The following is a 144,179-nucleotide window of genomic DNA, read 5'->3' as shown; positions in this document are numbered from 1 at the left end:
CTAAAATTGATCCTAGGCCTAGTACAAGAACTCATGCTAAATTTGAGACATATCCGGTCACGGGAAGGGGTCGCTTAACGACCCTGAAGTTTGTATGGGATTTTGAGAAATTTTACTCGAGAGGAATATAAAAATGCACTTTTTCATCAATAACTTTGGTCCTTTGGTCGGCCGATTTCTTTTGAATACGGTTTTTCTTAATGCCTTAATTATCACAAATATTTCATCCCAAGATTGCATTATTCGATTCGAGATAAGATAAAAAAGTTAATAAGGTTCGGAAGTATCGAGAGAAAAGCAGCTTCGTGGACAAACAAATCAGAGAGGAAACCTGGTCCGGTGGACAAAACTTTGGACCGGAGAGTCATGCGTGCTGAGCCATCGGCAGCTCCCTGTGATCCTCAAGTTTATTTGGCATCAGTTTACTACTCAAAAGACACGATGGTTTGGTACAAATCCAACAAAGTTCAGATCGTACCGAAGGAGATGAACCCGCCAAATTGTCCTCAAGCGAGAGCGTTTGGAACTTTTTGGGCCTTTACCAAATCGTATTTGAGAAAGCATGTAAAGCCCGCAGATTCTATCGAAAACTTCGCAAAAGACCGGTACACAGTGGTAAAAATCAGTCTGTGCTGAAGTAATGAGCAGTCTTCGATCAAAAATTCGATCACAGGCCTATGATTGACTGGAATCTCATTTTTATTGATTCACTGTTAAAGAAGACTATATAAAACATTGAAGTGAAAAAAATTGATTTGATCCTAAATTCTGTAAACTGTTCATTTTAAATCGTGCATGGAACACCCTATAACCCCCAGGATCAAAAATGTTTGTTGCATTCCGGTATCAATTTTTTTAAGTTTGGCATTAAAACAAAAAACTTAAAAACGTTGTAGGATTTGGGATTTGGACTTTGAGATTAATGACTAGCAAATCCCAAACGTTCAGTACAATTAGTATTGTATGATGTAATTTCATCAAAATTAACCCACATCGGGTTAATGTGATTTAAAATCTAATGTGATTTAAAATCTTCCTCGTGATCTCATTCAAACAAATCTGCAGCATCAGAAAATAAGTTCCCAGCCAAACGCAACTTGCGCAAAAGATTCCCGCCTAATTAATCCCAAGAGATCGTAGCAAGTTTACCGACATCGAAAAAGTCGAGCACAACGAACGTCATTCATGTCAATTTCGCACAACACTGAGTTTATAACTCCAACTTCACTGTGCGGTGCGGCGAATAATGATTACAAAACAGTCGTCGTCCGTTGCGGTTTGTTTTTGTTGTTTGTTAGTTTTGCACAAAGATATGAACTCAAATTTTGCTTACAGCCTTCAACTCTTCGACTTGTTGGAGATTACATGAACTCAGTCGGTTGATCCCGCATCTTATTTTTTCCCGCGTGTTGCGTTTTTTTTTTTCTTTACAAGAGGCACTTCTCTTTTCAAACGGTGCACTTTTCCATCAATCCATCCATCCGGCATGTTTCTGTCAGATGATTACACAGGGAAGCGAGGGAAAGAAAAATGCCGGCGAAAAAAGAAGGTGGATTATGCGTTAATAATTTCAAAGGAAATTCTGCGCGAGTTTCGTTTTGCTTTCTGTCGGTGGGCAACTGGACAATTTAATCTAGCTCTTTGCAGCACACTATGGGATTTGATAGGAAAAAAACCTACACTTTCTTACTTAATTTTCTTCTTTTGTTAAAACGCTTCAAACTCCAAAAATCGATATATGTTCCAAGTAATTTATTTTAATTTTTTTTCAGTATGAAATAAATCTAAAAGTTACTCCTCAAAATTTTTCTAGGATCAATTTTACTCATCATTAAATACATTTTTCAGGATTGAAGAAGAGTAAAATAAGGAATCAAAAGTTAAGGGCGATTGTGGATGAAAATAAGCCGCAAATTTTTCTCAGTGTGCAAAAATTTGACAGCAAAAACCGTTGTTCGACACGCTGTTGTTGATGTGCACGAACAGGGTGGCTAGCTTGTGGGTGGAATGTTGTGCTTTTGAGATGAACATTTTATAAGTTTTTTTTGGCTTTGAAACAGACCTCAGGCTCGGAGATCAAAACCCTGCTGAAGTATCTCCGTAAGCCGGGGCTAATTATGCCGCGGCGGAACTTCTCTGAATGAAAATGAAAGGAAACAGTCTGAAAGAAAAAGGGGTGGGGGCTTGGTTGGGAGAAATGGTAATTGAAACCATTGTTAAATGCTGCTGCCACTTTAATACTTTTACTGACGTTTCTGAGCATCGAGCTGAGCTTAGTTTGCAGATGTTGCAAGGGGGTGGTATTAAATGTGAGAAGAATTGACCGTTCAGCGGGTCTGCTGGGACTTGCAAACAAGCAACACTTCTCCGCTGTTATGATGCTGACTGCTTCAAAAGTGTAATGAATCGACGAAAGAGGGGGTCTGATGATTTCATTCAGTCTGCATGCTGGTGAGAAACATGTTTCGGTGAATTTTTCCTACGGATGATCTGAGTGTTTTTTATTTCTGTGATTTTTTTTAAATTGATGTTAATCAAACTTTTCTGATCAATGAACCGATCATTGACTTGATTTTTTGCTACACAGAAAGAAAAATGTAAATTTACGTTACACATTTTTGCATCGTCGCCGAAAAATTATGGAAAAGACTATAGCATATTGAGGACTGCGAAGAAATTCTCGTGCAATTTCATGTAAATCTCAGCGTTGGTAACGTTTGTCCGTTCTTTTTTGTACCTGTTCGTGTGCTGTTTGCTTCTGTTCGAGTTGGAAGTGGTGCGTTCAAGATGTCCAGCCAGTAACGTTCGTGAAAACTAAATGCAATTCTATTTATGAAGGTATGTGTGTGGAAATGTGGGCGTTACAACAACTTGTATTAATTGTATTTATTATTTTGCAGAAAATCACTACGATGGATTCAATTTTTCCGACACCTGTCGTCGTTTTCGTCCGTGGGGGAATTGAAAAACGCCGACAGGCGTTTATGTCGAGTCGAAAAGATCAGTTAAGTGTATGCAAGCAAACTGAATAAAGGTTCTTTATAAATCAATATCGCTAATTTGTTTATTATTTTCAAACACTCCTTTAAACAAAACATCAGTAAAAGAGAGGTTGAGCATGTAAATCTACAGTAAACAATCAATATCAATGGGACTGGGAATTTACATGTAACGAACAGTATTGATACCTGTAATAACGCGATTCCCTTCTACCCATGCAGTTGCATGTAAATCTACGTGGATTTTTCTAACTGTGTAACTATCGTTTTACTGTCTGTAATTTAAACAAAGTGTTTAATTCTAGTAAGAGTGAATTGTATTGAAGTATGAAATTGCTTATTCAATGAATTCACCAAATAAAAAAAAGTCTCAGTTATTCGTGAAACAACTTTGACAAGAATTATATAAAAAAAATACTTTGGGTCAGTCTTAGAAGATTTCCAAATTCAGGAATTTTTTGGAAGTGTGTAAAAACTACAACCGAAAAAGTTCTGAAAGACATGATGCTTAGCCCCTGTAGGTATGGAATTTTAGTAAAAAATATCAAAACATTTCTTATACGATACAATTTTTCATTGCAAATTAAGCGTTTCGGTCGGGCCGGTCGAAAATGCTGACGCCTCTGTAATAGTGATGAATCCATTAAAATATTAGCTTGTTTTTAAAGCTAAATAAATTTTATATCCTTACCTTAATCGTATAACAGTCTTGGAGTTAAATATTTGTCATAATTTAAGCTTCAAGAAAAACTGTATTTAAAAAATATCAGCCGGAGAGGATTTTCTACCCAAACAAAATGGCTCAAAATCCCATACAAGCTTCAGGCTCGTTAAGCGATCCCTACCCGTGGTCCGATATGGCCTAGGCAGTGCCAAACGTTTTATGCAATTTCTAAGACATTTGGCATCAAACAGTCATCAACATGTACGTACAAGTTTGGTTTTGAAAATTTGTTGCCCTGCGAAGACGCGCTTGCGAGCTGTGTTTTCAAAGAATCCATTTGAGAGCGTCTGTTTTTGTTACGATGGGAAGGACGGTTTCCTAAAACACACTTAACTTTCCTGAGTGTTTACACTAAGAGTACACTCGAAGAGCAACACTGGCGGAGCACACATCACTCATGTAAGTGAGTGTCGAACATTTATTTTTTGGGAAGCATGAGCAGAGTGTGTGCGGTTTGCCGCTCACAAGAGTGTGGGGGTTCCACACCTCTTTGTGAAGCTTTGCTCTTGCACTTATGAGTGACACCTCAGGAGCCGTCCGAAGCCTGATGATGAGGCTGCGTAAGCTGTTTTGTAGCTGTTTTATGGGTCTTTTGGTTGCTTGGGTATGGTGCCACAAGGGGTACAAGTGAAAAATTTCAAAAAATTTTATTTTGTTTTTCGAACGTTAAACCACGTAAAACTGCGTAGAAAAAAAACCCGAAAATCTGAAAAAATTCACAAAATATAGTTTGAAACACGAAAAACCTTTTGGCATTATTAACTCAAAATCGAACATTTTTACACTTATACCCCTTTGGGTCTAAAATTGATTTTTTTAAACAAAGAAAATACTAAATTTATCTCAAAAAAAGTTATAAATAATAAATTAAATAAAAAGATGATCAAAATATTGAAAATACTGTTGCTTTTAACTTTTTTTTTTGTCATGTATTCCATAACCTTCATTTTTTTTAAATTATTATCATTACTTTCCTTTCGTATGATTTTTTGCAGTCAAAAAATCTCTATCAAATAGTGTGACTTTTGTCTTTTTTGTCATTTTTGTTATTTTTTATCATTTTGTCACATTTTGGTTTTTGGCATTTTTTTTTTATTCTTGTAATTTAAGTTATTTTTTACATTCATGTAATTTTGTCTATTTCTGTTATTTTGAGTGTTTTTTATTTCATTTTGTCATTTTTTACTTTTTTGTAATATTCGTTATTTTATGATTTTAGTCTGTTTTGCCAAATTTGTCTTATTTTCAGTTTTGTTGCTATAACGAAATTGTTATATTTTTAATTTTTAGTTCCTTCTTCAATATGTCATCTTCGTCTTATCATTTTCGTTTTACTTGACATTTTAAGTAATTTTTGTGGCGGCGTGTTTTGCTCATTCAACAATGAAAAGGACTGTATCGACTCAATGATTAGGGATGAGATGGATTCAACTTTTGTTCGAATAAGATGAGAATTTAACCTATCATAGCTATCATTTTGATCACATTGGGTTATCAGGAAGGCGGATATCAGGATTGTCTTCTATCAATTCAAGACGAAACAGATTTATATAACGATCCGCTGTGACTTTGAAATTTCCCGCTCATATTGGATAGGTATAGCATCTAGCTGTTTAATATGTTAATGAACTCTATCAGCAAACAATATCCATTTTCCAAAGCCACATGACTTAGATATCTCTCTTCCTCGCTCACACAGTGTCTAAGTGCCATTTTCCCATGCTAATTAATCACACTTCTAAACAGTAGCTGCAAATAGCTACGTGAGTGCATCCCCTTAGCTAGTTAGAGGGACCAGATATTTTCTCATATCGGTCTGTGTTGTTGTTCCCGCCAGCAGCCATCAGTAGTGCACCCGTGATACTAAAATATCGAACCAAAGAGAGAATGTAAGAAAATAAAAGTGATCCGATTAAGTGAACTTCATCGACTTCTTCAATCCGACTCCGTCCGAAGAAAGCAACCTAGTAAATGTTTTCCCTCAAAAGCTGATCCCCAAGTGATCTTGCTAATTAAGTGCCATAACCAAAGAGTGTTTGAGAAAGAAAAAGCATTCTGAATGCAGGAATGATGTCAGCAACGACCAACTCTGAGAGGAATTCCAGAACCTCGACTCATCATCATCAATCTGTGGTGCCCCGACCTTTTGAAGGCAGTCCTACTCCAAGCATTGGTAGTAGCAGCAGCACCAGTAGCAAATCTTCGATCAACGCCAGTGGCAATGCATGGCACTTCAAAGTGCACCAATCGCCAACGTTAGGAACAACAACGATGACGTCGACGAGACAACCACCTGTCATAGTCAAGAGATTAGGTGGCCGCAACCATAACAATGGTGCTTCGTTTCGCCTACCGGTTGTTGAGGTGGGATCGCTACCGATGCTTGATCGCGACGTTTGCGGTGACGTCTCGGATGACGAAGACGCCGTTTGGCGTCGACGTCGAGTGGATTCCGCGAAAGCCGTCGTCGTCGATTATTGTTATGATGGCAAGCAGCGACTGAGCGCCAGTTCTCCGGTGATCTTACTCGGAGCAGGTACGACGACGAATGCGATCGCAGGTGCTCACGCGAAGGTAATCGACGACGATCAGCACCAGCAACAGCAAAAACGTTGGGGTTGGGGACCCGGGGCAGGCAGTCACGTCGCGAACATCTACGAGAACGTACCTTTTCCGGGAAACAAAGGATCGTTCGGTGTGCAGTCGACTGTGGCGACCTGTTCCGTGATTGCTTCGGGTTGTGGCGAGGGTGCAGGGTACGGCAAACTTCGCAAGTGTTGTGAGGAAAATATCTATGAGAATATCTGCGAGGACTGCGGACGTCTGTATAGCACTGATAAATGTGCCTTTTGTGCGGTGGACGAAGACGAAGGAGATCGATCGGTAGCACGGAAACCGACGATCAACAAGTATAGTGCCAAATTCCAGGAATTCTTCGGGAACTTTCGTCTGAAATCTCCGTCGGTGGGGGTGGGATCGAGTGTGCTTGGGAGATCAGGTGTGGCGCAAACCAAACGGAAATTGTCCAAGAGTGACATCGTGCACAACGTTGGTGGCTTTGAGGATGTGTTCCGCACCAACAAATCGTTCGACCTTGGCGAAATCTGCCGTATGCGCCAGCAGCAGGTCCAACAACATCAGCAGCTAATAAGCAACAGCAGCAGCAGTGATTTAGAACAACTGGTAATAAGGCGAACGAAAACGATATGCTTCTTGTATGGTGGTTTGCGAAAGTGATTCATCGGTTCAGATTGTTTGATTTCGTCGTTCTGATAACAGGAAACCGGAAATTGCCGGAACTCTTCCCAAGGGTGTGCAAGCTTCTAAAAGAAAAACAAACTTGAGTTATTCGAAATTGGGATTTACAGAAAAACTTGTGAAGATTTAGTCGAGTGTATTCATCCTACTTAACAGACTCACAGAATGACGTGCGATATTGGATGGAGAGTGATGATTAATAAGCAAGTGCTCATTCAAAAATGATTTCAAATGTTTAGATTTGCCAAGCGGTTCCATAACCTTTTCTTATCCGCGAACAGAGAAACGTGAGTCAAAACCTATTCCGTGACCTGATTTCTCATGTAACATATGAGGCCCTTGGAGCCAAAGGGGTATAAGTGCATAAAAGCTTATTTCGAGAAAAAACGCTTTTAAGTTGTTGTGTTTTGTCATTTTCCATATATTTTTCGATAATTTATATTTTTCTTTCGAAAGTTAAAGTATGTTAATAAAATTCTAAAAATCTGAAAAAATCAGCAATTAAAGTTTGAAATATGAAAAATCGTTTGGCATCATTAACTCAAAATCGACCATTTTGTCACTTATACCCCTTTGGCTCTGAGGGCCTCATATGTTATCAAACAAATATGAACTAATGACAACGACCGTCGGTGAAGTATGTTAAAATCCCAGAAAAACAAAAAACAAAAAAAAAACGTCGGTGAAGTATGTCAAATGAAATAGTTCATTTAACTGTATGCGGTTTCCCTGTTATGTAATCGGCATTCTTTGAACGGCTACGCGTTGAAAGTATAAACAATGGGCTGGGTCACTTCTTATAGTGTAACGGCATTGAAATCTCACGCCTCATGGAAGGTAGATAATTTAAACGAAATTTTAAATGTTCCGATTTCGGTTTTAAAAGTATTCTAAGTATAAAATTGAAAAAAAAACTCAGGGTTTCATTAGGTTTTTGGAATCTAGAATATGTATATCTAAGGCTATGATCATTTAGTATCCGGGCAGTTACAAACGTGTGTATTTGAAAAACTATTCATTTGATAGAAAAACTGTTTATGGAGGAAATGAAGGTGTTAATATGACATTTAATGTAAAAATATAAAAAAATATTTATCAATGATTTCAAGAAATACCCTAAGTTTTTCATAAAATCTCTTTTTTTCAGTCATGTATTGATTTATTTTTTTTACCACAGAAGCAAAACCTTTGCAAAATCATGATATTCAACACAAACTCACCTAAAAAAATCAATTGGAATCTGGTTACAACCTTTTCATGAGTACACAGCAAAAATTATTTTCTGTAAAATTACGGCAAATATCCTGTAACAAAAAGGAGCAGGACATTTACCGCAATTTTACAGGTCTAAAAAAGTTTACATGACACTTATTTTTAAAGTGACAATAACTTTTACAGCTTGCTTCAAAATTACAGGCCGCTTTAAAATTACAGGCTTTATTCAGATTACGGGCTGTTTTCAGATTACATGCTCCTTTCAAATTACAGGTTTTCAAATTACAAGCTCCTACAAAATAACAGGGTACTTCAAAATTACAGTGCTGTAATACTGCATTTTCTGTACTAGCTCAAAACTATTCTTAATATATATAATTTGTTAAACACTCTACTAGGCTGACAGAAACAATTCTCTGGAAAAAAAAGATTTTCAAAATGATAAAGTAGCTGTTACAGCGCAAAGCAAAAATTATTTACTGTATAATTACGTGTAATGTTCACATTACAAGGGCGTGGGAGAGATGAACATTTGCTTTTGCGACTTTTAGGCCCCACGGGAAATCGGAGTTCTCTAATCCAGATGGAAATTGAGTGTGTGTTTAGTTAGAAAAATGTATTTTCTTTTTAGAGCAAACCAATCGAGCTAATTTACCTCCAGATTGTATAGAGCTAAACTTGCGACCGGCTTTGCCGGCTCCAGTCCACAAAAAGTACTACTTGACCAAGGTCCTTTTTTCTCAGGGTCAAGTTTTTTTCCTAGTCATACACCTCGTCATCGAGAACAGAGTGACGTTCCTGTCCGCGCCAAATCCTTAGAGAAGACTGTGGTGTTTTTGTCCTCACCAAACAGCCTCATAAAAGCGAAGGCACGCATCCAATAGAATCGTTAAAACATATCAGAAATCAGGTTACAGCTCATAAGTACCTTGGTAATTTACTCAGAATTATTTTATTCTTCCAAATCAAGTAATTTTTCGGATATGGTTCATCCTCGTTGGAAAAACACCAAATAAAATCGTTGAAATTGAATGTTCATTTGGCTGTTATTCGAATCGATCCTCGAATTCGGGTTCCTTAGCCAGTGGCATCCATTTTCTCTGTTGGTTTCGGTTCGTTCTTGGCCAGGGACGGTTTCTTCTGTTTTTATTCTTGAGATTTCTTCTGTTGAGTTCCAGCAAGTACCGGCTGGAATAAGCTTGCTCTGGAACTCTAAAAGCTTCTTGGTGTTGACTTCCTTTGCCTTGGCACAAAGCATAAAGTTGACCATTGTCTTTACTTGTGCTGGTTCAGCACAAACGTATAAAAACGAGTCACACTTTCAAACGGTACCCGGAAGTAGAACTTCTTCAGGAAGTGGTTTTTTTGTTCCTTCCACCGAATACAGAATTTAGCACAAACTACCTTGGCACCGGAAAACTAGGCCGCTATCCTGTCTTTGTAAATTGAACACAATCAACACATCAGGAAGTCAAATTTCTAGCTGTCGATTGAAAACCTCATTCGCATCTTTCCGTGGAAATCTAGAATCTGACCTAAAAAAGAGGAAAACAAAATACTATAAAATGCCAAATTTCAATAAATCGACCTACATAATCCCTCTTCGGCTGAAAATCTAGTTAAGATGAAACGTATTCTATTTTCAGCAAATCACGGAGCGAAATTTAAGCTTGATAATTTTGAAGCAAACCACAATTTACACTTTGAATTGACACCAGAAAATCTATATACCAGTCAGGAATATTTACTAAACCAAAAGGGAGTAAGCTAAACCTTAAATACCAGAAGGTATCAAGGGAGTTTCGCATGTTTGATTATAACGATAATAACACATAATTATTCATTTTTATGCTAGTAACTGGATTTGTTTACAATTGGCGTTAACGCCCTTTTCAAAAACCGATACCGAAATATTGAAACTTGGTATGCAATGGGCACAACACGATCTTATGAAATTAAATTTTTTATTGAAATTATTTTGAAAAAAAAAGTTTTGCTACACAATGTTGCATATTTAAAAAATGACAAAAATATTATCATCAAAATTTGAATGTGTTAAAATTGATATTGTTAATTTTGAATAAAAAAAACAGTGATTTCGATACACGATAGCCCGTTGTTCTTTACACTGCAGCCTAGGCACACTGGCAAGATGAACTGCTATTTTTGTTATGATACGAACTTTGTTGTCTGTTGTTTTTGTTGGAAACCTGAGACGGTCTCAGTGTCTTTCGAAGAAAATTGGAGACGCTGAGACCGTCTCGAGACGAACCGTCTCCTAGTGTGGACTAGGCTTAGACCAGGGCTTAGACGTGACACGAGAAAAAGCTTATTGGTAGTGTTGTGTTGTGATTATTTTATGGTCAGCTAGCAAGTGCGTACTTATTTACGTTAAAGCTTTTCAGACCAGCGAGTCATCAATCTGCTAAGCCTTAATAATTTAATTACTCATCTGACCAAAACTGCTTGTTCGATGACATCTTTTGCATGGAGGGCTAATAGAATGATCATCGTAGTCTCGGAAGGTTCCTTCCATTTTCATACTAGGTAGGTTTCGTATAAAGTTAACTCCGATTCCTTAAAATACATATATAGATTTTGTTAATACAACATCATTTTACATGTTTCAGGTAATTGGCGGATCTTCGACTGCTTTTCAAAATCGTTGCATGATTCTCTATTCTAATGCAATAGCTGGGCGTTTTATTTTTAATCGAGCGAACAAACTTAGCAAATTTTTAATATGAAACATTTCATCTTCGGAATCATATCAATACATCAGAACAAATAGCGTACTATTAAGATCAACAAGATATACTCCCAAACATAATTATCAGTCTGGCGAATTCGGTATTTTATTATTTACATTTTGTTTCAATTCATGTTACTAAATTTAGAATATAAAAATTTGCCTAGTGTAACAGTGCAACGTATTACTGTGTTACACTTTTCTACACCATGTTAAAGCATTATTCGTTGGATATAATATATAATGCAGGCTGTGGTAGGATAAGATTGTTTCTAACAGGTGTGTAGCTCGATCTTTTTATAATAATTTACTCATGATGCTTAACGTTAACGCTAATTAGCTAATTAGCTATTGTATCATCTTACTTTTAATCATAGATTAAAAAAACAAAATTGGAACCAAAATAAAGTGTAGGTGCTTAAGTATGAAAATGTTCAGCCTTATCAAACACACTTACCGAAAACGATTTGTGTCCGCAGTCGAACTGCAATAGGGCGTTCGACACAGCGTTAAAGTGTCGAACGTCCAAAGCTTCCTAAGTCGGTTATCTTATCCATTGCATCGACATGATTGTTCCGGCCGGAATAGAGATGCTGTTCCGCTCCCGAATTAACTGAAACGGTTGATTTTGCCTTTACATGGATCATTGGGGCAACATAAAATTCTAAAATAACATAACAAATTTCTTTCAAAACGATATCAATTGCTCGACAAAATACCCAGTATTGTTTTAATCAATTTCTGATACATGGTTCCTTTTATTCTACAACTTACCGGTCCATATTTTTCCATCGAGCCGGCTTGCCGTTATTGCCATGGGACCAGAAGCTTCGGCCAACGAATACAGACGCATCTACTGCTTGGCGAGATCCGTAAATACCTGCCGATTGGTAGGAATATGCTAGCCGCAGCCACCGTTGCTTTGTTTTCTGCTGAATCCAGGTGGAATATAGTACTAGTGAGACGAAATATGTAAAAATTGTCAATTTAAAAACAATACAAATGTATAATGGAAATTTAGCAAATATAACGAATCGTATGTCCGTTCATATAGTTGATGGTATAACTTACCTGTATTTTTAAGCAAATTATCGAGTATTAAGAAATTTCTTCATTTGCCATTCGTAGCAAAATATAAAATGAAAAATGAGAACTTACGAATAATCAGCCGGTGATGCCTGATTCCCGCAGTAGTTCTAACTGGCTGATAACGAATTATTTACACCCGCGCTTCCTGTGGCTTAGTGGCCAAAAACGTACGCGATGCTTTTACACTCGTGTATTTCCGATCGGTCTCCATAGCACTACCACGAAACAAACAGTCGATCAGTGGCTAGCAATAATGAATTTTGTTCTTTTGATTGACATCCTATAATTTCACAGTCCTGCAATATGAAAGCGTCTGTAGATAATGCTCTCACTTGAAAATAAATGCTTCGATCTGGAAAATTACAGTGCAAGTCCTGCTCCTTTTTGTTACAGGACATTTGCTGTAATATTAAATGATTTTTCATTTGTTTTTCAACCAACCCATTAAAAATAACGTGTTATTTAAATTACAGGATGTATTATATTAAAGGTAAACATTTTCAATGACACGTAATAGTCATTATTTTTTTCTGTGTAGGCATTTCGAAAAATTTGATCTCTTAAATCTGGTTTTAACATAAATTTTTTTGTCCATCGGAACACATCTGTCATATTGCGTAAAAACCGGATGCACAGATTGCGATCTTTGGAACTGATCATTATTAGTTATTTACTTGGTGCCTACTAGTCAGGCAACACTTTTTGACTGCCGGAAATGGATGTTTTGCATTATTTATGGAGTCTGCATTCAGTTCTCCCCAATAACCATAGACTATTTACCATATTTAAGGTCAAGGGTTGCACTTCGATGGTTGGTTTGAACTTCGTGTGGATCCTAGAGTGGCTTCTTATACATCTTAACCATTTGGTCCGAAAAAAAATCAGAAAAAATCAACAGTTCATGAGCTTTCAAGTCAACAATGAAGAATTTTCGAGGCGCAAAATGTTTAAAAGAAGCAAATTTGTGCAAAATTATTTTTACCATGTCTTTTTGCATCGTAAATATCTCAAACACACGTTAACTTAAATATCAATCAAGAATAGGCAACATTTGGAACATTTGGAAGTACGATAGTTCATGTTTTTCCGTTGCCAATGATTCATGGCCTCCTATGTCAGTCTGTCTGTTCCCTATAGACTCGAAAACTATTGAAAAGATTCACGTGAAACTTGGCAGGAATAGGCTTCCGTGGCCGGGGAAGGTTCCTATAATAATTTGGGACCCCTCTCTTTCCCTGGAAGGGTGAAGGGGGTCTCCTAAACAAAATTGACACGTGAAATCAATAACATGTGCTGAAAAACTCCAATGTGCAAATTTTCATTATAATCAGATGTATAATCAAGATAATGAGGTTTATTCTGAGAGTCACGTGACGTGATGTGCAAAATTTCACATCGTTGTGCGGACTCCAGAAACCACTCTAGGCTAGAAGGATCAGCTCAAATGTCCTGTGATCGATTTTTGGAGCTCATTCATACTAACGTTTCTTCTTTGAGAAATATTTCTTGGAGTCAGGATAAAGGAATGAAATAGAATAACCCCCAATAAAGCAAAAACAGTGAACAGATAATATGGACGACAATTTTTGCCGACCCCTGACTCGAGATTTGAAATCTGAAACAATTGAGCGTCCCTCAAAACTTCTATGTGGAAATTTTCATCTCTATCCAATGCATAATAACGCCAATACCGCAAAAACATTGAACAGTGTATAGGTATACGGACGACCCCTTTCGCAGTCCTCTGAATTAAAATTTGTCTCCTGAAATCAATTACTCGTTCCTTGAAACTCCCACGTACCAAGTTCAATGTATTTAAGCATTAATATCGCGAAAACAGTTTTAATATGGACGACAACTTTGGCCGACCTTCGACTCTGAATTTTAAACCTGGAATCGATTGATCGTTCCTCAGAATACTCTTATGCAAATTTTCATCAAAAACAAATATATAATAACGCCAATATCGCAAAAACATTTAACAGTTGATATGGACGATCCCTTTAGCTGGCCCCTTCTACAAAATTTGATAACTGGATTCGATTGTCCGTTCCTTAAAATTCCCGTCTGCAAATTTTCATCTCAATCAAATGCATAATAACGCCAAGATAGTAAAAAAAATTAAAAAGTTGATATGGACGACCTCTTTGGCCGACCCCTGTACCTAAATTTAATACCTGAAATCGATTGCTCGTCTTTCAAAACACTCATGTGCAAATTTTCATCTCAATCCAATGCATAATAACGTCAATATAGTAAAAACACTGAACAGTTCATATGGATGACCCCTTTTGCCGACCCCTGACACAAAATTCAATACTTGGAATCAATTCCTCAACTCTCAAAACTCCAATGTGCAAATTTTTGTCACAATCCGACGAAAAAGAACGTCAATATCGCGAAAACAATATTTGTCTTGTATGGACGACTCCCTTTAGAAGGGGTCATCCAAAAATCTGAAAACATTTTTCATCATTCCTGGTCCTAATGACGATCCAAGCCAAATTTCAGCACATCTGATGCTTGCCTATGGACCGGTTCTTCATTCCTTTACAAATTGTTCTACCTAGCATTCCACTTCGCCGCACGTGTCAATGAACTTACTTAAAGTAGTAAATTTATCGGCGTTAAAAACTTATCATCAACTTATGTTAGAAAAGTGTAGAGCACACCGGTTCAGCTAGTCTATAATAACATCAATATCGCAAATACGGTGAACAGTTAATATGGACGACCCCTTTTGTCGATATCTTATACGAAATTTGATAACTGGAATCGGTTGATCGTTCCTTAATATCCTTATGTGCAAATTTTCATTCAAATTCAATGCATAAAAACGTAAATATCGCAAAAACAGTGAAAAGTTTATATAAACGACCCTTTTGGCTGATCCCTGGCCTAAAATTTGACACCTGAAATCGGAGTATATCCTTAAAACCTCTATGTGCAAATTTTCATCTTAATCCGATGTATGATAACGTCAATATTGCAGAAATTGCTTTTCATATACAGTACCGTTCATAATTGTATAGAAATTTAAAGCACGCGCACTGTCACTTCGACTTTGAACTTCCATAACTTTTTTCTCTAATTATATTTTTTGATCAAATTTTCTGCGTTGGATAGATCAACTATCATACTATAGTTCCACAAAATTTGAGCTTTCTAGAGTTTGTGTGGCCTGAGATGCAGCAGTTCTACGAAAATCGGACTTTTTGGACTTTTACCATTCAAACTTCTCAGAACTTAAGCTACATTTTTTATTGAAATTTTGCTGAGTGATTGTTGAAGTATAAAGCTAGCATGTCTGAAGTTTTTGAAAAGTTCTATCGATGGGATCAAAAGTTATGCGAGGTACAATATTTCAGTCATGAACCTAAAAATGCGATTTCTATAGAATTTTGGAAGATTCATGAGAACAATATCTTTTCCATTCACAAATCAGTCAAAAAATGTCTTGCAAAAGCAATAAGAAAAGAAACAATGAAATAATTGATCTATTTGTGTTTTGAAACCAAAATCTCGCGATATTGTTTTGATTTTTTGTTTGAAATAGATTAACTGGTTGTTAAACATAAAATAGGATTTTTCTATGGAAACATTCGTCCAAAATTCTATAGAAATCGCATACCTAGGTTAATGTCTGAAATATTGTACCTCGCGTAACTTTTGATCCCATCGATAGAACTTTTCAAAAACTTCAGACATGCTAGCTTTATATTTCAACAATCACTCTGCAAAATTTCAATAAAAAATGTAGCGTAGTTTCTGAGATATTCCAGTTTGAATGGTAATAGTCCAAAAAGTCCGATTTTTGTAGAACTGCTGCATCTCAGGCCACACAAACTCTAGAAAGCTCAAATTTTGTGGTATAGTAGTGTGATAATTTATCTATCTAACGCAAAAAATTTGATCAAAAAATATCATTAGAGACAAACGTTATGGAAGTTCAAAGTCGAAGTGACAGTATGCGTGCTTTCAATTTCTATACAATTATGAACGGTACTGTATACGGATTTGCGCCAAATATCATAATAATATGAATATTCCTCACTCCCCAAAACCATGAAGGACACATCAAACGCGCCACCATGTGTGGAAAGTTTTACCAACATGAATAAATGTTCGAGAAGACCTAAGTGACCTTAGACAATGTTTTTTACAAAAGCTTCTGGCGTCAGCTGTTAAGCTCATCATCACCGAAGCATTGTGTCCCGATCTTAAAATTACACCATAAGACCTTTTAACCACACTACTCCAATAACGATCTTCCTTGAAGGTAGAATTATCGGCATTAGATTCTATGCCGGGCCGGCACTAACGAGCTTTCTCATTGCTGGCATTGTCCTCATAAGACAAAGCAGGATGGAAACAATCAGCCAGCAAGAACATTGTCGAATGATGTGCCGAGCGCTGTGTGAGTATGTGAACCGGCATTAGAAAAAAAAAGCATTTCTCTGTTTCCAACCACCGGCTAAGATGTCCAGCAGTCAGGACCCGGCAACTTTACACGATTTGTCTTTGCATCGTGTGACCAACATCTTTTAAATAAGTGTTCGTAAATCTCGTTTTTAAGCTTTTTTTCCTCAGATTTAAGCTTTTTTGCCTTGAGAGCATAGGAGATGAAAGCTCAAATCTGAAGAAAAAAGCTTAAATCTGTCAAAAAAGGGGAAATCTGAGGGGAAATCTGAGAGATGTGCTCCATACGGTTTGAATAGCGTTGCCGCCGTCTGCCAGCAGTAAGCAGCTGTGAGTGTGTATGTAAACCGGCAATAGAAAACAGTTTTCCGTTTCCCATCCCCATTTCCATCCCGCTCCCATTCCTATCTCATGGCAGAAGCATCGTACAGTTATACAATCATTGCAGATTGTAAATCTTCAGCTACATTTAGAAAATTTGGTACAGAACATCATCTACATCAGTCATTGGAAAACAATGTGATTCAGCCTCAGATAATCAACTTTTCCCGAATTTGGAAGTCTCAACAACAAAAACAAGTAAATTGAACGTCTCTGCATCCGTAATTGTATCAAATTAGACGTAACAAATAGAAGCGAAGCACACATAATCGAACAACAACTGCCGAAAAACATCAGTTGGTGTATCAGAACGACGAATTCGAACAAGCAAACCGCGTAACGAACCGAAGCGTCAACATTTTCACCTGTAATTACTCAATAAAAAGAAAAAAAACCTCCATAGTAGCAAACGAAGAAAACACCCCATTTTCACTTTCCTTGTTTATTTTTCACGGTACGTGTTTCATCAATTTGCTGGAAACGCCGAACGAACGAAAAGGAAAAACAAACCCGCCAACAGCAACATAAACGATCTTACGAAAGCAACAGCAGCATTAACAACAATAAAGCCGGCATCGATCGCGTGCCTCTGCTATTGCACAAAAGCGACGATCGCGATCGCGAGCGACTTTTGGTTTCTTCAAAGGCGACGACGCCCATAAGCCCCCCAAGTGACAACGACGACGTTGACGGCGGAACGAAAGCGAAAAGAAGTGCAAATTTAATCGATTTTTCGGACCCTCTCTTCGGTTTCTGTGATCCGCGCAAGTTGGTTTATGAAAATTTGAGTTTCGGACCGAACCCTAACCGGAAACAAATTAGTGAACGACCATCACCGGAACTTGAATCGTTGGATGGATCGATTCGCGAGTGGATGACGTCACTGGCTTGGGTCAGTGGCGCCGAAGATTACGAGTGCGACGAACAGGAGGTGACTTATCACGTTAAGTCCATTCCATCGGCGACGTTCAACGACGCGGCAGAAAGTGGGTGGGTCTTTCCTCCAACTGGGGTTCAGAAAGGGGAAAGGTATCACGATCCGGATCGGCTACGCCATAAGGTCGAAGAATACCGACAGAACATAATCAACAACAATCACCGGTGCCGCCGACGACCCGGTCATCGTGGGAGTAGAATTCGGAACAGTTCCAGCAACATCAACAGGGAAGAGGCGAAAGTGGACGATCAACTGGTGGTGATTACCTTTCGGAATTCCGTTTTTGAAGATGAGCGGGATCATGGTGATGATGACTCGGACTGTTCCGATGGAACGCTGACGCCGACCAGCGTTAAGGGTAAATTGAATTGATTTTGTCAATACGGAAATAATGGTTGTATAGAATTACAAAACTATGGAATCATGGAATGTTTTTTTTTATTTTCTTATAAAACAAATTTAACATTAAAAAAATTACCTTAAATCGAAATATTTTAATCTAGCGTTTAAAATGTCTAAGATAAAAAGTGTAACAAATAGAACTTTTTGAACTTAAATTATGGTACAAAACTGATTTTAGAATCACAACACTGATTTAAGAATCACAAGCAAGAAACTTGCAGTTCGAACGAACAAAAAATGGTATCTGATCGCTCCAATAAGTTACCTTTAACTAAAGAAGAACGGATCTAACGATGTTTTGCCTTCTGAGTTTGCTATCATCGCGTTGATAGCTAACTGAGAGGGTTAAACCATCGATAGATCCGTTCTGAGTTAAAGGGAGCTTCCCAAGTAACACAGATCAAGCTAACTAGCATTTGGATGTTTTATTATGCTTTTATTATGGCTTGTTTCGTGCAGCTCGTTTTATGACGGTTTAATTTTGGTCATGCAAAATGCTTATATTCTTGAATCGACCATCTGTTTTCAGATAATTTTTAAAACGCTCATAAATCTTTCATTTAATATACTGTTTTAGTTATTTAGAAAGATTAGGAATGCTATGTTTAAACTATAATAAAACACAAACTTAGAAGTTTGCTCCAAGCTTTCTTTTACATGTTCTATAATAGCACTCAGTGCCTGATTATTAAACCGCCATAAAGCTTAGTGACAGTTCTCGATCAAGATGTCAAAACAGGACACGCTCTGATTAGATAGCACATATTTGAATTGGAATTCCCATTTTTACACATTTTTGATAAGTTCTGTGTGTTGATTTTGAGTTAAAATTAAAAAAAATATAAAAATCTTTGAAAATTTCGAATTACCGGAAGTGAAATGAATAACTCTACAATATGAGTATTGAGTAAAAGGGTTCAAATAGGAGGAACAAAATTTGTTGCTTGACGCCATCATCAATACAAGATGGCGGCTTCCGCTTTTATTTTCAAAGCTGTAAATAACTGAAAATATCTTGAACCATCTTAATATTGTTATTAGGTGAAATTAATAAACGAGTAGAGGTCGAATTTCGTTCCCGTCGCCAAATGGCGACTCAACTTGAAAATACTGTAAATGACTAAAAATCGCCTCAAACCCTTACAATATTAGTTGAAAGAGATGAACCAATAAAAGTCGAATTTCGTAATTTGACGCCATCCAAATTCAAGATGGCGGTTTCCGCTGAACTTTAAAATGTTGTAAATGACTTAAAATCGTATGCAACCTATACGCTATACGAGTAGTAGTCGATTTTCTCTTTTCGCTTTACTCTGAAATGCTGTAAGTGACTCAAAATCGCATAAAACAACCACAATACAGATCCCGATCGTTTTTGGCAACATTCGATTTTGGCAACATCCGATTTTGGCACATGTGCCTAAATCGAACAAATAACAGAAAAAGCATTACCTTATAGTTTTCGCTATAAAAGGACCAATACAATTTAGACATAATAGCATTATAGACATAATATAATGTCATAAACAGCAAATATGGCAAAAAAAAACTATAAACAAAACACGAAAAGTGCTAAATGGATAAAAAACATGATTAAAAAATGTAGTACCTACTAAGTAAAAACAAAGTTGGGGAAAAAATCGTTCGATTTTGACAACACAAAATGTTCGAGCGGGTTGCCAAAAACACTCAGGATCTGGTTCGAAGTTTTCGTGCGGTTTTTAGTCATTTGCAGAATTTTAAAGCTCAGTGGAAGCCGCCATCTTGGATTTCAAGATGTCGTTTGATAGCAAACTTCGACTTTTACTCGATTGGTCCTTTCACCCAATGCCCATATTGTGGAGGTTTCATGCGATTTTCAGTGATTAACAGCATTTTAAAGTTCAGTGGAAGCCGCCGAGCGAAATTCGACTTCTATTCGTTTAGCCCTTTCACCCAATATTGTTTGGTTTTCATGCGATATTAAGTCATTTACAACATTTTAAAGTTCAACGGAAGCCGCCATCTTGGATTTCAAGATGGCGTCAGACAGAGAAATTTGACTTCAACTCATGATTTATTCCACAATCAATCCTTTTTCAATCAAAAAGTCTATCCTCATTTACTGTACTAATGATTAACAACTCAGAAATGAGGAACTCATCCTAAGCGTTTAATTCGTTGGCTTGCGAAAGAAACGTCAAATCGTAGCTTTTTTTGGGGTCATCATTAAACCATAATAAAACTAATTAGCCATTTTTCTGACCATTGCAAAGCTATTAAGCATTGAATTGAATAACGCCATGTTAGTTGCAAAATCGAAGGGCACAAAATGACGCCATGTTGATGGATTCCCAATGCAAGCATTGGAAAATATTTTTTCAAGCCCATTTTCCATCAATTCCATCGTGATTGACCATCAGATTTGACGAGGCGCATTTATTTTAAGATACTATTTCATACACATTTTACCTAAAATCTTGACTGGCAGTACAAAAGAGGCTCATAATATGGTTAAAACATTGGTATTTTGGCTATTAATTAAACCAGATCATAAATATCTCAATAATGCAATCATCATTCATCAACCATTATGGTTGCTGGAAAAAAAAATAAAACTCCGAGAACTCACAGAATCGAAAAAAACAATTATAATAGCTTTAAAAGCTTTGGTGACCAACTTTGATGACCAACAAGGATATGTCATGATGACGTTTCTAGGGTAGGGCCAAATAGCCTAATTTTGGCTTTATTAGAGTCCAGGTGATGTTATAGAATGCGCTTTAGCTTTTTATGAAGATTAATGCTATAGTCCAAACGAAATTTTGCTGACCATAATAAAGCTAAAATTGTTACTTGGGATGAGACCTGAGACTTGAGACATGAGACATGATACATGATACATGATTAAGGTTGCCAGAATTTTTTCCACTCCCATCCGGGCCTAGCAATTCCGGGCCTTTCTTCAAAAAATCCTGGCAAAATCCGGGCATGGATTTTAATTTTTCAAATTCAAAAACCGGGCAAAAACCGGGCTAAATTTAGGTGTTATTATTCGTAAAAGCAAGAAAAAAATGCAAAAAAAATAAAATAAATATTTTATTAATGTAATTGCAGACTTCCTAAAACTTTTTGGAACACTTAAATATTGAAAGGTTTGTAAAAATAAATCAGCAAAATTATTTGAAACAACCGTTGACAATTTCCATACCGTAATCGATTTTGCTGAAACTTACTCAAAAACTTTAATTTTTTTTTTGTTTCTTTGTGAAAATTCTGAAAAAACCGGGCAATATCCGGACTTTTTTCACGATATCCGGGCAACCGGGCCGGACCGGACTTCTCGAAAATTTTGCATCAAATATCCGGGCAAACCCGGATAAAACCGGGCAATCTGGCAAGCTTATACATGATACATGATACATGATACATGATACATGAGACATGAGACCTGAGACATGAGACATTAGACCTGAGACATTAGCCCTGAGACTTGAGACATGAGACATTAGACCTGAGACATTATTTAGAAATTTTCAGGTTTCAGTTTGTTCATCTGTTCAAAATTTCGTTCCAAGAAAATTGAAAAATAAATCCAGCAACTAAAATTTCCAGTTAAGAAGTTGGTATAATCTGATTTCTAAATGACACATTGTTTTGAAATTTTATATTAACAAATATTTATAATGAAATTTTTTTTGTATATATTTAATTAATACCGTGTTCATTGTTATAATTTTTTATTATAAAATCGAGAAAACTGGAATGGAAAACAGAAACTAATACGACCAATACAGATTTGAGGCCCATTTACAGTTTTCTGACTTTTCCTAAAATGAAGAGCGCTACAATTACTAATTTTTAGATTTTTGAATAACCCACCAGAGACACCCAGCAAAAAAAGGACAACTAGCCGGTTAGGTTAGGGTCATATAGACTCGGGTTATTGTTTTGGTTGTAAAATTAAAACTACTGAACCGATTTTCATGAACACTACCATTTTGAAATCGTCCAAATGCTGTCCAAATGTCCTGCTATCAGATGTTTCTTAAAAATTTGAGTTTTGATTTTTATGGTCTTCAGAAAACGACCTTAAAGCCAAAAAGGCCTAAAAAAGTGGATGTTTTGTATCAAAAATAACTCATTTTGTTGAAGTCGTATTGAAAAATTCCTCATTGATATGAATTCAGATTGATTGAGAGCTCATATTGAAATAATAAAAGTGCTTGGTTTTACAGACCACAGATGGTTATTTGAAAAGTTAAAAAAAAAAAAAATTTCGGTGATTTAATAACTTTTTTTTTTAAGATGATCAAGGAACATTAATCAAAAAATTGTCGTTCTGTTCAGTTAAATTCATTGCCAACCGATAGTGATGAACTAAGGGGCCGTTCAGATACCACGTGGACAGAAAAATGAAATTTTTGACCCCCTCCTCCCCCTCCGTGGACAAGCGTGGACATTTGGCAAACCCCTCTCCCCACCCCGGATGTCCACGTGGACACATTTGAAAAAGTTTTTATTTTAAATACCTATAATTTGACAGTAAGAAACACCACTTTTTGCCATTTTGTTATAGAAATGGCTGATTTCGTTAAACCGAATAAGAATTTCCCTATATACAAAAAAAATGATAATTTTAAATTTCCTAATTATCATATCTTTCAAGTAGCTACTTATTGTTTAAACTTGAACTGGAAAGGTATGCTATTTTAAGATTTTGATTAAAACATATTAATATTTATTCACCTTTAGAAAATATTTTGAAAGTAAGTATGTCCACGTGGACATGACCCAAACCCCTACCCCCCTCTCCGTGGACAATCGTGGACATTTCCATACCCCCCTCCCCCCCCCTCCCCTTAGTTGTCCACGTGGTATGTGAACGGCCCCTAACAATGAAGATTATGATAGGGTGACAAATTTTAGTATTAAATCATAGAATTTCAACATGCTGAGTATCAAATCTGAGGTATATCGACTTTTACTTTACGCTTTTTGTTACTTTGAGTAATCTACTCTTAAAATAAGAAATATATTTTTAAATTATATTTTAAGAAATCGAATACGACACTTCAATTAACTCAAGAATTTGCACATTTAATCCATTTTTCTGTTGAAATACGGCTCAGCGAATTTCTGGAACAAAACGTTGTATGTTTTTCGCGGTTCTTAATGTGATAAAAATATCACAAAAAAGGATTTACTCAGTTTCCATTGTATTTCACATTTTTACAGATTAATTAATTTATCAGCCCGGTTTTATAATTATTCAAGAAGAAAATCAATGATTTTTAATTTTTCCTTATATTTCCATTCATTACATATGACATAAGAAACCAAAAACTTTTATTACTTTGAATGAATCTTCAAATCAGCCTCAATTTAGCTGACATAGTGAATTTTCATTATTCGAACCGGGATGGTCACGATCTTTGTTTAAAAACGACATCTTTTTTGGACTTTTTGTCTATCGGCTCAATTTTCAGACGCCATAAAAATTGTAATCATTTTTTTTTCTTCGTAAATAGATAGTGAACATGTAGACGATTCCAAAATTGTATAATTTATAGAAATCGGTTTGGTAGTTTTGAAGATACAGCCTAAATAGTAACCCGGATATATACGACCCTAACCGGCTAATTGTCCCTTTTTTAACGGCAAAGGAAGGTTAATACTTAATATCTTGCTTCAACTATTAACTTATAATCGAATCAATTAAAACAAAGTTCGGTTGAATAAAATCAAAATTTTAGTTTTATTTTATTGCATTTAATTTTTAATTTTTTCATAGCTTACAAATTATAGAAATTCCAAGGTGACAGTAACAAATAATATTTGAAATTTTTTGTGTCTACCAAAAAATTGTGAGAGTTCACGAAGGAAAATAAGTATGGCTAACTAAAATCTAAAAAAAAACCTATAAGAGGAAAAACGACACTAAGGGATTAAATTTCTTTAAAAAAAACAAAACAAAACAAAAAACACAAGAAAGTAACATTTAGATTCAGGGATGAATGAACTTTCAAGTTTAAAGTCTCTCTTATCAAACAATCAATTAATCAACATTTAGGTACACATGTACTTAGCTGAACTATTACGTAAACATTTTACCAACGTCTTAGGATTTTAGATTATGTTCTCACGTTGGATACCGAAATGTTTCAAATTATCAAACTTTTAACATTACTCGCTTTCAAACATAGATTTTCCAATGCGTCACTAGACCCCTTAAGTGGCCAAAAGCCCGGCCAGATAATCTCAATCCGAAATATTTTAATGAATAATCAGCACAGCCGAGGTAATCATTCTTAATTCCAGAGCACTATTTATGTTGGAGCCGAGTTGAACTGGAAACAGTATTTCGTATCGGCTCAGCAGCAAGTAACTTTTAATTCGTCTGATTGCACATTATTCCATAGCTTATTCTAAATTTTCAAATCTAGTTTAAAACATAATGAATTTCTCGTCCCTCACATCACAACCGCCATCATCAGTGGTTACAACAGCGGTGGGGCTGCATCGTTTCGAGCCCGAAAATCCGTCCATCGCATCGGAGGACCGTTCCGATTTCGTTTGCGGTTTGCTGAACATTTTCGATGCCGTCCTAAGCCGAGAGAAGAAAGAATGCAATTTACTGCCTCCTCCTTCTTCTCCACCATTCTTGTCCGACCAAAGTCTCAAAACCAATGATAACAACATCAACACGAATGCTAGAAGTGACGTGATAAGCAGCTCATCGTATCGGACAAGTTTGCCACAACAGCCACATCCACAGGTAATCGTCGTTCAAGATACGAAATTGCCTCCGGGATCGAACTGCTTGGTGGTGACGGCCTTATCAGTGAACAAACAACAACCATTACGGCGTTCGGAAATTTGTCGTAGATTGGCACGGGAACGTTTACTCACACTTAGTCTCTGTCGAGTAGTGCTTGGGAACGATCCCCAGCTAAAGATTTTTTTGCTAGTCAAGGTCCTGAAACTTCAAGTAGGCAGACGGAAGCTAGTGCTTAATCGGAGAAAAACTTACCTCAACCTCATAACCATGACCAGTAGTAGTAGTAGTCAGTCACAGTGCCAGCAGCGATCCGGTAGTCCTGCCAATAGTGCCTTGTGCGAGGCAATTCGGATAGATCAGTACTTTCAATTTCTGGAAGGCAACGAAACGATGATTAATCTAGCTATCAGCAAACGAAGACGCCGTCGTAAAGCTGATGAACTCATCAACCCGGACCTGCAGAGTAACTCCTCCAACGAAATAAGCTGCGGCAGTACGACCAGTGGTATAAATTCCGACAGCGGAGTATCGCTTATGGACGAAAACATCTATCAGCAGATCTGGACCTGCAAAACGGACGGCTCAGAACCCACGGCACACGAATCTCCTCAGGAACACATCTACGACTACATCAAACTCCATCCACCGCAGGACGAATCCGAGTGGGAGGTCGTAGTGGACGACTTCGCCTTCTCGAAGCGACGAACTCACCTCCGACCGGCACCTCCCATTCCCAATCGGAACATCCGACACCCCCTGGATCAATACCGTAACGTGTGTATCCTCTACAACCCAACCGAACCAAAGGTCAACCAAATTATCTACGACTACCGGCGGGATTACATCTTCAATTACGGCAGCTGCACCACTAAAGTTGATGACGAATCGTCGAAGAAGCTGTCTAATCAAAGAACGTCATCGCACGATAGTCTTTGCGAGGCCGACGAAGAGGAGGACGTCGTCGAAAGAGCAAGTTTTGAGTGTGACGACAGCTGCTGCCCGGACTTTGATTACGACCTGCTTGACGACGACGATGGTGAAAGTCTGTCTTCGTCTTCCTGTCCGCACAACAATTCAGAAAGTATAACCAAAGATAGGAAACCCGCAAACACCAGTAATCTAGGCAGGAGAAACAGCTATTGTCCGTACTCGTCGATACCGGACTGTGTGCAGTATTGGAAGTTTATGCTGTTGAACGTGCACTACAACGAAGACGAGGAGGACGTGGTGAGTTATGTCCGTCAATTAATCACAACGAATGACCGTTTGTTTCCACACTAACCCTCGTGTACTAACCTCCGGTACTAAAGTATGCTTCGTTCGGTTTACTACTTTATCGGAACACTAGTGATGTTATTAACCCGGTGAAAGGTTGTTGTTGAACGATGGTTTTAACAAATTCGGTGGCAGCTAAGCCATTTAATTCCTTAAATAATTTTTTCAAGGTTCAGAAAATATTTCAACAAGGCATATTGAGCGAAGTAAGTCGGCTAGAGCCAGCCAGTGTCATAACACGGAAGCTCGCAAAAAAACACTTGAACTATGTGAGAAGACCTATTAGAGTTGGTGTCGGCTTATCGAGCGAGTATCGTGTTGCTTTTGCCCGTCGTAATGATTGGAAATTATTAATATTTTTTTATTAGTGCTGATAAGAAATCTATAAATTGCTTCCTTTCTCCGTTTTCCGTTACTTAGAATTTCTGCAAAAAAACATGGATGAGTTTTGAAACAAAATTCTTAGACCACAGGGTTTGAGAAATTCAATGACCCCAAATCGACTCAGTCCAACATTACATATAAGATGGCTTATCGATCATTAGAGCTTGTTTTCCGGTGCTCGAAAATAATAATTTTGTCGTTACCAGGAAACAAAATTAGTTTTTCTTAAATATTTCTGTAAAGTTAAAAAGAAGATTGTTTTTTTTTTGGTGAAAAATCAATAGCTACTATAGGAACTACATAACTCATGAAAACTTATTTAAGAAAATGTGTACTTCCGTAAGAAAAGAGGGGTATCCATACCTCCCCCGGAATGCTCGTTATGCCCTTATCTCCTCTACTAACATACTATTTCAACGACATATTTTTATGGATAAGGTATTACAAACTATTCCGCGTTATGATTGTTTTTATTTTCTAAATTGTGAACTAACATCTCCAAATCCGACAACTTTCAAAATATTTATTGATCACGTTTCAATTCTCTCTACAATCTCATCTGAAAAATCTTTCGTTCAATCTATTAGCTAGCAATAATATTTGACCACGCTCGGTTGGATGATAATCATCTCCTATTTTAGCTAGACTAGACGATGTCGTCGTTAAGTATTTTTCCTGCACTAGGTGGGTAGGTATCTCCTACTTCTGTTTATTGTTGACGGTTTTTACTGATTATGAATCACGTGCTGCAGTAAGTGCTTCCCTACTTTTAAAACACTGATGCACAAATTGAGATAATTGCACACCAGTTACAATTAGTTCTGCAAGGAGAACCTCTCGTTAGCTTTTCAAAAGATTACAAGAAACGAAAAGCAGTCTTATTAATTATCTTTTAATTTTTCTACCTTATAACTAAGCCGTGATTTCGTGACATAAACCTAGAAAGACTATCGGATGAAACATTAGGCATTTACTAACAAGTATGGGATCTTAACTTTTGGATTGAGGATTGTGGTTAAAATGTTTGAAAATTAATAATGCCATTTTGATCCAGTATCAAGTCAACATTTTAGCAACTTAGCAATCAAACTATGAGTATTTCAAATATCGATCTAATTAACGACAATTCACTCACCTTCACTTCCGTTCCAGATAATGACCGAAAAGACCCTGGCAGTGATATCGGAGAACATCGAACAAAATTTAGCGCCACTGAGAATAACGCTCGACGATGATCAGCACCATTCTAGTCTTAGAGAACTTCAGCCGAAGCAGTTCGTACCACATCACCCACTGCAGCAACAGCCGCAGCCGGGGCCCAAATTTGGCAGTCCAACGGCAAGAAGGTAACTGTAAAGTTTGAAGCAATTTAATCAAGACTTAAAATATTGAGAAAGTCTAATCAATATACATACCTATTTTTCTCCAGTAAACCGGACGTGCCCTTCTTCGACAGCTGTCCGGGAACGTACACCTCCAAGAGCATCGAAAACCTCCCGGATGTTTTGCCACCTGTTCAAGTCGCACAACAAGAGAAGGAAAAATCCCCGAACCCGAAACGCGAGAGATTTCGGGATAAGATGAAATCCGTCCTACCGTTGAGCTCATCTCGCTCCGACGAAGGTCTGGTGTTTGGTGTCGAGCTGGAGCAGGTCGAACGTGACGAAAAGCTCCAGGTGCCGCGATTCATGGTCGAATGCGTCGAGATACTCAAGGAACCGGAATACATGTGTACCAGCGGGCTGTATCGAGCTTCCGGCAACAAAAACTCTATCGAAACCATCAAAAAGAAGATGAACGAGCGGCGGTCTCCGAAGAAGTATGATTTCCTGAAAAAGCAGGACGTCCACTCGTTGACCGGTTCGTTGAAACTGTTCTTCCGGGAGCTCAAATCTCCACTAATACCCAAGGACATCTACGAAATGTGTGTTCGAAAGACCAAAGGTAAAGTTTTCTCTTATGATCCTTCATAGACCGATGTTATCATTTTTTTTTTCATTTTCTTTTAGATGAAGCAGAAACCATTGAAAACATTAGACGTAGCGTAGAAAAAATGGAATTGATCAACCGGAACACCCTCCGGTATCTCATTCGTCATCTTCGATGGTAAGACTTATAAAATCCCCAAATTTACGAAATCCTTCCTGAACTTACCTGATTTTCCTTCTTTTAAGCGTGCATCAAAACAGTGACACTAACATGATGAATTCGTCCAACTTGGCTATCGTTTGGGGGGCTTGTCTGTTTTCCTCGACCCAGGGGCTGATGGAGAGCTACGAGAACAATGACCTCGGTCGGATCAACACGCTTCTGAAGCTGCTGGTCGACCATTACGATCGCATTTTCTACGGTGATACCGCCAATGTTAGTGTTGCCAACAGCGGTGCCGATTCGACGACCAGAAGCCAGTGCTAACACGGTGATCGTGAAATGAAGACCGATTCCCTAGTGTAGGACACTGCAAAAAAGTTGATTATTTTTTATTTACATTCTTAGAACAAAGTGTGTATACTTATCGTTGTTTAAAAGTACTGAACAAAGACACTGTTTGTAAATTTAAATCGTTATACAAATATTTTATATATTTAGGAACCTTTGAAAGTACTGTGAATTTGTTTTTCTTGTCACATTGATGACATACTTTCTGTCCTGTTTGTCCTGTCTTTTCTATTTTGTTGAGACTCAGAAATTCTTATAACTCTCGAGGGTTATGAAAATTATTTAGCAAAGCGTCCAACTGCTCCAAACAACGCAAGTTTTTAATTAACAAATAATGGGGACGCTCCTAGAGTAGACATAATCAATGTGACATCTGGCGCTATTTCCTCCGGGTCTTGTTGAACATCGCTGTGCGGGACTCGAAATGCTTTATACAACGATGAGTTTATCTGTTCGATCTGTCGATAGCTGATCTGCTCGGTCTCTGAGCAGCATTCATTTGTCGTTACTTCAAGCTGTGAGAAGCGTCATAACATTTCCATTGGCGGCAGCTTTTTCGCTCTCATCAGCCAGGGAGTTTTTTCAGGCTCTCTTGTCTCGTCTGCAAGACCGCTAACCAACTATGTATCTTATGCAGCTTGTTGTATGCGGGTGGTTTCTTGGTGACCTAGCTTGGTACACGCCTGCTCAATTCCGCTCTGGCTTTTCTACGATTATTGAATATCTTCAGGTTTCATCCGAGTGCTTCTTCAACATATTCTACTGAGAACTTCAAGACACGTCGTCATGGCGCCAGTTGATTCTGATTGGCTCTGAGCATCTGCGCCTAAGTGCTTACTTAAATTGACCAAATATCTTTCACGCTCCTCTACAAACTGCCTAATAACGGTTAGATTTTTACCTTACCAATCCGGGGAATGTTAAACCAAATATGAACTTTCAATAAGAAAATATTTAATCAACTTTTAATTCCGAAAGAAGATAAGACCGTGACGTTCGGATACGGTTACAACAAAAAACAATGGGTTAGCTCTTTCGAGTAGGTACTTCACTACTCTGGCCTATGCTATATTTTCATTTCAATGATCAGACAAACATCGATCTGACTTTGCCAATACAATGAAGTTTTACAAAGTTGGAATAGTTAATGTTATGAGTAAATTGTTTCTAGCCCTACTAGCGGTCTCTCTGTCTGTCCGGTTGCGAAAACTAATCAGGGGGGGGGGGGGTGAGTTTTATTCTAAAGTCCAGTTTATTTCGTCGCAGAAGTCACCAATCGGCTACCGATCAAATCAGTTAAACACAGCGGTGAACAAAAACTTTCCTTGCATAATACTTACACACAATCATAGTAGCGTGTGTAGTTTTGAAAACTTAAAACCTAGGGGGCCTTAGTGCTAGTCTGGATTTTTGTTGGTTTTCTACTAAAACGAACCGCTGTGTTTTAAAGTTTAAGGTTAATAAAATCTAAACCTTAAAGGGGAATTCTATAACTACCAAACATCCGTGACCGCGGTAATCGACCGATCAATCGATTAAAATATTTTTATATACGCTGTGTTTGCATAAGTTAGGGAGAGGGAGGGATAGAAAAATGATTAGGGTCACACTTCGATTCGCTCATCCGGAGACGGGTGCGACTGTGCTTTATGTTTCTTCCGCCGAGTGACACTTTAGGCGGTGACGGTCTCGACGAAGTTAACACCGAAGATGGCCTTGCACGCCGCAGCGGCCGCTTCCTTGCGGGCGTTCTTCTTCGTACGGGCCTTGCCGATGAACCGTTGACCATCAACGGTTACTCCGAACGAGTACTCGCGCTTGGCCGGATCAGTGCTGTTGTTGGAACCCAGATCTTCGTATGGGATCTGCGGCCGCATCTGAGAGGAGAGGTACATTGGATTAGATTCATTCGGTCAAAGTCTTCTAAGGAAATAACTTACGAAAGCGAGCAGCGAAGTCGGGTGCCGGTTGGGGGCATCGGCTGGCAGATCGGCCTTGGTCTTGGCGACCTTCGGGGCCAGCGGATTGACACCATCTTCGGAAGCCTTGGGCGCACCACCCTTGGTCGGTCTGATTGCTGGAATTTCGAACCCTTCACTCTGCCACTCGTTGAACAATTTGTAGAGGGCGAATGAGGCCAGGTGCAGCATTGGAACACCGTCGGGTTCACCGGACACATCTGTCATTTCAACGTCATCGTTGTTGGCGTTTCCATTGCCATTGCCATTGGATGAACCGCTTTGGGCCTTTGCCATCTGGGCAATAACCAAGTCGCGCAATGCCTTCTCCGAGGCACGGGACTTGGCCAGGTGCTTGCTGTTGGCGGTAGCCTCGTAGCGGACGTTGTTCACGACAATTTCGGCCGTCGTTTGTTGCCCATTGGTGTGGATGACGAATTCACCCATTCCGGGTCCCTGCAGCTCATGCAAAGCCACGACGGCGTTCTTGGGCGACAGCATCTTGCGCAGACGCTGCTGTTGGCGCTGCTTACGCTGCTTGTCTGTTAAAAAAAGAAAATATCAGTAAAAAAAAGTGTTTTCCGGAACAAATTTGGGAAAGATTGCCATTAATCAGACATTAGACTATTCTATCAGCTTGTTGGTTACTCAATTTAAAAAGCTTTGGTAATGAGCTACCTTTCAAATTTGCGCAGTGATTGTAATCATATTAATTTAGTTAGCGGAATATAACGGTGAAAAACAACAAGAACTTACCCAAGCGCTTGCGCTCAGCCGGTGTAAGATTCTTGCGATTTCCGAAAAACCGACGAATCTTGCTTCCGCCAGTCTCATCGCCATTGTCCTGATCCTGATCATCATGTTCCTCCTTGACTGGGTCAAATTGCTGTTGTTGTTGTTGCTGCTGCTGCTGCTGCTGTTGCTGGTTTTGTTGTTGCTGATGATGACAGGAAAAAATATTTAAAATACTTAAAAACAAATGACAATTTCAACTCTAAATGAACACATTGGCGGCGCACTCAATTTATGGCAGGCAGCGCATACACTCTCGACTCCCGGCAAAACTACTGACACTTGGCTAATGTCATCGATGAAACAATTTGCTTCGAAGGTGTGATTGGTTATGAAAAGGGGGAAATTGGACGCACAACCCAGAGTTCGCTAGTTCTGTACGTGGAGAACAAATGCGTGCTCGCCGATAAATCGATTTTTTGCTGCTCTCTCGCTTTTGTCGCATCACTTACGTGGGACAAGTACGATTCGATGTCTTTATTTTTATCATTTGTTGTAACAGTAAACGTGGAGATTCTGGCAAACGGTAAGAGTTATGCTGTGGTGGTACCTAACAGACAGATGATGTTTGGTATACATACTCTTGGATCAGCGGAGGCACGGTTCTACTAGAGAGCAGCGGCGACTAGGGGTCTTGAAGAGGTCCGAGGTCATTCCCAGAGCACACCTGATGGCAACACGACCGAGGGCGGGTGAATCTCTGCTAGGTCTGGGATCCGCTAAGGCCTTCACCGACGAACCTCCCGCTCGCTTCGCAACACATGGGCCGATTTGTGCTGCACGTTACAAAGGATACATACATATAGCTATGGCCATGTTCTTCTGATTTGCGTAATGTACTATCTCTCGAAACTTGACTCGACCAACGAGTCCGATATGTTTCTGTACCCCAACGAAAACGAGTGTGTGATTGGAGATGGATTGGTTGGTTAAAGGAAGTTGACAATCGTGGATTGTACATTTTTTAAAAAAGCTCTTGTGATGCCAAATCGTAATCGAAAACGTTACCATTTTCTCGCGGAAAAAATTTCAATATTTGAGAAATTAATGAAAACTTTATTCCGGAATATTGAAAAGCGATTAGCAGACAACAAAAGCTTGTTTATAGCGATTTATGAGACAAAGTTATCTTGATTGCTGATGTCGAAAACTTAAAAAACTGAACACGAAAAAAATTAAACTCATCCTTGCGAACTTGCTTTGGTTACTAATATCTTGTTGTAATGTTATTGCTTTACTTGAAAGGTTTCATATAATTGTATTTTGACAAATTGTTGTTCAGTAGATCAAAAAAAGGAAAATCAGAATTACATGCTAAGAAAAATGCTGTATGTAGATCAGCTATCAAAATACTCAATCAAATTCCATTTTGTGCCTTTAGTAAGCTGAAGTAATAAGTTACAGTTGGTTCATACATAAGTCTCAACAGAGAAATTTTGAAAAGGGGGGTGGAAGCTTGACGTTAGGTATTAGACATATTTTGACATCATTGGATTCTTTAAATTCGAGACAGGATTATTAACATATTTTTCAAAAGTAACTATTTTTTAATTTTTTTTTTATTTGCTTTAAAAACAAATAACTTAAGCTGAATATTGAATTATATTAAATATTGAATTTTATCATTCTCCACAACTATAAATTTTGTACAAAAAAAACTGAAACGGAACGTCTCGAAAATTAGTGGGAGCATTTGCAATTCACCTTGAAACTAAAATACTTAAAATATTAATAGAACATTCAAACTAAGTAATGCTTTCCTTTAATATCTGCATGAAGAAGATCTGCATGACCTAATTCCGCCGTCTTTTGAACTATCAGGGGAAAACAACAGGAAAACAGAAATAACGGGACAACAGTCTAAACACGGATGAGGGTGGGAGAGGTTTTCTATTTTCGTTCCGCAATTTAATCGATAACTTTGCCGCAAACTGCATTATTTTGGATTGGGTCGTTTAACAAACCTCCCGCAATATAATAAAAACGATAGGGATCAGACAACCGCAGGGAAATACGAGCTGTGTGCAAACAGTTTCTCTGCAGTCATGAAAACGCAACAAAAATGCCGCCTTCCCCTGACCCGGACAAGGAAGAAATGCTGGAGTGGGAAATGAGGAGCATGTTTTCCAGGAAAGGAGATCTGGTGATGGATTGATAGGTCGAGGGAGTGGGGGGGGTCAATTTTTTCTAGTGTCGCCATCTTGGAAAAGTGCGGAAAAAATCTGCACCCATTCACGCACGCTTTGTTTTCCACACGGACGGCCTCCTTCCCGAAATACCATCGAGAAAGGACGACCGCCCATTCCGGGGTTGATTTACGATCTTCGGACGCTGCCTGCCGGTGCCGGTGAATGGTGAAGATTTTCAAGCCGAATTTTTCCAAAACTTACCAGCCTCATATGAAAATTATTGATTTTATAGGTACTCATACTAAAACCTTAAAATGTGCTGCCGCTACCGGATACGCTGGAAGGAGGCCGGGTTTCTTCCGAAGGGAAAACCGGATCCTTCCAGACGCATCCTCATAACGATGGATAGTTGATTTTCAAAGACTAAAGGTGAAAAAAATCTTAGAACAACTGAGTCAAAACTAATAAAGATAAGTACTCTATGCATAAAAAAAATCGTTTTCCGTTCGAGGGTCCAGCAACGGGTTCCGGAGTTGCCACGATCCCTGACCGGAAGCGGAAGTGTCCCTGTATGAGTAGTTCGAGGTATCCAAAATAGAAACTCTTTACCGGAGGCTCCTTTCACCAGGTCAAAAAAACGGACGAAAGTCACCACCGCAAAAAGGTAGCACCCGAACTCACCCCCAGGAACGAGTCGATCTTCCAACTTTCAGTCCGGGAACTTTGCGCTTGATGGACAATGTACATAACTATATATTTTATCACAAGAATCTAGTACCTAATTAAATTTTTCACGCATGAAAATCCTGCCGGTCAGAAAAAAATATCGAAAATAACACAAAAAGTTAACAATTTGCTGATTTAACGAAAAATAGTCAGCCGAATGTGGGCATGCGAAAAAGAAAATGGCCGGCTTGGTGAGAAAAATGGTAATTTCAATTACAACCTAAAAAAAACTTATTTCAATCCACCTACCTGATTAACTCCTCCGGATACGAAACTTTGATCGTACTGTTGCTGAATGTTTCCACCGGGTTGATTGCGGTTGTTGCGTGCGTTGTTACGTCGGTTCATTTTGGGTGATTTTTAAAGGGTTTCAAAAACTTCACTGTCAGGAAAAGCTGAAGATTTGATGATTGCAGAACTGGTTAGCTCACAGCAGGCGCACTGAAATGACGCGAAATCACGAAATGCGACCGTACGGTACCGGCTCCAAAGATGGACTGTGATGAAGAATGAACCAAATGCGTCAGCGTTTTAACGGGATCCAGAGGTGCCAGGTGTCCTGACAAATCAGAATTTGTCCTGATTTTCGTTCGAGATACCGTCCTGATTTTTGTCCTGAATGTCCTGATTTTTGAAAAATGGTCTTCAAAATGTACTGGAATGTCCTGATTTTCAAAAAAAAAATATATATATATAAATTTTTATTGAATTTATAGTGGAAATAATCATCAGGATATCGAACAAATCTGACATAAAATAGCTAAACCGATCATAATCTTCGGTTCAGAAGATATTTAAATGGTGCTTTTTTTAAATAAGCTGCAGTATTTATCAGGGGCCGTTCACATACCACGTGGACACCTTAGAGGGGGAGGGGGGGGTGGTGTATGGAAATGTCCACGCTTGTCCATGGAGAGGGAGGTAGGGGTTTGGGTCATGTCCACGTGGACATACTTACTTCCAAAATATTTTCTACAAGTGAATACATGTAAAGATGTTTAAATCCAAACTTAAAATAGCAAAGCTCTAGTTCAAGTTTAAACAATTTAAGCGGCTTTAGTGCACTAATGGTACACCATGGTGTCCTGAAAAATCTTGATTTTTTTCTTTCATGGTGTTCTGATTTCTGATAAAACCACCTGGCATCCTTAACGGGACCTTTCATTCATGCGGCGATGAATTAACGGTCTTTTAACCGTTTTTTCCAACTGTTCCTTAAACGATGAAGGAAAGTGATGCCTATTTAATCGAATTGCTGTACCGTGAAAATCAAAAATGGAACGCACATCTGGTGAATTCTTTTGCACACTATTTAAATAACACCGTATTCCTTTTCGTTCAGTTTCCACCGGTGCACTACCGCACGGTGCACGTTTTGCTGTCTTCGTGCTCGTTTTCACGATGAATGGTGCACTGGTAATGCAGCATAATGTGGACGGTGGCACATTCTGAAAATATTCAGTGTTGCTTGTGTCCTCCCCAATGCTATCACTCTAAGCCGCAACAACCCAAAACCAAGTTGAAATGCCGCAAAATCGGATGAAACTGGCTCCCGACGAAAATGTGTTCGAGGGGGTTTTCCCAAACTTGGAAATCGAGCTCTTTCTCACACCCCAAAATCGAGAATGCCATTTGGAGAGGAAAACGATATATTTTTGCTGGGCAAATATACAAAAGCGAGAAAGAAGAAGAGATTATGTTTATTTTGAGAATTTTTATTCAATTTCTTATTTTAATCGCCTCTATAGAAATGTGGAAATAAACTTTCGCTTCATCTTTTGCTGCTAAATATCTTCCAAAGTGCTTTTTCTCATTCTTCACTTTGCATGCAGCTTCCGGATCAGAAATTAATATCTGCACGGAACTGCTGATGTTAGGTGCCATAGAATTTTCGGCTCCGAAAGAATCTTCCTCATACAACCCGAATGATTCTATTCTTGAGCTGTTCTAGCTTTTGGGCGTTCGCTGGTCACTCGTCGCTCAATGTAAAAACACTTATGCCCGGGGGAACAACACCATCCTTGCTGGTCAATGGATCAGCAAACGGATATCCTTGAGACTCACCAGCTGTTAGGTTTCTCCGAAAGACCGTCTGCTCCGCGTTGTTTTCCGTGTTGTGCAATATTCTTCCCAGATTTGGTCAAACTAGCATCATAATACTGAAAAAAATATTAAATTTATATAAACTAACTTTGATTACACGGGATAAAATTTTCCTACCTGATTTTCTGGCAAACAACACCATATACATATGTAACAAATTATCAAGAAACGAACATTTCGTTTTTTGGGGCATCAAGTTCAAGCTATGAACTTTATTTTGGACACCCCAAAATTAAGAACGTCAGACGAACTTTGTTTTGATGCCTTGCCGTTCTTAATTTTGGGTTGTTTTGTTTCTGAGTGATCGTGAATTTTGACAGGTCGTGCAATGTAAAGTAAGTAAGTAAGTGCAATGTAAACAAATTGTATTTTTTTTTTTTAATCATAGGTTTGTTTATTAAGGCATTTTACTTATAAAGCTTCATTTTGCCGAGTGTATCACTTTATTAATCTATGTTAGTAGAAGGGGGGGCCGTAATAGTCGCGGCGACTCAACTGTTAGTTCGATTCTAATTCGGGATAAACAAATTGTATGGACCAAACAAATATCAGCTGGTGATGGATTTTCACAGTTTGATGATTACATTCGGCACTATCGATTTCACGCACATCGACTCCAAGTGAATGCAAAAATTGATATATGCTCGTATTTGGACGGGACGGTACAACACTATCGAGTGGGGAAAACGAAAACAGTATAAGTTCTGGTCTAAGTCTTGGTGATTTTTCTTAACACTCGATGAATTTTTCCGAACCTCTGCTGAATTTTGCTGCACATCTGGTGTTTTTATATAACATCCCTCATTGAAATTTAAAGAATCATTAAAATAATAATGAAAACTTTTTCATTTTAATATTGTGTTAACTTACTGGATTCTCATTATTACCTTAATGATTTTTCACATTTCAATGAGGGATGATTGCGGTTTGGAACGAGTTGAATTGCTAAGATTTGCCACTGATGAACTGATGTACAAGCTAAGCCTTGAAACGTGTGTAAAGTTCCAACGACCGTTTTCAATCAATTTTATGTGTTTTGGTTGAGCCACCAGATGTCTCCAAGGACACCAGAGAGAACTGTCAAGAAGAAAGTGAAATGTAAACAAAACAAAATAACAAACTATTAGTCAGTTATGAATATGTCGAATTACTATTTGACGAGTTTTGAAGATTCGCAACACATTTATGATTTGCGTAATGGAAATTTTTTAGATTTAAGCTGTTTTTCTAATTGTTTCAAACTAGCATGAAGCACTAAATAGAAACAGATATGATACGATAAAATGCTCGCTCAGAATAGCCTAGAATCGGTATTGTTTCATGAGATTTTTAATTTTAAACTCAACTGGATGAAATAACTGGTTCGTCTGGCTTGTCCGAAGTTCTTAGTTAGTCTTTTTTAGTAAAAAGAATGAAGATAAAATGAAACAGTCAAATTTACCTTGCTGTGAATATATTGAAGCAGTCCATTCTACTACGATGATAATTTATCAATTTTTGAGATCATATACGATTGTGCTCTTTCATCCAAGAATGAGGAACTTCTAAAGTTTAATCGGCTTGTTTAAATTATAGCATTCGAAAATTTGTACTGGTTTCTGGAATATAATAATTCAAGCTTATACATCTGTTTGTTATTTCGGTAGTCTCTGTAGTGAAAAAAAATATGATAATGCTATTTTCCCCAGCTTCAAATTATTCGTGGTTAATCTAATTGTATAGAATAATTCGTCTTATCCCGCATACTAAAAAACTGTATCTCAAACCGTCCATACAATACAACTACGACTACAGGAATAGTTACTGTCCCTGTAAACGTTGCTATTATGTTAAACTATATTTCTAAAACGATAAGAACGAAGTATGAACGTTCACGTGGAAAAGTGATGGTATTTGAAAATGTGATTGAACGGTTGAACGATTTCTTCAATTTTATCAATAATCGTTAAACTGATCTCAAACCGTTATCCGTAGCGTTCATGCCTTCTGTCACACTCCACGTCAAAAGTAAACAAAATGTGGGTGCAAGAGATGCCAGATGTTTTTCAATAAAATCAGCATACATTTATGAACATATTTTTTAGGTTTCATAATCAGAAAAAAGGCAGATTTCTGTTAATATTGGGGAAATTGGTCTAAATTTTCTACAAAAACAATTGAGTTTGAACTGCATAATGAACTTTTAGTTAAAATTACTTTTATTTGAAATTACTAAAATGAAAAAGCAAGAATATTTTAAAGAAGTTTTTAACGCTTAGGCCGATGACATAGTGAATGCGATGCTGCGAATGTGATTCAATACGGTGAATCACAATATTTGATGAAAATTTTATGTGAATCGCTTAAACCTGACATACTCAATGGGGCGAAGCAGATGTCAATTTGTTCCGCAGCTCGAGATCGCATTTGACTGCGTCCGTAAATTCGCATCGCATTGCTCACTATGGCCGATGACATAGTGAGAGCGATGCGATGCGAATTAACGGACGTAGCAAATGCGAACTCAAGCGTCGGAACAAATTGACATCTGCTTCGTCACGTTGAGTATGTCAGGTTTAAGCGATTCTCATACATTTTCATCAAATGTGGTTTACCGCATTCAATCGCATTCGCCGCATTTCAGCGCATCGCACTCACTATGTCACTGACTGGTTTGAAAATTTTCTGTATGTCAACTCAAACTTATTTCAATTATTGTAGGAAGATAACTGTAAAAGGTTTCATTTTGTTTTACGTATATTTCCGCAGTTCGCTTCTTCTTCGCATTTGCCACTTTTCATGTTCACTATATCATCGTATTTGTTCACAAGCTATTTTATTTTATTAATATACATTTGTATAGTTTTTGGATAAAAAAAATGTTACAAAATCGTAAAATATCTAAAACTGGCACCACTGCCCCACACCGGCTGAGTGAGAAAAAAGTAAACAGCATGTCTGTTCAATCAACTCTAGTCGAAACGGGTCGAAACAAGTAGAAATGGATTGACAGTTGATCACCTGTCTCTTTCCAATTGACTTCGACCGATTTCTACCAAGTCGAAACTAATCCTGCTGCCGAGCTGGATTGGTTTCGACTAGTTTCAACTCGCTCCATTGAACAACGACCCGACTTGTTTCGACCAAAACATTGGCTCGTTGAACATCTATCAGTTGACAGAAACCAGTTGAAACCGATTTTTACTAGCGATTGAACGAAGCTAGCAAGTTGGTGAAAAATGGCGACCGATCTGGATGTGAGATTGCTAAGCGAAAACCATCAAAATCCAGTGGCATCAACGATAGTACCGCCAGGTAGGTGATGACATGGATAATAAAGATGTGTAAAATCATAATTGCATTTTCGTTACCCCCAGGAACCATCTCTGATAGTGAAACGCAACCAAAAATGGAAACTGACCATGGGTTTCAACAAAATTCTTCAACAGCTCCAAAAAAAACCCTGGATAGGAGATAACGTCTACGATAGGAGAATAAAAAAAACCTAATACGAACATATTCATCGTGGAAAACAATTTTTGAAGTAAGTAATAAATTGAAATAAGATTTAATAGTATGATTTATTATAGGTGTGTTCAACAGAACTCAATCGAAATCAATTGGAATGGATTGACAGTTGATCAGCTGTTTTTCCAATTGACTTCAATCGATTTCTATCAGACTGCTGAATGAACAGCCAGACACTAATACTAACGCGCTGTGTTTATTGTGATTTTCTTATTCAGCTATAATATGATGTTCCGGGATTGATTTTCTTATGAAAAAAGCAAAATCGGAATGATCTTCTATTTAATTTTTTATTAACTTTTCGATTCCCGATGCGTCTCCATTAGAATGAAAAAAAAAACAAAAAAAAACTGAGTTTATGTTTCGTCCCCTCCAAAAGGAAAATGAAAAAAACGTCGTATGATGTTTTTTTTATGAAGCTCTCTTTTTATTAAATATTTTCGGTGCAGCAACTGCACTGAAAGATGCTTTTAAATACTGCATCTCTGACACAGCGCCGCCTACACCACATCGCCCGACATCACTTTCACTGGCGAAGCACCACCGTCTCGGAATAACTGGCAGAGCGCGACTGGCACAGCAACACCGACCCAGCATGATTGGCACAGCATGGCTGACACAGCAGCACCGACCAGCCCAGCTGGCATAGCACCACCGACACCGACTTAGCACGACTAGAATAGCACCACCGACTCAGTACACGACAGAGGACACCGCAACGAATGACATCAAACTTGAAAACCTAACCGAATCTGCTGTTTTTTGACAGTAAACAACTGCATTTGTGTTAGTGCGATAGAAACCGATAGAAACGAATCCTGCTCTCGAGCTTGATCGATTTCGATTGGTTTCGATCGATTCCGATTGGCTTCATTGAACGTCAATTGGATTAGTTTCGATCACAACATTGGCTGAGTGAACAAAAATTTACCAATCGAAATCGATTGAAACCGATTTCAATTGGCTGTTGAACGGGCTTTATGATATCCGAAATCTCCATATTTTATGTACATATGTGTGCGGGCTCCATTAGCGCACGATTCTCATTATCGTCTGCATTACGTTGGAAGAACATCATATCAAATCGTTTCACGACTATTGCTATAAATGTTTGGCTACAAGAGAACCTTTAGAAAAACTGTAACAGAAACAGTTAGACGACACAGTCACGCTTTCCATGAGTGGTATTTGGATGTTATCTCAACTGTATGTAAAACAGTTCCGCCATATAGGCGTTTTAACAGTTTTTAACAATTACATAACCTAACGACATATTAAAAATACTGTGAATTTGGGATTCACGATTCAACCAATGTACTTCACAGTTTGAATAATCGTTTGATAAAAGTTTTTTTACACTTCATCAAATCGTCATTTGACTATTTAAGAAATCGTTAGGTTATAATCCTTATTTATGCGGGATTGTATTTAAATTTATTCATTTTTGAATTCAAATACCATTGCGTCCTTTCGAAAAATTGTTACATTTAAAAGAGCTATCTAGAAACAGTGCCATCTATTGCGCCGTTCAAAAGTTAGAAATCTAGCAATAGATGGCACTGTTTTTCGTCATTTTTTAACGGCTTCTTTAAAATAGAGCACTGGAAATTTTACACAAGTTTCTGAAGATTTTTTGTTCGAGCTTGTACATCTGTTCATCTGTGGATTTGCTATATTAGCAAATCTTTTTATTGGAAAAGCAACAAGCTGTGAACCCTAGGTCTTATAATTTCTATTGGCAACACTGCTCCTCTTACAAGGAACGGAACGGAAAAAGAAACGGCGGTTGCCGATCAAGCGTCGCATTTCTATTGGCATCACTGCTCCTCTTACAAGGAACGGAACGGAAAAAGAAACGGCGGGTGCCGATCAAGCGTCGCATTTCATTCTTCAAGTTCCTTGAGCGCGTTATTTTGTTAAAATCCTGTGAAAAACATTGAAAATGAGTGAATTTATCCCTTGCTTGAATTTTGAGCACTTCATGGTGGCACTACAGGAGCGTTATCAGCAACAGGTGAGTAAACCAGCCATTTTATCACTGGATCTGTAGAATGATTTCGAATTGAAACTTGAGTTGCTTAGCAATATTTTTTCATTAACGCTTTCAAATTGAAAGTCCTCAAAACTGCAATTACCATTCGAAAATTCTCTAGTTCTAACCAAGGTGTGTATATATAGGAGGTGTAACGATATGAGAAACTCCCGAATCAGCCATTTTGATTTGACTACTATGGTGTTCGTGGAGTTTGTTCACTAACAAGCCCTCAGCTCGAACAAATTTTCCGATGTTTACAAACAAACTCACTGAACCTCACCGCGCTCTCCTCGCCTGCTTACTGACAAAGTCAGAGAACTTCGTGATCTAGTAACCTTGGTGCTAACCTCAATTTGAATGACCTACTAAGTAGTCTAGCACTAAAAAAATTACCGCTAGGCGATACTGAACAGCCAGCAGTTATTTCTATAATTTTACCAATTTGTGAGAAACAATAACTTGGGCAATGTAAAGGCAAGTCCACACTAGGAAACAGTTCGTCTCGAGACGGTCTCAGCGCCTCATATCATATTTGGGAGACACTGAAGCCGCATTTGTTTTCACCCTGGTGGTCCACCGGTTGTGCACCATTATAGTACTGTCAAAGCGGTCATCAGATGAAAACAAATACGACTGTCTCAGGTTTACAACAACAACAACAACAGGCATCAAAGCTCGTTTCATAAAAAAAAATGCAGTTCAAGTTGCCTTGTAGACTAGGCTTTAAATGATCTAGGCTTTAAATTTTAAACCAATTGGTTAGGGGGGGTGGTTAGCTCAGTCAGCTAGCCGGTCTGATTTTCAATCAGATGATGAGAGGTTCGATTCCTCACCCCCCTAACAAAAAAGTTTAGTCTTGAGTTATAACCAACCCCCTGGCAACTTGACGTTTCCCATACAAATCGCGTGTGCCAGTTTTTTCTGGTTCTCTGGTTCTGTCAAATCGAAAATCAAGCGACTTAACATGTCGGAAGGACGCATATGGAAATATGTTTTCTTTTAACCGATTCAACAAATGAAAAAAACGTTCAGAATTGAAAATTAGTTCAGTTATACGTAAAGTGAATCTGTTTTCAAAAGTTCAGTCGAATAAAGGGCACACAGACGTAAATCTGTATGTCCTTTATTACGTTTAAAACTTTTGGACTGATCAAAATAATTCACTGATATACGGCAGATTTTTGGGAAAAGAACCCCTTCCACCAAAACTATTGATGACGATCGTACAAAATGAATGTAAAACAAAACATTACCACAACAATCATCGAATGATTTTTATAAACTGCGATACATATGAAAATTTAAATTTTAGTATAACAAAACTTTCAAATTATAGCTGAACATTTCTCGGTTTATGGAAAACTGTTCCTATACAATAAATAAATATGTAGAATATTCAATGAGAATAATAATTTCGGTTGAAATTTTTTTTCATTCATTCGAATTTTATGATTTGCACCACATTTGATGATCTGCCCTTTCCATACGCATGGCTCGAAAAGTATGTAAACAAGCGGTACACAAGCGACACCTGCGGATTTCAATCAGGCACACGAAACTCGCCAGAACTGTCAAGTTGCCAGGGGGTTGGTTATAACTTAAGATTAAACAGAATGAAGGTCTTCGGACAAAAAACCACCAGAATATGAATGTCTCCGGACGAAAACATGAAATTGTAAACTCTTATGAGTAAAAACAGAATTAGATGAAGGCTTCGGCCAAGAACAGACAATTGTAAACTCCCTCGGAGTATAAACACAAGAACACAATCGGGCCTCGCCCATAATAACCGCGAAGAAAAATCATACTCACGATAATGATGATGATAACGAATGACAAAATTGTAAACTCCACGGAGTAATCAGAAGAAGATAGGGCACATAGCCAATAGACTACAAAATTATAGCTACCGATAAAGTAGACTCGAATTCTAAAAATAGATAGAACAACAAACAATATCTGAATACAATACCATTGTAATATAGAACACATACAGAGCCAAGTTGGACCATAGTGGTCTTAGGCATAAGTCGTGTAATATATGCGCAAACAAATAAAAAAAAAAAAACCAATTGGTTTATTCATCCACAGGTAAAAATGATCTATTATTGGGTCATACTCATATTTATAAAACGATTGAACAATTTGAAAAAAATGGAAGTCCCATGAGTGATCTCGATAACTAAGAATGAAATCAAATCCAATGCAGGTATAACAGACTCCGGTGCATTCATAATGTTTGGTTCAAGTTTTTTTTATCTTAAGCGATCATTTAGATCGATAGTTGCCAATTAACAGTCCATTGAGTTTAACAGGTTGTCTGATCAGGTCAAATTTAAAAAAAAAATCTTTTCTAATCCCTCTTTAAGAAAAGAAAAAAACGTTACATCCTTTCAACTTCACAGCAATATCCCGCCACTTCATCTGGGCGGTCAAACTCGCAACGTTATGGATTTCAAAAGAAAAGAACAATAGACGGACGCATAGTCAAAAGCAAGTGGAAGAAGACGAGCTTCCCTCTACTCAAGTTAGCTCGTAAGTATTATTAGGTTCGGGATGTTTAGGTTTGGATTTTTATTATTGGTTTTTTTTTTTCAGAGAAGGAACGCAGAATAAACGATCGCAACTACCTTGAGTCAAAAATCGTACTCAAGAACGCCATAACCCTTCTCAGGGACCTGCAGGTAACCGACATCAGCGAATTTTCTATACGGAACAATGATTTCGTAACGACGGCCGAAATCTGGGTTAACGGAACTTGTTACGAAGCCTGTGCTCCCAATCGAAAGTTGGCAGAGCAACGTGCTTCGGAAAAAGCCCTTCGCGACGTATATTTTGAAAAGGTACGATGCGGTACCGACAACAATGAACTAATGGTGGATATGGCTGGTTTCGCTATTTATAAACTTCTCAACGAATGGTTGCCGGATGGTCTCAAAGTTGAACCCTCTGACGGTTATGGTGACATTTCAAATGAATCAGGCGATTGGGTATAGCTTCATCGCTCATTCTCCATTGTTTTCAGGTTTATTCTTTTAAATATGCTCAACATAAGGGTTAGGTAATCGTTTTATTTGTTCGTTAAGTTTAGCCAAAACGCGGTGGTTGCAAGAGACATTCTGAGTTTATTGAGGTGTTGATTTCGCCTTACTATTGTTAAACTATCGATGCCACATTTATTCTCGTAGAAATGAATATTTAAAATCAAGTCAGAGATATCGAATTGAAATGCTTCTTTATCAGATCGGGTGATATGTTTTTATTCTCTATAAGATTCGATCGAAATGACATAAATAACGAATAAATACTTTGGATATTAGTTCATATTCCTTGTTATAAGCATGAAAAGTGTGATATAATTGAATTAGAATGATAAGATAGTCTCAGAAAGTTGAATTTAAATGCAAATAAGTCAAAGGCATATTCCGAATGTCGTTAAACCGCATCCTTGAATAACACTGTTTCCCATCGAAACCTTAAAAGATATGTGAGGTTAAAATAAAATTCATTGTTAGGAAAAACAAAAATTAATACGACGCTCACTTTTCTTTTTCATAACAAAAGTGAATTGGTACACAATGTTTTTTTACACGGTTTTTTGCAATAGCACGTTTTTTGCGGCCTTGGTAAAGTTTGATGTTTCAGATTTCATGTCTCAGGACTGAGTCAGGAGTCATTTCGGCTCAGATCTCAAGTCTGATGTTGCAAGTTTCATATCTGAAGTCTCAAGGCTACATGTCTCCAGAGCTTTGGAGTTAGCCCACGATTTTTCCAAACTAGCAGGATTTTAATTGTACAGTTATCCGTGTAAAGAAACCATTGTGTATGTATAGAGGTAAAATCCTATTATGCTCTTAAACTAGTTAGATCAACTATGGCGTCAGGCGCAGGCAGAAAAAAAAGATGTGGCTTCATTTATGTTCTATCCACAAAATCCAGGCGCGAGTAAACGTCAACATAAACATAACAAACATAAATAATGCACCCCACTTTCATATTCCCATAATCGACGCTGAAAAAATTTCCATCATCTGGCGATGTGAACAAGAATCCCAGTTTTAGTCGATTTTTTCAGTTATTGTGTGTTATAATTTCCGCAGTAATTTGTTTTCTGTTGTGTTGCTTAAGTTTCAAGGTAATACAATAGTCCTGATAACGGTGCAATATCATGCTGGCAAGGCCAAAGCTGAACTGCTGCTGCTAGCTAGTTGAGCTCGGACAATAGCGTCCAAATTTGGAGTGGAAAGGTGTTACCACGTCAAGAGAAATGCACCACCAGACGATCCTGGCCAAAGGGTCGTCCCAAAGTTGTTGCGATGGCACTGCCAACGAAGGAACCGAAACCGACGGATCTCGGCTGAGTGTGATGGCTAAACAACCTCTGGATTTTCTTACCCGAACCGATGAAGGCAACTTTACCGTTACGAACTCTGACATAGTCTGGACGGTGATCTCGATACTCAGCCGAATCGTCAGCATACTGCTCAACATCAATTTGGCCTACGATTACTACCGCAAAGGAAAGATGGACTACTTCATCTGGACTACTTGCGGAATCCTGATACCAGGACTTGTGACGACTACATTAACCGTCTACATGTTTGTTATTTCTAGTTTGAGACTTTTCCAATGTTTCTAATGCTTCCTTTCATCCGTAGGTACTTGGAGGACACGAAGGAACACAAAAAGGGTCGCAGAAAATGCTGTGAGATTTTAATATTCGTAATATTGGTACCATTCTTTTTCCGCTACTGTCAATCGTTGGCCTATGCAATTCAGAGCAAAATTGCCGAATCTCGAAAGGATCGAGAAGCGCAGAAAAAGTACTACGAATTCATGATCCAGGAGGACAGCGACGTTGCACTGGTTCGAATTTTTGAATGCCTACTGGATGCGGCTCCCCAGAAAATTCTTCAACTAACTATCGTGATGTCCGGTGAGGATCGCATTACCTGGCCCCAGTTGTTGGCCATCCTAGGTTCCATTACCGGCATCGCTTGGTGCATGGCATCCTACTACAGATGCATCCGATTTGCTCAACCCGACAAACGCCATATCTCTTGGCTCGGCACAATCTCACAAATAATGTGGCACTTTTCGGTAACAATGTCCCGCATTTTAGCCATCGCCATCGTAGCCAGTATATTCCCGAAATATGTGCTCTTTGCCTGCTTCACTCATTCATTCGCCATGACCTTATGGATATTCTTTTTCGACCGATCACCTTTCTGCAGCACAACGATGATGCACAGCTTCCTGTTCTCCCTCATCCTAGGAGTTGTTTTCATATTCACTTACATCCTGCCACGGGTCGGAAGAACTCTCTACCGATATCTGATATACTACACCCTTTGTGGCATCGAAAATGTAATTTGCGTCGTTATCTACCTCCTGTACGTACGAAACACCGTAATCAAAGAATCCTACTTGCTGCCATTACTGTGCTCTGCATCAATCATTCCATTTGTCTTCGGAATCTTGAGTATGATGTGCTACTACAAAAATTTCCATCCAAACATCATGTCTCGAAAACAACCAAACCATGGACAGCAGCCGTCGCAACCCCAAGAGACCTCACCCAGCGAATGTTGCGGCAGATCGGAAAGTTCTGCCAGCTCGGAACCAACGGCAGTCATCAGGAGCAGCAACGAGGCTTCCCGATAAACGAAGAACCACCACCTATGACATCTCAATCCAAAAATGAAACCAGTATTCAAGCAAGGTACCACCTAACAAACTAACAACAGTCGTCCAGTAAGTCAGTAAGTAAGTAGAACATTTAACGTTTTTTTATATGAAAGAAATGAATCTGAAATTTGTTAATTTGAAACTTTTGACAAGTTATGAACGTAGGAATGCATTTTAATGCGATGTGAAACTGTAGACTGACCCAGATGACCACTCCAATGAATACAACCTCTTAATCTATAAGTAATTCAATAGAAAAAAAAACTTCTCCAAATATTTACAGTATAAGCACAATTAGGATACTCAGCAAAATGTGGAAGGTTGTATTTGTTGGAAATATCCTAGTTAAAAGTGTGTTGAATGAATGTGACTGTTTATTCTTTTTTTTTCTCTCTATGAATAAATCTTGCATATACCATATCGTTAAAAAACTTTTACAGAGAATTCGCGTTATTGTTCCGAAAGATCCTTGCAACTAATGAGAAAATTGCTCTCATCTATCTTTGGAAGAACTCATTCAAGACCTTATGTTGCTCTAAAGATTCGAGATTTTACTAATTCTGCTGACGATCGAGAATTCCAGTGGAAAACGACACATTACAGGCATCCCTTAGGAAAATTCGTGTAGGAAACAACAGGACGTTCCAGTAATTTGAAGCGAGAATCCAATATGCGATATTACTATGTTAACTAATCTGACTTATTTATCATGATCTTGTCTACATGAAGTAATCTAGCAAACCTACTTACCTAACCTAAGGGTCCTGTGCCGATTGTCCGATGCACAGGGCTGAGATAAATGATCTCCACTGCTGGCGATCCGGAACCAGCGTCTTCACTTGCTGCCAGCCAAAGTTTTCGTCAACTGTGCAGATTTCAGCCACGAGCTTCTGTGGCGTGAGCGCCGGATGTTTCGGAGACTCGCAAACGCAAACCGGGCTTTTCTGATCCATGGTTCTATATCTTTCTTGTTACCACCATCAGCAGCTATCTGGTTGCCAAGATACTGGAAGCACTTCACTTTTTCAATTTGTTGCCCAGCTACCACAAAATTGGAAGAATTTGTTGTGTTGATTTCCATCGACTTGGTCTTTCCGACATCGACTTTGAGACCTGCTGCCTGGGAGCTTTAGGTTTGGTTGTTGGAGCGTTGTGATGTGGTCCACACATGATCGTCATAGTAACTTTGCAGAGTACTTTACTGCCGCTGCCGGCAAGTCTGTCCCATATGCAAAAACAACGAACCGAGAAAAACGGCTTTAAAGATTTTTATAATCTTTCGTGGATTTCTCGGTTGAAACTTTACCTTTTCTACTTCTTTCTTCACAGACATTAAGATAATTGTTGTAGAATTTCGTCCAATGTGTTTTTGATTTGGAAGTTGTTGATGCGGAGGAGAAAATAACGATGGGACAGCCTTGCGAGTATATTTCGCATGCTGATTAAATATACCCGCAAAGCTGTCCCATATTTGGCTTTTCTTTTGTCAGTTGATCATTTGATTCTCTCTATCTGCGCTGTATTATTCACTTTACTGGTTGTTTACTGATAACAATAAGTTTGAAATGATGTTTTTGACATGTTTAAATAGTCAAAGATAAAGAAAGTTTATCGTAAGAATTGAGTGGGTCTAAAATAAAATGAATAATAACGTTCCATGAATAAAACAACCTGTATCATCATATTTTGGAAAGTTTTTCGGTCGATTATCTTTTTAGAAAGACTATAAATACCTTCAAATTAAATTAATGCTGAATCAGAAACAGCAAAATATCTTGGCTGCAAATATTTGATGAGAAAAATCAATTCAATATGACTTAAGCGTGTGCTACCAGGTACGCGTATTTTTGTTCATAGATTTTATGAAAGTCCAAGCCGCAAGTAACGGCATGACAATAATCTAAAAAATATGGCTTTGTAGCTGACTATTTTCCATGTTTTACAAAAAACAATTCAAAAAGCTTCATGCGAAATTAAAAAAAAAAACAGTTTGATGGAATTTACCCATTAGGCTAAACTTAGCTTGTAAAAATTATGGAGATTGTTATTTTTAACTTTACTGTACCGTTTTATCTAGTCTAACTTTCGCGATTTCAATGAATGCTTATTTTGTCGCACACATTGTATGAATATTTGTAAAATTAACGTAAATTAGAGGAGCAATTTTGAAGCATTCTGTATAAATAGACATATGGGACAGCTTTGCGGGTATATTTCATATGGGACAGACATGACTTGGTATTTTTTTCATATATGTTGAGAACAAAGTTATGAAAGTTTTTAGTCTAAATTGAAGAACTAACTGTATTTTAACGATTTTTGAGATAAACTGAAAAATGACGAAAATGCATATGGGACAGTCTTGCGAATAGCGGCAGTTTAAGAGTTGTACAGATCAAAGTTATGTCACGCCAGTTACCGCACTCTGTTTGGTCTCCTTTCTTCGGGACCTTTACGAGGATACCCTAACGAGCTTCGTTAGGTACGCTGTACGAAGTCTTCCGTTGAATAGAATCGTTCGGAATGCCTTCTATGAACAAAGGTAATATAGATCTGCAACACTCCTCATATTCTCAAACGTAGCCCATCGTCTGATCCTGTTAATTGACTGGTCACGGCTACTTCATAAAGTATTTATAACCAATCTGCCCGACTTTCGGGAACATGTAGGAAATGCCTGAACACGTTTTAATCAATTGTTGAAGTTTCGTAGAGTTAACTACTTGAAGTTATTACTGCAGCCTGGTACGTTCTATCTTCGAGTATGCGTTAGCTGTTGATACCTAACAACGTTTTATGCGACACCTTACGACTGGCGAAACTACCCGTTTCGGCTGCTTAGCTATCTAAGCCGCTGTCGTCTTTCCAACATAACTATTCGCTTCAAACCCCCAGGAACACCTCAAGGGTATTAGTCGCCGATGATCTATTGTCACCATAGTTCTGAAGGAGAAATATTTGATAACAAATCAATTAATCGGAATAGGTAACTATTTCAAAATGAACTAATTAATATTCCAGCTAAAACGTTTCATAAAAAAATAATACAACAGTTAATCAAACGAACTTATTGAATTAATTTTTTTTTTCATATGAACGAAGACTGGCAACGCTGACAACGGATAGCTTCCTCTGTATCAACCAGCACACACATTTAAATGGGATGATGATAACCAGAGTACAAACCAGACCAGCCAGGCAGAGAGAGTGCGACTGTTCAGTCATCAATCAGTCCCCATCGGGAAGCGGTCGGAACCGGATCGGGAAAGAAAAACCCGTTTGCTAGCTAGGCCCATTTTGGCAATTGTTCAAGTGCCTCGGTTAGACGAGACAAATCAACTCGTGCGTGATTGATAACGTGCTTCTATTCGTGATAAAAATCAGTGGAACTAAAGCATGTCACTCAATGGATAATCAAAGAATCAATGAGGGTCTTGAAAACTGTGTTGGCGACGCACTACGCAAATCAAAGTCATTAATCTAACGGCGTGTTCGTAAATTGATTTTTTCTATCGAAGTGATTTCTTCATCGATGCTGGCGTTCGTAAATTACAAACAAACGTATGCAAAAGCATTTGGAAAGTGATTTGACATCTACCAAACAAATCGATCGACTGATGCATCACCTAAAAAAATCAATTTACGAACGCGTCGTAAATAGTTTAAATCTCTGTGGTTCTCTCGATCATTTCTCTGCGAAATCTAAACGCTCTTTTTTGATCGAGCGTTTGTTTAAAGGCGGCTCAGTGTTGTTGAGTGTAGAGAATAGTGTTGAGAATCAATATTAAACATTTGAACGCTCGTTTAAACATTCGAAACAACCTGCTCGTCGTCGTAGGCTATACGTGTATGTATCGTGGCCGTCTGTTTGTAAGCAGAAAAGTTTGCTCTGCTCATGGCAAAGTGACTTAAGATTAACGCTACACGAAAGCATAAATTTATAGCCGCTGTTGTTTGGCGCTGTCAAAAAGATTTTTGCGAAAACAATGAACAGGGCTTCTTCTCTGAAATTTAAATTCATCAAAAACCATTTCTCCTGTCAGGGTAAATATTTGAAGAACTCGGGAGCAGGGCTCTGATAAAAAAGCACTGTGACGACCAGCTCGCGAGATAAGTTCGTTCACGTAACAACACACCTTCCATGCGAGCAAGAAGACAGACAGAAAGTAATAAAGTGATCCGGAATCAAAATAAAACGAGTTGAAGGTGCGCACTCCCCATCATCACTCATGATAAGATTTCGGTCTTGTCATATCATAATATTTGAAGATGGAATAAGTAATGGTTTGATGATCTCGCACCCGTTTAGGAAAACAAATTATTGGACGTGTGGAGCGAAACCCGGCTAACGAATGACCAGTTTATACACCATGGATTAGAGAAGGTTCGATAATCCGAAGGGAGAGTGACAAATTGTAGCCCACTTTGCGCAAGTGGATTAGCTGAATGCCCTTCGTTCGTACTGCAGCTGTTGGTAGGGTAAGTTTCGTTGAGGACACATTGTATTGTATATCTGAAACTAATATTTACCCGAGAAAAGGGACTATAATTGCATGAGCAAACCCACGCTAAAGTATCATGCAGTGGAGAATGGATTTTGTATCTACACAATAATTGAAATTCTACTTGAGTTTGATACTTAGTTGGTTTTTTTCTGAAAAACTTCCAGCTGAACTCATCCTTTTCCATTTTTTAATTATTATTTTCTCGAATTTGTTATGCTTAAATATAGAGTTATTGCTCGTTCAAAAAATTTAAATCTTGATAACTTAAAATAAGGCTTATTTTTAGTTGTATTTCAAATAAATATTACACAAGTTTGTTCAACAAATTAAAAGTTAGTAAATAAGGTACATTGAAAAATTATCTCACTATTTATTCATACGGTTCCTGAACAGGTTAACAAACAGAACAAATCCATAAAGAATAACCAAAATTGGTGCACTAAACTGTTTGGCAAACAGCACACCTCCCGCCCCCATCCATTATTGGCGAAAATTGCTCCATAGGTTTAAGAATAGAACGACAGCAGCGGCCGGTTATGCAAATTCTACGCTCACGACAGGCAGCTGTTCCTTGTTGCTGCTAAAAATGACACCCTTCCCAACAATGGGAGCGCTAGTTAAGAGCTTGGTTGGTAGTAAAAGCGATTTGCCGCCGCCGCCACTCCCAGTTGAATGCATCTTCTGTTGGTATCATCTCTACCATCTGCTATGTAAATGTCGCTACTACTTAGATATATAGATAGAAATAAGGCGCTCCATTAGTGGTCCCGGACAATGGATGGGTAATTTAGAGTTTATCTTTTTCTTTTATTGCTTTCCCGCAGATGACCACAACCGAACGGTTACACTTGACGACTTTTGGTGGGATGCGTTTGGCCACGTTTTTGCTGTTGTTATCGCTAACGGTGGTTGGCGGAAGGATAGTGGCAGATCATCCCGGATCTAATTCACTTTCAACGGAAAGTGCTCCGGTAACAACATCGGTAGTTCCTAGACCATTGGAAATATTTGCAGGTGACACCTTGTCCGAACAGGTGGAACCTGTTGTCGCAACTGAGATTACTTTGAGTAGCTCAACTCCGAGTAGTACCACAACTGAGGCCATTACAACAACAAGTTCAACAACCGAGGCTACTACTTCGACGACCACATCAACTACAAGCACTTCTTCGACGACGACTACGACGTCTACAACAACGACGTCAACTTCAACGGTGCCAACAACCACAACGACGCTCATTCCACCAACCAACAAATGGGAATGTTACAACGCAGCCCCGGAACTCTGTCACAATCGGACCAGTGACTGTGAGTGCAATCCCGATCCGATGATACCGGGGGCTCTGTTCTGTTGCAATGTAACGGACATTAACAAAGCGATCGCATGTGCCCTCAATTCACCGGATAACGGTGGCACCTGGAAGTATTTGCACATGCGAAACGTAACCGTCCCGGAGCTGGCGCTCAACATCTCCAATCGGTACATCAAAACGTTGCTCTCGCTTTCAATCACCGATGGGTCCATTCAACGAATTAGCAGCTCTTTTGCACGTTTCTCGTCTCCAGTTTGTCTGAATGTGTCCAATAACAACATCAGCGACATCGAGGCACGCGCCTTCCGAGAACTGCGCCACCTTCAAACCCTGGACATTTCCCATAACAACCTCACCACCATCCCAGCCACCATCGCTAACCTTAACCTAGACATCCGAGGGAACGCCAACATGCAGTGCAAATCGTTGCTCGAGGCGCTCAAGGAAAATCACAACTTCAACGAGAAGGAATCGACCTTCTGCAAAGCGAACCGAACCATCAACTGGTTCGATGCGACCGACAACATCCCACTGAATCAGCTCATCATGGGCCAACAGGTGCAGAACGATTGCCCGCAGCGGTGCGCCTGCGAACTCAATCGGCTGAACTTCGACCCAAACAATACGGAGCGGAAACGGATTACGACCAAGGTCGTGTGCTCCGGTCAAGGGTTGGCGGACTTCCCGGAAACGCTGCCCCAGGACACCGTGGATCTGGATGTGTCCAACAATAATGTAAGTTCTTTTTATTGTTATTGGTTCATAATGCGTTTGGCGGTTGAAAAACTTAAAAGAATACGGCCAGTACGGCTTACCCAATCGGTTCTTTCTTACCTAAAAGGGTGCAATGAATACCGAGAAGTTAGAGCAACGCAATCAGACAAATCAGAATCAGAACGTCTTCTTAAACAATGTAGAAGTAAATTTATCTGGCCGCTAGGAAGCGTCCTGTCCAGTCTTAACCAATCGCTTGCAACCTTTCGTGAAAAGTGTATGTCATGGTTAAACAGAGAAAATTAATAATGTATAGGTTATATTTCAATTTCATTTTATCATAATTAGATTAGTTAGCTTTTTGAAAACCGATTGCAATAATTGATAAGGAATTTTTCTTAAGTATCAATAAATAAATTAAGTTAAATTAAATCGATTCTTTTTTTTAGATAACCAGCCTGAAGGCACTGATCGGTAAATCCTACTCGTCGCTGATGCGCCTGAACGCCGACAACAACCAAATCACTTCGCTGAACGACCTAGAAGGAACCAACTTCATATCCCGCTTCACGTTGCTCTCCCTGCAGAACAACAAGCTGAAAACCATCCAAACGTACCAGTTCAAGTTCAATCTGGATCTCGGTTCGTTCATGTTTCTGGCCGGGAATCCGATGACCTGCGACTGCAATGCGGCGAAAAATTTGAAAAATTGGCTCCTCAGCAAGAAGGCTCAGGTGCCGGACCACGATATGATTCACTGTGAAGGCAACGTGCACCAGTCCAAGATCGTGCAGATCCAAGAGAGCAAACTGTGCCAATCGCAGCACGATTGGACCGACTACATTTATTATCTGATCGGGACTGAGATCTTCCTCCTGATTGCGCTGATCTGCAAGGTTTCGTATGACTACTGGGTTTTCAAAACAGCCGGCTATCTGCCGTGGCCAGCCAATAAGATGCCCAAGCTACCCTGCGATTGCTTGTGCGAGTAAGTATTGGGTTGTGAAAGCTTATTATTGAGTGAGAATTTCCAGAACTAATCATTTTAGCTGTAAGAGTAAATTGACGTGCCAATATTGAGCTGGCTCTCTAAATTGATTTCAAAACATGCTAATTTGAAGGTTTGAAAGTAGATTTCAAGAGATCTGAACATTGATTTTAGGTTAAGAATGTACCTTCACATACGTTAAAAAGGTAAATATTTAACAGTTGAGTTCGTTGAGAGAAGGCAATTCGAAGCCTTCCAAACAATGTCGATAGATCTTCTTCCTGTGCCTTAAAATGTCTGTGATTGTGTAGTAAGAAAGTAGAAAGTGCCTCGTTTCGGAAGAATTTATAACGCAAATATGAATGCTGAATTTTTAACAAAACTGTTTATTATCTGCTGAAAGAACATTTCCCATTATTTGTTTGCTTCCGGTTTGTGTTTCTTTTTCACCGTATTACCTTTCGAACCTACTGGTTTTTGACCTTTACTTTTGGCAATCAGTTTCTTCTTGCGGGCTCGATCCTGCATCTCGAAGGCCGGTAGGGTCCGAATGGCTGCTCGCTTCGGGGCCTTCTGTTCCAGCTTTTTCCTGTCTCGTTTGCTACCCTTTTTTAGCTTCAACATATAATCCGGAACGGTTCCACCAGCCTTTTTGATCAACTGAGCAACACTTCTCAGCAGCGTTGTATCGTCCTTGGTGAAGTAGGTTACCGCTTTGCCTCGCCTGCCGGCTCTCCCCGTACGTCCAATCCTATGAACGTAACTGATTGTGGAAGGTGGAAAGTCATAGTTGATCACAAGGTTGACTCCTTTGAAATCGATTCCTCGACTCATTAGCTCCGTGCAAATGAGAATCCAAATTTTTCCTTCTCTAAAAGATCGCACCACATTGTCCCGTTCCTTCTGCGATCGATCGGAATGAATGAGGTCCACGTTGAGCCCATCATAGATCAGTTCTGTGAACAGTTGTTGAGCTCGATCTTTGCTTTGTACAAACACCAGAACCGGTGGCCTTAAGCCTTTGTGAACCATCTCCCGAAAAGCGAGCAATTTGCCACTTTCGCTTCCTACAAAAAGGAGTTCCTGATCAACCGAATCGGTGGCTCCATTCAAAGCACCAACGGAAAATCGAATTTTGTTGGGCATATTGGCTCCCACCCACGAGGACACATCCTTCGTCTGGGTAGCACTGAAGAATGCCACCAATTTACACGGATTGGTACAGGCTTGCATGATCGTGTCCAGCTGCTCTCGGAAACCATTCTTCGACTCCTCGAACATTTTGTCGGCTTCGTCCACCACCACGTACTGGATGTTACCCAAATCGATCAACGGTGGCTCGTGGTTGGCCAAGAAGCAAATCCGATTTGGTGTCGTCACCAAAATATCGTAATGTTTCCTACTTTCCAGCACGTAATCCTTGCAGTTCTCGTCAACCTTCGTTATAACGTGGGTCCTCAAATTTATATCCTCACACAGTCTCAGAGCTTCCCGCTGTGTTTGCTTAGCCAGTTCTCGAGTTGGACAAACTATCAATGCTCTAAAGCCACATTTCATCGGTTTCTGCAAGTGATGAATTATCGGAATTAGGAAAGCGGCCGTCTTTCCCGAACCTGTCGGCGCACAAGCGGACATCGCCACCCCTTCCAACAGAATCGGTATTGCCTGCATCTGAACCGGTGTCGGTGCCTTGTATCCACACTCGACAACATTCTTAATCAACTGATTCGAAACGTTATAGCCATCGGCTAGCTGTTGAAAGCTTTCGATCAAATCCGGTACGGCAACCGGTCCCTTCTTCACCTTAATCTGGTGCAGATTCCGTAAACGATTGACCTTGAACTGTTGATAGCGTTTGCGTTTTTCCGGGGACATCAACCGAATCCGGGCCGCTTCCGAGTTTTCGTCCAGCTCGTCTTCCGATTTGATTTCATCCTTAATTTCCTCCTCGCTCAGAACCATCGGACTGTGTTGGAAAAGAGGAAGTTTCAATTCCGACTCTCCCCCATCGGAGTCCGATTCTTCCTTTATTTCCAGTTTCACTTGGGCGCTTTTTGTAGTTTCATGTGACCCGGATTCATCTCGCTAAAAATGTAATGTTTAAAATTAAAGTTTAATGTTTATTATTTAAGAATCGACACTCACTTTCCGTTTTAAAAGCGTTCGGTTGTTCTTGGGGTCGAATTTGATACCGCAGGTTAGCTTCCGGAACAAATCACTGGTGTCCATGTTTCCGAACGCCTAGTTTAATAAGCCAGGACGCGTAAAATATCCGTTTCCGAGTTTGCTCCGTTGAACTGCAGTAGCACCCAGGCGGGCACGTGGATCGGTTTACCAACAAACAAATCGGGTTCGGTGGTTCGGCTCAACTCGGCTGTCAAAACATGAAATCGCGCGTTCTTTATCAAAAAGTCGAAAACTGCTTTTCCAAAAATTGAAAGTTTTCTTCACAAATCTGCCTTTTTTTATTCTAGAATTCCTTTACGAAATTTTTGAATCATATACATTATTCGAATATGCTTTTGAAGACCTTGTGAAAATTTTGGATTATTATTCTCACAGTTAGCCATTGGCGCCGGAACTTTTTTACACATTAGGGGGTGATCAAACTAACTGCGAAATTGACACGTAGAGGCGCTATTATTCGGAGAATTGTGATTGAAACTAGCGACATCTGCTGCCAGGCATTAGAATCTTCAATTTGAACTTGAAAATCATGCTTGGTTTTTCGTGAAATTTCGAGATTTCAGGTGTATTATTTTGAGATATTAGCCGCATTTCTTGATCATCTTTATTTCTCCTACTATTATATGTATGTGGAAAATTTTCAGGCTCGGTTCGCCTCGGCATGATCACTGATTACCTTGCCGTTCTTTATGTAACTTTGGACATTAAATGCTAAATTTTACACTAAGGTACACAGGGGTAAGTGAAGACGAAGGCTATACTGTGAATTATTTTTTCAAATTTTTTATGCCGAATGCTAAATTTGTAATCTATCCACTAACAGTAAAAGAGAAACGATTATGACAATAGTGGATGTTTACGGCGACTTTTTGTAATTTTCTATTTTTATCTACGATGTCGAGTTGATGTGCATCTTTTGCAATTGCAAATTTCTTGTAAACAAGCTGGCTCTTGACGAAAACTCTACATTGAAACAATCCTTGAATTCGAAACAACCAGTTAGGGAAATAATCAGCGGTGTTAAAAATGAAGAAAAAAGAGTTTATTTAGCTTTAGCTTTATTTAGCATTCAGATCATGAAAAGTAGAGAAAAGTCCTTTTTTGTTCTGGCATAAGTATATATTTTCGATAAAATCGGATCTAGTGTGTTGCCACATAAATTACACACAATAATCATTGAAAGATGCCTTATTAATAGTACCGTGAACTGCTTTCAAAATTTTGGACGGTTCGAGCAATAAAGTAACGTAATCAAAAAAGAAAACACAAATTTGTTGAAAATTTCCTGAGAAGTCAGAGGGAAAATCTACCGTCCCCATCTTACCCCATAAGGCGGGGTAAGTGAAGACACCAGCAGCAGGAGTCTATAACAATTTTTGCTTTGCGTCTATAAAGCTCTTCAGTCTTCAGTATTTGTAAACAACATATTCTGCATAACATTGAACGTAATGTTATCAAAATTGATCCACTGCTGATTTTTTAAGTTGAACTTTACGAAAAACCGTCCCCACTTACCTCGGTGGTCCTTATAATTTTTTTTTATGTTTCGTTTTTTCAGTATTTTAGCCATCACTTCAGTATTTTACTAACCTTTCTTCGGGATTACAACACTATGTCATAGGCCTGATTGAAAAGTATGCTTAACGAAGTCGGACAGATTTTACACCGAAAATAAAATTTACCGAGGTAGCAAGGTGAACGTTCGTGGAAGCCAAAAAAGTAACTTCTACCTCTTCGATGTGAAATTTAGGTACCTCACAGCGAGGTAAAGTTTACCTGAATTCAGCTGGAAAAGAAGTTAAATTCACCGAGAAAAAAGGTAAATCTTACCTCGTAACGAGATAAAGTTTACCTGAATTGAGCTGAATAAAAAGGTATCTAATAAGTGAATTTACTTATTATTGAAATCGCTTTGTGCTGACATACTGAATGCGGTGAAGCAGATGCAAATTCGTTCCGCCACTCGAGTTTGCAATAGTCGTGTTCGCCAACTCGCTCTCACTATGTCATCGGCCTTATTATGATGAGGTGGTCACCTGAGGAACGTCACTTCGGATGAACGTTGGGAATGAATTTCTGTCACTTCACTTGCACCGACTTTCGGAATAAGATGACTAGAGACGATAAGGTGACTCGACGATCGTCTCCTCACGCGCTGCGCAGAACAAGGGCCAATGCCAGAGGCTTATGTTTCGATTCAGATCTTGCATGAGGAAAGTACTTGATCATAGATGAAGAATAGATGTTTCTTGAACCATATAGTATTATGGTCGGTTAAAAGACCGTGAAGAAATTCGCAACAGGGATTCTGTGATACCGTTTACTCATGCTGATGCTGCCTATTAAATCTCTCTTATCACCTTTCGGTTTTTTTAGTTTTTTTTCAATTAATTTCATTTTTATTTTGTCTTCAGTAAAATTACATGTGTTTAACGTACGTACAGTATTACATATACAAAAGAAGGGGGATCGAGATGTTGTTGTTTTGTTGTGTTGTATTTTTTTTGTTTTGTTTGTTGTTCTTGTATATTATCATCTTCTTCTTCTATCGCGTTCTATATTCGGTTTTATAGACTCATCATCACAAACAACTCTCAACTCCGGTTTTTGCTGTCTTCTCATGTAGTAGGTTTATTTGTGTATGTGTCTGTCGGGTTGGTGTGTTTTGTTATCTAGAGTTTTTCATAAATGTTTTCTTACTGTTTGAATGAGTAAGGAGATTTAGGATTTTCGTTTTTTTTTTGTGTTGAGTTGAGTTGTGTCTTTCTCGTCGTTCATTTCCACTTTTGTTTTCTGTAGTTGTATGCTGTCGTCTTGGTTTTGTTAACGTGTGTTTTGCTTTTGTTCTGAATCGACTTTTTCTTTTTTAATGTTTTTTTTTTGTATTTTGTGTTTACCTCTCTCAGTTCATCTACCAATCACTAAATATATGTTTTGTATTTTTTCTTATTATTTTCAGTTACTCATGCTCGTAGTACTGGATGTTTATTTTATGAGTTTAGTTTTCTTCTGCGCATGCGCGCATGTTTTTGCACTCGTGGTCACATAACAAAAATTCCAGTGGTCTCCCGGAGGAAGACCGATGAAAATTCATTCTAAACTGCAACGAGCACGAAAACAAACACACGTTGGCTTTTGTTTGTTGTTGTTCAGTATATTTCAGTGTCTTTTTTAGCGTTTTGCATGACCAACTCTTTGTCCGACTACTTGGATTGAACTTTGCTGAAGATGTTTGAAATATGCTCTCATCTCTCTCTTTCTATTGTAGTATGTCTGTTTTTTTTATTTATTTTGCTTAAGAGTGCAAGGGTTCAAGAGTTTCTCTAGTGTTCTCGTTTTTTTGTTCTGTTTTTATTTCATCTTACTTGCTCCACGCCTTCTCTATCTTCCTATGTTCCTCTTTTAGTTTTTTTCTTTAATTTATCTGGCTGTTTATTTTCACTAAAACTTACTTGTTAATTATTTACTTTTTGCTTTCTTTTTTTTTTTGTAATAATTTGTTTATAATGCGTGTTTTTCCTTTATTTATAAGTATGTTTTTGTTCACTGTTTCATGCTGTTTTTCATTCTTCTCAATCAAGCCTGCGTTGCCGACGGGAAAAGGAATCGTTTGATTAGTTTGTTTTGCTCGAATAGTTCGAAAACCAACGGAACATGAACAAAAAAACCAATAGATCACACCATCATAACGAAAACGCATATTTTGATCTAAGTTTTCTCTGAGTGAATTTTTTGTCAAGAGTGGTTTTTTTCATATGCCGTCCTATTTGTTTTTCTTTTCTTCAGCTTTCGTTTTTTGTTTTGTTTATTATTTACATTGAGAGATAAATGTGTCCGTGTGTTAGCTAACTTACGATCGAACGTTTGTATCTTAATCAATGCATTTTACCGCGCTTACTCGTAGTACTTTGCTCTTTCTTACAACATTCGCTCTCATTCTAATTCCATTAACTTCTGGTTTTCTTTTTTTTTTTCATATTATTGTTGTTACTGTTGTCTCATTCCAAAATTGTCCTTCACTTGCACCCTTAACAACTAAAAATTTCTTACTTTTTGTAGGTTTTCCTTTTGTTGTTGTTGTTATTCTTGATTTTTCTTTTGTGATCACATTCATTCCGCGCAGAAGTGATTCGCTTCTGGCCGTCATTCGTTCACGGGGCAAAACATCAAAGCTCACTCACCACTATTCCGCACACAGAATTTCGCTCTCATCCGGATGCATGTGTGTATTTTTGCGTATATGTATGTGTATGTGTTTTGGGGTGTATCAGACTTAAAAATAATCCACTTTAATGAAAAATAAAGGAAGTTCTATCGGTGTAAGACAAAAAATAAATCGTCAGAAAATATACTTTAAGAGATTTCTCGTCTCGGGTACAAAATAATCATAATAATATAATAACTACGCGATACGACAATTAATCGATCATTTTCAATCAAGTAGAACGAAAAAGTCAATATGATCAGTAGTAGCTCATTAAATCGTAAATTGATTTTCTTTTGCTTGTTTTCCTTTCTCGTTTGTTTCAATTATTTTGTAAGTTTCCTTTTATCATCTCATCGGTATAATCGTCAAGAGTTCTAAACAGTTTTCAATCTTTTTCTTACTTGTTTTTTCTCCTCTTCTAATTAATCATTTTATTTACCAACTAATGAACTAATCTCTGGGCTCGCTAATCTAGTACACTTTTCTACCTTTTTTTTTTTTTTACTTTTTTTAAGTTCACAATTGCTCGCAGCCATACACACGTACTCGCAAATTTCGCACATCATCATCGCGCGTAGTCGTATAAATATACTGTTTTATACGACAAAAACGCTAAAAAGACGAAACGCATGCCCTTTTCTAGCCTTTCACATTACAGCGCTCTTTCTTTCTTTCACTTCATCTTCAGCCATCAGCAAGTTATAACAAAGAAAATGTACTAATAACTATTTCAACGTAAAAATATATGTATGTGTGTGGAAAGAAAAAAATGTACTTGTGTGTTTAATGTGTTTTTTTTTCTGTTTTCTTCATACGATGAGTAAATCATGCACAACAGTAGTGGGATTTCTTTTTCTGTTTTGTTCTGAAGTATGATTTTTGAAAAGATTGCAGCTTTTCGGCTCGACTTCGACTCATATTTTGTACTCGTAATCAATCACACGTTGAAAATCAACTGGATCTTTTTCGAAGCCAAACGGCAATCGAGTGAATTTTTATTGTGTTCCGAAACCAAAAACCGAAAAACTGTCATCTGTTCCAGAAAATTGAATTAAAAGGGACCCTGCCTTTCTTTTTTGTTGCTGTTGTTTAAATTGTGTTTCTACTTTTGTTCTACTCTACCAAACTACACAGCCTTTTTGCAATTAAACAGCATCCGAAAACTCGAAATAAAAGACTTAAAAAATCAAGGGAAAAAACCTACATACTTGCCCGAATTTCAAAAACCAAAACTATACTCAACCTTGCGGGGATTTTCGACGAAAAAGTATGGAAACTGAATCTTTTCGATTGATCTTTTTTTCACGGCGCAGGCGCAGCCAATCCACGCGCACAAACTGTCTGTCCCGCCCCTACCGAAATTTTCAAAACAACAGAAAAACCAACAGTTTTTTTTTTCAGTTCAATCAACTGAAGTGAAATACAAATTTTATTTCCATCTTACAAACGTAAAAAATGGGTTTTAGGGTGGTGGTTTTCTAAGTAATTTGACAAAAATAATAATTATAATAGATATTTGAATCGAATTTGTAAAAGCAAATGAAAAGCACATTAATTGTTGTTGTTTGTTGTTCGAATGAATTAATGGATAAGAGAATTTTTAAGGTGTGAAACGAGTGACGATCATCTCAAAATTGGAGCGAAAAATGCCCGATAGAACCAGTTTTTTAAAAAAATGTTCCAAACCGATCCAAACAAAAAAGTAATAATAGGCCACACAAAGGAACGAAACACTCCTACCAAAAAGTATTATAATTCTCTCTCTTCCTTTCTCGCTTCCGTTTTTTCTTGTTGTTTGTTTTGATTTGTGTGTGTGTTTAATACATTCGCCTAATCTCTTTCTTCCATCCATCATAAATGAGGGGGGAGTAGTTGTAGCTAGTTGGGGGGTTTGGGTTAATCATTTTTTTTTTCTCGTTTTGCTTTTTTCGCCATTTTGCTGTTCTACTTTCTTCTCTTTTTGTTGTTGTTGATTTTGTTTGTCTCTCAAACCTTCCTCTTTGTATTAAGAAATATTTCCTTAACCAATGTTTTTTTTCTCTATTTGATTTTTGTTTTTGTTTGTTTCTCTTTTCCGGTTTTGCGCGCGCGTGCTTTTTTTTCTGATACCTATTGTATGATGTTTTGTCGGTTTTATATTTTATTGGATTGTTTAAGGATTTCTATTTCTTCTCTCTGCAATTATTATCAAAAGCTGACGCTGTTGTTTCGGCTCTTAAGTTTCTATTGTGTTTGTTTGTTTTTCCTCTTAGTTTATTTTCATCTTTTCTTATTCTTCTGTTTAGGGGGGATAAGCTTCCGAAAATAGATTACGAAGCTTAGATGCAATTATTCGTCGTTTTGGAAAAAAATCATTACTTTTAGTTGTTGTGTTGGATGTGTTGAATTGTTGATGGTGTGTGCTTTTCACATTGTTGTGTTGAATTTGTTCACCTCGAAAAAAGATTTCTGCCTCAGGACAACCACTTTTTTAATAAATCTGTTTTTAGGTTCTGTAGTCCTATAGAGAATTAACGCTTAACATTCTACAGACAATTGTTCTGCTTCCAATTACTTTTGTTCATCTGTTGTGATTCAATTAGCTTGGTGTGGTAGGTAGATTTGATTTGGTAAGATTTAGTACCTACCAACAAAATTAAAAACTGCAAACTTGCTTCGCATACAATTTCGTCCGACGTATTTCCCGGAACGGAACGGCGTTGGTACCAATCTCCGGTTCATCCAGTATCGGACTCGTCCTGCTCTTCCGGCTTGCTCAAAGATGACGGCGACGATGATGAGGACGATGAGGGCGACGATTCCTTTTTCGGTCGCCGGTGGTTGATCAAGCTGGTGAGCAACGAAGAGCGTCCCCTTCTATTGGTTTCTGTTGTGGTTGTTGATGTTTTTGTTGATCCTGCCTGAAGTAGGCTCAGTAATGGTTGTTCTTGATGTACTTGATCTTTTCCGTTTTCTTCTGGTTGCGGTTGCTGCTGTAATTGCTACTGTTGTTGTTGCTGCTGTTGCTGTTGTTGTTGTTGTTGTCGGTTGCTTAATATCATCGTAAGAAAATATTTATAATACAAATCGAAAGCTTGATTTTACTCGTTATCGTCCTCGTCTCCCTCATCGTCATCGTCGTCATCGGCACCGTGGTGGGCCGCCGCGGCTGCCGCAGCTGCCGCCGCCTGCACTGCCAACTGCTGCTGCACCTGGGCCTGTAGCTGGGCCGCGGCCGCTTGCTGCACGTGCTGGGGCAGGTTCTGGAGGCCGGCTTGCTGCAGTCCACCGAGATTCAGCGCTCCGCCACCGGCGCCACCGCCAGCCTGTTCATTTTTGCACTTCAGCTTGTACTCGGTCATTTCCTGTTGTAAGAGGCAAGCAATAATATCCAGATTAGTGATTGTGTTACTTGTAAACAAACATTTATAAACAAACATCGTCATGAACCAAATGACAGAAACTGATTATTGCTCAAGTAGAAATGACCTGCGCAAAATTCAGTTCAAGCGCACATGATTTAGGGTTTGCATAATACGTCGAGATCTGAAGAAATGAAGAAAAAAATGACCAAACATCGACTTCCTAGGAATAATCCAAATCTAGAGTACCAGATCAAGTTTAGGGAGTTTTCTTGAGTTTATGGCACGATTCAAATGAGTTTGTTGAGTAGTTTTTGGCCCTGTCTTGCTATAAAAATGATAAGTTTATTTCAGACATTTTTTTGAATTTTTAATCTTTGCCATTAAAAAAAAAAGCAGCTTAACTTTCCGTTGTTCATTTGGTGCTGAGCTACAAAATTTTCTAAACTTCTTTAGGAATTTGGCATTTCAACTGGTATCCTAACAAGTATAGATCTTAACTAAACTATAACTTTAGAACACTTACCGCCTCATACCGCGCCTTGTCCTTCTCTGCCATCTGCTCGTATCGGGACTTGACCTCGGCGTCCATATCAGACCACTTCCGTCCGAGCTCCTTCGCAATGTCACCGACACCGTACTCCGGGTTGAGTGCCTTCACCTTGTTCCGTTCCTCGTGGCAGAACCAGAAGAAAGCGGATCTGAAAAAGGAGTTACAATAAAATAAACAATGGTAAACGTTGAACTAGATTTTAAACTTGAAAAGGGTGACTTACAGTGATCGCTTCGGGGCGTTCGGGTCCTTGAAGGCCTTCCGCTTCTTGCCCTTGACGATTGTGCCCTTGGGCGGGACGTAGTTCTGCATCTCCAGCTCGTACCGCGCCTTGTCCTTCTCGGCCATTTCATGGAAGCGCTGTTTCTCCTTATCCAACATCGTCTGTGAACGAATAGAAAGAACGCCAAAACGGAGGTAGTATGGGAATATTCTATTCGAGATTGTAGGGGTACAAGTGCGGGGGATAAAAGCTATTCAATGATCAAACTCTCTTCTTCATAACTCGTAACTTCATAACAACTTTAAGGTAGGTACTTTTGGACATTTTCATTCCTAATCCAAGCACGGTCCCTAAAATGAAAAACTCAATCCAATTCAAATCGTAGCCCTAAGCTTTTCCTTGAGCTTTAAGAGGGATGCATACATCAAAATCATGAATGGCATTAAAATTTCCAACTGACATCCTGTGCTGATATCGCAGTGCAGCGCAAACTTTTTGATGATGCCTCTAGTAGTTTTGATACATAATCGGCAACAACGGGCAGCCAGTCAAAGTCCTGGAGAAGAACGGAACAGAAGTGGAATTGGGGCATAGGAGGAGCAGCACAACCATTGCCCGATGGCTTCATGCCGGCTCCGAGAAGATTAATTCCAATTACGTACCATACAGACGTGATTTATGGGTTTGCAGCAGCAAGCAAGTTACGAACGCGCGGCGATCCTTTAAGCATTACGACACGCTGCTGCTGGTGCTGACGACTGTTCCGGATATGCTTCCAGCAGTTTTGGTAGGGTTACCGGTCAATTTCTACTTGCAATTATTTTAAATCGTTTTGAATTGAGCCCCATAAATGTTAAAAATTATTTATTCGACTTTATTTTGCTTAGCACAATTACGCATTTTAATGTAGGAGAACCTCCTGTAACGTCAAAAATATTTGAAACCTAAAACTTAACTAATTATAAAGTGAACGAATCTCTGCGATGGAAGACTGCATCTATTTGCCTCTGAAGTTAGAGATGATTTTTTCGGGCATTTCTTCGATTGATGTTTTTTAATCGTTAGATTAATCCCTTAAGAAGGCTACCCATGAGCTGCTACTTGAAGTGTTGATTGAAAAAAAATTTTAAAGAAAAAAAAACCATCTGGTAACCTTTCGTTGGTAATCAGTTGGATCAATGTTTTATGGCCCTCGTTTGCCCATGGGTGGAAGATGGGGTGCGGGGGCAAAAAAAGCAATTGCAGAAGGACGTTTGTTTCCCCTTTTTAGTGAATCCTTGATGTGCCAGAGCTCGGATTTCCTTGGTAGGTTTTTATGCAAAATTGTAGCAAATGTTTGCAACAAGACTGATATTAAGACTTATTCAAAAAAAAATCAGAGGAACAGACAAAGAACCATTTTTTGTGCAAACGAAATTTAAGAAAAATGAACAGTTAGGTACTTTGTTAAAAATTCTCTCATAATTTAACACACTATAATCATCTGTTCCACACGCTGACTTTTTCCAACTGTAAACGATTGTAATCGATCAATCAACTTCTGAACCAGTTTTTTTTTCTTTTTTTTTTCTTTTCAACAGAAGATTTGTGAAACCATCTGGAATAATTGAAAATATAAATATACACACACATCAGTCGCCCCCAATCATCAGGAGTCTCATTCCTTTCACTTTTCATTTCCTTTGCGCGGCAACATTACGATGCGTTCCCCATCGCGACTGGAAGCAAAAATCCGTTTCGTGCCACTTCGACCAATTTTTTTTTTGCTTCGATCCCCCGCCTTGAATCCCAAAAGGCTCGACCAACCGTCAGAGATCGGACGTTTCTTCGTGTTATGGTCAAGGAATTTCAATTGGTCACTCAACACAACAGAGGCAGAGAGCACACACAAATTGATACGCCGCCCCCTCCCCTTTGCTGCGATAACGGAGAAGGAAAAAAATTATCTAAAACTGTCTTTGGTCGTTATTGTTGTTTCGAATGAATGACTGAAGACTGAGGGCAAACTTTTCTTTTCATTTCCTCCCTCATTGACGTCATAAGCAAAACCAACTGTTCCTGTAGTTTTCTTGATTGAATTAAGAAGCCAATTATATGAAGAATTGTCCAATGCAATCAAATTACGTAATTTAAACTACCATCAAGACGCCATTCACCGCCCAGACACCATTTACCGCCCAAAATCACCCTTTTGTGTGTATTTTGAAAAAACTGGGATGTTTTCTCCAAATATAAGACCTGTGTTCTGTGTCGGCATCATTGTTCGACCATTTCACTGAAAAAACATCACTTAATTATGCTAACTATAGCCAGAAATAAAATATTTGGTTTTTCGTTTCCGGTCAAATTATTGAATTCGACGCCTGTTAGCGAACTAGGCATTACTGTACTCCTAGGGCAAAAAGGGTTTTTGTTTACTAGATAGTACCTATTGGACCTAAAATCGACTTGAAACGATAGTTTTATTTTCGTAGAATAGATTTGCATCAAAAAATTTTCGATTTTTTCAATAGTTGTTGTTTTTTGAAGCGTTTAGTGATGGGCGGTAATTGGTGTATAAAAAAAAGTGTGGGTTCCTAATGACCGGTCACGCACAATTTCTTTGTTTTTAACGCATGTATTGTGTTAAATGTGTAAATTGTAAGAAGCATTTAGTTTGATTATGTTAGAAAATGATGTTTTATCGCTGAAAGTAACCGATAATTTGAGGTTGTTTGCCGGGAATCATCATTTTGTCAGTCAACGCACTTTGTTAAAATTTGTACTAAATTTGCGGAAAAAAAATCACAAAATGTATTCTCTAAAGAGCCAAAATATGGTTTTGACAGCTCATTGTATGGAAAATACTAAAAAGAACAGTTTCCGTGTTGTTATGATAGTTTTTCCTTGAGAAAACATTATCGATACCCGGAAAAGTCGAGTGGGCGGTAATAGGGCCAGTTGAACACCCCAAAGTTTAGTTAATTATTTTGAAAAGCGTACATTTTTCGCATTCCACTAAATTTTTTATTTAAAGTAGAGCAGTTTTGGGATGTATTGGAAAAGAAAGCGAATAAAAATCTGCCGTCGTTTTTTTATTACACATGTTTGAAGTTGAAAAACCGCTTAACTGGGCGGTGAATGGCGTCTTGATGGTATATTCGAGATAGGAATTCAAGGTTTAGAATTAGATCTTAGGATTCCGATCTCAAATTCAAACTCAAGATTCTGAATCATCCAAGTTTACCAAATTTACCTTCAAATTTCGGTTTTAGGATCAAGATTTCATATATAATTTTTAATATTCAGATTCAAGCTTTGATATTCAGTTTCAACATTCAGCTGTAACATTCAGATTCAAGATTCAAATTACAAATAAAAATTGATGAACAATTTTGACTAATAAAAAACACCCAACCTTATACTTATTCACAACGCACATAAAATGCACCTGAAAATCATCATGTCTTCCTCAAGGAAATTGAATACCATTTCTTCAAATGTGGAAAGTTCCAATCCCAAACAGAAATGTGTACGGATATTTTGGCTGTTTTGGAAAGCCTTTTTAACCAATACTAAATCGTACGAAGGCCATTTGGTACAAATCATGCACCAGCAAGTTTTTAAGGAGTGATGAAAAGCGAATCATTTCAGAAAATTTCTTTCTTTCTAAATTAAATCCACTGCGTGACAACTGATTAGGGGATGAATAACGCGAGAGCGTTAAAATCTCAGAATAACAAAATCAAGCAACAATGCAACTGTTAAACTTTGCGTTAGTTTTTTTGCTATTAGAACTTTATTAGTGCCAGAGTGAACTGCTCAGGTAAACATAATTCCAATAACTTCAAAATGTCCTGTAAAAGAATTTTTTTACTGTTTTTTTTTTAAATTAATTTGGGCTTCTGCAGCGAGATGTTGCTTCACGTGATAATCGACAATGAAAACAAGGAAACAGTGACTCTCAAGCTTCATAGGCAAACCGTCAACCATCTGTACAATTTTGGAACAGACGAGATCCACCAATGTGCAGCAGTTTTGGGGCTTGTTTTGAAATGCTTCACATGGCATATGTCGCGCGTCTCCAATCATAACATATAGTCATTACTTCGCGGTCCCTAACGCATTGCAAGCGAGTCAAAGAGACTGAAAACAAAAAAAAATCGACCAATTTTGAAATGTGACTCCGGCAACACCACCCCCCTAATAAACTACAACCAGAAACTTTGCACAAACCGGGATTGATATCGGAGGTAAATTTTTAAGCCAAAGAAGCAAGGGAAAGGGACGGACGGAGGAACACTATCAGCAACTCAGGCCAAGCCCGGCTGGGCTCCTGCTGCAAAACGACGACGACGACGACCAAGACGACGTCGACCGTGGCATGGCTCCATTCGACGACGCCTGTGCTGCCACACACAAGTATATAATATAAATTTTGTGCACGTTTCCAACCTCCAAGTTCCCCCTCCCAAGAGTTAGGTAAGGCTGGATTTATCTAAAAGCATCCAGCAGAACCAGGCAAGGAAAAAGTAGCAGTGCTTTTCCCATCTGTGCGCACAGTTGTGCCCTAGGGATGTGTCCAAGGACCAAATCATAAATTCCTGGAAAGAATATTGCAATATGTTTGATCCAAAATGCCGCAAAGCAAATGAGACAGGATCTTACTCTTCTTAAATTCTATGACTATAAATTCGATCAGGGTTTGTTTATCTAAATCAAACGATTAGTTTGGATACAATAAAACATTATATTGGTTGTAAAAATTGCATGCAATAAAATTGTAAACTTCCAAATTTCAACAATCTTTAAAATTCGAAACAGTTGTGTCGCAGCCTTAGACATCCCTATACATTCCAAACCATGTACACTTTCATTTCCTTTTTCGGAAAAATCAATGAAAATGCTCGGCCCCCTCTCTCCTACCACCAGGGGCTTAACTTAGTTTTGCTTCACAGAAAACGACGACCTTTCCTGGCGGGCGTGCGTTTCGTGGCACGGAAAAAGGGGAATGAGAGGACAAGTTTATAAACCCAACCCTTAGGAAAGGGGACCTGTGTGTTTTTGATGAGCTGTCAGGGGGATAGCGGGGAGAACGCAATCAACGTGTGGACTGTGTGCAAAATGTCAGCAGCAGTTCTCGGAACAATGTTACAGTCGAGTCCCTTGCCTTGATTCGATATGTACAGGAATGAACATTTGATGTCTTTTCCCATTCAAAAACCAAAGCTTCCGGAAGTCGATGAAATTACTATGCTAGAAACTAGTTCAATTTTCCCGAGGAACAGGAATGTATTCCAAAAATTTGGCCTCTACTGTAGAAGGCAGAGGAAATAAAACGGGAGCTCTATTTTTCGCCGGAAATAGATTGGGCTGCTTGATGAGGGTAAGGTTGTCAGGGATAGCGGAGGAAGGTTAGATTTTCTACAATACACATATTCACATAACCCAACCCAAAAGTGGGTGGTATTTTTCCTCCCGGCTTGCTGGTTGCCTACATAGAGGCGAACGGTTTTTCCTCGCATCGCAACGTCGGGGTGTAGTCCTGGTCCCGGTTTTTCCCGAGCAGCCAGAAACACATTATCCCGGAGATGCCGGGCTGACTGGAATGAGTAATAGGATCGATGTGGGAAAAGCACCCTCGTCGATGTGTATGTGTGTTTGTGTTCATGTTCATGGAAAGCCCGAGCCATGTGCTTGCTGCTTCTGCAACTAAACTCAACTCGACTCGTTTCGACTGAACTGAACTGAACTGTTCCGAATGGCACGGAACGAGAAAACGTTGATGACGATGGTGCTATGTACAACAACAGAAATTTTCGTCCTTCCTCCCCGTTTTTCAGCGCCTCTTTTTGGGTATGGTGTGAGCAGCCTGACGAAAAACAACATACCTACATCGAACGATGGCAGGACTGGAGCCAACAACTGCTGCTGGCTTGGCTCTTTGGAAGAGAGATGATATTTTCTATAACGTAAAATACATAAAATGAGGAAACACAGACGACGACGACTGGTGACGACCAAGGAATGGATTTTCGCTTGAATTCGGAGGGTTTTGTGCGCGGAAAACGGAACGCGGCACGAGGAAGGAAACTAAACTTAAGAAGGAATATTGGTTCACGTTTTCCAGCTGGATTGCTGACGGGTTTAAATAAATTGGCCACACCGCTAGATGGCAGTTGTCTAACTGCAAGTTACTGCTGGCGATCATTTATTTTTCTGGTAACCCTATTTGATGTTGAGAAAAGTTTAAATTTGTCCCTACAAACAATCAATGGACTTTGTTGAGAGCTGATGAACTGCTGCATTGAAATCTTTAGTAATGAGAATACCGTGATCAATATTCAGTGCAAAAGACATGCCAATAAATAAATCAGCCAAACACTTTTTAGATCTCAAAGTATTATAAAAATTTCCAAATCCGGAGCTGGAAGGTAGACGGTTTTTTTATTTAAAAAAAACCTTAAGCCAATAAGTACGCCTACCATTTATCACAGAGTGATTCAAATCTATTCAAAAAACGTTGTTTTCGAAAAAAAATAGTCACGGCTTGGTAACTGGTATGAAATATCAACTTTTTGGTGTGATTTTACCACTAGACGAAAGGGACGAAATTTTAGGCCCGTAGATAATCCGTATGCCCAACTTTTGTTCTAAAGAGTGCCATTTGGCTCAAGAAATACACCAGCCACTTTTCTAAGAATGATGGAATGGGCATTCAAGTAATTTAAAATGGGTTTTATATAAACTCGTAGACGCTCAGTGAAAACTGTTAAATGGAAATGTTAGTTCTTATTGAGAAAATAAGAACAAATCAAAAGGACTTGGCCGGCGTTATTATTTAAAAAAAAATCTATGAAGCTTTCCATGTTCCTTTCAATCCTAATTCCTAATGAGCGAATCGAAGGCCTATGCATATTCCTATCCGAAAGCTTTCGCCTAGCTCTTGCATACACAAATCAATCCTAAATTCACAGGTGGCCAAATCAGCTGTTGCACACCATTAACACATTCGGTACTTGGTAGTGTGATGTGAACCTCAACAAGTTAGCAGATTGAATTGAATTCGAATGGAAAAAAAGACCCATCTCCGTCTAGGGTTCCAACGAAAGAACCTTTTCCCGATTGCCCTCCTCCACAAACCGAGAAAAAATGGAATCAACATTTCATTCCAACAAAACAGCAAAATAAACTGGAGACAGAAGCTTGGAAAAACGATGAATCTGAGAATTTTCTCCTCAGCTTCTGTCCTTCGAACGCATGGGTATTGATTCTGTATACGCAAATATCGGACACATTAAAACGTGCTCGATGTGCAGCTATGACGTCATAGGCAGGAACTTTTTAGGGAAACTTTCTATCTAGTGTCCCTACACTAATTCGACCGATAGAAAATTGGAAGCGAAATATCAGGGGGGAAACAGTAACACGAAGGTTCTCAACTTTCCATGTTCTTTTTCACACAACCCAAGTATAGTGTGTGCGCAGTAAGTTGTAGGGCTTCCACAAGGGTTTTCTAGAAACGAGGAGCCGGTCCCTTGCTAAGAGGTCGATAGAAAATGGAAGGGAGGTGGGGAAGAAACAGCAAACATATAGAGAAGAATTGCAACCGACGACACGCCGAGAGCGCTCTTACATATAATATATAGAATTCGTGCAAACTTCTTCTATCTTTGGCCGTTTTCCAAGTAACGACGATTCTGGCTGAGCCCTTCTGGTGTCGATACATACATATATTTTACATTGCGAGTGAAGGAAATGACCCAAGCGACACAGGTTATTGATAATCAATTTCCTGAAAATGCCGCACCGCTTTGAGGAACAAAAAACTTTTATTTGAATCAAGGCTTTTAAAACTGCTTAGCTTGAAACAATAGTTTTTTGGTGCAGAAGCAAATTAAGATTTGGACATGTTGATAACTTGAAGTCGGAAAAAATGATAGGCTCAATTAAGGCGAGACCAGACTAAGAATACTAGCATAAAATCATAAATCAATCACAATAAATTATAACGATTCATTCATCAACGGAGAATTGCAAAATTACAAGCTTCGGGTAAAAAAACAGCCCCCCACAAATGAGCTGGAGCCCGCAGCCAAACCCAAATCAAGTTCAGAAAACACCCCTCTTGGTATTTGGGCTCCCCTAGCTATCGATTATGCTGGTGAGCAGCCCTAGGGTAGAGTGGCAACGGGCACAGCACAGTACAGGAGCAAACTAATTTTAATTTCAATCAGCAGAAACCTAACACCATTTTCCTGTTCTGTTTCCAATTACCTATTTTGCTAGCTAGCTAGCACTCGGTGGTCCGGACTATTACGTCTTGCTCTCTTTTTCTCTGTCTCTTTTATTCCGACTTCAGTGCTTTCCTTGCAACTTTCATCCCCACCTCAAAAAATCTCCGGATGTACTACGAATGTGGTATCCAATTTTCGACGTTATCATCGTCGTCATTGATGTCGTTCGTTCGTTCAGCGAACTTAAGACAAATTTCGGAAATGGAGACCGGAGCTTTGCTGCTGAGGTAGCTTTAAAAATTATCATACAAGTTTTTACCAGAAATTGTATTCATCATGCATTGAAATATGTTTGGCTTATTGCAAAGTCCAAAGGGTATTTTAAGTAATATAACGCTTCCTGTATGAGTTGACAACTGCCATTTTGACTTCTCAAATACTGACAAATTATGACAAAAAAGATCATTTTTTCCACCAGCAATGAACAGACCTAACAATTTGTGCCATCACAAGCTGGGAAATGTTTGGATCATAAATAAGTCCAAATGGAACATTTATAAATTTAAAATTCCTTCCACAAGAACATAATCACAATTTGGACTTCTCGAATGCAGTAAACCACTGAGAAATATGTATTCTATCGAAAAACTTACAATCAATATCAGAACTGCGGTACATTCAGAAAATCAAATATCTCACAGACTTGTATTCAAAATAAGAAAAAATCCAATAAACCCATTTTTATACATAATAAACAGACCTTATAAGTTGATAACTGCCATTTTTACTTCTAAAATATGGACAAACTATGACAAATGAGATAATTTTTTGCCACCAGCAATGAACAAACCCAAAAATTTGTGCCATCACAAGCTGGGAAATGTTTGGATCAATGGAAAATGGAACATTCATAAATTAAAAGTTCCTTCCACCAGAAAATAATTACAATTTGAACTTCTCGAATGCAGTTAACCACTGAGAAATATTTATTCTATCGGAAAACTTACAATCAATGTCAGAACAACGGTACGTTCATAAATTCAAATATCATCTTACAGACTTATATTCAAGATAGAAAAAATCCAAGAAACACATGTTTATACATAATGAACAGACCTTATAAGGTGTCCATCGCGCGATGGTAAATGTCTGAACTAGTACAAGGTATTAATGCAATCAATCCTTCAACCAATAGCTGGAAATCATTCAGAATCTTTTGGTACAATCAAATTTCGCAAATTTTGTGCTGATTTGTCTGTGGTCTTTTATTAGAGTAAAGCCCAACAGCCAGGAAGGCCTGAAGGCTCAGGCCATCACAACCAGTCTGTCCCATGTGAAATTGAGTTTCTATGTACGTTATACATATTTCTTATTCGACCCCCTGCTCTCCAAGCTCCAAACATGTGAATCTCATCATCATCTGGCATACCGTTGAGGGTGGCAAAATAAGTGACGAACGCCTTTGGGGAAAATGGAATTGAGTTTTTTCTGCCTTCTACCTTCTCTGATGGGAAACGATTTTCCATCTACCCCAGCACAACCGGCTTCTTGTGCTTGGCGAAAATGAAAATATCAAACGTCCCCACCGACCTCATTTGGGCGGGGAGGGGTTTTGCGGTTAAGCTAGCAACAACGGAGAGATACCAATAAATATAAATAGTAGTCACAAAATCCGAGATTGTGCAGCACTAATTTAATGAAACATTCCTTTCGAGATTCAATAACCAATAGTTATTTTTGTGGGGAATTGATTGAAGTCTACTATCAAAAATTGAGATCACTCAAAGAAAAAAAAAACAATCATATCAATTCTGGATGACGAAGCGGTAAAATCAGATGAATCATTAATTCGCACCATAACATTTTTATTTGATCCGCCTCATTTTTTACCCTTTGTGCCGTTCCGAGACGCCGATGACGACGATGCGAAGAGGTGTGTTCGCTCACTACATCATGCATTGATTATAACGCCACGGACACAGGGGAAAAATATTTTCAGGCTTCAACTTCTACTTTTTAGTAATAATTTTTTGCAGTTTGAACCAACGACACTATGTGTCGCGATGTAAATTTTTGGCATATTAAAAAAAATAGTTACTGTATAGTTTTTTCAAAATTTTTCTGAGTATATTTTCGTTGTTGTTCTCAAGATAAAAATTAAAAGCCAAAATCCAATCATAAGCTAAACGTTCAACTGCTTTTTAGGAGCGCAAATCGTGATTTTCGTTTTTGTGGTCTCTTGTGTTGTGGTCTAGCCAAAAATGGACCAACGATCGTCGGGAGATTTGAGGTTAACCACCATTATGCCTCCAGCAGCTTTTGAAAAAGCTTTTCGCTCAAGTTATTTCGCCTTCATTGGCCAAGATAAAAAAAAAAAAGTCACCAACCAAAATAGTTCTAAGTAAGAACTTCAAAAAACTGCAAAATTCAATCTTTTCCCAAAGGAATAAACAAAACTATAACTGCCAAAAAGGCTCTTATCATCCATACAAGAAAAATAACGACCAGCTTGGGGGTACACACGGAACCAGCGACCGGGTTGGTTGATTGGTTGGTTAGCCTCGGTGCGATTAAATTCAATTTCATTTAAATTTATTGCATTATCAATCATTCACGTGTTTCCAATTTCACGTGCTCACATCCCAACCCACCTTTTCTCAAATTCAATGTAGTGCGAATGCTGCTTTCGAAATGGGGAGGAACTGAGAGCCGATAACCAATACCAATAGACCGAAGTTCAATTTTCGAAATGGTACCATGCCGTTGATCCTGATGATGACGGGTGCACAGCGAGAAGAGAGTATCGTTTCTGGGATGTTTCGGATTCGACTGACTGGTGTTGTAGGCATCATCATCCCCGATCGAACAGCAGACAGGAACCGCGCGGCGAATGCGAATATTTCTCTGGCAGCCAGCCTCTGTCAGGCTGAATGGATGAAGATAAGCGATCGATCAACGCAAAAGCGTTATCAATCAAGCAGCGGGTTTCCGAAGAGATTAAAAATAATTGGATTTTTTTTCGGTACAACACTTCGCTACATTTGTTGGGTTGTATGATAGAAAAAAACATTGAAAGTTATAAATCAAGAATCAAAAATCAATCAATAATCTAGAATCAATAAAGGTAAAAAATATATTCGAAAAGATTGGTTAAATTTATTAAATCTAATTCTGGACCTTTGCCAAAGTTTTTGCATATTTTTAAAATTCAAACATGGTCTTTTCAAATATGGAAACTGTCTAGGTAGGCTTTCATCAAATAACAACTTTTTTCCTTGTCCTCAAAAAAAATCCTTGAATGTCATCTTTTCGAAGTTTTTTTATGGAACTCATCTGTATAAATTGTAGTCGACCGGGCCAACATTGAACAGAGCTTACCATTTATCCATCATACCTTGGGAAATTGTTGGGTCATTTTTTGAACCAAAAGAAAGGTTTATAAATTCAAAGGTCGTTCCACAAGAATATAACTTCCTCATAGACATATTGAGCGTATAATTTATGACCCATACAATTCTCAGAAGCATGATCCGACTTTTGAAGAAAGGTTATCCATTCATCATGTCCGAAAAATGTAGGAATTGTTCAGGTAGACACTCATCCAATTGCAACAATTTAGTATTGTTCGGTAAAGAAACCGATCTACAAGATAATTTCACTTGAAACGAAACTAATTTACTGAACCTACTTTCATCTTCAGCGTAAACAATTGGACAAAAGTAACTAACCCGTCCTTTCGGGGATCAGAAACACAGATGATCCAAACTGTCAAATTTCGGAATAAACTGTGATAAACGATTGCAGCTTCAAATTAAACATTGGTATAACGAGTACGGCCGGAAGGGCGCAAAGGAAGCAGCAAGTTTCGACAAAAACTGATTCCATACCAATACCAATAGCCGTGCCAGGGCAGAAGCAGCCCTCACGCACCGGCACATGGCACCAAGCACGAGATGGATGGGAAATACGGGGTTTAGCTAAAGCTCTGGCACCGCCACCAACTTCATACCGTCCGTCTCAGTTTGTTCATTCGTTCCCAGAAAATCCGGGCCCGGATGACCATAAATTTCCAACCGGGTGTTGTGTTCGAATTCAGGAAAACTAAGAGAGAAATGGTAATGGTGGTGCGGACGGTGCTGGTTGAATATAATTTATTATGACGTGACATTACAGCTTTATACCGATGGGTTTCCACATCCTTAATGGCAGTAATAATAATTCTGCTGCTGCTGGTGCTTGGAATACATTTCAATTTAATGCTTTCTAGGATATTTTGAAGGGAAAAATTGATTTTTTAAAAGTTAGGAAAATTAAATGGAAGACAATTTTTCGGAGAACCCTGTGCAGATTGTAATCAGAAGTAGGGTCCCTACAGCCCAACGAGCAGACTTCAAATTTATATGTAAATCACATGTTTTCCCATCTTGGGGACACGTTCGTTCGAATCTATCCGGCCCTTCAAGTTTTTCTTAGAACAGAGACATCTCCATACGCTTGCAAGGGGTTTGTGGTGTTGTCTTCACCATGCAAAGCTTGTGATGATGCGATAGGTGGCGGAACAGCCATCAGCAATTTGAAAGCATGTCTCGGGAAAATGGTAATCTAAAATCACAAGATTTAGAACCAGAATCTATTATGGATGGCACATTGGATTAATTTTTTCAGGCAACTTCAGTTCACTTTAAAGAAAATTTTCATCATTTTTAAACCATTTCCAGTTCAAGACAAATTAAATCTTCATTTGTGAGGTTGTTGTCAAGCATGCAGCATCGGACACCCTACGGTTATCTCTAATCCAATCTACAATCAACTTAAGCTGGCCCAGATGGGGTAGACCTGATAGTGTTTTCTTTAATGGAAACAGGAGAAGATGAGGTAAAAAAAAGGTCAAAACTCAAGATGAACCGCCAGTCCTGGCACAGTCTGCGGGAGATTCCCCCCTCGACTTCTAGATGAAGAAAGAACTTTTACCAAGAGACGACGACACACTATCACCACATCATCTCATCTCATCTGCCCTGCTTTCTTTTAGCTCTCTTGGCTTCATTCTTCTTCCATAAACTAACCTCCAGCATTACTCTTGTGCGATCCACAAGCATGTTTAAGGTGGGGTTGATGTTGACGGTTAAAAAAAAACAAAAAAAATTATAGATAGTGGAACAGATTTGCACAAGATAGTATACACAAGTGGCGACCCTGCCACTTCCCATCAACCGATCACTATCACATTCTCCAGACGGCGAAGGAGAAGGGAAGTTCGATTTTCGATCGAAGACAACTATCGCGCATCAGAATATATTCCACTCTACTGGAGGAGAGTGCCCTAGATCGTAATCGCAAAAATTAATGGGCCTCCTCTTACGCGCGGAAAGTTGCGGCTGCCAATACTGTTGGACCGTGTCTTCGCAGTCAGCCGCTTTGAGGTGATGAATTTGTGGCCCGAGAAGTCACCTGGAAGAAGAGGAAAAGCTCTCAAGAACCGAGACAAAAATGGGGCGGAGGGTTAACCGCTTTCATCCATTACACTAATTATGATTTTTTTTTATTCTTATGATCTTTTTGAGGTAAGACAACTTAAATGGATAAGTTGATTATCTCTAGCATTGTTTCTGTTGATAAGTTATTTAAGCAGTTAAACTGTTCTGAAATCCATTTATATATTGAATCCAATTTTATTTGATTCAATTAGATTTATACAATTATATCTGACTCGGTCTTTTTCAATGCTGCCTGATCTTATAAAATCCTATTAAATCGAATCGTGTCCTGTTTTAATTTAATCATTTTTCTTATCTAATCCAGATCACATGCTGGAAAGTTTTCGGATCAAAATTCAGTCCAAAAGGTATGATTGTAAATGTAGTAGTTTAAATATTCATTGCAGGCACTTTTTAATACGTGGACTTCAATGCCATGAAGGCGTTTGAATAACTTTTATTCTGTATCGTAGTCAGCATTGGAACCTAACCATGACAAGGCCCTCAAACTTCAAGAGTTTATTTTTTAATTAATTTCAATTGTTTTTATTCGGATTGCTCTCAAATATATTTAACCACTGCAGATCGTGTTTTTTTTTTCAATGACTAGGAATTAAGAACTGAACAGAAAACTGGAAATAAAATTGAACAATGAACAGACCTACGCCCTTGTCTATCACAAGCTGGAAAATGTTTGGAACAATATTAAGTCCAAACGGTATTCAAGTGAATTCAATACGTCCTTTAACCACCAGACAGATATCTTCTAAACGAATCTACGAAACACCTTAAATTCTATGCTTATTTTTCTCAGGTCTTTTTTAACGACAGGTGAACTTTGAGATGAAATTGTGATAATTTTAAGGGCAAATCGGAAGCTCACGAATGAAGCTTTCAGTGACAAGTTCAGCATTAATTAAGACTGTCCCATAGAAAGTTCTTTCACTGCTTTATGTCATTTGAATTTTATTCTAAAAAGGTGTAATAAAACCATTTGTTAAATCGATCAATGTTTCGACTATTTATGGTGAGTTTTTTCAAGGAAACCTAGGAGTTTTCCAAATTTTCCGGTTCTCAGTTAAAACCGAGGACTATCCTGTTTAAGCCTAAGTTTTGACGTTAGTGTCCGTTAAAAGAAAACAAGTCATTTTTGGTCCCGGTGAACTTTCCACAGTCTGATTGATTATAGTTTTTTTTTTGTTTAATCAAAAAATTAACTATTAATCGCGGCAACTTAGCGCTGTCCATCAGTGAGTGCGAGATTAATTACCGACAATCTCTCGGCTTAAGATAACCGCCGACTTTCAAGGAAGCTGTTGCATTTTGGTGTGTAAGCTTGCAGAGCTTGATCCAACCGAGAATAACTCGCGGTTTGGGAACTGACCAACTTTTGACCTATAAAAACAGGTTCACAATTGTTGGCGTAGAGTGGCTAAGAAGAAGAGGGAAAAAGTGGTTGAACCACTTTCGTTCTGTATTTTTTTATACAATTTTATTTCTCGTTGCCATCCACTAGTAGTAGTTCGAATTGGGTTGAAGGTTCGTAAGTTAGTCAACCGAACCCAATCCAGCGCGCGATCGTGAGTCAGAAGAAAGAATCAAAGAAGAAAAGTAAAAGAAAGCATCGAAATGCATGATCCAACGACCGACAAGAAACACGCTTGAGGTTGTAAAACACAGGGGACTTTTTATTGAACTGAAGTGTGTATGGGTGTAAATAAAACGAATGACCAGAACTCGCAGGCCTCACACAAAAATCACCAGACCGAAGCAGGAATTGCAGCAACAACGAAAGAACTGCAGCCTGCGTTTGGTTTGGTTCGGTTCGGAACGCCAGATTGTAGGAGGCGCTGCTGGTGCTTTCGGTTGATGGGAGTGGAAAATACCCCAAAAATCCCGTTACATTCGGGGCCAGGCCAGGCCAGGCCAAGCCAAGCCAAACCAGCCGTTGAACAGCAACGCTTGATGGTGTAGTTGCTGTTATTGTTATTTTTACTGGAGAAAAGCGAAACGTAACAGCCTGATCTTGAAGAATGATGAGGCGAAAAGTAGGCTTTGCGTGAACCAAAATTGCGTGAAGCACAAGGAAAAAAACAGTATAAGATGTTATTGCAGAGCCAACTGAAGCCGATGATGAATCGATTATTGTTGTTGTGGTTGATGATGTAGGTAAATAGCTTAGGTGTAACGAATCAAAGAAGGCGTTGCAATTCGTTGGATTGAATTCCATCCTCGCCCCAGTGGGTCGGTTTTGACCTTTCGGATGAAATAACTCAATTTACGTATAGAGGTTTTAAGTTGTCTAGAGTACTGTCATCGTAACAAGAGAGTTTGATCATGGAACATATCTCAGCTAAAAAGGTTCATCAACAACGAAATTGAAGGATGACAATCGAAAAAATGACCTACCTTCCACCGTTCCGCGCACTTCCGCGAGAATTCGGCGAATATGACTTGCTCCTCCGGGTGCTTCTTCTTGTGCTCTTCGCGGCAGGTTTGTACGAAAAAGGCATACGCCGTCATGCGGCCCCTCGGCTTATTGTCCTTGACGGGTCGGTTGTTGGTGGCCTGAGTGACAACGGTTCCGCCGCCCCCTCCACCGCCTCCGGCGGCCATTTTATTCTGGATAGCATTGTTCTGCGCCTGCTGCACATGTGTTTGATTCTGCTGTGAAAGGAAGAAGAAAGAGAAGGAAGGGAAAAGTCAGTTTCGACTGCTTTCGGTAATCATTTCTCGATTTGATCGATATATACAGTACACCACCGCATGGCGGATTGAAACACTACAATTGGCACTTGTTCCCAAAATTTTAATTTGTTTTCAGAGTAAAAGAAAGTTTAAGAATTATCTAAGAAACCGTGTCCCTGTTCTGGAACAGAGACATAGGAAAATTCGATAACAGAAGACTTTTTTGGGGAAGTATCACAAGGACGTCACTTAGGACCTTTAAATTTTTATTTATCAATAATCTAGTACTTCAGGGACACAAACTACTCACATAAGCAAAAGTCATATTACAATCTAAAAAGGGTTGAAACTTGATTGAGTAAACTCGAGGGAATCCAAAATATTTCAAGGAAATTACTTGGGACCAAAAGTGTTTAGTACTAACAATTTTGACTGTTTGAAAGTTATTTCAAGTAATTTTAGAGAATTTTCGACGAAACGAATACTGAATTTTCTTGCAACTTTTCTATCTGGCTGATTGACTAACATTATTAATCATTCCATTAGCCAATACAATCGATCCAGGGTCATGAAGGTCGTAGCCTAAGGCAAAACAATAACAACAAGCTCTAACGAGTCTTTTCCCGCCAAAATATTTGGGGGGCCCATCCGTCTCGCATGCTTTTTGGCTTCGGCTCTAATTGTGTAGAACCAATCGTACCCATTTCGCGCTTATTTCATCAGTCATTCCCACGAGCAGCAGCTGCTGCTTCAATTAGCGATGTTCTGTGCCGGTCCGGTTGGTTGTTGTTGATTGTTTTTCGTAGTACAAGTTACAACAAAACAACCACTGGTCCTGAAGACTGTAAACCGAACCAACCGGTTGCAGTTTCTGGCAATTCCGGCAGAATTTAGGAACAAGAAAAATACCTTGTTTTCTATCGTTCAAAATGTGTCTCAGCCACCAATTCTTTTATAGGGAAGCTAATCCGAAGGTTTCATCTCAAAAGGGAAAAATAAAGTCTGTCCCCACCTCGCTACACCAGAAGTCTCATCATCAGCCGCAGCCCAATTGCTTTTCTGTCGAAGTAACAGCAGCAGCAAAGAGAAGGAAGAAGAAGCAAAAAAACCGGTCCCCATCTTTTTATACATTCCAGCAATCGTGGTCTTTTTTTGCTTCACAACTTTTCTTTCGTCCACATCAGCCCCACATACACCCCCCTCCATGTGCTCCGACGTTTCGATTCCACGCAGCCCTCGTCTTCCTTCCTTCTCCTTCCCAGCTTCAATTTTATTTCTTTTTAATCGCTTTCGAACGACGACGAAGACGACGACTACAACGAAAAGCTACTGCTGTCTTTGATATAGAAAGAAGACAACAAAGGCAAACTCAACCGACAAACTGACTGAGGGTTCGTCTTTTCCTAAACAACTCAGAAAATCAAAGTACGCAGCCACATTTCTTAAGCGGTTATTTTCCTTCGCAACTATTTTTGACTAATTTGACGGCTTTTTTACAAAAGTTATTAAAATTCTCTCTACAAAAACAGTAGTTCAAAAAATAAGTCTACCCTAAGTCCACTTCAAGAGAAAAACGATGCCAGCAAGAGAAAGACTATAAAAAAAACTGGCGCGAACTCCTCGCGGGCATTCACATTTCTTTATAACCAACACGCTTCTCTGCCGTTGATGATGATGGTGACGGCCATGATGATGACGATGATCAAGGCGTCGTCCAATCACAAAGTATCACTTTGTCCAGGCAAACTCCCTTTCTTTCATATATTAGTCTGGAGCTGTTCGGGTTCTTTTGAATAAAACTGACGGTCGCCATACAAAGATCCCAAGCCATCAGATCTTTTGAAAGAAGCGACAGCTGACCAAAAGTGACAACTCTAATCCAAGGGGGGAGAGAAAGCAGCAGCAAAAAGAGGAAATACTTTCAAGCTAGCTTCCTCCATCTTGTCTCAATTTCTCCTTCAAGAGGAAATTTGTGAATGAAGTCAAAGCGTTATCGGACATCACCACCAAACACACACGAATCGACACCGGTAATGGTCTGGTCTTTAATTGATGAATGTTAATGAAGCACCAGGCAAGGTGTGCACTTTTTTGTGCCTTTGTGCATTGGATTGCCGACCTACCCGGTCAGTTAAGGGGGTTATGAATGAAATGTCTCTCTTTTTTGTTCTCCGCACCTTTGATTCGATATGTCTGACTTCATTAGCGAATCGAGATTTCCCCGTTCAGCAAAGCTAGATAGTACATGTGTGAAATATGTTTGGTGATGCAACTTTGCAGCAGTGTTATCGCTGTTGTTGTGATTAGCCACCGGAGTAAATAGTCAATATTTGCCATTTAAGGAGGAGATGGTGCGGTGTGTTGACACTAGATTTCTCATCCTGAGGCGCTGATAACCGCAGTCGTCGCCAGGGTGTTACACAAACATGTTTCCCCGTTCGGGAAGCAAGTTCGCAAATATCAGAACTGGAAGCTAGCCATAACAGGGAGCCCTCGTCTTTATTGAAACGTAATTTAAAATGTGTAATCAATCAATCGAGTAGGTGTGACTTTTAACCGGGAACGGTAACCATCCAAGACTCCATAGAAACTAGTTTTACGCCGTTCGCACTTAACAAATAATGAGATCAATGTCAACTTTGATGGCTCAATCACACCGATGTCATCTCTCAATTCGCCTACTGAGGTGAAAACTTAAAATGGCAAAAGACAAATGGCGGGACACCCACCCTAGACAGAATTGCAACTCGAAAAAAAACCAACCAAACAACGAACGGTGGAGCACGCTCCACAGAAGAAAGCCGACGACGAAGGGCTGTTTGCAAGCGTTGAAAAAAGTACCCTTTTTAATGAGTCTACCAGTCAGTCACCAACAAACCCCAGACGGATGGCAGACAGTAATTGTTAATGAGTAAGCAGAAATGTGTTCGGTCCGATCCGAGAAGTCGAGCCGAGCTGAGCTGCTGGAGCGAAAAAGTACCATTTTCATATGAGTGTAACAAGTATAATGAGAGGAAGACCGGGCGGTCGTTTATTGATTGGGCGTTTATCAGAGTAATTTCGTTGGGTCATTTTTTTAATTTCGACAATTAGCCATCATTTATAAGGAATTATCAAGGTTTTTATATAAACCCTTTATCTAACAATTTTATTCAATAAATCGTTCAGTTTTCGTCTATTTATCTTCAATCATGGATCATCTTTCATCTATCAACCTATCATCCTATCGACTACCATCCGTCTATAATTCTATCATACATCTATAAACATATCATCAATCTATCTACATGTTCATCTACCATCCTATCATCCATCTATTACTCAAACATCCATCTATAATCCAGTCATTCATTTATCATCATATCACTGACCGTACTCGATTACGTTTGTTGGATAATTTTTCCAGCAGTACGCAAAATCGATTCCAGAGCGCGCATCGATAGCTTTTGATGAAATGTTATCCCAGTTGAAAAGTACCACCAAACTTTCATGGAAAAATTTCGACTACAATCGAGCTAAATAGGTAACTTTTTCCAAAGGGATAATTTTGCCAAATTTTGCAATGTTAGTTAAACTGACGGTAGGTGGCAAAATTAGACAGATAATGATGATGATGGATTTTAGTTCTAAGTGTCATGTCAGTGAGATCAGTAATCATATCATCCATCTTTTACTCTATCATCCATCTATCATCTTATCATCCATAAGCTTGCCAGATTACCCGGTTTTATCCGGGTTTGCCCGGATATTTGATGCAAAATTTCGAGAAAGTCCGGTCCGGCCCTGTTGCCCGGATATCGTGAAAAAAAGTACGGATACAATTTTCACAAAGAAACCAAAAAAAAAACTCAAAGTTTTTGAGAAAGTTTCAGCAAAATCGATTAACGGTATGGAAATTTTCAACGGTTGTTTCAAATAATTTCGCTGATTTACGCTGATATTAATTCCATTTTTTTTGCATTTTTTCTTTGCTTTTATATATAATAACACCTAAATTCAGCCCGGTTTTTGGATTTTGAAAATTGAAATCCATGCTCGGATTTTGCCAGGTTTTTATGAAAAAATGCCCATTTTAACGTCCTTCTTCTTCTAACGGCAACTTCACAATAAAATTGAACATAATTGGTCGAGTGAGACTTCGTTGAAGAATCCCAGCTTCCGATACATTGTTCACAAAGAGATAGAAAATACGTGGTCCCAGATGGTTTCCTTGAGGGACACCAATAAACATACCTATGCGAAGGTTGCCAGATTGCCCAGTTTTATCCGAGTTTTCCCGGATATACAGTACCGTTCATAATTGTATAGAAATTGGAAGCACGCGCACTGTCACTTCGACTTTGAACTTCCATAACTTTTTACTCTGATAATATTTTTTGATCAAAGTTTTTGCGTTAGATAGATCAACTATCACACTTTTATATCACAAAATTTGAGCTTTCTGGAGTTTGTGTGGCCTGAGAAACAGTAATTCTACGAAAATCGGACTTTTTGGACTTTTCTCATTCAAACTGCAATATCTCAGAAACCACGCTACATTTTGTATTGAAATTTTGCACAGTGATTGTTGAAATATAAAGCTAGCATGTCTGAAGTTTTCGAAAAGTTCTATCGATGAGATCAAAAGTTACGCGAGGTACAATATTTCAGGCATGAACCTAGAAATGCGATTTATATAGAATTTTGGACGAATGTTCCCATAGGAAAACCATATTCTCTGTTTAACAACCAGTAAATCTATTTCAACCAAAAAATCAAAACAATATCGCGAGATTCTGATTTCAAAACACAAATGGATAATTTATTCCATTTTTTCTTTTCATCATTGCTTTTGCCAGACATTTTTGTCTGATTGATAGATGGAAACGATATTATTCTCATGAATCATCCAAAATTCTATAGAAATCGCATTTCTAGGTTCATGCCTGGAATATTGTACCTCGCGTAATTTTTGATCTCATCGATAGAACTTTTCGAAAACTTTAGACATGCTAGCTTTATATTTCAACAATCGCTCTGCAAAATTTCAATAAAAAATCTAGCGTAGTTTCAGAGATATTGCAGTTTGAATGAGAAAAGTCCAAAAAGTCAGATTTTCGTAGAACTACTGTTTCTCAGGGCACTCAAACTCCTGAAAGCTCAAATTTTGTGATATAATAGTGTGATAGTTGATCTATCTAACGCAAAAAACTTTGATCAAAAAATATTATCAGAGTAAAAAGTTATGGAAGTTCAAAGTCGAAGTGACAGTGCGCGTGCTTCCAATTTCTATACAAATATGAACGGTACTGTATAAGACATTGCGGAACAACTACGATATATCTCGTATTTTCGCTCGTCGCGAGTGCGCTATATTTCGGAGTATAACTCACATTTGGTAACTCAAAAAGATGCCAAATCTGTAGAATTTGGTTCAATGGATTTTGAGATCCGGATTTATTCACTTTTTTGGCATTAAAACAAAAAAAAACAATTTGTGATGTAAAATTGTCGCAAAAAACGATATTTTTAAACTATTTCTATAAAAATAATCATAAAAGGTTCTTTGGAAGCCTAAAATACGATTTAAAATCTGTGATGAAAAAAATGTTTTTTTTCAATTAATTTTCTTGATTTTTGTTAAGTAATTTCTGGGTTTTGACAAAATTTGTCCGGATTTATGGTCGTCAACTTTGAAATCAGATGCCAGATTTTGCCAAATTTTTATATAAAATTGTCCGGATTTGTCCGACCGGAACCGGATACCGGAAAATCCAGAGGTATCCAAAGAGTCAAGTTTTAATTTTGGTGCTTACCAAGACCGTAACTTTGTACCCTTTTCTCAGCTACAAACACCAGTTTGCAATGTCACCAATTTGCGTGGATTTTTTTCTATAAAAGCGTTATTTTTTTTGGAAATTTCACTGCCTAAATGTTTTTTTTTCACTTAAATGAAATATTGGACTAGAGGTTATCAAGCAGCAGTTATCAACACAACATATCAACAAAGTCAATTTGTGGGTTAAAATTTTGGACCTGGAAGCTGTCCAAAGTCCAAAGAGGTTTTTTTAAATTTAGAGCAACTTAAGCAAAGGTACTTTTTTTTTTAAACTCACATTTTGACAAATCTAACCAAACACAAGAAACTTTGTTGAAAATTACAGATACAGATTGTCAAAATAATCGGAAAACATTCGGGTGAGGTGTTAAAACCAATCTCCGGTCCGCTTATGCAAGTTTGTCGAAGCTGTTTTTGTTATTGCCATCTACAATTGATCTCCGAGACCATTGATTACATCAAATTGGCAGCTCGTAAATGATAGGTGCCCACCACAAGCTGGGACAAGTGAGATGGGCGGCCGGACGAAATTCAAGCTGATTCATTCCAGCTGCTACGCCACGCCGTCGTGGTAATTGTAGTGATATTAGTAATATGGTAATTATGGCTTTGTTTAGCGTTCGCCTTTTTGCTGCAGCGTGTAGTCATCGTCGTCAGAGCTGAACTACAGCTTAGCTCAGCTGGTATCAATTTTCCCCGGTTGTTTGGGATCACTCATTTTGAAGTGTATCTGACAACAGCGTTTATTTAAAAATTAAAATACTATTGAAGATCTAATTAGTTCAAATGTACAAAATCAATATATGATACTGACATCAGCCGTACTTGAATTTCGGGTCCACCAGTCGGAAATTGTGTGGGATGATGATGGCGACCATTCCCATTCGTTTCATGGAAAATGCAAACAATCAAGCTCAATCGATCGCAATGATTAGTGAGCAAATATGTGCTGTAGAGCTTTGTTTGCTCGCAGCTGACACATCCAGCTTTCGGGAACCGGCTGCGACTGGAGATAAGTAATTTGTTGATTTAACTGTACCCAAACTAGAAACAAACAGCTGGCTAGATTGGTTAGGCTAGGTTAACATAGAAATTTGGAAGTAAATTTTGGGTCAATCCTATACATCTTTTTTTTTTGTTGAAGAGACTTTTCAACTTTGGAAAATGAACAAGAATAATTAACATAACCTTCCCTCGTAGAAAAATAACGTATTCCACTTTTACACATTCGAACTTGTCTGAAACCATGCCATAGGTCATTTACACGAACGCTGGGGGGCTGTGCTGTTCTTGGAAGGTAATTAAACAACAAAAAAAACGACGAACACAAAACAAAGCCCAACTATCAAGAGTAGGCAAGTACACGTATCGGAATTTTATTGTTTAGTTATTGTTACTACACACTTTCCTACACACAGCACAACACGGGCGTCGGCTTCGCATGAATCTCATTGTCTTGTTTCGTTTTTTTTACAGCTGCTTTGTGGTGGCTCCACGCCTCGTTTCAGTACCGACTTCTACGTCGGTGTTGTACTGGTTGAAGTATATAGAATAGATCCGAAGCGGGCCCATGACGATTGCTTGTTTTGTTGTTTTTTTTTTGTGTTGAGATTCTTCATTGTTATTAACAATAAAATATTCTTTGATAACATCTTAGTTTGATTGTTTCTCAAATGAGTAACATGTAATATGATAAATCGGGAACCCCTTTTTAAAGGCTTATTTCGCATATATCCATAACCATTCCACATTTTACAATAATATGAAATGTTCCAATCAAAATTGAAACTAACTTATTTTATTCCCTGCAATTGATTTTAGAATTTAGAATATAATTGGAAGGAAAAAATAATAGTAATTCAGCACAACAAAATTTGTTATAATGTCATCAAAATAGCAAATTAAGGCTAACAAATTCTGTTCCCAAGATCTATCTTTGTTTGAAAAAAAAATAAAAAGTTTTCCTTTCGATCTAAAATTGCTTCCATGGGCTAAACGTTCCATTCTATCCAAGACAACAAACCATTAGCATAGGAAACTCCCAGTAACATGGATATTGTCCCTACACCAATTGAAATGTAACATTAATTGTTCTTGACATTTGTTTTTCTATTGAAATATTTTTCATCATTGTGAAGTGATGAATCCATAACAAGGTAACTGTAGGATTTCCTTTTCAGGTTGAGATTCTGAGGGTGTCAAGCGTGTTTAACAACCAAGTCAAAGCGACCATGTTTTGTTCCCCAGAACATTATTTGTTCCCGAAAACAAAACTTTGTTTTACAAATTCAGAAATGTGTTTTAGCTTAGCTCAGCTTGATTGGCTACTCACATCCACCTTAATCATAGAACCCGAAATGCTATATCGACAGTTATTCAGTCATAATTATTATCTTTACAGTTTCGCTTATTTTACTTAATGTCTGGGATTGACAGCACATTCTCAATGAACAAATCTGATGCTCTCTCTTTGAACATCAATAACGGCGCCGGCCACGTTCTAGTAGTCAATAGATAGTTAGGAAAATAGAGAAAGGGATGAAAGTCATAAATTTGCGCATTAGGACCGATTTACAAATTCAGAAATGTGTTTTAACTTATAAATTCGAACTTGACCCAAGAGGAATCCAAAAGACTGCGGATCACTTCATAGGTTAACATATTTTGTTATTCGGAACATAATTTGTTCCTGAAAACGAATCTTTGTTTAACGAATTAAAAAAGGATGCTTTAACTCAGTTTTTTAGCTTGACTGAAGAGAATTCCTTAGATTTGGTCCAAGGTCTCTTCCTTCAGAAACCTTGTTTTTGTAAAGGAAGACATTTTTCTCATTCAGTTCAACATGGTTTTTATTGTCAAAAAAGAGTCCTGTGCCATTTTTGACATGGAAAAAAGTTGAGAACTTGTTTTTAAATAATTAAATTTAAGTTTGCCAAAATTATTCTCGTCTGTTAATTGCCAACCTCTTGATTTTTGCCTGTTTTCCAAGTTTGGGAGCAGCTTTTAGTCCGCCTCATTTGTCCTTCCCTTTATATTATTAATAAATCTTGCGCTTGTCATACATATACGGGTGCTTACTGCTTGCTGCTGGCTGCTACTGCTCGTCAAGATATATGCATATTTTTAGAATTTCAAATTAGTTAGTTGCCCGACTTTTGGGGTTGATCCAAAACAACACATCACATGGCGGTAGGCACTAGCTCTCGCTCCCGTGTTTTGTTGGGTTGTTGCCTGTTCATGTCTATTAATATTCGTTCGTCCCAAAGGTTGATATATGTATGCAGCAGCTCTCTTAGGCTACAAACAGAAAAAAAAAATAAAAATAAAACCACACAAGGTGTTACCGTATTCATCAATTTTTATTACCAGCACTGGTAAAGAACACCTGTCACTCTCTTATCGAAAACATTTTTAAGCTGAAAAGTTCAACAGTGGTCCTCTTTATCGTCCATAGGGTTAAAAAATTGAAAACTAGAAAAAAACGGAAAATCAACAATTTCATAACAACTCCAAATAAGAGTGCTCAAAATTCACACCACCATAACAGGATGGTCACATCAGTCCGTCGTATATTTTCGTTTGATTGCCCACCTGTTTTTATTGTCATCGCACCCATATAATAAAACCGAAAGGTGAAATGCGACTTGGGAGAAAGATGACAAAAAAAAATATTTAAAAACGAAACAACAACAAAGTATCACACAAAAAAAATTGGGGAAAAAACGAAAAGTCACTCATAAAGCTATATTTGAAATATATAATATCCAAATTAAGCCAAAGTTCTCAACCAAAAAAAAACAGAAAAGCTATCATTAGCACATTCTTGGGTGATGTTTTTTTTGGATGAGTTGAGTTGAGTCGATACGAGCAGAGATTTCGTTTTCGTTGTTTTTAGTCGGAAATGATGAAAGTTGAGTTTGAATTATTCACGAAAAAAGGACGGTGAAAAATGAGAGCGGCATCCAAACACAATAAAAGCGAATTGCTTGTATATTTTGACAGATTTTTGTTGCTGTTAGAGCTCGGGAATGTGATAAACACATAGAATCAATGTACCTACATGTTTGTTTTCCGGAAAAAAAATCAATCAGCAATAATCCTGAATTCAGTCTGGGTAAAAAAAATCAAAAATAAAAGAACTGAATGTTGGTAGGAAATATTTGGAAACTAAAAAAGGTTCAAACAAGAGTTACACCCGTGGTTCTCAAAAGTTGGAATCAAGATAAAAAGCTTGTCCGAAACGTTCAAACCCATGAGCTGACCTCGTTACTATAGTTTATGACAAACAATTTTTCTACGCGAGCCAGACTCGTGGTTTGAAAATTCTTCCACACAAACCTCAATATCCCAAAGGCTCAAACCACAAGTTTGACTCATGGTGTGTGTTTTAAACATAATTTTAAATCACGAGTCAGACTGTTTGTTAAATTACCGATAACTACGAATCTGACTCGTGGTGAAAGGATTGTTTCCAATACTTTAGAACTTTAGATACGAGTCCAACTTGTGGTGGGGAATTTGGTTTTCCAAACCATAATTTAAAACTTGTGCTAAAAAAATGTATGACATACTGAAGTAACGAGTCAAACTCCTGGTTTTCTTTTGAAGCTATTTTATTCGAGGAGTTCAGACCACGAGCCTGACTCGTCATATTCGTTAATGAATCAGTTTTTTACATAAGTCACCCTTTTGGTGATGCAAGTTTCACGAGTCAGACTCGTAATAAAAAGTCAATCTCAAAAGTTCGAGTCTTAATGTTGATTAAAAAGCTCAAACCACGAGTCCGACTCGAGATAAAGAATTTATGTCATAAACTAAAGCCACATAACTCAAAGGTTTAAATTTTTTTTCAATTTCTTAAATTTAGAGTGACGGTCACCCTGGAGCTAGCACACGTCCCTCGGTTAGGCAGGGTTAATAAATTTCGTACCCGCTGCCTAGCTTTCGGAAACAAAGCGATAGCAGCAGTGGTCCGGTAAATCAAAATTTACATTATTAATGACCGCTTCTTCGCCAAACACTATTATCGACGTCGCACGTCGTCGTCGTTGTCGGTCCGCATTTTGTGACGACATTGGACCAGAAAAAGTCACCGGGAGCGAACGTCAGGCGATGATATCGATGGAATTTTTGAAAATGAATCATTTTGCGTAAAGAAGAATTGTAATAGTATAATAGGAAAATAATAGGAATTTTTTTAGATTTAAAAAAAATCAAATTGAATATTATAACCTTAAAAGTAAATTTTTTTATTAGATTAATTCCTGTCAGAGTCTGAAAAAAAAGGTACGAGAAACTTGCAAAACTCCATTTCCTTAGATATCCTATTTGTTCTCAAACCGCAAATAAGTGAGGGACAACAGCCTCCATATCCAATCTTCAACACTCTAAAGAACAAACAGAAGGCTCCCATAGAACAAAAGTTCGTGTGCTTGCTTCCTCTTCCGGATTCAGCCTCCTCCACTTGATTGGTTACTCGCTCTTAATATTTTAACAGCCATCAACAAGGAAATATGTGCCCTCCGCCCTCTTACGACGGTCGCCAAGCAAATGCCGCTGATGGCTTTTCCGAACCCAACCCATTCATTAGGGTTTTGTGGCATTCTGTCGGTCGATGCGATGATGATGAGGTGTACGTACAACAAATACGTCATCGGATTCTGGCTAAGCCCTGATGGGATTAGAGTGTAGAACGCCAGCAAGCGCCACCTATGTTCACAAAGCTCGACGCACAACATTGGCATAGTGTGGAGAAAGTGAATTACAATATGGCGTCGTTTCCATCCGAAACCAAACTTTCCGGGACCATTCTGTGTCAGAGGAGCCTGTTTTATAAATTATGCGCGCGATACGCCATCTGGCGGAGTTGTCGATTTCGATGTTCAAGTTTCGAGTACTGAGTGGTTTTTAATTAGTTCGATATGGATTTCGCTCCTCTTCTACACTTGTTGGCACTGATGATGATTTCATTATTCTCAATAAGTTTCAATCAGGTTCTGAAACCTGAAACAAACTCTTGAAAGGCGGCATGATCGCCAATGTTGCAATAAAAGAACGCCTACAGCTTCAAATCTATATGCATCGGAGTGTCGTTTGAGACAAGTCAAGTTCAAGGACGCTAACACTCCTACCAAAGGAGACAAGGATTGCCGAAAGGCATTTGCACACTCGCGAATCAAATCGACACCTTTCTACAACCCCTTACTTGTTCACGAAAGTCGAAAATCCTTGTGGATTTACCAGACTTGAAGCAGACTACACTACATAGGACATAATTCCGCATTGTTGTCAACGATATATACCACACATATTGCAGCTCGTCGGATGCAATTGAGGATTTTCGAGGGGTGGAATGACGACAAAATCACCCTCACATTATGCTTCATTGCGAGCAGAAATTGAATAGGTAAATCATTATACTAGCTTCGTTTAGCCAGTGTTTGTGTTGAAGTGTCCCTTTAACATGTAACCAAAAATTTAAGAAAATTGTGGGAATGATAAAAATAGCGACTGTCGTTTTAATTCCCTGACCACAATCATCAAAATTAAGCTCATATTTTTATTGCAGCCTGGACATAATTTAAACCTAATTTGACCAATCAACAACAAGTTTTCCCTGGGCCGATTTAGCAAAAGAATTCTTTATTCAGCTCCGACGAATCATGTACTCTTAAAAGCGAAAATCAAGCAACACAAAACGAGAACAAGTTTTCCTCTCAGCTGCTCATTAACAGGCTATGATCGGGTATAAGGCATCCTTTTTGTGGAACAGCACTTTGGTGCCGACATTTTCAGCAAAGGGGAATCCTCAAATTGCCATCATACACAGCAGCATCAGCTCATCACAAGCATACATCAGAAATTCAATCCCGGGCCCCTAATTTGCAGTGCCGGAGATTGCGGTTTTTCGTTCAAGTTTGATGAAGACTTGTGCGTTCACACAGTTAGGAGACAAAACTGTGATGGGGTTTCCACAAATTAAGTGATTTTATTTTTCGAAAACTTCTAATCGAAAACCCCTAAACGAATCAAAAATCTTCTACCCTTGGTGAGGCCAAAAACTTATGGCCCTGAATATATTCAAAATCTATTTATTGAGTTACTGTTTATAAAAAATAGATTTTGTCCTCGAGTCTACCTTAAGTCTAAATCTGTCCGAAATCTTACCATAGAAGAACAGTTGAGAGGTGAAGTTGTTTACCCCCAACCTATTTAAAGTCTAAGTCTTGAGTGCACAAAGCAATATTATTGACACCAAAGGCCAAAAGTCAATTTTTAAAGTTAGGTTATATTTTTAGAGTTCATGTTTGCCAGGTCATTTTTAAAGCCCAATCTTTAAAAGTTCATTTTCTCAGTTGCTGTTTGGTAGTTTAAATTTTTAAAATCTAAGTCGAATCAGGTATGAAGTATGAAGTTACAGTTCTCGCAAGATAAATTTCTGACCTCGGATAAGTCTGAAGTCTATTCAGATTCAAAGGTCCACATTTTCTCTCGAATCTCTTCTAAGTTTATTTATTCCGTTACAGTTAAGTTAAGAAACAATTTTAAACACTGAAATTTATCAGAAGATTACGGTAAAAGTATAATTTCTGTTCGGAATCAACCCACTCTGACGGATAACGAAGGGAATAAAAAAAAAAAAGAAAACGGCAAGCAAAACCGGTCGGGAAAGATAAATGTCGGCAGGTATTGGCAGCAGTTTGCAAAAATGTGCCATTAAAAATTGCTCGATGTGCTATATGAAATGGTTGGGCATTTTCGCCTTACTGCCAGCCAGAGCGACTCCCACTCTTATCGATATTCCACCGTGACTTGTTCGAACGCCCCGTTTGCAAGTTGGCAACCAGCGAGCAAGAAAAGGTTGTGGAACGAGCAGGAATTTGGCCGCTCGATTTTGGGCTTATGCGGACCGCGCAGCAGGAATGCCAAACAGCAAAAAATATAGAAGCAAACAGCTGATTAGTCATGTCCCCCCGATTGTGACAACATTAAGAAAGAAGCAAAAAAACGCGAATGGAAAGTGAATGGTTGAGGAATTTTTCGCTGAGTTCGGTCCAGTTTATTGCAGAGGGAAGGAATAGACTGATTTTATTTATAACTAATTTTGATCAGTTTGGTAACAGTTAGAGACGGAATTCCACAAGGCCTCATTTGTATTAAGTTCCTTAAGGCAGTCATATGGGACCACTTCTATTTCAGATTTTTTTTTTTCAATTTTCGGGTCGATTTTGATTTTGGAGACAATCATAAGATCTAAAACCATCTGAAACAATTTGTAGTCTTGTTCAAAGTTTGTTAAATAATTTAAAAATTTTGAACATTTGCTCCAGGTTCCCTAAGGCTATCACATGTGACCACTTCTGTTCTGGTATGTTATTTCGCATAATTTCGCAACTGACCTAAAATCATTAAATTCATTCCTGTTCAGCAAATCGATTTGAATCGCCAATTCGCTTCTCAAGCAACGTTGATTGTACTCGGTGCGTTCGATTGAAACCACGATTGAATAAATCAATCAACGACATCATATTAACTGTTTGTTTGTTAATCCGATTACCATCGACGACGACCAACCGATTGACAACGTCGTTTTCTTCGTCTTCTACTCTCCTCTGCTCCATTCAGTAAACGTTGCCTCTAAACGAAGCTGCTCATTAATGTTCATGCTGCTACCTCACCTACTATCTTGGTGGCGTTCGTTCGTTATTTTAGGCCTACATATTCAATCGATGATGACAACTAACAGTCGGGGAAAGATTTACCGGCCGGCGTCTTTCCCGATTTGTACCTGTACTTCTCAACGATAGAGCCGCGCTCTATTCAAATGTGGTATTTGACGCGCGCGTTTGAAACATGTGCCTTTGGCTGAGTTCGGTTTGTCCGGCAGCTAGCTGAATAATAGTGGTCCGGTGAGGGAAAAAAAACCTAAACGTAGCTAGGTACTTCTACATATGATTGATATAATATTGACGGTTTGCTGGTTCATTCATAAACATAAACCCGCTCTCTACGGCGTCTTTGCCCGTTCTGATATGGCAGCACGTGATAGCACAGGCAAGCAAGCAAGTCAGCCGGGTGGTGCTTCTCAATGGGCAATAATATGTATATAATTGGCAGCAAATGACAACAACAAGAGCCGCGTAGCTTTGTTTGTGAGCACTCTCTACGACTCTGGTTGTGGGTTATTGACTTTTGGGTTTCAATATTCTATTTGTTTGTTGTTTTTAATAGGACGACGACGTACTGAGCTCAATTAAAAAGCCCAACAACAGCAAAGCTCGGTTGGTTGTCATTTGTTTGACATTTTTCATCCATCCTTTGACAACTATCAGCAATTTATTTCTGTGCCATTTTTTTTTGTTCGGTACAGAAAAGTCTTAGCAGAAAGTGCTATTAAACCTGTATTTTTATGGATCCTGGATGACTTAGTGGACGCTTAGTCTAGCTAGAGTACGGCGAGCTATTGACCGAAAGATGGCAACTCGGGACCACCAGGTATTGTTATCTCGGATTTTGCCTCCTAGAAACAAACAGTCAGCCGGGTCAATAAAACCCTACAATTGTATCCATCATAAAAATCACAATCCCCGGGGACTGACTGTGGCATAAAACGCGGCGTGCGATAAAAATCAAATAAAACTGCCCACCGGTGAAAATACATTTTGCCGGTCGGATGATTGGTTGGTTGCTGGATGGTCTATTAACGAGTCCATATGGAAATCATAAAAGCAAAAGAAAACCTGTTCCTGTTATTTGAGCTATCTATCGGTAACGCATTCTTCAGTTGAGACTTATCTCCGAAAAATAAAAGCGAATACCGAAACGCACTTCCAATTTACTCGAGCAAACCGAGGAAAGAAAAAACACATCAAAGATAAGCCGTTGTTGAGCCCCGTAGTTTGGCCGGGGAAAAATCGCCAACGTTCCCTTGAACCGTGGAACACTCTACGCGTAGTTGACCATGCATATCGAGTTGCTCGGCTGGCTGGAGACGCCACCACGACTACTCTTACTAGTCAGTCGCCACCATTCTCGTTGGTCGTCGTCAGCAGCGAGTGAGTGGCATTGTAACTTTGTGTGTTGTAGAAAAAGGTTAAAATGGCGTCTTCCGTTCTCTGTTCCATTCTGTTCCGTCGTTCTGCATTGACGCCACCACTAGCACCACCACCAAAGCTTCAGTGTTCACTTCAGTTCCGAGGTATAGTTGTAGTTGAGCTCTCTGCGAAAAATCCCTCCTTGAAAGTTGGTACACCTCTACTAGGCTTTGTTTGTTCGTCGCCACATGCTGGCGATGGCCCTGGGGTGTCATGAAAGAGGGATTCGCGAAACATGCAAGTAACATGGCGTCGTGCTGCAAAGCCGCATTCTTCTTTGCTGGCTGTCTCGGTTAGTCATGATGCCTAACTTTGGCTGGCTAGCTGGGTTTTACCAATTGGTTGTTGGTTGGTGATTGGCAACAACACCTGGGCACTAATGCTTCGGCAATTTCCGATCGGCTCCCGCGTGCTAAAAAAAAGCAAACGTGACTTGGTCAAGGTCGGAAGTGGTAGGCTTCTACCAATCCAGATTTGAAAGTATCGGGCCCACTTCTCCTCGCACCGTCGATGGATGGATGGTGTTGACCTTGGGGATAAAACTCTCGAAACCAAACCGAACGTTGTTACTCATTGATCTTGGTTCGGGGCAGCGAATTTCGTTCCGTTACTCGTTGAGCGAACAAGCAATTACTGTAGTTGCAATAAACGAAGCTTTCATTATAATGGTTATTATTAAATAGGCTAATTGGTTGAATTGCGTCAGTTAATTTTTCCCATCGACTTGTTCCTCGAAATGTTCCATGATAAGCTCAATCGACCGACGAGCTGAAGGCTTGTTCTATGAATTCTAATTGAGAATGCTCACATACTTTAACCAGCATTGATCCTTATTCATAATTCATTGAAAAAGTTATGGAGCATATTTAAAACCAAATGTCACTTTAGTAAATTCAAAATGTTCGAAGCTCAATCGTCAATCAATCGAAGCTTTTCAATCGTAAAAATAATTAAAATTTCTTTGTTCAATATAATTGGTTGAATTGCGGATGTCTTTGCTCAACACCGATCTTAGGTATAGCAGACATCATTTTCACATTATTCGTTGGAAAATATTTGGAGTGTTTTTAGATCCAAAAGGGAAATTGATAAATTTAAATTTTTCGAAATTCTACGAAAAGCCAATTTTGTATGTAAAAAAAATCTGATCAAACAAAGCCTCCCGTAATAAATAAAATATCATCATACAAATAGCATTGAAGTTCACATTTGGCTGAATAAAAGGTACTTAAGGAAAACAAAGAGAGTTTACGGTTTTTCGACCTCTCAACGAACTTCAATAGATCGAAAACATAAATCTAAAGTACAACAGACATTTTGTTGGGTCTATGCAAACTTCTAATCGACGTGTCTTTCATAGAAGTAAAATTTTTGATTCCAAATGTACCCGATATGAAACTTTAAAGAGCCTTGTTCGGAAAAATGGATACTGGTATTCTCCTCTGCTTTGAAATTTTACCTTGGATAGGGAGAGCTAATGAAAGGTTTTTGTATTACACTAAGATTTTAAATTCGACTCGATGAGGATTGAACATGTTTCAGAAGCCTGATATCAGCCAACGAAATTGGGAGCAGGTTGAGTAAGGTTTGAACCTACTTTGTGATAAATTGTGCTACGAGTGTTTTCGTTGTCACCTACATGTAAATACGGTGGAAAATCGAAGAAGCGTTTTAAGAACCAAATGATACAAGATGAAATTCAATTGCATCCAATAGTCAGAATTCATCACCTTTTAAAATCGAATATTTGATATGCTGAAAAATGGAAATGATATTTATCCACGATTGACCAATTTGTACCGTCTTACCCATAACACGTTGAAACGTAACCCTACGGGAAGTGGACGGTCGTGACGCACATACCCATAAAACATAGGAAGAGACAGCAGCAATAAGAAAAGAAACCTCGTAGTACATGGTGGAGAACTTGGCGCAGCTGAGACCCAACCGCATCGACCAAAAACGGTCTGAGGAACGAACGGACGACGAACGACGAAAATTTATAGCCTCATGGCCGAGGAGGAGGCAATATATTTTATTTTATATATTATTATATGCTGGAAGGCTGCAAGGTTTTCTCCTCTCTATACACGGTGGTTCCGGCGCGCGAGGTTCTTCCAGCAAAATGGAGAGTCGGTTTTCCTTTGAAGGAAAATAAAGGGAAGCCCACAGCAGCTGCCTGGTATCGACCGGACAGCCACAGTGGGCTCTCCGTGATGGGGTTTAAACAGTGGTTACGTCCAGGAGAAGAAGGCAGGTGTGTGCGGGTACGCAACTAGCCTGCTGCTGCTGCACCAAGAGGAAATAAAATTTTTGAATCAATTTGATATAAATTTCGTTTTACGTCCGACCCAACTTTCTTCTTCCGTCCGTGATCTGAAACAAACGAACGAACGAAAACACAAAAGAAAGTTTTCTTTTTCGTTTTCAACCGACCGACCGACCGACGAAGTTTCGGGTGTTGTGCTCGGGTGAACTCTTTTTGTTTCGAGGAGATCACGGTTAGTGTATCGTTAGGCTAGCTTTTTCTGGAAGCAAAGATTTTTGCGTGAAGCGCGTCTAACGCTCTCTCGCGCGCCATTAATTATGTATTTGAATGAGATGGACCTGCCAGACAGTTCGGCCGTCATCAATCATCATTGCCAGAATGCTGTTGAACCCCCGGCTAAATATATTATACTTCTGTCATTTTGAATATGCTATATCATCAGGAATGGAAAGTTATCCTAAAGATTTCAGGTCATGAAAATACTTCTGCTGACACCGACTATAAATTCGGCCGTAAGCTAACATTCGTTGCTTCTATAATTTGTTTTCATCGTTCTATTGTTTATCGACTGTGAAAGCACGAATGGATCAATAATCGATCCAAACTTCTTTATTTACTCTTTTCGGAACAAGGCGACCGTCAAAATAACTTTAAACAGTACGCCGAAACATCTATTATAAAGGGTAATCCACAATCCCGTATTGGAAGATCGACGATTTGAGACTGTTGGCATACAAAAAGACCTTCGACCTACAGGTGTTAGGCATGCAAAAGATGCCGGCATCATAATTGCTGCATTTTTTAAATTGGTTATAGATTACTTTTGAATTGTTTAGGAGCCACTTGAATACTAAGATTATTGTGGAACTTCTCGGACGAGTACAAACTACATCAGTATTGATGTTCGCATAACCAACTTATCAGTTTCGACTTGTTTGTCGTTTTTCTCATGCGGGTCCCTGAAGTACCGGCAAAAGAAGAGAAAAATACAACACTGAACAACTTGAATTATGACAGTCAAACTGAAGGTCAAAAAAGTCTCTTTGCTTCCGTGCGAAGATAACATGAAGAACGGATGAAAAGTGCAAAGCAAACAATGCAAGAGAGGCAAAACAATTGCACCTTTTAAGGGAAGCATATTCGCCCGTATGAGACTCTAAAAGTATCGACTGGATCGTACCGGAGAAGAAAACGGAACGAAGGATTTTATACTGATCCTTTTTTCCTAGTAGGTCTGGTGACAACTCGGAAAAACCACCTAAATAAAAAAAACGTTTGAGAGCCTTGGCGCTTCTAACTGATTTACGAAATTTGTTGTGGCGTTAAGCTTTTTTCCCTTCCTTCCCAGAAGAAAGTTTCTGGACCATAAAACGAGGAAGTATCAATCATAACAATAATGGAGGAAATGCGTCCAAATACGATTATCGAATTTAGGCCCAGGGATCAATTTATTTTCATATTTTTGTTTATTAAGGTAGAATGATTTCCTGCATTGAAACAAGTCCATTTCAGAAAGTTCAGTAACTTCAAAGAACGTTCATCAAGGGAAATAGGAAACCTTTACGCTAAGAGCTCGTCGGTTGGCTTATATTGGACACAGATGTGTTCACGCTCTGCTAGGGTATAAACCGATGAAGTTCGCCTCGATTGAGCGAAACAAATTGCAGCCGGCTAGCCTGGCCAATAACTATACCTACCTATAGACCGAGAGACGCGATTCTCATCTCATGACCGTGTGGTAATGTAATTAACGACTTTTACACGGTTCATTAGACATCCCCTCGTTCGCCAACAGAATGGTGGATCTTCCCTTATTCATGTTGCCAGTGTAGGGAGTCAGGGTTTTACCAATATGTATATTACCTTTCAACGCTGATCCGATGACCCATTTATGTATATGTACCTTTATGGTTGGAATGAAAATTCGTTAATAATGATGATGAATTTTCTAATGATTGGAGGTCTCGACTAAAAAGGTCTCGACTATAAATTTAAGCTAAATAACCAGTGATAACTAAATTAACGTTTGATAGCTTTGGCTCATTGATATCGTTAAATATTCGCAAAAAATAAAAGCGTGTTCATAACAATCGATTGGTAAACAAATAATTCTGTAGACTTAAACGTCCATCCAAATTTGATCAAAGAATGAAGCAACTCTGAACGTTCACTTCCTTTCCATTTCGTGTAGTATTATTGTTTGGAGCTGATTTTTCATTTCCTGATTGTCGTCATGCTCGCGAAAACACGCTGAATCACCTGTGTCCCACATTACACATTACAATGCACACAACACCGGGCTCAGGTTGATCGTTCAATCAGAAAAACAAACCGACAACAAGTAAGCACGGGGACGATACAAAATGAACTTTCGAAAAAGAAATCTGTTTTATTTTATTTTTTTCATTTTATGTCAGTCCCCAAAAGGGACGATAATAGTATTCGATAAAGGCGACGACGCACGCAGCAGAAACCGGCATCGAAAAAAGCGAATAACACAAAAAAGATAAGCTCTGTCTCTGTTATGTGTATTGTCGAGCGATGCCAAACATCATCGACGTAAACGAACGCCCCCGATTTTTTTTTGTTTTGGGTATGCAACTTTTCAATCGTCTGTTTGTTTTCAGATGACTCTTAAATCTGTTCTTTGGCAGCACCCAGATAAGGCACATTTCTAAGGAAGATGCATTCTTCGGCGAAGATGGTTGGGAATTCCAACCCGAGTGAAGCTTTATAGGGCTTGTCTTTTGAAGACTGATTGTTTTTGCTTGGTTTGAACCCGAAAACGTAGCCTTGAATACCACACTGGTGATGTACCCTAGGGAAACTCTTTAGGACCCCTTTAGTTTACCAGTACTGCCTATATTCAAAGTCAACGAGATTGAAAAAGTACCTGTTCCTTAGGGAAACTTCCTAGGTTCCCTTTCGTTTATCAATAATATCGAGAGCCTAACTGCGTAAATTTTAGCACAGTTTTAGAACATTTGAACAATGCATGGGAAAGAAATAGAAAACAATTCCCAAACAGATAGCGAGACTCCCGTCTCGATTCCAACCGACCGATTGTTGCAGTCAGTCATTCACTCAGTCATCTGTCCATAAAAATGTGACAGGTTCAATGGCTTTTTATATATCACGGCGTGCGGCACACTCGATGGGGTTCGGTTCGGAGAGGATAATAAAAATATGTTCCGAGGAAAGGTCGTCTTGAAAAACTGTAACACCTCTCCCCTCAGAGTCAGACCAAATTGAACAGCGGAGTGAGCGGAGGATCAGATCTTGGTCAGGGTGAGGGAAAAGGGTTTGTTTTGATTTTACTCTTAATGTGAAGCCCGAGCAGCTCCCCGCCACCCGGCGGCACATCTTTCACAGATGCTTAACTCAGGAAAAACGAATCTGTGTTTGAAAGCATAGCAGCAATTCGGTCCGCTTGAGTCTGTAATTTTTAATCACGCGATAGCACGATTCGTCCGTTCGTCCGTCATCGTCATGGATAGTGGTGGGTGTGTTTTGATGTTGGGTGTTATTTTCATGTCGTTTTTTGTTATAAGTTTCAAGCAGCAACCTCTTCTTTTCTTGCCCTTCCTCAGATTGATCGGCCTAAGAACTTCGTCAGAAAAAGGGGCTTATTCTGCGAGGCGAGTGACGTGAAGTGACTTGGTTTTTTAGAGTCACCGTATTCTAGCAGGCGAATGCCGTGACTTGAATGAACTTTAGGTGACTTGAATGAACTTTTTTCAACTGTCACCGTATTCTCAGAGGCGAATGGCGTGACTCAAGTCGGTGCCGGGTGACTTTTGAAGTCGTTACCTATTCCGCAGGTGACTCGATAGAAAACAAAGTGGAAAACCAAGAATTATATAGAAATCGATCGGTTTTTTTAATTTAATCATTCTGAAAACAAGAATGACCATTTTTTCAGAATATATTAATACTAAATGTTCGCTACATAAACCCTCATTCTAAAAACGCTTATCAATTATCGCAATTAAAAGATTTGTGGTATTTTTTTTTTCCAAATTTGATTTCCTTAATCTGAAAAAAATTGTAACCAACAGGCTGCGTTAAAGTTAATAAATTATAAATCACAAATTTTCTTTTATGCTTTTAGTGAAAACAAATTCAGATGTTTCTTATTTGCTTTTATTAATTTCACTTTCTTTCTTTTGCCGTCCTATTATTCCGTTCAAATGCAAAAAAGCTGTTGTGTTTGTCAGATCGCATCATTTTTGGATACAGAAGGGCAGTTCTCAGAAAAACGATAAATAACATGGAAAGGGTTATTTTCCAGCATCTGTTTGATCAGCGACAAATACCTGGTACGGAGAAAAAAATTAGCTGTTCTAATTCCTGCAGCTGGATGTTCGGGGTGCTGGCACATTGGAAAAAACTACAAAAAATCGGCCACTGGCCATCACGATCGTCGTCGAACAGATTCCAGGCCATCTCGCATATCATTCCCCGTATACTCGGATTTTCCGATTGCTGATGCGGCGTTAGCAGAATCTACTTTTTGAGCTGTTGTTTCCATTCTGGCCATGACCCGGACATCCTCGGTCATCTGCGGATTCTGGATGCCCCCCAGCAGACGTGGTACCTTGCCTTCGCATTATTTATAAATTGTTGTAGGCATCCTGAAGAAAACTGTTTGCCGACGAAAAACGCGAAAACAATATGAAAACTAATCCGTCGCGAGTCTCGAACGTTCTTTGACAGCCCGTTGATTCATCTAGTATTCATGCGAATGAACACAGTGACAAAAAAACAAAGAAATCTATAGGGAGGTAATGCATATTTTTATCTTCAAAATTGGTGATAACCAAAACAGGCAGAGAATTAACTTTTTTATTCATTGAAACGCTTGAGCTTGCTGCAAATAAAAATTTAAATACTTTGAAAACAAATCTAAATTGCATTCATACTCAAAATTTAAAAGCTGTTGTGCAAAATTGTACATCAAATTGATCTGTTTTGCATCACCTGACTATGTACGAACGTTGGGCAATAGTCATTTCGGATGAACTCCAACCAACTGTCAATCACTTGATTTTTAAGGTACGCCTTTCTTGTTTTTACTCATGTATTTGTAGTTTAAAAACTTAATTTTTAAACCATTGTGCATGGTTATGTATACGTCCATTTCTATTAAAATTTTAAAACTTATTTAAAAAACATACTGTCAACAACTGTTTTATGCCAAATTTTAATTTAAGTCAATTTGTTATTTGCATTCAAACCACAATTTCCTACCATTTTTGGAATCTTGATTAATAAGAAACCGTCCAAGATTATAAAGTTATTTTACTTAAAACTATTACCCCTACTCGCATAACAGTCCCATATGAATTTTCGTCATTTTTCATCTAACCTGACAGTTCGTCATTTTGAACATAGGGCTTCAATATAAAACCAAAAAAAAAAAGAAATTTTGTTCTGGAAATTTCGAAAAAAATTTCAACTTGTGGCCCATCTATTGCTATTGCATATTGGTTTTTTTTCTCTATTATGGTGTAAAAAAATAAAAAAATCACACTTAAAGGCGAAATTTTATAAAGCAATTTCAAAGCACAACTGCCAGGATGTGATAAAAATAGTAACTTTTGTTGGTATTTACTGAAACAAATATTTTTTTTTATAAAATTCCTTAACAAATGCATTTTGAATTTGATTTGGGAATTGAAAATTTCTGAAGCTATTTAATTTTTCTAATCTAAATTAAAAATCCGAAGGAAAGGATTCCTACTCGAGTATTTCATTCGAGTTATTCAAATTAGTTTGAACCTAAACATACAAAAAATCAGCTTTTTGGCTGATAAGAGTGTTATAGCTTTTGCGAATCATTGAAAAATGAATCCTTTTTATGACTTTAAAATAACATTTGAATTATTTTTCATTTGATTAATTAAATTAAATTTAATTTAATTAAATCAAGGATTATGACTAATATGGGGTATATATTATGAGGAACTTTGAAACCTGAATCTGAAAAATTATATGAGAAGAAATCTGAAATTCTAGTTTGAAATAGTAGTGCAGAAATCATAAAATTTGGTTTGATGATGAAAATCGATTCCGCATAAACTTATTTTAATCTAATGTTAATTTAAGGATTTTAAATGAATCTTTTAAATCATACATTTTTGATTGACCGGAAAAAAAACTTTCCGAAAAGTAAACGGAAAACGAACAAAACGAAATCTTTGAAGTGCGTTTTTTCTTTTATAACTTAACCCCTCTGCCAGAGGGCCTCTGGTTTCAGGTGCCTAAGATGTAATCTGAAGTCTGTAGATCTGAATTATGTGTCTAGTTCAGATGTATATGATGTATATGTATCTGAATCCTAATTTGAAATATGAATCTGAAATATTGTTATATAAAACTGTCTCAGTTTTGAATTACAATGAACGTTAATCGCAAAACTTTAAATTGATCCGAAAATGTTAAATTTTGATTCGCGTCTGAGATCTGAATCTGATCTTCAAATTGGAAATTATGTAGCTATTTATACTTCGATTTAAATTGAATTGAATACTAAATGCAGAAAATTAATACGGAATTCAGAAGAAAAATTTTGATCTAGATTTCCAATATGAACTTTCGATCTTAATCTTTGATTTTATTACGTATAAAAATGCAAATCTTAATATTCAACCTGAACTAGATCAATAGACTATTTGAATTCCACTGAGCATATTAAAAAAACTTATATAGAATTAATTCCTACTTTGGGTCAGATGCTGGATGCATAACAAATGCATAAAAACAGTATCAATTTTAAAATACTTCAGGATAGTGACGTCATCCAAGAAATTGAATATCACACTACCTGCTTTGAATGTTTCTTACATGTTTGACAGTTCGCATGATGAACCCGATGAAACTGGTTCATTGCCTCTGGAACGTCAAAATGAACATCAAGCCACCGAGGCAATGAACTAGTCACCGTGAGTGAGTCGCCTCTCGGAATACCCCGACTAGAGTCACGTGACTACGACTAATGTGACTCCGAGTCACTTCATTCGCGTCGCAGAATAAGGCCCAAAGAGTCAACAAATGCTCTGTGAATGGAAATGAAATAATCATTTGTTTGTTGTCGTGAGTTGGTGGCACACCGGATTCAATCTATTTTCGTTATCGCGAAGCCGGATCGATACCGAGTTTCATTAGCTTGGAGCTCGACGTCCACTAATAATTACAATGTAATGTTGATGAGGGGTAAAATGAAGCAGTGGGTGCGTCGTCGTTAAAAGGGTAAATATGCCGGCATTGTCATTAGTTTTTGTTATTTTGGCGGGAATATTCGAGCCGCCTCCATTGATGTGAAGGAATTTTACCAAATGAAAAAATTATAAACTTTGTGGGAGGATATTAATATTTTTTTTAATAACTTTTTCTGGCATCTTCCAGGAATGTTTCGACCGAAGAATCAGATTTGACTTTTAAAGTATTTGCGAAAGTTAAAGAGTTGGATACAGTAATCATAATTTCCATTGAAATATAAGTCTAAAGCATGGTTTGAAGAACCTATTTCTTCGACTCAGAGACGAGGTAGTAAACGAAAATTGGTCAAAAAGAAGTACCATCATGTCACCATCTACCGCCCAGTTAAGCGGTTTTTCAACTTCAAACATGTGTAATAAAAAAACGACGGCAGATTTTTATTCGCTTTCTTTTCCATTACATCTCAAAACTGCTCTACTTTCAATTAAAAATTTAGTGGAATGCGAAAAATGTGCGCTTTTCAAAATAATTAACTAAATTTTGAGGTGTTCAACTGGCCCTGTTACCGCCCACTCGACTTTTTTAGGTATCAATAAGGTTTTCTTAAGGAAAAACTATCTAACAACACGGAAACTGTTCTTTTTAGTATTTTCCATGTAACGAGCTGTCAAAAGCATTTTGAGGAACTTGAGAGAATACATTTTGTGAAATTTTTCCCGCAAATTTTTGACAAATTGTAACAAAGTGCGTTGACTGACAAAATGATGATTCCAGGCAAACAGCCTCAAGTAACCGGTTACTTTCAGCGATAAAACATCATTTTCTAACATAATCGAACTAAATTCTTCTTATAATTAACACATTTGACACAATACATGCGTTAAAAACAAAGAAATTGTGCGTGACCGGTCATTAGGAACCCACACTTTTTTTTAAACACCAATTACCGCCCATCACTAAACGCTTCAAAAAACAACAACTATTGAAAAAATCGGAAATTTTTCGATGCAAATCTATTCTACGAAAATAAAACTATCGTTTCTAGTCGATTTTAGGTCAAATAGGTACTATCTTGAAAACAAAAACCCTTTTTGCCCTAGGAATACAGTAATGCTTAGTTCGCTAACAGGCGTCGAATTCAACAATTTGACCGGAAACTAAAAACTAAACATTTAATTTCTGGCTATAGTTGACATAATTAAGTGATGTTTTTTCAGTGAAATGATCGAACAATGATGCCAACACAGGGTGATTTTGGGCGGTAAATGGTGTCTGGGCGGTAGATGGTGACATGATGGTAAACATCAGTTTGAACTTTTCCTTCAGAACTATGTACTGACTTTCAAGAACACATCAAGGCTATAAACTTAATATCAACAAATCAGCAATTCAAACAAAAATGGGTTTTGATCGAACTTTACAGCTTTTTGCTGCAATGAAGTGCGATGCATGTATGAAATAGTTTGTGGTTTTGGTTTATTTATGAAATGTTGAATTTTTATTTTTATACTTCAGACAAATAATCTCAAAAAAAAAAAATCCACAAATCTTGGACGTCCTTCTACAAAAACAAAATCTTCCAAAATATATTGTGTTGGGGTTGTTTAAAATGATATAAAATATATACATACCAATATAAATAAATACCAGATTCATAATAAACATGACCAAGGTTAGATTTTTAATAAATCAAATAATTTTCATTAACTTTGAATTAGTCGAAAAACCATACCTGATGTTGTTGCTGCTGCTGCTGTTGTTGTTGCTGCTGCTGCTGTTGCTGCTGTTGTTGCTGCTGCAGGGAGTTGTCAATAGCGTTCTGTCCTCCGGGGTACCACCACTGGGTCGTCGGTGCCGTGCTGGCCATCGTCGGTGGATCGCCGGGCCTCGACACGGCACTGGTGGTGCTCATGCCCAGACGGTAGTCGTACGGACTGTTGGCGGTCGACACCGTAACGCCCGATATACTCGTAACCGGATTCTGAAAGCTGTTGGCCATCTTGTACGAGAAGAGCTGCTGGGTTGCGGAGGTGGACGTTGTACTATTGCTTCGGGCGTTATCATTACTGTGTGCCTGTTGCTGTACGACCTGATGCTGGAGCTGCTGTTGGGCCAGCTGTTGCTGGTGGTGCTGATTGAGTAGGTGCTGGTGATGCTGTAGGGTCTGCTGATCGGTGCTGGTGATGCCACCAGGCCACCAGACGGCGTCTTCCCGCGTTCCCCAAGCACCGCGATGGTGCTCCGACATTCTGGGTGTGTGTGGGTCTTCCCCTAGTTCAACACTTCCGGTACGAGAGTTTGTTCACTCCTCTCCTCCCTCTCCTCGTATGGTTCCGCTGCTTGGCTCGATAAACTCGAACCAAACACGCAGCCTCCTTCCTTCGATTCTCACACAGTAGGCTATACCTACAGGCTGTCACTTCCACAACACTCCACTATTGTGCAAAATTTTTTCACTCTCGGCTCACACTTTTCAGCAATCTATTCCTCTGCTGCTGCCGCTGCTTCGTCTCCTTCTTCTTCCACTATCCTTTAACTTCCCCTTCTTCCGACACTTTCGATCACTCCAGTAGGACTTCGATTAAGCCCTATCAAAACAACCACACAAACATTCCTCGTATTTGTATACTAATTCCTTTCTCTTCACTGCCTGCCAAAAACCAATCATAAGATCAACAACAACAATAAATACCGAGTTAAAAATATAAATATGTGCACATCTTTTGCCGCGTACCGATCCGTTTTACTTTTTTTCTGCTTTCCGTTTTTTTCCGCCGTATTCATATATGGCACACAAATTATATTTATAATGCGAATAAAACACAAAACGGCGCAGCCTGCTTCAATGGCCAGCAGCCCAGCAAAAGTATAGTGGGTATACTACGCTAAACAGCGTACATCACAGCAAGCATAGGCAGCCACAGGGCCACGTTAAACCCAAGCGAACGGAAAAAGAAGGTCGATATTCTCCGTCTTATTTTCTTGCACATATACACTGCTGCCAACGGCCATCATCACGAGCAACGCCACGCAATTTCACAAGAGAGCGAGAGCGAGAAAATTAGCGCGCGAGAGCTTCCCTAATGGCTTCACGCACACTACTAGCCCCCATACAAAGTTGCCATCTCATCGGGGCGCGCTCGCTCAGAGAGCGGCGGCAACTTTCCCAAGGGCTACTACGGCGCAATACCCAACGCAATCAAGTCGAGGCAAAAAAGGTTTGCCAAAAGGTCTCTCTGCTACAGCGGCGCCATCAACAACCAGCCAGCCAAGCCAGCAACATTATTATCGAGCTGTTTCGAATCGCTCTCTCAGTGTTCGCTCACCGTTTCCGGTTGCTAAATACGCATCATCTCTCACTAAACTCTCCCGAAAGCTTCGATTTCATTTTTTCTCTCCCCAAAAATTGAGAGAAAAAAATAACCAGTTTGAAACGAAAAAAGAGCCCAACTTCTTTTCACGCAATCGCTTGTATGATCTCTCTCTCTCTCTCTCTCTCTCTCTCTCGCGATAATTTACGACACAACTACCAACTCCGGCCAAAAAGTTCAAGCAGCAGAAAAATTGTAGTAATCGTTCGTAGTGGTATTGGTGTGAACCGTTCGTTCGTCCGTCCATTCATTCATCCTCGCTCGCTACTCGTCGATAGGCAGAAACCGTTCGATCAAACCCTCTCTTCAGAAGTACGCGATTCGAACGGTTTTCTCTTCGATTCAAGAGGTGACGCCAAGGTCAATCCACCTTGCAGTGCAGGTGCTCGATTTTCTTAAGCAAATTTTCAAGCAAATAGATTAGAATAATTTAAAAAAATCAAATGGAAATTTAAAGGATAATGTTATTTACCTCCTAGTTCATTCATTTTCTCGAATAAACTAATATTTCCAAAACATTCATAACATAAGTTTTCAAAACAAGTACAATTTCTGCATTATGTTGACAAAACAGTTAAGATTTTTTATCGACTTTCATTTCAAATACTTCCCATATAAAGCTGACATTCCTCCAAAATCGTTAATTTGGACGTGCATAAAAAGTTTATTCTATGTTACAGGATTATCCAGATCCTGTAATGGTAGATGCAACTCTATCTTTACCTACCACTTTATAGTAGTTGACCCGTGCTTAACAAAAATAAGATATGTGATGAGAATGCTTCTAAATAAATTTTATCTGATCATTTTCACCATCCATTTCTTCTAACTTTCTATCCGTCTATAAAATTTAATAATCTTAAAACATTCTTACTAACGGCGTGTTCTTAAATTGATTTTTTGGGTGATGCATCGATGTTTTTGGTAGATGTCAAACCACCTTCCAATTCTTTTGCATGCAGTTTGTTTAATTTACGAACGCCAGTATCGATAGAAAAAATCAATTTACGAACACGCCGTAAATAAGGACATCCCTTCTCATCGATAAGGCCGATAAATAAAATAACAAACATAAATTTCCGTTATTAATCTCTTCATAAAGCTATTGAGTAAACTAAAACTCAAAATTGATCTTTGGTGATGTCAGGAACAGTTTAACTGTGTGTGTGTGTGTGTTTTAAGCGTCTATTGAATTTTGTGAGCTTTGATTTTTTTTTTTTTGTACAGATTTTTCATCCTCTGGGACTATTCATCCCTATCAAGCGTTGAATATCTAAAACTAGACAAATTAGGCAAAATCTAAACAAATCCCTTGATTGACTGTAGGATAGTTAAAGATCCACAATCAGTGTTTGTTTTTAAATTTGACTAAAAACACAGCACTACAAAAACTATAATTTTTTTTAGAATTTCAGATTTTTCTGAAAAACGCTGATTGTTTTTTGTGAACCTAGCTCCTTATGAAGTCATGATAACATGCATTAAATCTCAAGCATAAGAACTTGCGTCTAATAACGACTTTTCAAGCAAAATTTCTTGTGGGCTTCTGAACAAAGAATAAAATACAAAAATAGTTCAAGTTTCCAAATTAGCGATAAATATTAAAGATTTTTTCCGTGATTATCATAAGAGATTTATCCATTGAAAATATTTGTTTTTATTATGATTAAAAACGTACGGGTTGATAACAATTGCAATTAATAGCCAATGGTTCAAGAATAATAACAAACCTCTGCCTTCAATACTCTCTCGCTCTCATTAAAATTCTCTCAAATAACAGAGTTTGCCTTGCAACGGCATCACCCAATCTAAAGAGAATCTGAACAGTAGGAACGGTTTGAAATGGAACAACGAATAGACGGACGGTCGAGAGGGTGGAACGGAACGGTAGCAGCCCCATCATCAAAGACGGAGTGTTGTCGTCGTCAAATTTTTGGGGGAAAACGCGCGCGCGTTTTCTCAAACACTTTTTTTCATTGCCATCCATCGATCCCTTCGATTGTATTCGCTCCGGTGCTTTTCCGGAGTTCCGACGTGGATTTTTCGGTTCCGAGATGGATGCTTCTTCTTAGCTGTAGTTTTTAGATAGTGGAATCCACAGAGTTTAGATTTTTTTTAAAAACCTTTTGCTGTGCTGCCAATTTTGAAGCGGAAGGCAAACGCAATGTAGAAATTGTGCCTATTTTTTGGATTTTTTGCGCAAGTGACCCCGAGAGATGGATTAGAATCTTCGTAAAAACACTGTTTTGGAAAATTTCCAGGAATTCCACACGTTCTAGCCGCACTGAAAACAAAAGTTGCTCCCTCTCTTCTCGGTTGGTTGATTACTTTTTGCGCGGATGGGTGGCGCGTGGTGTATACGGACGGACGGATCGAAGCAGGTCTTGCACAATGGACACAGTGAAGCATTTTCTACTGGGCTCGGCTTGCCCCTTTTTGGATTCTTTTTCTTTGAATAAAAAAATATGGATGGTCACTTCCGGTCACGATTTTTTTTTGTTCAGCTACCGACTATTACACTGGTTGAAAAATTCACTGAAACTGAAAAATCTTCCTGTTCCTACATTGCTAGGGCTTCGCGGGTTGCAATTAGAGGATTATGGTCACTAAAATCAGGAGATACGCAACCGTAATCCATCTGGTTCTCTTCAGGCCTTTCTACACTGGGTAATCGTATTCCATATTGTAGAGACCAGTAGGCCTTGAATGAACATTGTCATGGGGAATATCCAAAAAGAAAAATCGAAGCCGAACAACCAACGTAGACTGCCTCAAAGGGTCCTTCGAGCCGGATAGTTCGGTGTTGTAAACACCGGCTTTAACGGCATGGAATCACTTGCGACGAGATAACATGTAACAACACAAAACCGTACGCGAGATGCGGGGAAGGCTCGTAATTTTAGGCTGGATCGTGCCCATAATCGTTAAAATTCACGTGCACTTGAAACGCGCGCGATCCAATTCCGTTCACTATTCGTCGTCGTCATTAGGAGCCGGCTTGGTAGCAGCACGGCGGAAGAAGTTAAACCCTGGTTGTTGTGCATTATTGAATAATACACCACACTTCTCAACAAGCACATCACATCACACGCCACAGCAAAAAAGGAATCGGTTCTGCGGTTCTTCTAATGTTTTGTGTTTTCTTCCTCCACTAACACCATACCTTTCCCATCATCTCAATGATTTGAGAAAGGTACAAAAAAAAAATCAACCGTGTAGAAGTCCTCTATACCTCTAGTAGGCCATGACACAGGCCAGGCGGGTAACCCAAACGGAAAACCAATGCTTACACTGCACGGCAATATAGCCAAAGCACCACGGCCTGCTTTTTGCAGCGCCAAAGAATACACGCCTTGGCTTGGCTATGGCCCGAGATATGGCTCCTCTGCTGCTGCTGTATATTATTACCGAAAAGTACACTAACCGTATAGACCGTATAGAAGACCAGACCAAAAGAATAATATTAATGCGTCGCAGCAATAGGCAAGAGCGAGAAACGCGAGGCTGCCTTGGCTTGTGCTGCTGGCCCGAGATGATACACCACATATAATAAAAGTACAATCGGTCCCCTATTAAGAAAAAATAACGCTTCATCACTTCTTTGCCTTTACGATGTAGAGGAGCGAGCGAGCGAGCAAAAGAGCACCATCGTCGTCGTCATGTTCCGCTGCTGCTGTGTGTGCCGGGAGAGTGTGGGAAAAATACCAACACACACACAACTCTTCGACCGCAGGGCAAAAATACGAACGGAAAAAACTCATACCAACAACGGAAGAACGAAGTGGAGCAAGAAAAAAACCCGCTTGCTCCGACTCCAACCGAAGCCTTCACACACAAACCCACACACACACACCTAGGTTACGAACGACCCAGCGGGAAAAATGGCGGAGTCAAATCGAGACAGCTTGCTTATACGTGTTTTATTGAAGCCTCAATCTAGCTATCAACATACCATGGGTCAGTTTATTATTTGAAAAATTATGCCAATCGAATTCTTCAGATTTCCCTTACATTCTACTAATGTCATTTCATATTGCTTTACTCAACATATTTTTTTTAATATTTATTTTTCAAGCTAAAAGAAAAGTTGGGCGTCGTGACGTGCATACAACTTCCCCTTTCCAAGCATCGTTGAATACATAGCGTAGAAATATGGGCATAGAGATAGAGAGCAGAGTGGTATATTGCGAGCTCAGCAAGCCAGTCAAGCGATTCGCGTACAATACATAAGCTGACTCGTTCAATTCGACCTGCTTGCTTGCTGTAAATGTAGCACGAATACAGCGAATAGTCGTTTTTGCTTTTTGTTCAGAAGGAAAAGTATTGAAATAAGCTGTAAATCCTCTCTAGTGTTTACTAAGGTTGATGGCCATGCTGACCATGCATTCTGTGCATTGGCTACACTGACATGACTCAGAAAAGAATTCTTTAATAATTCGCCATGAAAATTTGATATGGAAAAATGATAGCATTCTAACCTCCTTGATCCGTCCGTGGCCTCTGAATTGGCAATTTCTTCGATTTTCGTGAGCCATTCTAGCTGGGATAGTTTATTATTTTCATCAATTTACATAGTTTTCCGTCTCACGATATAACATAATAATTTCTTGTAAATTCCACATTTACCAGATTACGCTCCGTTTGGTCTAACCACCTTGTTCCTTGTGCCCCTGCTCGTCTCGTTCCTACAGTATTCGTAGCTGTCTTGTAGGACCATTGTTCGGCATTCTCGCAACACGTCCTTCACCACCTTCTGGAAATCGTGCCCCGCATTTCGTCCACTGCAGTCGAATTACATCTTATAGCGCCGCGGATGCAGGATAGACCATGACCTTCTCGAAGCTCCTTGTGTGATTCGAATGAACTCGACAATTCACCCGAAATCCCCACACAGCACTTCTTTTCATCCATTGTCGCCTTGACCAGTCTAGTCAGCTTCCCAGAAAAGCCGTTCTCGTCCATGATATTCATTAGCTTGTCATGGTCGATCGTGTCATGTGCGGCTTTGAAGTCGTTGAATAGAGGTGGGTAGATACTTGGTTTGGTCGTAATGTGAAGATCTAGTCCGTCGTTGACCGTCTCTTCATGAAGCCGACCTGACGACTTCCCACGAATCTGTTTGCTTGTGCTCCGTTAGGCGGCGGATTAAGATTCGGACAACACTTTGTAGCCGGTATTGAGAACAGTGATCGCACGTGAGAACTAACTCACAGTCCAATTTGTCGCCGTTCTTTTAGATGGGGCATATTACCCCCTCATTTTGCTCCTCCGGCAGCTGTTCTGCGTCCCAGATCCGGACCATCAAACGGTGTAGGCAATCGGCCAACATTTTCGGGCCCAATTTGATGAGTTCTGCGATGCCTATGTACGAAGCCTTTGAGGGATATGTTGTGCATCTGATAGAACTTCGTGTTTCTTGGGAATAAGCAGCTGGTCCAGCTCCTAGAGCTCCTCCTCCTCCAGGCGGCACTTTTTCTCGTGGAAAATTCGGACTCCATGCCTCTTCCGCTGTCGGTGATTTTCACGTTTCGACAGGCTTCTTCACTTTCCTACACTCCTCGTCGTACCAATCGATCCGTCGAGTTCGTTCCACATGCCCGACGACGTTCTCCGCAACGCTGTTGATGGCTAATTTGATGGTATCCCAACAGTATCCCGACGAGGCCTACAGCATTCCTCAAACAGCAATCAAAGTCCACTCACATTGCGTACCGCTTGAAGGCGTAGCCGAACATTGAAATCGAGTGGTACAAACAATCTAGGTAGTCAACGCTCATAACTTCAAGACTGCCATCAAAATTCAAAGGCCAATAGAAATCGAGGTTCAAGAGCGTTAGTGAAGATTGATTAAATTGAATATTTGGAAGATTAAAATTCAAACGAAAAGAAACTAAGGTTTTTGAAGTACTATAAGCGTCCTTGGAAGAGTTGAGTAAGCATTTGACAGTCCATTTTATAGAACCTTTGGTTACTTGGATAAAAACTTATCCCAGGGTTGAATAAACTATGAAGAACCGTTCTATTTAACTTCTATTACTCCTTCTAATTGATCAAAAATCTAGTATAATTCATATTTATTTCAATGGTTTATAACCATGTGATTCTGAATAATGATTTGATTTGAACCAGAAAAGCAATATTCCAATAAGTAGATTTCTAGATATGATTCCGATGACTAAAAACTTTTCCATATTTCATTCGCCCAAAAAAAAAGTAAGGAAGAACTATCTTGGAGACTACCAGATGCTTGCGGTGTGGAAAACAATTCTGCTTCATCTCCGTTCAAAGATGTGGCGGCATAGAGATTTCGTCATAGTCGCGTGCGCTCAAAAATGCAAAAATCATGCCCGCCTATTATTGCAGATAGGTGGCTTGGCCATACGGCCAGCTAGAAAGATATCGAACCTGTGCTTGCTGCACAGCAATGAAAAGCAAACCTCGTGGTTCTCGTGTTGAGATGAGGTGTTAGAACCGGCAAAAGCAAAAAAAAAATTCAAGCATGCGATGATACATTTTGTTTGGGTTTCGGATCAGTATTCAGTGCAGCAGCAACTCTGCCCAATTCAACCCAACAAAACAATAATCAATTTCGGTTTTCCAAAACGCAATAGGAGTGAACAGAACAGCCGGATGTGCCCTGACACTATTGATTGAACAGGGACGCCATCACAAACAAACCTCGCGGATTGCTCTCTCTCTCTCCCCGCACCTCATCAATCGATCCGCTCTTCGATTGATGTTTCGGGATCGGAGAGAGTTCGTGAGAGCGAAGATGACGATACTCGATGCGAAGATATAATCAAATTCCAACCAAGTGAGAATCTTGAATTGAATTTTCTTTCCAGGCTTTTAAAGTGGAAGAAAAAGTTAACAATTCAAATACTTCGTCTCCCCGTCGTTCGTATATACCTACAGCTCGACAAAATTATTTTCTCATGAGGGCATTATTACGGGGGACGCTGGAAAACTTCTCCCAACACATAGCGACCCAAACAAAGAGGGCGATGTTCAATTATGAGACCCAAGCGTCGCTCACACCAACACCAGTGGATAGCGCAATAAACGCGCGCGGGAACATGGACGGAACGATCTCACCAAATGCTACCCAACTTCACCGCTCTCCCAACCCCACTTCCATTTCCAACACGATCATTCCAAGAGTCCAAAACCCAACCCAACCCAACCCATCGGAGCAGTTGTAAAATATATGGCTTGCTTGGTTGCTGCTGCTTCTCATGATGGCTTGCTTGATTGCTTCCCAAATAGGGTACCTACTACAGCAGCAGCAACAACAAGGGCGTAGGGGGAAAGCTGCACGGCAGGGAAAATACGTGTTACGGACGGCCCCGAACCAAACCGTTGGCAGCCGGAATGGAATGGCGCGTTTTGGCAGAATCAGTTTGCCGTTTCCCAAGGTTTTCTCATAAAGTTTTATTCATCTGCATATTAATTACATTCGGTTTAAAAATTACAATTTTAAATGGGAAAATACTATCACAGTATCATAAACTTAGCTCAAATCCTTGATACCGGAATTTGAAATGAATATAAAGATAATAAATAAAAGTACTCTTCCTATTCTACGAATGAATCAAAGGTAAACAAAACTGATAATTCTGACCTCAAAATTTAACTATCATCAAGGAGTGAGATGAGCCAATTCAACTAAATCTCCAATTTTCAAGGAAAAAACAATGTTAATCGAATGTTGTTCAATGTAAACAAAAGTAATAAAATTCATTGTGTTTTAGTAACAGAAAGCGATTATGGGGAAAGGCCAATTGTGTGTGAATGTAAACATGAGCTTCCATTCTTTTCAATTTTCTGGGGAGGTGTATGTATTTTTTCTCTAAACTAAACTAGATAAATAAATAATAAAAAAATGAATGCGACTTACCACGGCTAGCATGTGTTCTGTTAAATTGTTCAACAACTGGGCTTGAAAATAGTCACGTACCCCGAATGGTGTCCCCTGTAAAGAGAAATACAAAAAAAAAGCTTAGCACACGTTTTCAAGTATAGTGGTTTACATACTTAATACATTTCATTGTTTATTTTTATTTCCAGTTCATGAAAAACAAACTTATTTAAAAAAATCCAGAGCTTCATAAGCATTCGGCCAGGATCGTGTTTATATGTATAATTCGACTGAACTTCAGACCAACTGTTTCATACAATGGTCCTGATTTGAACCACAACAACCGACGCAGTAGCCTGAAGTTATAACTACTGATCCATGGTCTCCGACAGAATTGGAAATCGTTACTTGTGATAGATCTATCCAGCAAATTACAATTTTATGGAACTTGGCGATTTTCATTTAGGTTCATAAATTATGGATCCATTTTTTAAACTACTTTATTTCAGTTTACTTTACTCTCAATTTGAATGAGTTATTCGTGTTTTCAACTTATACATATACGACTTCAATAATTGCCGAGTTGAAGAAGAAAGAGCAATTCCACGGTTGACTGAGAAGCGTGGTTAAAGGAATTGTAAAAGGTGACATACATATGCCTTTAACTAAAAAATAACTCCAAAGGAAACTTTAGCTTCTAAGGAAATCAAAAGAGGAGATATACTTATGCCTACCCTGAGAGAATGTGCCTATGTACAACCACAACCTCAAAGGCCTGGTACTGGCGTCAAGCTCCCAAACGACAACCAGCTGGATTCATGATCGGGCAAGCGATCCTGTGTGGAACACATGACCATGCTTGGGGTAAGGCGAGAACGACCTGGCCCTGTTCGACAAAAATGTATCAGGTTCATAGTAAAGAGTTCCATAGCGTCATAGTAACCTCATCTCTAATACATAAGTATTGATACCCTTCTAAGAGTTGTGGGTAGATATGTAGGTATTGTATATATCTGCCAAGTGATATGGACAAGATCTGTGGAGTATTTTTTTAAGGCTCAACTTGACAGTACCGACAGAGAAGAGGAAGAAACAAAATTGCGTAGCAAAGATGTTCAGCTACAGAAATACAGAGTATTGACGAAGCTTCAGCTGCCGCCAAGTGGAAGCAAAAGCAAGGTCCAGAGATCATACGTTTTGTCTTAACAGATTGAGGACCAAATAGAAATCTGAGCACAAAAAAACTGAAAATTTGAAGAGTTGTATCTCGAAAACCACTAGGCTAAATCATACAAATTTGATATTTTTGAGTTGTTTATAATTTCTTGTTGATTTTGTATAATTTAGTTTCGTGATTACATTGACAATTTAAGAGTTATTTTTCGTAGTTCACTCACTCACGGAAAGCCAGCTTCAAGATATCTCAAGCAACCAAAAGTCCCGTAAACCAGGTACTAAAAAGCTTACTCAGCCCAATGATTGATATGAAGTACGTTCTATGCAGCTCAAAGTTAAAGTTTTATTGACACTTTCAAGTCTTAATGATCTTCTATTCAGCTTCCAGCGGCGATCTTATTCAGCTACCAAAAATCGTAAAATAAACAAAAGCTCTCTCTATCTCAATTGCACCATTGGCATCGGTTCATATCACCTTCTCTTGATTATTTACTATGTTCTGTACATGGTGTCGCTACGATGCTACCCACCGGATTCCAAACTCGACAAACTGCTCAATTGCTTCTTTCCTACATATACCGCATCAGCATGGTAACTCATGTACCAAATTACTTATAAAAAAAACTTGCCCAGCTTAAGGATCGAACAGCGACCTTCGTGGTGAGAACTCATGGGAATTGGGCAAAATAAGTCCCGTTTTTAGCACTTTTGTGCCCTTTATGTGACTTTAGTCCCTTATAGCGTTCATATAAATCACTTTTGCAACTTTCAAGTTCTTTAATGAGTACATATAGTTGACTCAGGGGAATTGGACAAAATAAGTCACATCAAACGTACATATTGATCACTTTTGCAACTTTCAAGTTCATTAATGAGTACATAAAGTTCACTCAAGGTAATTGGGCAGTTGATTCTCTTTGTCAGCCAATATGTCACTTTCGAAGCCTTCTTCAAGTAAATATGTGACTTTGGTTGTTTGGGATGTATCTCGTATTTGGACCGTAATGTTTTAAGTTCAAATTTCGAGATATTAATTTAATTTGAAAAAAAGTCCCGATGCCTTTCCGACGTGTATTGAGAAAGTTTTTGAGAATTAAATTTAAAAAATATTAAAGATCCCATTTAAAAAAAATTTAAAAACAATACCGGTATAATCAAATTTTCAAATTTTTGTTTTGATTAACATTCGCAGATTCCATCAGTGTCAGCTGAAAGCGGGCCACCCAGAACCAATATTTCTGCATCCCACCCACTAATCACCATAGCATGTATCCTCCTATATGTGACTGTTGTTGCCTTTAGAAACCTATTGTAAAAAAGTGCTCCCATAAGAGCCCGTGTAAAACTCAAAACAACCCAGGTCGATTTCTGCTAAAACGTTCCCTCTAGCACAGCGCTTGCTGCCATCAGCAGTGTACAGAGTAGGTAGGGTATACAACACAGGCCAGGCCAGGCCAAGCCAAACGGAAAAAGCAACCCAAGCCTGCTGTGCTGTGCTATGATGATGCGGCAGCCGTTCGTTCGTTCGTTGTACATACGCCATCGAATGTCGCCGTCAGCAGTAAGCATTGAATTTCGTCCGGTCGGTCGATCAGAACATGAGAAGAGTCAGAAAGAAGGGGAAAGGATGGAAGGAGGGTGGACAGAAGCAAAATGGATGGTTGGGAATCGACTCTCTCTACAGTCCCCAACCAGCAGAAGCGTAGAGAAACAGCGCAGTTCTTGTGGAAGCACAGCAGCGGTTGAGGGTGGTGAGACGTGAAACACGTAACAAGCGCAAAACCAGAGGGCGAGAAACGCTTCGTTGCTCCGGCTTGCTGCTGTTATGTACATTGGGAGGTTTCTTTTTCCCAACCGTAGTCGTTCGTGCGCTATGCGCCCTTTCGCTGGACATTGTCACGTCTCAATTGAACGATATTGAGTAAATTCGACAGAAAACGGTGGAAGTAACTTTCCTAATAACATTAAGTTGACAATTGCAAATTTCAAAATGCGAACTCATTCAAGAAGGAACAAACGACCTCTGTTGAGAAGGCACTGTAATGGGCTATCCACCAGATCATATTTGTATTTGTGAGGAACAAACGGCCGAATCAAGCAAACAAGGCATGGAATTGCAAGCTAGTCTTAACAGAAAAACAAAAAGAAATCCAAGAAAAAAATCATGAGATGAAAAAACAAAGTACCACGAACAACATGCGATATAATCAATTCCAACTGGTTTCACACAGTTTCGCAGCAGAAAAGAAATGACCAAACGAAACGGGCAAAGAAAGGTCCTTACTCTGTGAGGGTAGGCACAGGTAGAGGAAGATGAAAGGGTCCCAAATGAACCCTTGATAGGGGGAGTAGTGGGAGGATGCGATGCAATTCGGGAGGGATATTTCTTCAGCAAAAGGCGGCAATCATCCCCCCTTACCAGAGGTCGCAAGAAACCCCTTTTTGGTCCAACCAACCAAAAGGAACGAAACATACGACGACGCTGGACTTGAAGAGAAATTGTTCATGAAAAAACAATACTCTCCCGATCAAGCAAAGCGTGAGCATGGAAGGAGGGGGAGGGGGGTCGCCGCGACGCCCTTTCAAGAAAGGGACATAGCAAGCAGAAAACGCGATTTGAAAATTTATTGCGCCGACATCAGCATTATTTTCTTTTCAGAAGACGGCTCATTCTCTCGAAATGGAAACATTATGCAAAGGTAATATCATTTGAATTCAATTGTTTGTTGAGTTGCAGCAGGCGATTTTCCTCCTTTTTTATTTGCCTGTTTTCCACTTTTTAACTTCGGTGGAACTGAGGTCGAATTTGATATTTGTGTGGTAGTGAAGCATCTCTTTTTCTCTTCTACACACAAACATTGAGATTTGTGAGAGAATTTCTCTTTGATGAATCGAAACTTTCTCCCGAAGAACCCAGTTGCCAAACTGTTGTGTAAGACCTAGAACTGTCCTTCAACACTGATACAGAAGGTGGCAAAATTATATGCTCCAATATATTTTATAGATTCTTATTAAAAAATGTAAGATTAAAATCTTTATCTATCTTTAAACGTTTTAAAAATGTTCGATTAAAATTATATCAATCCTAGTATTTTCCTTCGAAAAATAAGTAAAAGGATTTTGAAAGACCCTTCAAAGTCTACTATGTTGAATCTAAAATTCCTTTAATTGTTTGATTCCTGTAGAATCGGAAAATATTGGACTGCGGAAACGTGGATGGGGTTTCAAAGATCATTTGAGACTTTCATGAACGCTTTAGAAGGTAAAAAATCCTCTAAAAAATCAACTTTCAATTTCAATTTTTATCTATTATACTTAAAAATATTTGATATTCTTCTATTAAAGTTCTCCATTTAAAATTTTCATTTTAAATCGCTTAAGAAAGTTTTATTCATAGATTTGACTTAGTCGCGCTGACTCAACGATTTTCAGAAAAATTCTATCTCATAAAAATACTAAAGTTTGGACAGCTGCTACAGCTTATAAACAAACCAAATGTCAAAAAAATGACCGGTACATGATGTTAAATTTATTCAAGATCAAATAAACATTGACATAAATGTCACCAATGAAATTTAAATTTTGAGTTTTGGCCAGGATTTTGAGTGAAATACTTCTGTGTGCGGTCTCTCGAAAATCAGGACAAATCCTGTAAAATCATGACAAGTGGAGCCTCTATACAGAGTACAGACCGGATAATTCCGGGCCGTTATTTTGAAAGACTTGGTAAACCCGGACTATTTATTTTGAAATGTTCGAATCCAACAAAAAATGTTAATCTTAGCAAAATTTAGGCATTATTCGAACAAAACTAAGAGAAAGGGGGAAGAATTTCAATTTTCCGTCGAAGTGTATCACATTTCGATAAAAAGAACTCTGAAAAATAAGTTTTTCTACACAAAATTCCTACAATTACAATTCCATTTGAGTTGTTTGCGCAATTTTATAAAATTATGTTACAACGCAAAAAACGCCTCTAAAATCGCGATTGAAAATGAAACAAACTACGCCTTTGAGTTAAAATGGCAACACAGCTTTCATCTTCTTGAAAGTTGCTCTCTCACTCATGCTTGTGTGCGTCGTGACAGAGAAAGTTTTTTCGTGAGTGAGATCATCAAGGCAAGAGTGACTGATGTGATGCTATACCAACTTGCAGTAATATGGGTATCTTCCATTCCATCCAACTGAGACTGCGTTGTTATAAATTTTTCAATGTCAATCGAACACCATCGTCACCATTTTGGAAGACTTGGGCATTTTTTATGCTCTTCTCGACAGGGGGAGAAGAATAAATAAAACGACTTTTTTCTGTTGCTGGCCGATGCCTTCAGAACTGAAACCATTAATTGTGTGTAGTAATGGAACGAATGCTCATGGCAGGCAGGACGAATTGTTTATCACATGACGTCATCGGTCGCTAACAGCTTTTCCGAAAAAAACAAGATGTTGGTGAAAATTCCCTTTCGGTTCAATCGAACACACGGGGAAAAACACGTGAGAGCCATATGCTGGGCTGGGGCTGGGACGTGTGAAAATCGATAAACAGCGTTTCTTCTTTGCAGATGGAAGTAAATGAGGGCGATAAAACCAACGGACTCTCCGTCCGCCGCTCAGAATCTGGAGAAGAAATTGTAGGAGATTGTTATTTTTTTTATCGTTTCTACAAAACTGGGATCAATAACCAGCAGACAGCAGAAGAAGCTAGAGTTATCATGGTGGATAAGCTTTCTGGTGAAGGTGTATCGCGCTGCTGATATTCTCAGGGATGCTGAATATTTCATAACATATGGCGACGCTACGTTACGTATACATTAACAGCGGAAATGTGTATACAATTTTCGTACGGAAAAACAGCTGACGATTATTACCTTGTTTTGGTCTTTTACCGGTTGTTTTTAGTAACTTTTTTTTTTTATTTGGATGGATTTTAATTTCAAAAAGTCATTCATCCCTAGGGTTTTTAGTAACGAATTATGAAACTGTCAAGCAAATTTGGTTCAGAATAACGCTGGTAACTAAAATATAACTCATTAACCTTCTTCAATAATATTTTCATTAAATTGGGATTTTTTTAAATTCTCATCACGTTAAGGTTCAAAAGATGAAACAACATACCTAGATGTAAAGCTTTTAAAAAATATTTTGACCGTAAATTTGTCCAAATGATAGGTGCATAACTTGCCGAATAACCAAAACCATGCTATTAATATAACGGAACAATGATTTTTAGAGTAACGATAAACTTTATCGTAATATCTTAATCTTTTTCAATCTCTTTAAATTGTGGAACTACCCCGCGCCGTCCAAAATAAATATGTCAAGTCATGATGGTGTTTTGGCGCGCCATTTTTCTGAAAAATTTTACTGCGGTCGATGAAGTTTTTTGCGAATTCCTTGGTAAGTATTTTTTAATGCGAATTATGAACTTTTACATCATTAATTCATCATTTTTTCTAGTAGCTAACATTGGATCAAGTGCGAGTGGAACCACAGTTCAACAAATACCTAATATGTTATTCACATTTTTCTAATTTTGTTCTTTTATCAAATGCGGACGAACACTGCAAATTTTCCCTTGTGGGGCGGACCACGCTTGGCCTACTAATGTGTGGTAGTAGATGCAACTCTATCTGTATCTACCGCTTCATAGTAGTAGGCCCGTGAGGAACAAAAATTTGATATGTGATGATATGCTTCTAAATAAATTCTACCCGCTCATTTTCAACATCTTTCATTTTCATCTAACCTTCTATCCACCTATATGAAAACTTCATAATCTTTAGATGTCCCTACTAAAAAGGACATCACTTTTGACCGCTAAGGCCGACAAATTAAAGTAACATTATGGTTTATTTTCAAAGACACACACCATCTTGGCCGATTTAGGCTTTACAGACTGAATAAACGTGGACAACTGAAGTTTATAATTTAACACCCAGTACTAAGATAGGAATCCAACCCATGCCTAAGGTGGTTTAAGCGATAACCATGTCACCACGCGAACCACTCGTCCACCGAGACGTACCTAATTTACCGGCAAAGATGTTCAACTAGTCCATTACAAAAGACAATTTTTGTTTTTAATAACCCATGATCTTTAGAATGAGATCAACGCAAAAGAAGGTTTTAGTTCAAAAATTTTAATTTTGACTGAATCAAAGCAATCGAAAGATGCCTTTTAATTCAACCACGGTACCGTAGTTGAATTAAAAGGAATCTTTCGATTGCTTTGATTCAGTTGAATCATTTCAACCAAGTAGGCTCACAACACAATACAGTTTAATTTAGATTCATTTGATAAAATTGCATCTAATCTGTTGAAAACGACAAAGCTATGTTACCCTATAAAACGCGGGGGTGTACCAAGGTTGCCGAAATCACAGATATATCTGTAATTTCACAGAGTTTTGTGCAAATTTGCATCACGGAATCAGTGTCACAGAACACAGAATTTTGAAATATTCACAGATTTCACAGTTTTTTTTAAATTTTGGATGGTTTTAAAAAATTATAATTATTTTGGAAAATTTAAAATTTAGAATTCTTACTTTGAATTAGAAAAGCATGATAAGATTCGTAATGTTGATTGATTTTTCCCAACAAAAATGTTGAAAAGGCCCAATTTATTATGAATTTTCAATGAAATTGAAGGAAATGGCATCTCAGAAAACCATAACAGAATTTTCGGGTAAAATCACAGAAAGTCAGAATTTTGTTCTCAAAAACACAGATTTTTTTTGCGGCAACCTTGTGGTGTACACGAGCTGTCATTTATCAATAAATCTAAGTTATACACAAGGTCACAGATTTATCAGATAAATGTACATCAGAGTGAAGTAATTAAAACATACATTGAATCAAGATAATGAAAAACTTCACCCCCGTCATGGATCGAAATGTCACGCAACGTTGCATGATGTAACACGCTGGCGTATCCTGCGTATTACCCATGGGGACACCTTATCATCATCATCATCGAACGGAAAAAGATATTGGGTGTCATTATCAGGACTTCGATTCGGTTCATCATCATCGCCGAAATGCCTCCTCATCATCATCATCATCATCATCGTTAATGGTAGCGAAGCGAGGGTGGGTGGTTGGAAGTGCCCCGTTTATCATTAATCGTTCAATCAATTTTTAATCACATCCGACCAACCAGATGCCGACCGGCGCACAAACATCATACGGGCCTGGGAGGACCAAAGCCGACCGAATCCAGCCAGCCAGGCCGGGACGGATGATGAAAATATTAAAATGGATGGGGTAGAGTGGCCTTTACCCGGAGGCTGATGGGAACCGAAGTGAAAATTGCTTTGTTCCATCACAGGCACCAATACAGGTCGCCCTATGCTGCTGGGAGTAGGAAGGAAGAATCCATCCTTCGCGGGATGGATCCGGGAGAGAGGGTGCATGCGACATTTCCAGTAATCCACCCCGAAAATGGCCGAAATGGTTCAGCCATCAGCACTCATTATGCTGTTGAGTCCTGGTCGGGCTTTTGTACCAATTCCCGAAAAATATCCTCCACCGTGGCGTAATCCACCGAGCTATAATGTAATCGGTCTTCGGGCAGGAGCATCCGGCAGGACCCATCGGACCGATTCGGTCATATCGATGGTATAGATAGCTTTAGCTACAGGACAGTCTGGGATGATGCGCACAGGAGGCTCCTTTCAGAGTGAAATGAGGAAAAAAACAACCTCGTATGACCTTTCCAACTACCAATTTTCCCGAATCTCCATCACCATTAAACAACACTTTAACAATCATCATTCGTTTGCGTAAGAGCGACAAAATTTTTCCGAAACTGTTAAATTTCTATTTTACCAAAAAAAAAACTCGTTTTCCGATTTTTTAAAATGATTATTTCCAATGCTTTCCATTTTATTTCTTAAAAGCCCGTTCTAAAGCCTGGTTTACACTTCTAGTGAAAATGAACGTGAAAAAATCTTATTTCATCAAAACTCCACAACGCGACTAAACTAGATTTCGTAACATGGTAAAATCGATGGGGCATGGTTGAAAGAGGAAAATTCAACTGGTCTTGTTGTTTAAACCTTCCTAGAACTATTTTTATTCAGATTCTCCCGGTTTCCATCGCGGAATTTTCATCATGGCGGGGAGTCGCAATAAAAACAGTTCTAGGAGGGTTCAAATAAGCCCAATCAATCTGCAATAACTTGTATCACAACTAAGATATGGTCAAAACAAATTCGCATGTTTTTTTAACGGTCGGACTATTTGGTGAAAATTATCAGAAAATGATCCAGCTTCAGCTAAAGGTTTAATGAAGTTGGTCTCCAAAAAAGTTTCAATTAATTATCCATAAAGCAAGTTCAACTCATTAGCTTCCAAATCAACTTTTCAGATAGACAATACGTTGTTTGATAACAGAGATATGCGTGAAATAAAAGTGCATGTTTTAGAAGACTGATCTCATACTTCTAGCCGTTACACCATACTGCAGGCAGGTGATCCCAAACTTTTGGACGATTACTTAAGCAGCTATTTTTTTTATGAAAAATACATTGCAAATTTTTTGCACAAAATTAAACAAATGCGCTTTGATAAGTATGAAAGAAGGATTCGAATGTAGCTCGAATTTTTAAATTTTGTCCACCTTACCATGAGATGATCGGGTTTGAATTTTAAGTGCAGATTTTGGAAACTTTTAACTACACGCAAAATAATTTTCACTTAAAAAGTAAGTGACATCTGTAGTAAATTCTCGCCATACGTAATTTCATTTGAATTTTAAGTGATGGGTCAAGTGAATTCACTTAAATGACCGGTCAAGTGAATTACACTATGACGTTCGAGTGAAATTTATCTGAAATTTCTATCTCTAAGTTAATTATCTCTCGCGTTTTTAAATAAAAGAACATTTAAAGAACAACACTTCGATTTCAAATACCTACATTACGCTTTCGCCATAAATTTATTGATCGGAAAATTCCATCGTAATCCCCAGGCAGATCGGTTAACGCGGATAGTGCGACTTCTAAATCTTCCCTGCTGCAAACCAGAAAATCTGTCCAGTTCAACCCACAAGCTGAAACATGATAACACCTTTAAATAACTTTTTCTTACATCACGTTTAACACAAACTACCGCCAAAATCGCCTAATAAAGAATTGAGAAAATCCAAATCCAGCATAAGCTTTAAACGCTGCTCTTTAGAATTTGCCATTTTGAACTCTGAAAATAAACACTATTACAACCCGAAATTCACTTGAAATTTAAGTGATGGGGAAGTGAATATTTTTTCTCACTTCAAATTCAAGTGACGACTGAAGTGAATGTGGATAAATTCACTTGAAATTTAAGTGACTGCCAAGTGAAATGTATATGTCGCACTTGAATGAAAGAAAATCACTGGATCCTTGTTTTTAAGTGAAAAATCATGTGTATTTAAAGAGTGAATTTGAAATTCCCGTGTGCGAAACGAGAACTATGAAGATTTGTTTTAGTTAATGTTTATCGATTACATTCAGATCGAATACTCTTCAATGAACTTTTAAGATAAAATTTGTTTTAAGAAAAATAAATTTGTGAATCAATCAAAACGAATCGACATATTAAAACGACATCAAATACTTCACTTATAGAGTTGATTTTCCCAAAACTGAAAAGTGTTAGTGAAATAACCAGCATAATATCACAAACACTACCAGAGGAAAATAGGATTATAGACTTTAGACCATGATGAATCTAGAATGGTGGTCTCACTTTGCCAAAAAGTATACGAAGGGTGGGGGCGAAACGCAGCAGAAATTTGACAGCTGGCTGTTGGCTGGCTGGGATGCCAGGTGCTCTGATTTTTTGTAAAACACGGAGTTTTGCCAATCATCAAGATATTGCTCAGACAAAGATTTCGCCTTGATTTTTGCAAATATAATCCATAGAAGCAAAAAAATTCTTCCGGTTGAGTTCTGAGCTGGTAAGCAAAGCTGGAAGACGTTGGACCAAAAGATGACAAGTGTCAGCTTTGTCGGTAGCGGTTACATTAATTATCCATTACTTATAACAAATGTATGGTTATTTAATATTATTTTCTTCCAAGAGTTGTCTGGAAGTAGCAGAAATTCATTAAATCGGATGGTAACTTGGCCAAATTCCATCGTTCGAGAAGGGGCTGGCCTTCCTGCAGGAACATCAGATTTTCATCGAGATAAAACAGCTGCTTCAGGATGACCCCCGTCTGTTGCCATCGCTGCTCTAGAAAATCCAATCGAGTAATCCGGATCTGATGGGTATCATTTGGGAGAACCAGATGGAGTTTTAGGCCCTTTTGAACGAGGAAACCGATGAGTTGAAAGGTGGTGGAGGGGGCGGCATCAGCGGATCCTTCTTATTATCACGGTTAATCACAGCTATTCCGGAGCATCCGAAAAGACTTTGACACGAATGCCAAAACGTTGGTAAAGTGTCACAAATAAACAAAAAAAAATCAGAAAAGACTCCACACTTGTAATTTAAGATACAAAAAAGGGTTTCGAATAAAATGAATTCATTGAATACTAAAAAATCATTTTTTTGTTTCCGGAACTCTAATTTGAATAAAATAAAATAAACTAAAACCCAATTTGGTTTGAAATCATTTGATCTTTGGTCTACGATAAGCTTGTGCACAGACATACATAGACTTTTTTTTTCAAAATTTCTCAGATTTTTATCTCGAACACCTGGCATCCCTGGACCCCCTTTTTCGTAAACACTTCAGCCAGCTGTCAAAACTTTTTTCAATATGGCTGAACGTGCGACTTGGCGTTTGAGACCACCATACTAGATTCATCAAGCTTTAGACTAAGTCTGATCCGGCCCGGTTGCCCGGATTTCATGGAAAAAGCCCGAATTTTTCCCGGATTTATTCACTTTATTTGCCAAATCAAACAAGAAAAAAATACAAATTATGTAAGTTTTTTTATAACGAAATTTCGTGAGCAAGTTTTATGAAAATAATCATGAATGGTTTTGCGGAAGCTTGAAATACGTTTGAAAAAAAATACCGGCTGATGAATTTTGATAAAAAAAATATTTTTGCAGGTGTTTTTTGTCTTAATTTTTGTTGAGTGATTCCTGGGTTTTGACCAAATTTGCGCGTATTTTATATCGACGTTTTTCAAATCGAATGCCCGGATTTTGCCCAGTTTAAAGATGAAATAGCCCGGATAAAAAAATTCTTGCAACCCTACTTTAGACTAAGCACCTAAGCAACTGCTGTCAAATTGTTAGTAAACGTATTGAACTTATATATAGTTCTAAAACGTGAGTTTCTGTTGGACTCACAATGTCTGTTTGATACCAGAAGGTCATTTTCGCTAAAAATTTCTAGTTTGGCAACGCTAATTTCTTCAATTTCCTTGAACTTTTAGCAACATGACTTTTGCTTTAAGAGGTTTTTGATTCTCACTTATAGAAAATTTTGCCTAAAGAAATAATGGGACCTGACGAATTCTCTCACTTATAGAGGTTTCACGCTTATCCAGGTTTGACTGTAACATTTTATGATCTATATAGCATAATGTCCCATTTAACTGAACGACGACCACATTATTAGGAAGGTATTTTGTCTGATTGATCGAAAGATTCGTATGAAGCATCTCTCAATATGACTTCACCTGTAGAAAGTTTTAAACGATCATCAGTTCACAGTTGTTTCCATTGGAAACGCTCTGATTGATTGAAGATTATATGTTCGAGGTTCGACCAGACCCGACTGAACCTCATCTGCATTTTTTCGAGACGTTGAGTTTAAAAAATTTCTAATGTCGTTCAGTTCGGTCTGATTGAAGTCGGCCATTGATAGTGTGACAGGTATGCACTTTTGACAGGAAGTGCTTTTTTTATATTTTTTTTATTTTAAAAGCATTTAAATTAAACCGTGATTCTAATTGATGTGACCATACAAATACACCAAACTAAAATTCTAAAGCAGGTTTAACTGTTCCAATTACAGCCCTACACAAACATCACCGAAGGCAGTCCATACCATAGCCGATTGGGGGACTCTCAATCAGCAAACATATACTGAAACAATAACGGACAGAGAAGTCCCATCATACACCTAGATAGTAATGGCCGAAACAAAGGAGCACTATGCCTGGCCATGGCACCCCCTCACACAGCAAAAAGCTCCAGCGCCGTTCATCGTTCATCGGCCAGGCTGGGGAGCCTATTCGAGGCCTGTTCGGCGTCGTCGTCCCTGTGACGATTATGTGCGCGTATTCCCCATCGTTCCCGGCCTGCCTGCCCGGAAACTTTCTCTTTTCCTAATTTTCCATCCCATCAATTCCGAGGGAAAACCGACCTGACCCGACCCGACTGGGTGCTTTTGCTGCTTGACCGACACAAATCGATCCGATATTTTAATGGTTCTTTGTTTCAAAAAAAAAAAACCGTCCTGTGCACCACAGTCCGGTTCGGTGGAGGTGTGTGGGTATGTTAAGTACACACCACATTTCGGGTGGGATCCATTTTCCCAGGATGTCCCAGAAAATCGGGACTCTCATAATCACAAACAGGGTGCCAACACGTTTGGTTACTCCATTTTAAGTAGCTGTTTTTTTTTCAATTAATTGGAAAGTTCAGTTAACCTTATTGAGCTGACAGACCTCACAATCGAATATCTGTTTGAATTTTCAAGATTATCTGATGTAAAATTCAAACACAAACATCCTTCATCGGACTAATTAGAATCTTACGAAACACATTGCGGCTGCCATCTTGAAACATTTTAGCAATGCTACCATGCTTTGGCACTGCACCTGTACCGAGAGGGAAAACAAAAAAAAAAACAAAAGCTCAGCATACCATGGAAGACCGTGCTAAAAAGCAACTACGTACATATGATTTCAAAAACAACAAAAAACCATCAACCAGCATCAACGACTAGGTGATTTGTTTATAAACAAATCCTATTTCGAGTGGTGGTTTTCGCGCGCGCTATTCTTCTTGTGATGTTTCTATTAGAGCATCCGAGATTTCCCGCCAAAAAATGTCGCGTGTCGTGGTCGTGTTATCACGATACCGCGTGTTTCCGTGAGCGAACGCGCGAAAAATCCCGCAGCTCACATCATCGTGACGCTTATTTTGTACACATATTTTCGAATATCGTTCGGTTATATTTTGTGTCGGCATCCCTATTGTACACGAGATATTATATTATAATAGTTTGCGTACCGAAAGCGCGTGTGAGCAGCGCTGATCGGATGCAACAATACGGCAGCATGGCAGCCCTTCCGGATCCTTTTTTGGTGGACTCGGTGCTGCAAGATGGGGAAGGAGAGGCAAGGGAAGGGGACAACTATGACTAGTGAAACAAGTTTTCCACCACTATCGTTAAAGCTCCCCGGCGTCCCCCTCGGCAGCTTGTGGTGTTTGTGTACACAAGCTTACGATAGTGGTGAGGTTTAGTTAGTAGTTTCGTGTTCTACAAGTGCACAACTTTTTAATATTACACACTAGTACGGAGACTTTCATAGAAGCGTAGCGCGACAACACTATAAAACCAAAATAGTGTGGTAAAATCGTGTGGTTTTTGCACGATTTTTTCTATCCCAGCAGCTTGTTTGCTTCACACCCCCGCACTTTATCCATGTAGAAAATGGCAATACAAACAAACCACCAAGCATGCAGGGGAGCAGGGTTGCCAAATGAGTTTGTTGAGTCGCTCGACTATATTAGTAAATTTCAATAAGTGAGCAGCTGCTGTTATCTGGCATGTCGAAAACCTACACTGCAAAAAATCGACACTTTAAAAGTATATTTCCCTGCATATACGTCTTTAAAATTGCTCTACACATAAATTGTATTAAAATAGTATAATATTTATATGCCACATATACGATTTATATCCGACATATAAAATTAATTTGTTGTTGACACATAAATTCTATAGCTTTCGGCTTTGAAAATTTTCACTTTCTCAAAATGGCTACCCTTAGAAAAGTTGGCGTGCTCTTTCCGGTAATGACCCAAAAAACAAAAATAAAGTGAGTAGTATTCGATTTTTTAAATAATAATGTGTACATATTTTATTGGTTCATTTCATTCTTTACTACAGATACATATTGTTGATCGTTGTCGGGCGGATAGCCCAATTGAATGGATACATTTGGAATCTGGCTCAGCAAAGGTAAGTTCATTGCTTATTTGTTCATTAGATTTTACCTCATATTTATATTCGTTTACAGGGTATTTGACACCAGATGATGAAAATGAGGTGTCCCCAATTTCGTCTTTTTTGGTTCCAGGATAGAACAAATATTTTTAATTAATGAAAGGAATTCGAAGCAACAAGTCTCATTTTGAATAAAAAAAAAATTTTTTTTTAAACATGAGGCCAAAAACCGGATTTAACAGTAAGTCCAAATGTTTTACAGTGAAATACAATTTAAAAAATAAAATCATGATAGAAAATCGAAATCGATAAATTTCTTAACTTTCCGAATCCCATTCCGAATACGCCTAAAGTTATGTATATGCATTGAACTAAATCCTTGCCTATTTTAGGGCGTTTACAAACTGGTATAGTTAACTTATAATGTTTATGTGTGTAACTTTGTAATTTTTATGTGTCGCCTGGATATGAAATGCCGACATATTTTTTTTAATATGTGAGTCACATTGCAAAAATCTATATAGGCTCACACATAGCGCTGATGTGTGGAATTTTTGCAGTGTAATAGATCAAAGATTTTACAATATTTAAATGACCAAGAGATCAATTGAGATCAAAATCGGAATCAGAAGAATTTTTTTAACCTCCATAGATCCATAAAACTTTACATTTGGTATCATATGGAACGAAGTTCACTAACAGAGGGAATTGGACTCATCAATGGAAGAATAACAGAAGCCAACAAGACACAGAGGACACAAGCTAAGAACCATTTGAAGGTCTTGGAATCGGGAAATCGTCGAACTTGGATCCTTTGGACAATAGACTGAGTTGATTTGAGGTCATTTTTGAATTTCTCAAACCCTGGGGTCTAAGAAGTTTCGTCTTGGTCTAAAACTCATCCATGATTTTTTGCAGCATTTTTAACTAACGTTTACATGAGTAAATTTGAACTTTTATGTTGGTATGGGAAAATTGAATATTTTGTACTGAAAAATCAACATCATTTGAGTAGGCGGGCCAGCTGATGGTTTTTTCGCTAATTTTGAAATTCTCTAAAAGAAATTTTTCCGCTGAACATCTTTGTTGAAGACCGTAACTTTGTATCTTATTAGGCAAAAAAGTTATTAGCTCTTTAATAGGGGCATTGATAAACAATCAATTCAATTGACATCACTGCTGGAGCCTCGCGAAGCCTAGCGTTTGGTCAGAACCAAACAATCATATTTATGGTCTAGTTGACGCGTAATTTTACTGATATATCTATAGAGTTTTTCTGCGTGTAGGATGCCAGATTAGGTAGTCGGTAGTTGGTTCAGAAGCTTGACGGACCAGAAACCATAGTAAAGCCAATGGATCTGGAGCCATTGGAGGATCGTTGTACGAGTACCCATTTCAAGGTCATCGAACCAGGAAATCATAAGAAGGTCGTCCGATCAGGAAGCCATTTGAAAGTTGCCAGATTGAATAAAAAAACATGGGAAGTTCGACGAATCGGGAAACTGTTTGAAGAGCGTTGGACCAGAATCATTAGAAGGTCATTTGACAAGGAGCTGTTTGAAGGTCGTCGAACCGGGAAGCCATTAATGGTTGATGGCCCGGGAAACCCTTTGAAGGTCGTCATTATTGGAAGGACCAAGAACCATTATTAGGAAACCATTTTAAGGTAACGGACCTCAAAGCTCAGGAAAGGTCGTCGAACCAGAAATCAAAGAAAGGCCATGGAAGCATGAACCATAGAAAGGTCAATGAACTAGGAGCGATTACAAGGTCGTCGAATCAGAAACCATTTGAAGGTCGTCGAAACAGAAACCATCTGAAGGTCGTCGAACCAGGAATCGATTCGAATGGCGTCGGACCCAGAAGCCGCAGAAAAAGTGGATGGATGGGTTGTACTTGCTACAGCGTTAACTGGATCAATGACCTACCGGACAACGGAAGAGATTTTCTTCCATGTACCGATAAACTGCGATTAACAAATCGGTCAGAGGCTTCCGGGGATCCGTAACTACAAATTTTTCCATCGATCGTCGATGTCTCAGATGATGTCAGTGCAAGGTTAACCAGGGGTCTAAAAGGAGCAACGCACAATAGACTGATCGCCGCAACAGTTACGCTCGTGGTTTGTATCAACACTTTCAACTGCTTAAAAGAAATTCTGGCGCCATGCGGATAGTTGTTTGAGCGGTAGTCAGTTGCCATATCCTTGATCCACGTTACCGAGTCAGGCTTGTCGAACAGTGCCCGAATTCAAGGCACAATATTCCGTATGTTGTGATTTTTGCAAAGAGGCGCTCGATTGGAACCCGGATGATCATAGAAAAAGATGCAGGTCCAGAAGCTCATGGCGGCGTATTCTAGCCGCTGTAATAAGCAAAGTTGACGAGAAGCTAGAGTGGCAGTTAGTTTAGACGCTGGCTCTGGATCGCCAGCAGTGGAGATCTTTTATTCAGAGTATTTAGGCCCTATGGGTCGGACCCTTAGGTAGGTAAGTAGGTATTAAGTTTACTCCTTTTCTGATGGTGGAACTAGTGGTTAGCAGAAGTTGTAGAGGTCTTGGAAAAACCAGTCTTAAATACAATTTTCTTAAGATGTGAATTGAGGGAAGGTGTTGAATCAGACGCTTGGGTAATTTGCCCATTAATGTTCGATAGCGGCATTTAAAATCTCTACAGCACTATTTAAGCAATTTTTTTTCGGGGATTTTCGTTCTATTGAATGTATTTAAGCCCATGTATTTCAGCCCTTATTCAATTAAACTAAACTCTATTCCAACACCGAAATATGCGATTATCGTAAATCTGCTGTGACCCTATTTCGGACCTTTAAATGTAATTACTCAAAGAAGAGAATATTGAGCTTCCACTAGAAATTTCATAAACATTACAACCAAATAATGTTCATCCCATTCTACAGTGCAGTTTTTACCACAGAAGCTAATTTTAAAGAAAATTAATTAAAAGGAAAAGTGATCCCTATATTGACAATAGATAGTTCGGAAAAACAAAACAAAATCTCTTATAAGAAAAACTCTCAAGCCTTTGTAGATGCCATACATGTTGTTACGCAAGAATGGGATAATAATAAACTACCTCAAAACAACATAACATAAACAAAAACAAAACATTTTCAAACCCCGCATATGCATGCAAACATGGTGGGCTGTTTTTCCTCGCATGGCTACGTTCCATTTTCGTTGGGCACGTTTGGATATGTGTTGGTGAACAGGCAACACTGGCCGCCTTTGCTGGCACCAGTCCCCGTGTAAACACAGTGCACGGTAAATGACCGTGGTGTACGCGTACTACTACGTTTTCCTCATGTTTGTTTGTATTGGTGAAAATGGTAAACTGGTCGCCTACTGCGCAACACTGTCGTTTGTCGGCAAATGAGAAAAAACCGCAAACCCAACATTTTTTCTTGTTTCCACAATTGTGGTTTTAAATTACATTTGTTCGATTAATTGGAAAACGGGCGGAATCAAAGCCAATCAAATTAATCGACTGCATATGCACAAATTTTTCGGCCTCGAAGGTCGGTTTTTGGGTGTTTCGGGAAAATAAATTCAATTAGAATGAATTTTTTTTCCGAAAAGGCCGCCGCTGCCGTATCTTCTACGCAGTTGTGTGCTGTTTTTGTTTGGCACACTAACACAACAAAAGAGGTTTAGTTTTGTGTTATTTGAAACATTTGTTTGAATCCAAGATTGCGGTTTGCTAGAGAAAAAACCTGCATTAGAAAAGGAATTATTTTTATGAAAAATATTTGGAAAAAGATGATGGATGATTGGAGTGAGTCCAAAATGTCGGTGTCGTTATTGGGAAAATTTTCCGAATGGAATTGGCCCGATAAGCAGGTTTTTGTTGCGGTATCGGGTTTTTGAAACAAATTCAGCGGTATCCAGTTTCTTGTGGAAGAAAATTTTGCTGCCATTTGCTTTTATTTTTACCATACAAAGAGGATAAAAGCTTGAGCTGGTGTTGGTTGGTGTGTACGTCGTTTTCACTAACACTGGGACACATTTTCACGGGACCTCCTCAAGGAAGCACTCACACAATTGAAAGAAAATCGTATCGAATCACAGAGAACGAGCAGGACCGCACACATACACCGGAAAACTGTACACACAAAAAACATGTAGAATGAGGTAAAAAACGAAGAAAAGAATCCCATTTGTTTTATTTGCATTGATAGGAGGTGAAGAAGAGGCCTCGAAAGGAGACTTCAATCAAAAATTCTTGAATCGTTTTGCGTTAATCCTTGGTCCGGATGGCTTTGGGAAGATTTTTAAAATGCCAGCTAATGAACTTGTTTTTTTTTCACTTGAAACTTTGCTGGAACACGGTTCTGATTCTTTTTTTAGTAGAATCGTGATTATTTTTCGGTAATATAGTTGAGATATGTATATTAAAACAGAAGTACGTACCATCATCATTTCGTTTGGCTTCCAACGATCTCCAACTGACTCACTGAACTATTGCTTCGTGTCACTAGGATTCACGCACTAACAGTGTCCTGAACACCAGAGCAGAACAGGGATATGCGACCAGGGTCTGTGTGGGCTTTGTGTGTATATGGCTTGCCGTCTAATAGGATTTCTCTGTCACCACTCCTGGTGTACACTGGTGGGGTTCTCTGTGTGGTAGAGTACGAGGTTTGGTTCTTCTTTGTAGGGTAAAACAAAATTCACTTTCGCTCCTTTCGGGCTCTTTTTTGCTGTTGCTGCCTCCTGACAGGCAGAGTCCCTTCCGTTTATCGTCGTCGTCGGAGACGGGACAGCAATCGGTTGATGTTCTTCTTTAACCGTTGTCGTCGTCTTCGTCTTCGTTGGATCGTCTTCTCGATGTATGTGTTTGACTAGAACTCTTCACTCTGGCTCACGGCACACGGCAGGCACACCAAATGTATAGCGCGCACTTCACCTGACTCAGGACTTGCTGGCCGATGATGATGGTGTGTCGTGCTTTTGGCTGCGATTCCTCACTACACTCTACAGCTACTGCTGTTGCTTTTTGGCTGCTTACACCTTGTCCTGTCCTGTCCTATCCTATCCTGCTGACCGTTTGTCCCTCTACTGCTGCTGCCTATACTGCTTGCTTACTGTCCGTACCAAAAAACCGTTCGGCATATACGTATCTTCCGCGTTCGCCCACTTGGCGCGCTACCTACTCTTCTCGATTATAATAGCGTGTGTATCACCACACTAATAAAGCCCGATTGACGACGACTGTCATCGATATATCGTCGTTAGCGGCAACGTGCGCTGCTGCTGGCCAATGATGTTCTTTTCAGATTAAACACAGCCAGAAGCAGGAATAAAAAAAACAACAAACCTCACCGCCCGTTAATGACGACGACGATGATTGCAACACGCAACTGACAATACAAAATGCATAAATTGCGCGCTCCTGCGTCCCGTGTGCACACTGGCCTACTGCGACGTCCAAAACATAGTCAGCAGCCGTGAAATATCGGAGGGTCCCATTCGGTCGTCGGGGTGCTACATCTGTACAAATCCCACCATCGTCATAGCATAGCAGGCGGCAGCCAGAGCAATCAATGATGTGCGTCGTCTCTCAATCAGTAGCACTGAAAAACAACAACAACAACAACATCAACAGGACGACGTGTGACTGTGATATGACAAGGCCGTGTCAAGAAAATGTCCGTGACAAACGCAGGGTAGCACATCTGATCTGGGAATGTCCCTCGTCCTTTCACGTGAGCGCTCTCTCCATTTAATTCCTGTGTCTCTCAATCAGTAGCCAATTCTCTCTGCTGCCATTTCCACTGTGCGGTCCAAAATCATCCTTCAAATGTATCCCATCGAATCGGAACGCACCCCTCATCAAAAACTTCCAAAAATCAACCGACGAACAGCCTTCGGTCTCGGTATGGGACATTAATGTTATGATGATGATGTGATTGCGTCTGTTGCGCGTAGCACATCATCAACCAAACAAACAGCGTCACGGCCAAAATGGCCACATTATCATCAGTAAGTCATCGCCATCATCACCACCAGTCGTCGTCGTCATGTCGCACAGCATCCCACCCGACTCCCGTGTATGTGGACACCCTTAAAAATTTCGGCGCATTCTGCTGAAAATAATCTCCCCTCGAGTGATTGATGCGCAACACCACGGCAGTATCTCAACATGTCGCGCTACATTTTCTCAAGCGACGACTTACTGGACAGTGGACATAACACATCACATCATTGGCGTGTTGGGTGACATGTACTTATGCCGTTCGTTCTCCTGAGACGTGCTATCTCCACACTTTGATTTGGTTTCTTCCACCCATTATACTCATTTGTAGTCCGGTCTGGTAGTGTTTTTTCGCCTCGTCTTGTGTCTTTCTCATTTAGGTTCCCCTTCAGACCGTTTTGGCCGACCCGAGTACGATTACAGATTTTCAAGCATGACATTTGCTTCGGAAGAGCGATCGTCTCTTGCTCTCTCACAGTGGCGCGTTCGCTACATTGGTTGGGCATTGGGATTGTTGGGGAATCGGAATGATATAGGTACTTTGTTACGAGTTGGTGGATTAAGATGCGATACGCAACCGAGACCGAGACCAGAAGAGGCCTGCTCCTGTAAACTTCTTTCTTTCTTTCGTTCGTTCATACGTTCTGCCAACCTAGGCTGGGGTCTACCGACCACCGATTGAGGTGGAATTGTATGCTCTGTCCCGAATCGGAATCAAATAATTGCAGCATTTAATCGATAGCCTACACGACGATGACGAACGAATCGGTGGGGTTTCCAATTAAATTGTAGGCAGGAAGAGAACAAAAAATGGCAGCCAAGTTCGATGGTTTTAATTTAATGAATTCCCTTTTTTTTTTTTTTTTTTTTTGTTTATATAATGTTAACTGCTTTGTTTGCTTTTGTTAAAATAGTTATTATTTGTTTGCGTTTCAAGGCATTAAACTTGAATTTTTCATCTTAGCTACATACTTTGTTTTACTGACGGGTCTTTGTTTTTTGCTAATTTTTAATAATTGGTAGGACATGTTGAACCTGGTTTAGATCTTCTGGAAGCAATTCTTCATTCGATGTAACAGTGGATAACAAGCATTTCTCAGTACGCTATGATGAACCTGTTACCCTTTTTAACAGACCAAGAGTTAAAATCTCCTGCTATCACTGCAGGGCTCCTTCCTGTTAACTTAGGAGTGAGTTAATCGAAAATAATGTTGAACTCCCCGATCGCCCATCTTGGCGGAGCGTAGCAGCCGCATTGCATGCATTTCTTATTTTTTGAATTCTTTAGCGAAGTGCCTCTTTTCGCCGCATCTTAGACAACTTTGTGCCGGTCAGATACGTGGCAGCTTCGGGATTGATGAGCAAAGTCCAGATGTTGAAGCAGCGTTGCGTCTGTTTTGGTATCCTAAGAACAGTGCTAAAGTGCCCCACTGGCTACCCAACTCTAACACTCTCTATCGACAGCAACGTGTTGGCCGCTGTTGGTGAGAGACGAATCGTTGCAGAACGTCAGTGAACGGGACTGGATGTTTACGTCGATAGAGTGGATGTGTTTTTCTTAAGCGGAAATTTTATTTTTAAAATTTTTTAATTTGTCGTCTGTAATAAAAACAAAAAAACCTGTGATATTTACAAGCTGTGATATACAATCTGTGATATTTACGGTGATCGTCTCACAAGTGCTGTAGAGTTTGGTGTTCGTCCAAAAATGAGTGAGCAGGATGCTGCTCCTGATGGAGTAGCATCAATACATAACCTCACGCAACCGCCGAGGAGTTCCGAATCGATGGAGCGAATGGATGACGAGATTTCGGCAACACAAACCAACAAAAAGGAAAACAACAACGACAGAACAGGAAATGGAAGGACCTACATCAACTATAATTACCAACCGGGTGATTGCCGGCCGTACAGAGTGGTAGTCGAGAACACGGACACGGAGAGACGGAAAGTAGTAAATAGACTACAAATAGGAATTTTATTACATCAAAACGGGTTTGACAAATCAATTGACGACATTAAAAAAACAGGTAAAAATAAGGTGACGGTTTATGTTGGGAACATTAAGGATGCAAATAGACTAGCTAACTGTAAAAATCTACATTTGAAAGGCTATAAGGCATATGTACCAAAACAATTTGTCACGGTAACAGGAGTTATTTCTGGAATTCCGTTAGAACTGAAGGATGACGAGGTTAAAAATTTCATTAAGGCAAAAGTGGAAGTTGAATCGGTCTTTAGAATGCATCGCTTCAAGGACAAAAAAAAAGAACCAACATACAAAATGGGTGTAGTTTTCCGTAGCAATATTTTACCAAATGACATTAGTATTTATTCCGTAATTCATAGAGTACAGCCATATGTTAGAAAACCAGTGATTTGTTTTAAATGTCTACGTTACAATCATCTGTCTAAAAATTGTAAAGCGTCCATAGAGAAGTGTTCAAACTGTGCGACAGAGCATTCAGCTGACAATTCCTGTAATATTTTAAAATGTATGTATTGTGATAACAGTAGTCATAAAACGACTGATAAAATATGTCCGAGATGGAAAAAGGAAGTTAATATACAAACAATAATGGCAAAAAAAAGTATGACTTACCAAGAAGCTAAACAGTATTATGAAATTCCTACTGAAAATGTATTTGATGTATTGAGAATTTCGGAAGAATTTCCTACACCAGCAGAATCATTCTCCAAAGTAGCAGCAAGAGGCTCAGGATTCCCACAACACCTACAGCAAAAGAACAACGAGAGAAGTTACAACGATAGTAGAAATAGAACTAGAAAGGAAAATAAACCTAAGGAAGGAACAGAAATAGTACCAGGTGTAGCAGGTCTATTAGGAATGAATCACAACGATTTTGCAAAAAAGAGGAAAATGGAAGAAGAACCTACAGGTACGGGGCTGTGGAACAAATACAAAACTGGAGAGCTAGAAAGGTTGAAGAAAGAAATAGAAGAATCGGTGAAAAAACAATCACAAGAAGAGTGGAAAAAATTAATAGCTACTGTTAATATGAAATTGGAATCTATTACAAAACCCCATGGTAAAACAGGAGGAGAAATAACAGCATGCATAATGGGTGAACTAAATAAATTGGGAGGAATATCGGGAGACTGTTCTTAAAATGTTCAACATATTACAAGCAAATATACAGAGTCTTTACAGAAACAAAAACGAGCTAACACATGAGCTGGTCACTCATAACTATGAAGCGGCATTACTATCTGAGATCTGGGTGAAACCAGATCAAATAAATACTTTAAGATGGAATATACAAGGTTACCACCGCCTCTTAGCTCCTCGTAATGATGGATTTGGAGGCGTAGGAATATTCCTCAAGGAGGAATTTAATTTTGAAAATATCCAACTAACGACATCTGAGGATTTCGAAACGTTAGGATTGTATATAAATTCAATAAAACTTGCTTTAGTTGTTGTTTATATCAATCCAAGAATAACAACAAATAATCTAGAAGCATCAATTACAATTTTTCTCAACGAATTGACCAAATTTGAAAGAGTATTAGTGGGAGGAGATTTTAATAGTCACAACGTGATATGGGGATGTGATGACACAAATTGCAAGGGCAAAATTGTTCATGACGCTATATCAATCTCTAATTTGATGCTGTTGAACACTGGAGTGTCTACTTATATTCCTCCAGTCGCTAACCATAGACCAAGTGCCATAGATCTGACATTGTGTTCATTGAATCTGTTTGATAAAGTCCGTTGGAATGTTGCAGAAAAAACCTTTGGCGGAAGTGGACATCTAATGATCGAAACGAGTCTGGATTTAGGAGTTAAATCCAAACAAAAGTTTTATTTTGACAGAAAGAAAATAATAGACGAAATAGCTCAAACTAAGC

The 144,179-nt window shown here is 38.7% G+C and overlaps 6 protein-coding genes and 1 long non-coding RNA gene across 23 annotated transcripts in view; 4 read left to right on the top strand and 3 right to left on the bottom strand.

Annotated features, from left to right (window-relative positions):
- The window catches only part of LOC129741935 (uncharacterized), a 59,708-nt gene extending 30,512 nt beyond the window's left edge, over window positions 1-29,196 (top strand). For 2 of the 6 annotated variants that reach the window (XM_055733782.1, XM_055733770.1), the window contains exons 2-8: window positions 5,561-6,906; window positions 17,334-18,129; window positions 24,650-26,160; window positions 27,745-27,938; window positions 28,022-28,536; window positions 28,602-28,698; window positions 28,767-29,196. In XM_055733782.1, the coding sequence (XP_055589757.1) occupies window positions 5,791-6,906; window positions 17,334-18,129; window positions 24,650-26,160; window positions 27,745-27,938; window positions 28,022-28,536; window positions 28,602-28,698; window positions 28,767-29,007 (4,470 nt within the window). In that variant the 5' untranslated portion in view covers window positions 5,561-5,790 and the 3' untranslated portion in view covers window positions 29,008-29,196. Of the gene's footprint in view, window positions 1-5,469; window positions 6,907-17,333; window positions 18,130-24,649; window positions 26,161-27,744; window positions 27,939-28,021; window positions 28,537-28,601; window positions 28,699-28,766 lie in introns of those variants that run through there. The other 4 variants (XM_055733787.1, XM_055733777.1, XM_055733793.1 and 1 more) reach the window with 3 other exon arrangements.
- An 861-nt stretch (window positions 29,197-30,057) lies between these two features.
- LOC129748870 (putative uncharacterized protein DDB_G0282129) lies at window positions 30,058-35,143 on the bottom strand. Of its 2 annotated transcripts, XM_055743651.1 has the most exons (5): window positions 34,886-35,020; window positions 34,592-34,716; window positions 31,746-31,926; window positions 30,972-31,531; window positions 30,058-30,908 (listed from the first exon to the last, which is right to left on the bottom strand). In XM_055743651.1, exons 2-5 carry the CDS (start codon window positions 34,655-34,657, stop codon window positions 30,705-30,707), a joined length of 1,011 nt encoding a protein of 336 aa, XP_055599626.1. In that variant the 5' UTR covers window positions 34,658-34,716; window positions 34,886-35,020; the 3' UTR covers window positions 30,058-30,704. The 2 variants fall into 2 exon arrangements, with proteins under 2 accessions (XP_055599626.1, XP_055599615.1); XM_055743640.1 differs by lacking the exon at window positions 34,592-34,716 and having other exon boundaries at window positions 34,886-35,143.
- A 4,526-nt stretch (window positions 35,144-39,669) lies between these two features.
- Window positions 39,670-40,290, top strand: LOC129748879 (uncharacterized). Its single transcript, XR_008737856.1, has 2 exons — window positions 39,670-40,033; window positions 40,096-40,290. It is a non-coding gene; the product is annotated as an uncharacterized LOC129748879 (long non-coding RNA).
- A 1,770-nt stretch (window positions 40,291-42,060) lies between these two features.
- On the top strand, window positions 42,061-48,394 carry LOC129748861 (XK-related protein 6). The gene is made up of 4 exons (XM_055743629.1): window positions 42,061-42,260; window positions 44,687-44,816; window positions 44,880-46,880; window positions 46,940-48,394. The coding sequence occupies exons 3-4, from the start codon at window positions 46,549-46,551 to the stop codon at window positions 47,943-47,945; spliced, it is 1,338 nt and encodes a 445-aa protein (XP_055599604.1). The 5' UTR covers window positions 42,061-42,260; window positions 44,687-44,816; window positions 44,880-46,548; the 3' UTR covers window positions 47,946-48,394.
- Window positions 48,395-51,185: 2,791 nt separating this feature from the next.
- On the top strand, window positions 51,186-55,865 carry LOC129738580 (protein halfway). Of its 4 annotated transcripts, none has more exons than XM_055729817.1 (5): window positions 51,186-51,311; window positions 52,013-52,175; window positions 52,279-52,448; window positions 53,299-54,522; window positions 54,951-55,865. In XM_055729817.1, the coding sequence occupies exons 3-5, from the start codon at window positions 52,416-52,418 to the stop codon at window positions 55,491-55,493; spliced, it is 1,800 nt and encodes a 599-aa protein (XP_055585792.1). In that variant the 5' UTR covers window positions 51,186-51,311; window positions 52,013-52,175; window positions 52,279-52,415; the 3' UTR covers window positions 55,494-55,865. The 4 variants fall into 4 exon arrangements, with proteins under 4 accessions (XP_055585792.1, XP_055585790.1, XP_055585793.1 ...); XM_055729815.1 differs by having other exon boundaries at window positions 51,187-51,440; XM_055729818.1 differs by lacking the exon at window positions 51,186-51,311 and adding an exon at window positions 51,557-51,816.
- On the bottom strand, window positions 55,856-57,848 carry LOC129738583 (probable ATP-dependent RNA helicase DDX52). Its single transcript, XM_055729819.1, has 2 exons — window positions 57,635-57,848; window positions 55,856-57,574 (listed from the first exon to the last, which is right to left on the bottom strand). The coding sequence occupies exons 1-2, from the start codon at window positions 57,716-57,718 to the stop codon at window positions 55,904-55,906; spliced, it is 1,755 nt and encodes a 584-aa protein (XP_055585794.1). The 5' UTR covers window positions 57,719-57,848; the 3' UTR covers window positions 55,856-55,903.
- A 2,175-nt stretch (window positions 57,849-60,023) lies between these two features.
- On the bottom strand, window positions 60,024-114,721 carry LOC129739012 (high mobility group protein DSP1). 8 transcript variants are annotated; one of them, XM_055730381.1, is made up of 6 exons: window positions 114,579-114,721; window positions 109,516-110,433; window positions 82,103-82,360; window positions 66,001-66,161; window positions 65,751-65,925; window positions 60,024-65,227 (listed from the first exon to the last, which is right to left on the bottom strand). In XM_055730381.1, the coding sequence occupies exons 2-6, from the start codon at window positions 110,029-110,031 to the stop codon at window positions 64,964-64,966; spliced, it is 1,374 nt and encodes a 457-aa protein (XP_055586356.1). In that variant the 5' UTR covers window positions 110,032-110,433; window positions 114,579-114,721; the 3' UTR covers window positions 60,024-64,963. The 8 variants fall into 8 exon arrangements, with proteins under 8 accessions (XP_055586356.1, XP_055586361.1, XP_055586355.1 ...); XM_055730386.1 differs by having other exon boundaries at window positions 109,516-110,429; window positions 114,579-114,694; XM_055730380.1 differs by having other exon boundaries at window positions 109,516-110,429; window positions 114,445-114,588.
- Between the last annotated feature and the right edge of the window lie 29,458 nt (window positions 114,722-144,179).

This window comes from Uranotaenia lowii, chromosome 1, assembly GCF_029784155.1.
Source record: "Uranotaenia lowii strain MFRU-FL chromosome 1, ASM2978415v1, whole genome shotgun sequence".
Classification (NCBI taxonomy): Eukaryota; Metazoa; Arthropoda; class Insecta; order Diptera; family Culicidae; genus Uranotaenia; species Uranotaenia lowii.
This window is presented reverse-complemented; position numbering and strand designations above follow the sequence as displayed.

Coding starts and splice junctions, on each gene's coding strand:
- LOC129748870 (XM_055743640.1), bottom strand. CDS start 34,984: ATGAACCGACGTAACAACGCACGCAACAACCGCAATCAACCCGGTGGA. Junction 31,532..31,745: donor GGCTGAGCGCAAGCGCTTGG/GTAAGTTCTTGT, acceptor TTTTTTTAACAG/ACAAGCAGCGTAAGCAGCGC. Junction 30,909..30,971: donor CGACTTCGCTGCTCGCTTTC/GTAAGTTATTTC, acceptor CTCTCCTCTCAG/ATGCGGCCGCAGATCCCATA.
- LOC129748861 (XM_055743629.1), top strand. CDS start 46,549: ATGCACCACCAGACGATCCTGGCCAAAGGGTCGTCCCAAAGTTGTTGC. Junction 46,881..46,939: donor ACTACATTAACCGTCTACAT/GTTTGTTATTTC, acceptor TTTCATCCGTAG/GTACTTGGAGGACACGAAGG.
- LOC129738580 (XM_055729817.1), top strand. CDS start 52,416: ATGCCCTTCGTTCGTACTGCAGCTGTTGGTAGG. Junction 52,449..53,298: donor GTACTGCAGCTGTTGGTAGG/GTAAGTTTCGTT, acceptor GCTTTCCCGCAG/ATGACCACAACCGAACGGTT. Junction 54,523..54,950: donor TGGATGTGTCCAACAATAAT/GTAAGTTCTTTT, acceptor TCTTTTTTTTAG/ATAACCAGCCTGAAGGCACT.
- LOC129738583 (XM_055729819.1), bottom strand. CDS start 57,718: ATGGACACCAGTGATTTGTTCCGGAAGCTAACCTGCGGTATCAAATTC. Junction 57,575..57,634: donor GAACGCTTTTAAAACGGAAA/GTGAGTGTCGAT, acceptor TTACATTTTTAG/CGAGATGAATCCGGGTCACA.
- LOC129739012 (XM_055730381.1), bottom strand. CDS start 110,031: ATGTCGGAGCACCATCGCGGTGCTTGGGGAACGCGGGAAGACGCCGTC. Junction 66,162..82,102: donor AGTGCGCGGAACGGTGGAAG/GTAGGTCATTTT, acceptor ATTCGTTCACAG/ACGATGTTGGATAAGGAGAA. Junction 65,228..65,750: donor ACAAGGCGCGGTATGAGGCG/GTAAGTGTTCTA, acceptor CTCTTACAACAG/GAAATGACCGAGTACAAGCT.